General features: G+C 33.9%; 1 protein-coding gene across 3 annotated transcripts; it reads left to right on the plus strand.

The window, feature by feature from the left end:
• Positions 1-17,584: 17,584 nt before the first annotated feature.
• LOC129217118 (thrombospondin type-1 domain-containing protein 7A-like) lies at positions 17,585-102,374 on the plus strand. 3 transcript variants are annotated; one of them, XM_054851371.1, is made up of 15 exons: positions 17,585-17,709; positions 19,946-20,121; positions 40,061-40,188; positions 49,899-50,043; positions 56,091-56,351; positions 58,455-58,581; positions 60,598-60,743; positions 60,831-60,989; positions 62,988-63,099; positions 66,507-66,605; positions 69,394-69,474; positions 81,703-81,924; positions 91,121-91,211; positions 94,168-94,219; positions 101,708-101,848. In XM_054851371.1, exons 1-14 carry the CDS (start codon positions 17,685-17,687, stop codon positions 94,187-94,189), a joined length of 1,794 nt encoding a protein of 597 aa, XP_054707346.1. In that variant the 5' UTR covers positions 17,585-17,684; the 3' UTR covers positions 94,190-94,219; positions 101,708-101,848. The 3 variants fall into 3 exon arrangements, with proteins under 3 accessions (XP_054707346.1, XP_054707343.1, XP_054707345.1); XM_054851368.1 differs by lacking the exon at positions 94,168-94,219 and having other exon boundaries at positions 101,708-102,374; XM_054851370.1 differs by lacking the exon at positions 94,168-94,219 and having other exon boundaries at positions 62,988-63,090; positions 101,708-102,374.
• The last annotated feature ends 41,805 nt before the right edge of the window (positions 102,375-144,179 follow it).

A 144,179-nucleotide genomic window follows, 5' to 3' on the forward strand; every position in this document is an offset into this window, starting at 1 on the left:
ATGTATGGATGTATGGATGGATGTTTGTTACTCTTTCACGCAAAAACTACTGAACGGATTTTTATGAAACTTTACAATAATATAGCTTATGCATAAGAATAACACATAGGGTAGTTTTCGTCCCGTTATGGGGGGCAAAACCCCCTTAGGGGGGCAATAAAATACAATTTTCGTATAAATTCTCTAATATAGGGATGAAAAAATACTTGCACATATTTACATTATATGTCCATCGAAAGCTCTGATTTTTCTGCTGAAGATGGCACCTGTTCGAAATTTCTAAGTAGAATAAAAAACGAGTTATGAGCTTTTTAGTTCCATGTTCGAAGGCTTTCCTCAACTCAATACAGTATTTGGTGTATCATCTCAACTCCCTGTCGATAGCGGCAATTGTTGTATTGTTGGCTATCTTTGCTTTACGTGACTGTTCAAGGCTTTTCTCAAGTCAAATCTTGAAGTAAGATTTTTGCACAAGATTGGCAAATAATACATGATTTGGCTGATCATTTTCCATTTAAACGGAACTTTAATGTAATTAATGGTGTTTATTAATATTTATGTTGATTGAACACTTACTCATTATCTAATTAATCAGCAGATCGCCAAAATTTTTGCAGAAAGATTTCCGTAGCTGATGCATTTGGCAGTTTTTTTCAACGTCGCTGTTTTTGAAGCCGAAAACTACGTTATAATGTTTCTCAGCTTTCACCATGTAAACAAAATATCGCCAATCAAAGAATCTTTAAAAAACTTCTTTTACTGTGTTAAATAATCCAGCAACTAAATTAGGAAAATCCATAAACAGCACAAAAACTTCCATTAATTTTCCTTTTTGCACAATGTCAAACAATCGCCAAATTTTACTACTTATTTTGGAAACATTTCGGATGAAACTCTTTAGCGCCATTTTAAGGTGACCAAAAGTATCTCAGCACCTGGCGATAATATCTCAACGAAAATTAATATCATATCGTTCTACAAAGTAAGGAAAGAAGGGGGGAGCATCATCGAAGGTATCCCAAAAACGATTCAAGCAAATTCGGTAAAATCGCACCAAGAGCCCACAATGATTGAAATTTCCCAAAATAACTAAAGCAAGTATAAGGGGATTACGAGCGCGGCTATATTTTTTTTAAAACTGCGTACTTCAATAGCTATACAGAGAAGGTTTTAGACTCCATGTTAAAAAAAAAGTATCAAGATTTTTTTAAACACGAGAAGATTAATTTCATGTTTTGGAAATTTGTATATGCTTAAATATAGTGCTTTCGTTTCTAAATCAATACTAATTTGTTCTTTATACTTATTGCTATTTTAGTTTTATGGGTAAGGAAGAAACTCGATTTTTAATCACGTCAAAAAGATGTGTTTTAAATTCTTTCACTTAAAACAGAAAACAAAAGCAAGTAACGATTTTTTCTCATAATTATTACTGACCCAGGCAACGCCGGGTATTTTTGCTAGTTTTGAATAATTTGTTAGAACAATTTAAGTAAGATGGGTAAAGTGGTCATAGTATTAGGCTTAACGAATATTGTTCTTCTAAAGTCACTAAATCTTTAAGTATAAGGCAGATATAAATTAAATATTAATTTCACTTAATATGTATTGTTTTTACAATAAACAGGGTTAAATATACGAGTATATGCGTATGTATACGCATATACTCGTGTAGGCACGTATATATACGTATTCACATAAATGCATCAATAAACACGTATGTGCGTACCTGCAAGTATTTTTTATCTATACAGATATACATTCGACTATACAGTATATTCCCGCTTATATACTCGTATATATACGAACAATTATATACTCAGGGAGACACGTATATACGTGTACGTAATCGAGTCGACACTTGCATACAAGTATATGATATACATGTATACAGGGTGAGTCTAAACTCTTGGTCAAAATATTAAAAGGTGTTAGACGGGAGGATAAGAAGCAAAGAATCATAAGAAACATCCAGAATCAAACTCAAGGCTGATGCGCTACATGCACGCAAAGTCAGAAACTGATGGATGCAAAACATGTCGCAAATTTATAACACAAAGGCAATTTTACACAACATTTTTGGTTTTAAGAAAATTTTAAAGTTAGTGATGAAATTTGCAGCCGGCAGTTGTAATACATGCATCGCAATCACTCTGTTGCAATTACGAGACTTTTGAAAAACTTGCATCAGTCACTGCACCTTCGTTGCGATGCGTGTATTAGAACTACTACACGCCGTAACTTTTAACAACTGCTCTAAATATGTCTTAAAAACTAAAATGTCGGGTAAAATCATCTTTGTGTAACAAATTTGTGACCTGTTTTGCTAACGTCAGTTTCTGACCTTTTGTGTATGTAGCGCGTCAGCGACCATAAGTTCCTTATGATTCTGCTTCTTATCCTCTCCTTTCACACCACTTAGATTTTGCAAAAAATCTTGGATTCATTCTGTAAGCATACATGTTTATTAGCGGATATACTCGTGGATGTACGTGGATACATGTACTGGTGTATACACGTAAATGCACGTATATACGTCCAGCAGGTATATAATCGTGTTTACACGTAAACATACGAATATATTCGAGCTTTCATATATATTTACGTGAGTAGACACGTACAAATACGCACTGGATATATCCACGAATTAACTCATGTATACTCGTATAAGTATGTATGTACACTTATATATGCGTATATACGTCGACTGTACACGTATATACTCAGGTATGCACGCATATAGTCGAGATACAAACGCAAAACACGCATATGATGTTCTTTTCTACGCTTTACTCGCATATACACGTGATACGTATATACTCGTGTAGACACGTATACACTCCTATAGGTAATCACGTATACATGCGTGAGTATATACGTGTATACACTCGTGTATACACGTATATACTTGAGTAGGCATGTGCATGCATTTGATGCATACATGTATCTATTCATATATGAACATGTTTACTCATGTCTACACGACACGTATAGTAGACTCCTGTATACCCTTATATACTCGTACATATACTTGTAACTATAAAAATAACCGAAATATACAAGAATTAGGGTTATTTGTAACGGTTTTGCAGTTTTTTTAAACTATAACCACTTTACCCCATGCTATGATCACTTTCCCCCATCCCATGGGGTAAAGTGGTCATAAATACAAAGGGAAATGAAAGTGTTATAAAACTACTTAAATTCAATATTTTTTTCCTGAAATGCAATGTACCGTGTTCTTTAATAATGCAATGTAAAATAACAACAAAAAAAGTTGAAGTGTTTAAAGAATTTATTGTTTTTATTATCCACCTAAGTTGAAAACCTACGATTTTATGACCACTTTACCCCACCAGACCCTACTTAATTCGTGAAAAATCTATTTTTAGACATTCAATATTTCTTTCTTCCTCCTCCTTTCCACTGGGATTAAACCTTCAAAAACCACCGAAATCTGACATGTTGACACGTGATTTTTAGATCTGCACTATATTTAGTTACTGCTTCAGCTCTACACTACTTACTGATTTTTAAATCCACCATACTTACTGAAACCTACATTGCTTTCACTCGTAAACAAGTGACCGGACTAGTCGTGAAAAAATTATCCTTCTCTCACCTGTCTTTTTGATGTAACCTAGTTTGATGTGTAGCAGTTAAGCTGTTTCCAAGCTTTGCTTGCGTATGTGTGTAATACGTTTGCAATAATGAGCGACCATTTTTACTTTCTTCTATATCTAATACTAGCAGTACCCGCACACCTTTTCAAAAAAAAAAACCTATTAAAGTTTCTTTGGAATTTAAAACTTTTCGTCAAATCATTAAATTAGATTTACAGTTGCTTTAAAATTATTTAGCGAGTGAAGCGGTTTTTACTGCAATTTAAAACATTTCGCCAAATAAACAAAAGAATACATCAAATAATATCTTTCAAATGTCAAAATAGTTCCGCAACTCTATTGCTTATCGCCAAACTCGCCCAGCAACCACGCAATCATAATCCATCCGTCTAACAAAAAAAAAAAAAAAAACAACCAGTGGAACATTCAAAAATCATCGCCAGAAAAAAGAAGAAAATGTCGTACATTTCACTCGGATAAAAACAAATCAAAAGTTTCTCTTCTTTCAAAACAAATCGCCAAAACAAATAATTACATTTACGGTTGCTTTACAATAATAATCCTAGACTGAACCTGCTCAGCGCCTAACGTGCCAAGCGACCACGCTACCGGAACCCAGCCGTTTGGCGAGTGAAGCAGATGTTTTTTCTTTGGCAATAATAAATGTTTCGCCAAACAAACAAAAAAGTATAAAATCACATTAACAGTAGCTTTCAAATCTTTATATATTAAGACCTGCGTTGCCCGGCTTTGCCCGACCTACCTTGAGAATAAAATTTTGTCAACTGACATATATTCAACAATCACGCTTAAATAAAAGAAAGAAAAACATCATGCAAAATTACCCTTCCAAACAATGACGACAGATATTAAAATACTTTAAGAAATTAAAATGCGAAAGATGGATTTTAAAAGCGTAACCATGGAAATACGAAATAAAATAAGTTTAAGAAATTAAATGCAAAATATGGTAAGAAACAATGGATTCAAAAAGCGTAACTGTGGAAACGCGAAAACAAAATGGTTGACAACCTGAATGAAAATAACATTTTTCGAATTTGATTTAAAAACGCTTGTAACTTTTTTTTCCATTGAAGATAGAAGCTAAGTTTTTCGACCATAGCTCGAGAGAGATCTGGATTTAAAAATATCTCTTATTCCAATGGTGTCAAAAAGAAAATTATGGGACAATTCTATTACTTTTTATTGTTAGATTTAATGAAAAAAGTAGAGCCTAAATTTCAGCTAAGCCTAAAAAAGTTCGAGTTAAAACGCAAAATACTCCCGCCGTAATTAAGTTAGAGCATTGTAACAAAATGTTTAAAACGCGGAAAATTCTACCCTTTTCAACGATATATAATATTAATGTCTGCAAGTAATTTTTCACTCACATATTCAGGAATTTATGTGAAATTTGGGCCTAAATTGGAATAAAAAAAGAAGTATTCATCGGATTTTTTTCGAATTATAGCCTATGTTACTCAGTAAGAAAGCACCTTTTATATAGTGAAGAAATTTTTCAAATAGGTGCAGTGGTTCCGGAGATTATCTCGAACATATAAACTCACAAAAATCGGCCTCTCTCTTTGTCATATTAGAATAGATATAAAAGAAAGTATTGGATTCGTGCAAATTTAATTTTCGAATTTTGACGGATTCGAACGTTTTGAGGTGTGTTGAGTCCCTTTCGACCATTTGTGAAAAATGTCTCTGTGTGTGTGTGTGTCACGTTTGTATGTGAACAGTTTTTTGTAGCCGCTCTACAGCAAAAACTACCGCATGAATTCGAATGAAATTTGGTATATAAATAATCTGTTATGTGAACTTGTGCCCATTAGTTTTTGGCGCGAATTCCTCTAAGGGGGGTGGAGCAATGGGACGTTTCTTGAGTTATGCGTGCCTGCTATTCCCCAAGAAGTAATTGGCGGAATCAAACAAAATTTGGTTCATATGTTGCCCCTAACAATTTCAGGAGTTTATTCAATTAGGGTGTCAATAACGGGGGTTGAGCTATAGAACGTTTTTTGACGTCAATTGTTACTGTTGTATTTCAAGAAATAATAAACGGAATGAAATAAAAATTTATTGACGAGTAGCCCTTAGAGGGTATAGGAGCTGATTCTATTTTGGTGTTAACAACTGAAAGGGGGGTGGCGTAATTGAACGTTCTTTTTTTTTTCATTGTGAGTGCCATATCTCAAGAAGTAATGCTGCGTTCTGGATGAAATTTGGGAAAAATGTGAATCCATATGTAAAGAGGCACTGGTTCAATTTTGGGGCCAATCGCTTCATTTGGGGGGGGGGGCTGATTTTTTTTTTTTTTTTGAGCAATCACGATTGCTTATTGTTCTTATTTGACTGTTTTGAATTCCTATGATTTCATTTTCCCTCCACCTCCCTCTGCCAGCACCACCGTCGCGTCGACCGGCCTCACGATGCTGCTCTTTCGAAAACCGTCTCCAGGTTGCGTCCATATCCTACACACACACGCATACACACACACACATACACACACTCATGCCTGCACACAGACACAAGACACAAACACACACTCATGCCTGCACACAAAGACATATGCCTACATACACACACACACACACACACACACACGAACGCCTACACACACAGCACTGCATACACAACGCGCGCACACACATGCATACATACACACACATGCGCGTACACAAACACACACGCGCATTCATACACACACACGCTCGTGATTGCGAAAAACAGAATTTGAATTCAAGATGCCAAAAATTCAAATTAATATTTTTTTTTTTTTTTGTGTGTGTGTGAATAAAAATAACTTGATAATTGCAAAAATAGCAAAGATAAATCGTAATTCGGAACTCCAGCGCTCGAATACGCTACCTTGCGGTGATTTATAAAACTGCGAATGCAACTAAAACTTTGCCACGTTGCGTTCCATGTGTGTCTGTTGACGTAAACACAGGCAGTTTGTTCTGAGTATTTATTAACGCAATCGATGTGTCTTAGTTTGCTTTCAGCTACAGAAATTAATTCGTCCCTTAGTAGTATTCTCGAGCTCCTCAAAATAATGTTAGCTTTCATTATTTCCTTAATAATAGGTGAAAGCGAAAATTCTGGATTAACAAACTTGGATAACGTTCTACAAGGTAAAAAATTTTATTGTTTTGTATGAATTTGTAAGAATATGGGAGTTTTTTTAATCTTAAATTAATTAAACTTACCATATTTTACAGCAGCATTTAGTTGGAATGGACAGTATGCAAAATATTTTCTTGAATATATTATCGTAGAACAAAATGAATAACCGAGAAAGAATTTACTTTATTCCTTTTATTCTCAGCTGAAAGGTATCGCCAAATTTGTTTAGGGTTATAATTTTGGCATTGTGCGAGCAAAGTAGCCTTGGCGAGATTTCGCGTTTTTAGTTAAACCATTTTTAATTTTTATCATGAGTGGAATAAAATGGTAGTAAGATTACAGAATTCGATAATTAAAAACAAATAATTGTCAATCAACTGAAAAGAAAACTACCACCATATATCCGTGAGAATTTTGTTGATGATTTGCATAACATGACACAATTAAATCGTAACTCAGAAATTAGAAAAATCGAAACAGAAAATTTTTAAATTAACCGATTCGGGAATTCAAGAGAAATAACTCAGCTACAAATGGAAAACAAGCTCTAGCCAAAGCAAAGCAAAGAAGTATCATCTTCTTTTGGTAATAATTTGTAATGTCATATTAAATTTTCTAGCATTAATTGTTATTCTTGTCAGGCCACAATTATTATTTAGTTTTATCAAGAATTGATAAATATCGAATTCAACATCGTGAAAATGGCTGCTTAGAACTACGAACTACGTACTTTGCATTAATCTTTGACGTTTAGTAATGCTTCTTGAATTCTCATTTCTTTCTACGTGGGTCAGAATATCAACAAGACTTTGAAAATTAATTTAAAAAGAACAAAGCGAAACAATCATACGTACGAACAAAAATCACAACACTTTTAGCATTTTCTTCGTTACCATGTGCGTTTGTTTTAGTTTTCAATTCCGCCATTAGACAGTGACTTCAGTGCCCCCTATAGTTCGTTGGAGTTGCGAATAGCCTGTCGTCTGCGTATTTCGCGTGATTCAATTGTTGGAACATGAGCAGAAAATCGTGATGGTTTAAACTTTTTAACTGTTGCCATCTTGTGTTTGTTAACAAATAAATTTTTATAATTATTTTAAGCAAGGCTTTTAAAATAATTTTAAATTTTCATTCTCTGCTTTGCTTTTGAGATGAATCGGGAATTCGCAACTCCAGTGCTCGAACCCTTGCTCGAACCAGTACCTTGCGGTGATTTATAAAACTGCCGGGAAAACTAAAACATTGCCACGTTGCGTTCCACGTATGTCTGCGGACGTAAACACAGGCAGTTTAACAATAAAACTAATGATTTGATTTCTTCTGGGGCATATGCTGAAATTTCTAAAGATCCTAGTGATAAAGAGTTAAAAACTATTTCATCTGCTGTCAAGTCTGTTAAGTCTATTCCTCCAAATGTTAAACGCTCTGTTGTTCCATCTATTGCTAATTGTGCTAGATTTTATGCTTTACCTAAGGTGCATAAAGCTGGTATTCGCAACTCCAACGAACTATAGGGGGCACTGCAGTCACTGTCTAATGGCGGACGAAAAAACTAAAACAAACGCACGTGGTAACGAAGAAAATGCTAAAAGTATTGTGATTTTTGTTCGTATGCATGATTTTTTCGCTTTATTCTTTTTAAATTAATTTTCAAAGTCTTGTGGATATTCTAGCCCACGTAGAAAGAAATGAAAATTCAAGAAGCATTACTAAACGTCAAAGATTAATGCAAACTACGTAGTTCGTAGTTCTAAGCAGCTATTTCCACGATGTTGAATTCGATATTTATTAATTCTTGATAAAACTAAATAATAATTGTGGCCTGACAAGAATAACAATTAATGCTAGAAAATTCAATATGACATTACAAATTGTTATCGAAAGAAGATGATACTGTAACGGATCCGGTGCGACTTCCACTTTTTTGAAATGAAGACACAGTTCTTGATAAAAACATAGGAAATTTATTTACACTATGTACAGGAAAGATCGTCAACAACTGCTAAATTATTCATCAGTAATTAAGCAATTACCACACAACACCGTAAACTCAACGTTTACACACGTATTTACTTCCAAATACGAAAACAACACAGCGAAATGCCTCGCAGTAAACAGAGCAAATACGCTCTCAGTTCGAAATCTCAATCGAAACTGAAACTTTTTATCACGCGGGACGCCTTTATAAACATCGAAAGAAATCTCTCAAATATTCCAAACGGTTCTGGAAAATAGTAGACCTTTATCAAATTTTATCAATGAACAAAAAAGAAATAGGGATTGTATACTTTAGCCATATGTATAGGGGTTGTATATTCATTACGTGAAACTATTTACAGGTTACGTTACTACAATAATTACTATTTACAGAATTTGTAACAATACTTTTTTGCCTTGCTTGGCTAGCGTTTATTATTTTCCAATTGTAGCTGAGTTATTTCTCTCAAATTCCCGAATCGGTTAATTTAAAAATTTTCTGTTTCGATTTTTCTAATTTCTGAGTTACGATTTAATTGTGTCATGTTATGCAAATCATCAACAAAATTCTCACGGATATATGGTGGTAGTTTTCTTTTCAGTTGATTGACCGTTATTTCTTTTCACTTTTCGAATTCTGTAATCTTACTACCATTTTATTCCACCCATGATAAAAATTAAAAATGGTTTAACTAAAAACGTGAAATCTCGCCAAGGCTACTTTGTTCGCACTATACTAAAACTACAACCCTAAACAAATTTGGCGAAACCTTTCAGCTGAGAATAAAAGGAATAAAGTAAATTCTTTCTCGGTTATTCATTTTGTTCGACGATAATATATTCAAGAAAATATTTTGCATACTGTCCATTCCAACTAAATGCTGCTGTAAAATATGGTAAGTTTAATTAATTTAAGATTAAAAAAACCCATATTCTTACAAATTCATACAAAACAATAAAATTTTTTACCTTGTATAACGTTATCCAAGTTTGTTAATCCAGAATTTTCGCTTTCACCAATTATTAAGGAAATAATGAAAACTAACATTATTTTGAGAAGCTCGAGAATACTACTAACGGACGAATTAATTTCTGTAGCTGAAAGCAAACTAAGACACATCAATTGCGTTAATAAATACTCAGAACAAACTGCCTGTGTTTACGTCAACAGACACACGTGGAACGCAACGTGGCAATGTTTTAGTTTCATTTGCAGTTTTGTAAATCACCGCAAGGTAGCGTATTCGAGCGCTGGAGTTCCGAATTCCTTTCAGGCCGATTGTTTCCAATATTGGTACGGCTTCGTACAAACTTGCAAAATATTTAGTCTCTGTGTTTTCTCCTCTCAGGAGTCACAATTTATTTACAATTAAAAATTCTGTTGAGTTTGTTAAAAAAAATTCATAGTTTCGTTCCAAATAATTCTTTTATGGCTTCTTTTTATGTTAACACTTTATTTACGAACGTTTCCGTCGATGGTTCACTGTTATGCCTTCGTAGAAGACTTTCTGAATTTCATTTCACCAATACGGAAATTGAGGATTTAATTTTCCTTACCCGTACTTGTCTTAAGCAATGTTCTTTTGTTTTAAATGGAAAATTTTATATTATGTTAGATGGCAATGGGAAACCCACTTAGCCCCATTCTTAGTGATATTTACATGCATTATTTTGAGGTTAAGCTGTTCCAAAAACTACAGTTTCAATTTTATGTTCGGTATGTTGATGATTATTTTGTTCTAATGAACCAGAATCAGTTTGAGAGTGATGAGGTTTTATCTATTTTAAACTCCATTGATCGTCATATTCAGTTTTCTTGTGAGAAAGAACGGAATAGTTGCATTTCATTTCTTGATGTACTTGTTTCTCGTACTGAAATTGGTTTTGAAACTACTGTTTATCGCAAACCTTTTGCTGTTTCTTTACCTCCTCATAGACTATCGTCTCATCCCCCAAATCTAAAATACTCTGCTTTCAATTCTTTTGTTTATCGCGCAATTAATATTTGTTCTTCGTCGGAACTTCTTAAAGTGGAACTTAATTATCTTAAAGCTGTGGCAATTGATAGAGACTATCCGTCAACTTTGATTGATTCCATTTATAAAAAACTTTCAAATAAATTCCAAACTAATGTTCTTAACCGAACCTTCATCAGAAAGAATTTGGTTGTTTTGCCATTCTTTCCATCTGTAAGCTATCAGGTTGCTAAGATTCTAAAACGTTTCCAATTCCAGGTGGTGTTCTCTCCTATTAATAAACTTTCTTTCTCTTCTCTTAAAGATCCTATTCATCCTCTTAATTGTTGTGGAATTTATAGAATTAATTGTAGTTGTAAACTTGCCTATATTGGACAGACTCGGCGTGCTTTAAAAATTCGATTGAAAGAGCATCAAAATTATGTGAAAAAACAACAATTAAATAAGTCTGTTATTGCTCAACATTGTTGGGATTCGAATCACTCTTTTGATTTTAACTCTTATCAGATTATCCAAAAATGCCCCAATTCATCAGATCTTGACTTTTGGGAATCCTTTCATATTTTGAGGAACAGTTCTAACTTAGTTAACGATCTTAGTGCAGTTCCATATTTTTCCAACATTTGGCTCCCATATCTTTAATACTGTCCTTTCCCCATCCCCCCCTTTTTTCCCATTCATTTTTATCTATCTTCCTTTGTTTATTTTTACCTTTTTGTCTTGATGGACACCCCCCCCCCATTTTCTTCTATTTATCTTTATTTTTCCTTTTTTCGAATATTTTTTTGTTTCTGTTTATTTTATTTCATGGTTTTCCATCCAGCTTTTCCTTTCTTGCGGTTCACGGTTACTGATAATTTCTTTTCTTTTTGTTTAAGCTTCGGCTTAATCTTTGTCCAATTGAATTCTTTCTTTCTGGGTTCGTACCTAAGAGAAAGCTCTTGGTCTTTGCTTGCATTCCTATTGGTTCCTGATCGGTTTATAACTTTGTCATTGGTGTTTGGCTAATCCGCTGTTTTTATCTTTTAAGCTGCATGCTTATCTGCTCTTGGCTTTTGTCGGATGTCTTTTCATCCATAAGCTCATTATTTTTTTTGCATTGAAAAAGGCGTTCCCTGTAACGCCGAAACACGTGTCTCCTGTAATTTGCAAATTTGTGCTTCTTCTAACGTTGTTTTGTCTTACTTTACAGGCAGTTTGTTCTGAGTATTTATTAACGCAATCGATGTGTCTTAGTTGGCTTTCAGCTACAGAAATGAATTCTTCCCTTAAAAGTATTCTCGAGCTTCTCAAAATAATGTTAGTTTTCATTATTTCCTTCTAAAATATGAGTTGATTGAGAAATGGTGAAAGCGAAAATTCTGGATTAACAAACTTGGATAACGTTATACAAGGTAAAAAAAAATTATTGTTTTGTATGAATTTGTAAGAATATGGGTTTTTTTTTTTAATCTTAAATTAATTAAACTAACCATATTTTACAGCAGCATTTAGTTGGAATGGACAGTATGCAAAATATTTTCTTGAATATATTATCGTAGAACAAAATGAAAAATGTTTAACCGAGAAAGAATTTACTTTATTCCTTTTATTCTCAGCTGAAAGGTTTCGCCAAATTTGTTTAGGGTTATAGTTTTGGTATTGTGCGAGCAAAGTAGCCTTGGCGAGATTTCGCGTTTTTAGTTAAACTATTTTTAATTTTTATCATGAGTGGAATAAAATGGTAGTAAGATTACAGAATTCGATAAGTGAAAGGAAATAATGGTCAATCAACTGAAAAGAAAACTACCACCATATATCCGTGAGAATTTTGTTGATGATTTGCATAACATGACATAATTAAATCGTAACTCAGAAATTAGAAAAATCGAAACAGAAAAATTTTAAATTAACCGATTCAGGATTTCGAGAGAAATAACTCAGCTACAAATGCAAAACAATAAGCGCTAGCCAAGCAAGGCAAAAAAGTATCATCTTCTTTCGATAATAATTTGTAATGTCATATTGAATTTTCTAGCATTAATTGTTATTCTTGTCAGGCCACAATTATTATTTAGTTTTATCAAGAATTGATAAATATCGAATTCAACATCGTGGAAATAGCTGCTTAGAACTACGAACTACGTAGTTTGCATTAATCTTTGACGTTTAGTAATGCTTCTTGAATTTTCATTTCTTTCTACGTGGGCTAGAATATCCACAAGACTTTGAAAATTAATTTAAAAAGAATAAAGCGAAAAAATCATGCATACGAACAAAAATCACAATACTTTTAGCATTTTCTTCGTTACCACGTGCGTTTGTTTTAGTTTTTTCGTCCGCCATTAGACAGTGACTGCAGTGCCCCCTATAGTTCGTTGGAGTTGCGAATTGGGATGGTCGTCAAATTTTGGCGTGTGTGTAATTTTGTTTTTATTGGGAATATTACTTTTCTGGTCAAGCATTGGGAGGGATCAGAATTATAAGAAAGATATATAGAAGAAAGTTTCGTGATAGCCACAACATACTAGCTTAGTTTTTACGTGCATTTTTTACATGCACTGTTATTGTTTTAGCAATTGTTTAAATGTATACGAGTGTTATTTATCTTTTAAAGCATTTGTTTAGCAACACTTACACCAGCAATCATTTCAATTACCAACCTATTTTTGCTGTATTATAGTTGTGTGTGTTACCATGATTTTTAAGCTAAAGACAATTTTTATCTGCTTGATCCCTCATTTATTTATTTTTTTTTTTTTTTGGGGGGGGGGGTTCCACGATTTTCGTTATCTCGGTTCCTGAGCCACCCAATTCTATGGATAATCGAAGTTTACTGTGAACAAAAACGTTTTTTTAACGTTTCTCCGAATTATCATCAAGAAATAAAAAAAGATTTATTTTTTAGAAAACTATAATTAGCTTTTGGAATCTCTCGCAAAAACCAAATCAGCATTTTTAGAATACGTGAAATGTTATATGTTTCATGATTCTATATAATTGAATATGATTTTTGAAAGAACAAATCCGTCCATTCCTCTTAAACATTACCTATTCCTATTCCTATTCAGAGTCACAACTGACTACAACTGTATTTATGTCGAGGACTGCATACTAAGTGCCTTGCCTCCATTATTTTATATACCGATAGATGGCAGCACTATCACCGGATCGAACAGTTAATGAGAATTTAAAACTAGTCCAGGAGCTAATAGCTACCTAATACTAGCACCCCCAGACGTATCGTTTCACTTGGAGGACATTGAGACCACGAGCATATTTAATGTCGCCCAGTCCCCTTTAATGACGACGGTGCGTCTTCAACCTTCGAACCCAGAGCCCTCCGGTCCCGAATCCGACACTCTACCGACCGAGCTACCACGGCCCTAAACATTACCTGGAGTTGAATCAGAAACAAAGAACGGTCGAATTGGTGGCGCCACAAGCTTTCGGAAATTCAAAACTTTGACGTCACCTTGTTCTATGAAGTCACCTACACACGTTCAGAAAAGCTTGCGTTCATCTCTGGAGTTCGGCCCGATTGTAACCGCTCTCAATCATCTCACGACAACACAGTCTCGACGTGGTTAGCGAGATCACATGTTACTTTTGGCCAATCTGGTTGTATTTCAAGTTTTGACCCCCCCCCCCCTTTTTTTTACTGGAGTGTCGTCTCCTGCTGAACTAGACTACCTGCGCTGTAATCCCGAGTGTTTGGAAACAAAGTTGTTCAACCTGGCTTACCAGAAAAGTATCAGTGACGTTATAGCCGCAACCTGACCAGCCATGCAGTGTAACCGGTGAAGTGTTTCTGAACGCAACCGTGGTGGAAATGTAGCCACTCATAATAAACCATTCAGTTTAGTTGTTTTTACTAAAGCAAATATCGATATCGAATTACATCTCTTTTGTAATCCAAAATTAAGTGAGTAGAAATAAATCTCTTATCTAAATTAAACGAATGTATCAAATAATATATACAGTCTGAGTCTGAAGAAGGCGGCCAAACTTTACTTAATGATTGAAAACATCTAAATAAGCTGGGATATATAGGAACATGTGGTCGAAACACAATTCTGAAGCGGTACATACACTCAAAGGCAGAAACCGACCGGATGCGAAACACACAAGTCAAAAGTTTATTACATAAAGAGGATTTTACACAACATTTTAATTTTTAAGAAATATTTAAAGACGTTGCTTAAAGCTGCGGCCTGTAACTGTATACACGCGTCGCAACGGCAGCGCAATGATAGGTTAAATCTTATCAGAATGTCTCAGGGTAACTTCGATTGCTACGTTACCATAGTGGCGCGTGTAATAGAACTACAGATCCAATTGCCAGCAACTGCTTTGAATCTTTCTTAAAAACTAAAATGTTATGCGACATCGTTTTAGTAAAATTTCTTTGTAGTTTTTTGCATCCAACAAATTTAATATTTCAAATTATCCAATTTTAAATTCTAATTCCTTCCTGTTCGTTTCAGACGTAAGTTGCTCAGACGACAGCGAACGATACGTGGAGCCTCATCACTGCCTGTCTCCAACTTCAGGCGTGCCTTCCGCTCTACGTTCCTGCGAAGTAACTTGCAACAGTGGCTGTGTCTTGACTGTCTGGTCCGCTTGGTCACACTGCGAGTACGAGCATGGGGCCAGGAGAAACCGGAGCAGGGAGCTCGTAGGTAGTGGGGGCAGTGACACGACTGCCCTTTCTGCATCTTTTGTTTTATAAAAGGAAAATCTTCATATGGATACGACTTTTGCGGTATTTCAGCACAGCTAAACATAAGCTGTAAGTTACTGCTTCAAGCAAGGGCTAAGGCAGAAATCCAGGCATGTACCGACAGACTGATTACAACAACCAGACATTCCAGGTTCACCCTTTTTGGAGATTATTTGTAGAACAGCCCTGTCCAAGCTGGAGGCAGATGTTCTTTCATTGAAGCGGAGATTACATTCATGCTACCCGCTAGTATTACTTTAGCACTCCACCGAGTGAATAATTTTAGCTACCTGTATGAACAATCAACTTTGGCGGCCAACGTGAATATAATCTCCGCTTCAATGAAAAAGCATCTGCCTCCAGCTCAAACATGGCTATTCCAGACTGATGATCCCTAATGTGGTGTAACTGGAGTATTTTGATGCCTAAATCGGGCTGTCGGTACATGCTTAAAGTTCAAGAAATTTAGCACATTATTCTCAATTCTAATGTTTAGTAATTAAATCGTTGAATGTACCCTGCGATGATCGCGAGGAAGTCATGGCACAGTCTGCATCATTGTACTTTTTATAGGTATTAGTCTGTTTTTGGGGCGGTGCTCCGTAGCTTTTGAAGGGACGAGCCATTGTTCATACGGGAGTGGGCATTCCTGACGTAAACCGTTCAGGGGCACCCAAAATTGCAGACCGTGCAGTTTTGACTTTAAAAAAACGTAAGCTAATTCGTGCCTAAAAGGGGTGATAATACTGTAATCAAAAAGGTTTGAGGCATTTAACGAAAATGCACAATTAACAGCAATTTAATACCATATATCTTCACCTTAGAGCAATAGTAAGACGTCTAATCCCAGAAATACCACAAGCATATCCTACTGTTGCTTTGAGGCGGCGATATGATATAATGGGAAACGTAATAAACTATGAGCAAAAGCATTAAAAAGTCAAAATTTAGAACGATATTACAGTACCCTTTAACCTTATCTTAAAAAAGGGGCACAATAAAAAAAATTATGTCTTCAACAACTCCTTGTGACAGGGATTGACATTTGACAATGTTAACTCTTCGATATACACGCAAAAGAACTGAGTGGTAAGCAACAGACAGAAATGTCTATCTAGATATAATTTCAGGGTATCTCTATTGAGGTTTTGGTATGTTTCATGGTTAAAATCATTCAAAGTAAATCTTTCATCTGGCCGTATTTCTGAGCAGCAAACGTGAAAAATATTCTGCTTTATTTGTTTAGACATATAATTGTAATCTCCAATATAGGTAGTAATTGTAATACATAGTTGAAAATTGTTTTGTCTTGTTACGAATATTGATCAAGTTTGAATGAAAGATGAGATAATTTGTAATTATGCCATTTACTTAGTCTAACGTAGGTCAGTATTAACGTAGGGCAAACTATAATATGATTCTATAGCATGTTATTGCACTCATGTTCAAAATCCCTTTGATTTTGCCTACTTGTCAATAAATCAAGCATGGTCAAAAAAAATTGTTCAAAATTTTCAGAAACAAAAGACATCCACATTTTATTGCTGCGAAGACTAAGTAGTTTTTATTGTGTTTTTCTTTCTATCTTATTTCTTTGTTTATTTCTTTTTTTTTTAATTTTATGACTCTTATTATTGTGCTGTTAGTAGAAAATACATTTTAGTTGTGCATCATTCCAGGCTACTGTTCTATTTATAAAGTCATCATTTGTTGAAATAGCTTTGTAATCTTTTTATTCACATGATTTTATATTCCAGAATAATACTTTTATACTTCTGGAACGTTTAGTCACTATTCCACAACAAAAACAATGTTCGTAGATCATCGCTGAAGTAATATTTAATACAAATTTTGCAATAAAAATATTTAAAACTGCGTACAAGCACCATAACAGAACATTTTGAGTTTTTATTTATTTTTTTTATTTCTTCCTCCTTCAATTTTTTAATAACTCATATCTTTATATGAAGGAAGAAATAAATTGAAAGTAGATGAACTGTACATTACTGTATCCATGACAAATGATTGTTATAAACTAGAAAATTACTCTTTGTTTTTGATTATCTAGACTCTAGCAAGAACCGACAGTTGTGCATAGAGAAGTTCAAACTTCTAGAGAGCTCAGACTGCCCACTTCCCGTTCTTGACGAAACCGGCAGAGACAGCTGGATGTCCTGTATAGTTGAAGATTCGAACACAACGTGGGTGGTGGTGAATGGGCGAAAGATCGGACATTCTTGTGGAGACGGATATAGGTATAGATATGGATTACAGATGACCAGTGGTGGTGTACGACCAGGTATGCATTATTTGAATCAGTAAACAGCATTTTAATAATTTTCATTACAATGTTTATAGAGAAGTAAACTCATTAGGTTTTTAACAAAAATTTTACTATCATGGCCCGATAATAATTAAATGCGTCATAGAAATTGCTCAAGGCAGTGGAGGAAGATTTGAAGAACTCGAAATGACTGAAGTTTCCTAATTGTCTTATACATTAACTAACTGCGTCACCCGACTTTGCACGGTCCACCTCGAAAATAAAAGTTATGTCAAATGACGCGTATTCAACAATCAGGCTTGAGCAAAAAAATAATAATAATAATTTGCGGCAGATTGCGGAAAAATAACCAAAAAGTAAATCTCCCTATTACAGGAAAAGCCTTTAAAACAAAAGCCAGAATTTTATCTGTTCATATTCGAGAAAAAAAATGGCAACAGATCTTTCGTCTCAATGATTTTCTTCACGTTACAAATTTTAATAAAAGCATTGTTACGGAAAGTTGAGATGAAGGACTGAATAATAATTTGAATGGAGGAAAGCCTTCGAAAAGTAGGGATTTTATGCCGAAATCTAAGTATCCTAATTAATAGTTTTTAATTCATATCTCGGCTAATTCGCAACTCCAACGAACTATAGGGGGCACTGAAATCACTGTCTAATGGCGGACTTAAAAACTAAAACAAACGCACATGGTAACGAAGAAAATGCTAAAAGTGTTGTGATTTTTGTTCGTACGTATGATTTTTTCGCTTTATTCTTTTTAAATTAATTTTCAAAGTCTTGTGGATATTCTGGCCCACGTAGAAAGAAATGAGAATTCAAGAAGCATTACTAAACGTCAAAGATTAATGCAAACTACGTAGTTAGTAGTTCTAAGCAGCTATTTCCACGATGTTGAATTCGATATTTATCAATTCTTGATAAAACTAAATAATAATTGTGGCCTGACAAGAATAACAATTAATGCTAGAAAATTCAATATGACATTACAAATTGTTATCGAAAGAAGATGATACTTTTTTGCCTTGCTTGGCTAGCGCTTATTACTTTCCATTTGTAGCTGAGTTATTTCTCTCGAATTCCCGAATCGGTTAATTTAAAAATTTTCTGTTTCGATTTTTCTAATTTCTGAGTTACGATTTAATTGTGTCATGTTATGCAAATCATCAACAAAATTCCCACGGATATATGGTGGTAGTTTTCTTTTCAGTTGATTGACCATTATTTCTTTTCACTTATCGAATTCTGTAATCTTACTACCATTTTATTCCACTCATGATAAAAATTAAAAATGGTTTAACTAAAAACGCGAAATCTCGCCAAGGCTACTTTGCTCACACTATACTAAAACTATAACCCTAAACAAATTTGGCGAAACCTTTCAGCTGAGAATAAAAGGAATAAAGTAAATTCTTTCTCGGTTATTCATTTTGTTCTACGATAATATATTCAAGAAAATATTTTGCATACTGTCCATTCCAACTAAATGCTGCTGTAAAATATGGTAAGTTTAATTAATTTAAGATTAAAAAAAAACCCCATATTCTTACAAATTCATACAAAACAATAAAATTTTTTACCTTGTATAACGTTATCCAAGTTTGTTAATCCAGAATTTTCGCTTTCACCAATTATTAAGGAAATAATGAAAACTTACATTATTTTGAGAAGCTCGAGAATACTACTAAGGGACGAATTAATTTCTGTAGCTGAAAGCAAACTAAGACACATCGATTGCGTTAATAAATACTCAGAACAAACTGCCTGTGTTTACGTCAACAGACACACGTGGAACGCAACGTGGCAATGTTTTAGTTTCATTTGCAGTTTTGTAAATCACCGCAAGGTAGCGTATTCGAGCGCTGGAGTTCCGAATTATTATCGGAGGATTATGTTAAATGTCCAAACATGAAGTCGGGAAGATTATGAATCCATCGATACCTGGTTCGGTCAGTTCATTGGCGTTCAGGAGAAGTAACTCGGACATACATACATAGGTACATACATAGATACATACGCTCAGTTTTAATTGATATAAGATTTCTTTTTAAATTTTTATCAAGTGCACTCGATAACGCTACCTATATCAATGAGTCGATACATAGGAATAAAGGTTTGAGAAAAAAAATAGGGTGAAATCAACTTTTTCCACAACATATACCCCTGCATCTTCTAATGATGTTGGCCGCCTTTTCAGTATGATTAGTACAAATACACTAAAAAATATTTTTCAACTTCCGTTTTTCAGGATTAGAAAGAGACTTTTGCTGGTCAGACTGTCCAGTCGATTGCCAAATGTCTACCTGGAGTAATTGGACAGCTTGCAACGTACCTTGTGGCCAGGGCTTCAAAGAAAGAAGACGGCAGATAGTTGTTCCTGCAAATCATCTGGGAAGACCTTGCCCACAAGCAAATAATGGAACGGTAAGTTAATTTATAGTAAACATCACGATTTAAATTTAAATTAAAACGTAGTAAAATCATTGAGAAGGAATAGATGGAGAGAGTGCAACCCTACTATCCCGATACGGCAACAGTACCATGTGACCTGGGGAGCAATTTCGAGTTGACCGTAACCGCTGAAGAAGTTTTCATTAGCTGAAATGAGATAATATTTCCGATCATTTCCATACACATACACTTTTGCTCTGATTTTGATGTGGAACAAACATCAATATTTAAGAATCGCCGTTGCGATGGTGAAGAAAAGTTATTTTCAATGAAATTGCACACAAACGGAAAGACATTTCAGTTTCTGGATTTCGTGAATGATGGAAGTCTCGCCATGACAAAGAAGAAACAGGGGAAGAGGAATGCAGTGTCGGCCGGTGGCGAGGTGGCAGGGAGTAATCCCGACACTCCTAACCCAGCGCCGGTACTTATCCCCTCGCACTCTCAAAATGGACTTTCATATTCGACGAAATTTTCTTCGTTTCTGACGAAATCGCTTCCAGGGATATGCTCCGAGCGAACATTTCGTCAAATTGAGGAAACTGCTTTCGTCTCTGGTTTGAAGATGCGAATTTCGTCAAATGTAACGAAATATTTCTTCATTCTAGTTTCGTCAAATCGACAATCATTTTCGTAGTTTTGAGAGTATTAGTTTCGTCAAATTAATTTCGTCATATTTGAGCATGTTAATTTCGTAATTTTTTTAGTTTATTTCTTTTATTTTTCTTTTTTGAGCTGATTAGTTTTCTTTCTTTCTTTTGACGATACTGACGAACCTCGTTAATTCGAACACGCTTAAAAAGAATTACTTCTAAAACGGACTTTTTTGTATTCTCTGTCCCATTGTTTTTTGTTTTTCGGATAAGACGAATTCTGTTAAGAGTAATCGATTTTAATGATCCATTAAAGTTCGTTTTAACGAGGTTCGACTGTATCTTATAAGATTTAGTCAAATCTTTACTTCAGAATCTTACCACCATAATTTCCCACTTTGATGCGCATAGTCACACTCACAGGCCCGTCATTTACGGGGGGGGGGTCATTTATGGGGGTTGACATTCCCCCCCCCCCTTTTGATTTTTGAACTTTTATTCTTTACATACGAAAGGCCGTGTTTTTAGTTGGTTCTCTATAAAAATTTTGAAGAGTGTACACCTTTTTCCACAATTGGAAAAAAAATCGAAATGACTGGCCTGCACTCCCCCCCTCCGCCTAAAGCAAAAGGCAAGTATTTGTTGAAAAAAGAGACACATAAAAGATGTTAAAAAAATTTTTATTAATGTAAAAATACAAGCAGACAATTTCTTTAAAATGTAAAAATAATTATTGCAAATTCAAGTTAAAGAACAATGTGAAATGATATCTGGGAATTAGGGCTTTACGATGCATCGATGCATCGTAAAATACCGATGTACAGTACACCCTACATCATTACACCGGTTTAGAATAAAAACCTCTAAACCGATAGATCGGTATGCTCCACAAGTTTGCTCACATCCAAGCTTTTTTTTTCATCCAAGCAAAAAAAAAAAACAAAAAAAAAAAAAAAAAAAAAAAAAAAAAACGGAAACCCGCATGTTAGTCCGGTCCCATAAACTCCCCATGGTATCTAACTAAAACCCCATAAGGGGGATTTTCCTGCAAAAAATCTATTTTTTGCCGGATCTTTTCCATATTTGGCACAGAGGTTCATTCTTGATGCTCAGGAATACTCATTGAGCAGTTTCCTTCCCGCTATGGGGGGGGGGGAGAACAACCCTCATAGGGGATCTCCTTATAAAAGCCAAGTTTTTGTCTGATTTTTCCAAATTTGGCACAGAGGTCCTTTGATGCTCGGGAATGCACACACAATGGTTTTAGTCCTGAGGGGGGGGGGGGTGGCAACGCCCATGGGGTTTCTGCTTACAAAAACCAAGTTCTGTCGGATTTCTTCTAAATTTGGCACAGAGGTCGTTTGATGCTCGGGAATTCAAAAAGTAGTTATCGTCCCTCTATTGTGGGGTGGGGGGGGGACCCCATTGGGGGTGCTTCTTATAAAAACCACGTTTTTGTCGAATCTTTTCCAAATTTTACACAGAGGTCTTTTAATGTTCGGGAATTCAAGCAGGATAATTTTCGTTCTTCTATGGAAGGGGGGGGGGAAACCCCTCATTGGGGTTATTCTTATAAAAACCAATTTCTGTCGGATTTCTTCTAAATTTGGCACAGAGGTCGTTTGATGCTCGGGAATTCAAGCAGATTAGTTTTCCTTCCTCTATGGGGGGGGGGCAACTCCATTGGGGTTCTCCTTATAAAAAGCAAGTTTTTGTGGGATGTTTTCTGAATTTGGCACAGAACTTCTTTGATGCTCAGGAATTCTCATTGGGGAGTTTTCGTCCAGCTATTGGGTGTATTTTTTTTTTTTTTTTTTCAAAAACCAGTTTTCATAAGATCTTTTAACAATTTGGCACAGAATTCCTTTGATGCTCAAGAGTTCCCCCATTTTAGTCCCGCTATGCATGGGGAATCCCCCGCGTGGGTTTTTGTCGGATCTATTCCAAGTTTGGTACATTTGTCCTTTGATGTTTGTGAATTCCCATAGGGTAGTTTCGTGCCAAATTTGGGAAAATTCTGACAAAAGCTTCGATTTTTGCAAGGAAAACTCCCCTAATCGGGGGTTTGCCACCTATAGCGGGAAGAATAATTCAAACTGCTTCAACTACTCGCGATGTAAGTTTGGCGATGCATCACGATGTAAAAATTCCTACATCGTCCAGTCCTACTGGGAATATAGAAGTGCTACTTCCTCAGCAGACATTGAGTTCTGGAAGAATAAGACATAGGTTACTTTTATGCAGAGTTACATCAATATTTGCTCAAAATTGCTGGGGATTTACTTCTTCATTGCATCGCATAAAAAATTCCAGAAAAAAAAAGATTTTTTTAAAACTAATACCATAAATTTTTAAGAACTAGTGCAATAAAATGTACAGCTTTAAATTTGTATATCTTTGTTCGAAAATTAGATACAGAAAATGAAATTAGATAATCTTGAAAAAAAGCTTACCTCTTTCTTTTATCAATCGATTATTTGTCTTATTAATTTTGCTTCTATGTAGAATGCTTGTCTGGCAATATTTATGTTTAATACAGGAAGTGTATTATTGCATGCAGTACATACTTTATACTTTGAAGTACTTTGGTACATACTTCATATTTACTTGTCTGGAACTTCAAGGGAAATTATGTACCTTTATATAACATAATTGATTAGAACTTTACTGATTTACTAAGATAGCTCCATAAGCATTGATGCAACCATGGCCAACGCTAAGACAGAATTGCAAGTAAGAGATTCAAAGGTATGTAATGAAAATAGTGACTAGCGTATCGAGAAAAGTTTACTAGTTTTTATCATATACTTTTTATTTTCCTTTCAATTTTTCAATTGAAATTTTACATAGACTTTTTACTTTGTCTGCAGCAAAAACCATTACTCTAACTTAAATTTGGACTTACTAGTAGTTATCTATGAAATGCTTCTGAAGAGAATTCCCTTTATTTTGCTGATAATTCCTTGAGGCAGCAAATATGGCAATATAATTAATGCTGTATTTATTTCAGCTGTAGAAACTATGTATAATGGAAAAATTCATAATTATCACAAATCAGGTTACACAAATTAACATAGAATTTAGCGTACTAAATGTGAAAATAAACAACAAAGAACGCTTTATAATTGTTATTATTTTCAAACATGCTGCTAACTTACCTTTTTTTTTAAATCAAGGTTACCTTCAATAACTTATTTTAAATTTGGGAAAAATTGAAAAAATATTGAAAATATTTAGCTGCAAAGCACAAAGATATAGTTCTTTATAGAAATTAATATTTTCTTTGTAACTTAAAATGCTTTGTTTTAAATTAATACTTACTTTATTTCATGTTTTATTTTGCAAGTAAAACCGTTCAAAAAGAAAAGGAAACAGACTCAACAAATAGTGAAGTATTGATACAACATAAACAAGAGACAGCTGCAGAAGGGGAAGACATTACATAAACAACATGGGGTGCGACTTTAATAAGTCCGGTCAACGAGCCTAACAAAAAAAAAAGGGGGGGGGGTATCATTTCCGAACCCTAAGCTGATAGCCAGTTTGCATTTATTTTTAATTGCATTAAGCGCTTTTTTTTTTGCTCGATTTTTGTGGGCTTGTTTAAAAGGTTGCTAAGCAATTATTAAAAAATATTTTTATGAGCACTTTTGTGAGATACAGTTCTTAATACTTTCTGATTATTAATTTCTTCAAAATCATAATTCATTTTGCTATTAAAATATTTCATGTAGTTTTGTTAAGAATTAACTATAGAAGATCTATTGTTTACCCATTTCAAAATATTAATCTTACCTACCGGGTAGAGCAATATTTCATTGAAAATGATAAGTGTTACGTACACTTTTGTGAGAGAGCTACTGTATAAATTATTTTTGTATTGAATAAAATTTTACATGTAGAGTAGAAGAAGAAAAAAATACCAATACTTAGAGAGGGGGTGGGGGGGCGGAATATTTGCTTAAGAAAATAAAAATTGCAGAGGAAAAAAATTTTGAATTATTAAACAAAAACACTTCGTTCACCAGAATTATATTAGTAAAATTCATGAAGAAGAATGAAAACACATAACCATGAAACATATTCAACGTTGAAATTAAAAGCTTCAAAGTTCTATGCTATTTATCAAGGCGCTGTATTTATTATCTGCGTTGCTGTAGCGACGGTGGAATTTTTTATGTAAGTTTAAATTCGTAAAAATGCTTTGATCATCTTTGTCAATTGTCTAACGGGGGGAAATAAAGGAAGTACGTTTTCGGAAACAAATGTCAACAAACACACATTTTCATTTGCAAATAAAAAATAACGCTAGTTAAGCCTAACGTGGAGGCGACTCAAAGTTAGTTTATACAGAATTCCAAACCAAATCGAACAGGTCGTTTTCAATTTTAATGTGTTTTAAATCCAACAATAAACACAACACTAAACAAAAATGTAACAATACATAAAAGAAGGCACATTGCACATACAAATTTTAATAAATACTAACCTTCTTTATGAATCCTTTAGAATAACTGCCGTAAAATATTTTAACGAGCAAGTACAAGACTGAAACGAAAACTCCCAGAATGCACTGCAATGTGACGAAATCGGGACGAAATTATTTCGTGAAAAATTTGAGATTTCTGGTTTTGTCAAATATCACGTGATTCGGTGACGAAAAGATCGTAGAAAATAACGAAATAGTGCTCGAGGATTGCCGAATCGTCAAAATTGAGCGTTTCATTTTTGACAGTGCGTCTGCTCTTGGACAAGCGGTCCTGAATCCCAAAGCTAACACCTCTTGGGCGGACTTAGTCCCGTCTGAGGATGATGATGATGAAATGAATGTTACCTCCGGGTACGATTCACCACTTGCATATAGGGATGTTACGACAATCCTTACAACTGCCAAGTATGGAATCTCTGACGATTTTATTCGTCATAGCATTGGCTTTACAGCATGCAAGAAAGTCGAAGTACAACTGTTGAGAATGGCCGAGCATGGTGCTGACCAAGCCGAAGTTGCCGAACGCCTGGTGGAAATCCTGGGTGAGACAGCCTTTTATTCAGCCAGTATGGCCCCCCCACCTCCAAACTCTAAAAGATGCTCAGTTGGAATTCTCCCCAGCTAAAAGAACTTGCAAAAGTTCCCCTCCTGCTGCTTCACCTCTTATTGAGGTCAGCAATCAATTCTCATCTCTGGAAAAACAGGTGGAAGATAACCCCTCCCCCAGTTAGGAGCCCCCTCCCAAACTCACCCCTATCGTGGTGCAATCACCACAAAATTATGCTGATTTTGTAAAGCATCTCACCCAAAACTGCAAGAATTTCCAAATCAGGAATAGGAGCAATAATGAAAGTGCCATTTTCGTGGATGATCCTACTACACGTAATAAAGTTATCATGTATTTAAAATCTGTTAACTTTCAATTCTACATTGGTAGACCCTATAGCCAAAGGTCTTAAAATTTGTAATTAGAGGACTGCCCTCAACAACCTCCACTTCTGACCTGCTTGAAGAACTTACCGCGCAAGGATTTAAAATTAATAAGGTAGCACAGCTTAAAAGAAAGGACAAAACTACACTCCCTCTTTTCCAGGTCCAACTCCCCCATTCCAAAGATTCGGCCGCTTTTTTCGGACCTAGAAAGTATTCTGAACACAAAAATTTCTGTCGAAAAATATCGTAATCGCAAATCTATTCTGCAATGTTATGCATGCCAGGGGGTTTAACCCACCTGGCAGAGAATTGCTTCAGGCATGTCAGATGTGTGGTGTGCGGTGAAGCACACAACAAAGCAGATTGCCCTAACAGGCAAAATCAGGAAAAATCTTGTTGCGCAAACTGCGGGGAGAACCATGCAGCCTCTTATAGGGGCTGTAAGGCCTTCCCAAAGCCCAAGATCAATTTAGGCAACCGGCGCTACTTCAACCGGGATACTGCCCACGTTGACCCACGCCGCTCTTACTCTAATGCCACTCAAGGCATTCCCGCCACTGAAAATGATCCCCATTTCAATAACTATCCTGAACAAAATTTCACCGATTTATTCCCAATTATACAGGAAATCAATAAAGTTTTCAACATCAATAAACTAATCTCCACTCTCAAGTCAATCCTCCCCTATTCTAAAAAGCCAAGGCAACTTGTTAGAGAAATTATCCTCCATAGTTCAAGTTTTAAGCAACTTGAACTAATTTGTCTGTTTTTCCTTTCGCATTTTCAAGTACCTATTTTCACCCCTCTTTCCCGTGCATCTGTGTCCCCCTTAATTGTTCTCCCTTGGAGCCGCCAGGATCTCTCGATCGGCTTTCACTTCGGCCAATCACAGCTATGCCTCCCTTCGGGGAAATTTGAACAAAATATAGCACACAAGTGGATGCGGGGCTCCGCCCCAGGTGCCACAAGCATGAACTTTATACTTCCGTGGCATTAGCTGAAGCCGTGCATGATAACAACCTTTAACTGTAGAAGGGAAAAATTAGATTTATAGTAATAGTGCAGTATTCTAGCATTGTAAACTGTGAGGAAAAAACCACACCAGGAGGTCCAGTAACTTTTCCCTATCATGTACGATGTTTTTTACTTCTAAATAAAGAAAAAATAACATTTATATGCATTCTACGAGTACATTTTCCACAGTTGCCTATAATTTTTAAATTTTTATACTTATTTTACCTATAAAAGTTATAAAACATTGTATATCTTGAGTGCAAATAACATTTTAGTTTCATAAAAACACTTTTTACTTAACTAGTAATTATTTTAACGGCTCTTAAGCATTTTGTGTACATTTGCTTTGTTGGCGATTATCTTCTCGCCAAGCTCCTGTGAACAGCAGATGCGCAAGAATAAAGATTTGCTATTTTTATGCTTCAATTTAAATACTAGTATGCCTGCGTATGAAATCATTTCAAAACATTGATTACAATACATATGAATCCATAAATTTTCAGTCAATAACAGAACACTTTAAACTGATATTTGTACATGCCCGTCATTTAAGGGAATAAACATCAAAATACATGAAAAATGCAATTACATTACATTTTAAAATCCGTAAAGAAGTGGGGAGAGGGAATTTGAATGATAGGCCTGTAATTGTATCTGTTATTTATTTATTTATTTATTTATTATTATGCGGTAAAGCAGTTGCTCTGATTTGTAGCCCCGACTTCATAATAAGCGCCGTCGCGTCGTCTGAAAAATATTTAATGCCAAAAGAGCGATTGCGTGCCAAAACGCGACAACTTCCAAGCCAAACAAGTCACCTGACCTGGGAAACATTGGGTCCCAAGCTTATTTCACTGAGACATTTGCTATGGCTCCCTCCATTAGTATTCCTTCTCAATGAGTAAAATACGCTTTTTTTGGTATAAGTGAGACGTTTTCTCTGCTCATAGTCTTGATCTTGCACAAAGAATAATACGTACTAGTGTTCGCCCAGTGGTCGAATTTCGATCATATTCATAAATGAATATTTGAAAATACATGTATGAATTTAACTATTTCCAACATTTTTATTTCTACTCTTCCTCATGTTTACTACACATCTGGAAACATACAATTTTCATATGTACACACAATACGAAGCATTAATAATTTATTCAAATTTTGCTTTTTGTCTGTTAACCTCAAAATGAATTAACGAAAAGGGATATTTCGGTAATGGGGTTGTTTCCGAAATTTTAAACGTATTTTTTATGAAAGAGCATGCTTAGAAACATGAGTTTTAACTACATTTTAAATAATTTGAAAAAAAAATAATATTTATCAATTATTTTAATCGGTGCGCAGATTGAAATTCGCTTCTGCACATGGCATCAAAAGCGATGAATGAAATGCCATTCACTGATGCCATTAGCGCGCATCGCAACTTATCATAATCAGGAAACGCGGTTGGCAGCAAAGCGTAAACATTTAGCACGGTAATGGAGTAGCGCAACAAAGTACATGACTTGTAACGTCATAAATACCGCGCCTTATTTACAAAATGGGACAACAGTTTTTCCTGGCTGCGTGGGGTTTTTTTTTTTTTTTTTTTGCTTATTCTATCAATTTTAGTGACTAAAAGTAGTTTTTTTGACTGAATTAAGCAATCCCATCCAGAAATTGGTGTGATCGTCAAGTTCTTGGCTTGAATAATCTTATTTTGGATACCATGCTGCTTCGTGCTAACACTACGTAAATATATATTTTCCTATTCTTTCTTTATGTATGCAAAGGGAAAACAATATTCGATCTCGCATTGGGAACAAAAAATTTGACGCAAATGGATAAAAATCGCCAATTATCCAATTTTCGAAATTTTCCCGTATGAAATGAAGCATCAAAACTCAGTTTATACGTTAAACTTCTGTGTGAACAGTGAACAATATTCTTAATATATAAAAATCCTTTGTGCGTACGTTTGTCACCATAAGGCTTTTAAACGTCTGGACCGATTTTGATCAAATTTTTTGTATGTAATTAAATTGTGGCAAGCATGATTTCGAAGCGCGATGGATCGAATCGGAAACGTTTTTGTTAATTAATAAATTAACTTAAACATTGGATGGTAAAATCTCCCAAATGATTAATATTTATTTTAACCTATTGTTGAGCGAGAATTGAAATAAATATTTAACCCGTTGCCAAAGGACAATAAGAAAGCCAGCTCTGTTTTTTATAATGAAATTTCCTACTGTAATATGTCAATTGAGAATAGATAAAACGTTAAAAGAGAGAGTGAAGCCTTCATTCCTCTTGAAAGGAACGATTTTAGGTCCCGTGATATATTTTAAAGTAAAGTATTGTAAGGTTCACGCAAAACGTGTATTCTGTCGTCGTAGTTGAACCATGTGACCAGATCGGTGCTTCAGGTTTTCCTAACCAAATGATCAGAAAGTACCGTACCTAGCAACATATGTTTCTCGGCTGAAATCCATCTGAGTTTTGGCACCAATGCCAAGAATACTTTAAGGATTATCTTTAAGGATTAAGGAGAAAAAGAACCAAATTGAATTTTCGAAAAATCGCTTCGAGGTGCATACCTCCATGCTACAAAATAACTTTGTACCAAATTTCATGAAAATGGGCCGAACGGTCTAGGCGCAATGTGCATCACAGAGATCCAGACATCCAACAGACATCCAGGCAGAGAGACTTTGAGCTTTATTATTAGTAGAGATAAAGATACACAGTTTTTTTTTCTTTAAAATAATCCTTCAGTCAGTACGAAATATGAATTAAAAATACGGATGAATCATTGCTATAATCACATTCGGTTGTGTATACAGAAATTATAATACATTAGGTTCCTTTCATTAAACCCCTTTATTACAATAACTTATTCTATACACATTATTTTACTTAAGAACTAGTTTTTGTTTTTAAATATGACACGCATCAATATGTCATTTTACCTTGTTTTTTATTTTCCTACGGCATATTCAATGCAAGCAAATTTTCATCCCAGTTTCCTATTGATTGCAATGTGTATAATACGTAATTAACTAACCATCAATTCCAAAGTCGTCAGTAACTCAAATACATTAGCAACCAATTAGAACTAAATTAGAGCAAGCATTATTAGCTAGCATGACCACCACTCTTTCTAAATTATTTAAGGGCTTATTTGTGCCTGGAAATTTATCAAAGAAAATTATTTCTGTGTACAACGGCAATTACCAGAAATATGTGCAATCTTACCTTAATAGACTAAAGGACGTTAACTAACAGGCGCACACGCAAATTGCGAGTGAAGCTTGTCTCTGATCTACACGTAATTGGGTACAGAGATTAACTCTAGGGGCTACTGTTACACATGCTAGTTTGTAAATAAGTTAACAAAGAATGGCAACAAAGCCAAAACTCAGTAGTTTAACTAGAATTTATATATGTAAAGAATACTTTATTCCAAACACTTCTTCATAAACTTTAAAAAGTGTGTCATTTCTGCAGAAAAATTTATTTAATTTTGCTAGTTATCGTTATTATATGCTATTTTTACTTCCTGCAACTATTCAGTTCTGAACATTGAATACTAGAGGTACCGCACAGCTTTGCCCATAATAGAAAAACATCGAATTTTCGAAAATTCGATTCGAGGTGCACACCCCCATGCTACAAACTAACTATGTGCCAAATTTCATGAAAATCAGCCGAATGGTCTAGGCGCTATGCGCGTCACAGAGATCCTGACAGACAGACAGAGATCCGGACAGAGATCCTGACAGACAGATTTTCAGCTTTATTATTAGTAAAGATAAAGAAAAGATAAAGATTTACCTGAAAATGGTAAGCTGTGGTGTAGTATTATACCCTAGAAGAATTGGACTTGTGCATTCAAACATTTTGTAATGTTTACATAGGGTAAATGACTATAGTTGGGGCAAATCTAACCTGGCAGTATTATGAAGGTTACGTAGATCCTAATGACAGCATTACGATACTGCCAGGTTAGGTTTGCCTTAACTGTAGTTACACTGTAAAAAAAATGTGTAAGATGACCAGTATTAATGAGTGTGACGTTACACGAATACTGAAGTGTGGAGCAGCATTGTTTTAAAAACTCAAGTTTTTGGAGAAACCTTGCACTATGGTTTTAGTAGGATTCAAAACGCATATGTAAAGATCAGAATCGGCGCAGAGCATCTCAACTCTTGTTAGCGAAACGAAAACCGGCCTTGGTAACCGAGCGTAAAACGTTCTTGCTTTGCGATCCGTCTCGTTTGTGAGATTCGAGTTGTGGGTTTGGACACCACTCAGCTCATTTCTTCTCTTAGTGCAATAAAAGTGTCTTGTTTGTACATTGAAAAAATAAATATTGTATAGTAAAATAATAGGTGTTTATTAGCAGGGCCTGATTACCCAAAAGGCTCAGGAAGCTGGAGCTTCCCCTCAGAATAACCAGGGGCCTGCAAATGACTTAAAAACTTTTAGTTTCTGCTTTTGAATGTATTTTAAAAGTATTCAAACATTAGAACTCACTAAATAAAAATTTTGGAAGAACTGTAAAAAGTGAGGACACAGTTCATAAAGTGTGGTAGCAAGCTATTTTTATCTGTGGGATTTGTTCTGAAACAACTAACCACCTTTATCTGCTGCGAATGGAAGTACAAAAATATGAAATGTACAAAAATATGAAATGTACAAAAATTCAATATGTCTGGTTGCTGGTGGGATAAACTTTATTTGGAAGTCTGCTTGGACGTTTTTGGAAATAATATTGTATGGAAAGACAAACATCCGTTTTACAGCCGGAAATGGACGAATCTGTTGTTTTTTACAGATGTCAGCTTTTGCAGAAGCAGTCTCATTCAAATGAGCGGAATACGCGCATCAAATTTTTACTTTTCCCCCTTAATCACATAGATTCGTCTTATCTGGACGTTTGAAAATTCCATGCAATCCGTGGTTGGACAGTATATAGCATTATTGAATTTTGTTTCGATGTAGGTAGAATTTTTATAAAATATGTACCAAAAACAATAGGTGGGGGCCCTGAAATGAGACTTAGCTTCCCTTGACTTCAGAGGTTAATCGGACCCTGTCTATTCGTTGTTGAAAAGCATGAACGTGATAAATCGTTCAAGAAAGTCAGATGAAAGCTTAATTTTTGCTAATGTGTAAGCTTTCAAGCAATTTCTCTGTAAGCATACGGAAAATTGAGGTGTAACCTTACGCAGAAATTAGTGAGACGTAATTTTCACTGCCACGGTGTAACCTTCCGCAAGCGATGTATTGTACAACTTTACACCATTTATATCAGTTAAGTTACTCTAGAGTAGTGAAGGAAGCTAAGCTGCCACCGATTTTATGGAGTAAGATCACAGAAAACTTTTTACAGTGTATGGGCGGGCATGGATTAAACGTTTTTTCTACTATCGGATTATTGTTGAACTGGTGTTGCAGTTCTAGTTCATGGTAAAGCAGAATTCACACGGTGTTAGAACTTGGAAATTGCTAGTTCTAAGCGTGCACAACCAGAAAGTCACGAGAGTTCTCTCGTGACTTCTTGGTTATGTGGTGAGCTTTGTGCACTGATGAAGAGGCTCCATTGTAGCCTTAAAATAGTTAGTTGCTGTAGTTTCTTGAGAATTTGTGCATTATTTTCGTCAGTTTTTCATTTTAATCAGGTTGTAGCTTAAAGTTCATTTGATCATTTTTCATTTTGCTTTCTTTTGTTGTTTTTTTCTTTCTTGTAAAATGCATTGTATTCATACTCCTTGCCCCCCACCCCACTACCCCCACCCTGGAAAACTTTGAAAGGACGGACATGTACTCTGTGTGTATGGCGCCAAACTCCATCGGTTTAAAAGTGACAATATTTCCATAAATGGTGCTGGTGGAGGTTTAGTGACGCTTGTATACTAGATTTGTTTTGAAAGAGTATTGCAAAAGTTATATTTACGTTGCATAATATCGAATACCACAGCTTTTTTTCTTATTTTCGCATTCTAACTACGTTAAATAATCAGGAAAAAAATACATAAGTTCCCAATACACATTAAAATTTGAAGTGATAGATATAATTACTGCGTTAAAATGAATGTTTTCACTGAGTTTTTTTTTTTTTTTTTTTCACATTAAACAGCAGAATCTCAACATTTAATTAAAACATAAAATGAACCTCAACACTTTGTTACGTGCCATTTTGGTTAAATGCTCGTAAATAATTAATGGGTAACATATTTACCGCTTTGGGATGGTTAAGCTCAACACAAATGTATCATAAAATGCCCATTAACGTCTTGTAATGTCTTGGATGAATGTTTCGAGTAAATGTAATAAACGGCTAAGAAAGTAATTAATCTGACCATTTGTTTTATGTTTGTTTCGCTCCGGGTCACATGCTGTAAGTTTATGTCGATCAAAAGATAAAAATTAAAACTTTTGTAGCTCAAAGATGAAATGTTATATGAAAGCAATGACTGCACAAGTATTTCTGCAGTGCATTGCTTTCGCTTATAATTTTAAATTTTAGTATTAATTAAAAAAATTTATTTCACTTTTAAAAATTGTAATTTTTTACTTTTGTGTATTTTAGTAAAGATATTGCCAGGGTTTTTGGAAAGCAGAGAAAATACTCAATTACATTTTTTAAGGGAGTGAAATTCGTTTTAGAGGAATAAAATACACCCAAACCTGTTTTTCTGCGGTGGAGAAGGACCGCATAAAAAATCGCATTAAAAAAAAATCGGAACTTCACAAATAGCTGTAGTTTTTTTTTTTTTTTTCAATGCGGTGGATAAGGATCGCACAAAAAAAGTCTCATGTAAAAAATAGCTAAAATACTTTTGAAATAACTAGGAATTGCTTCTTTAACCGAAATCAAAATAAAAACCAAGTGATGATAATTTTTCCGAACAGTTAGACAACATTTCCCGAATAAGGATATTTTTGGGAGGTTAAAGTGACCTCCCATCGGAGAGCCCCTGCCGTCACTTAAAGATACTACCTCGCACTCGTTTCATAAATAAGTTCGTCAATTGAGTCCCAATCTGATTGAAGTTTTTAGGCGAACCGCATAAAAAAAATTGAATCCACCCCCAATTCGCCATCTCCACCAATTCGCCATCTAACCCGTTCACAAAGAAGGCGTGCCTGCTCTGCAGGAGAGGTTGAACATTCCAGATCAATGAATCATATCTGAAACGTAGGGATTTTTCGTAATGGCGAGAAAATTTTAGGGGAAAACATGAAGTGGAAATAGTAGGAACGCATATTGGCGCTTCTTAAGTGGTCATTCGAAAAAGCCACGCCTTCTACCTACGTTTTATATGACGTACTTGATTTCTTGGGTGCACGATAGAAAAAATAGTGATGCTTGCGCTCATATTTCTTCTCTGAAATTTCAGCCATGAATACTCTATCAAGTAGCTATAATTTACTATAAATATGTATATATATTGTAGTTTCATAATTTATTATTTATTCATCTGAATTTTCAATTTATGAAAATGGCAATGCAGAAATTTTTAATCAAAAATCAAATGCTAGTTTTTTAGTTACACTGCGTAACTATTTTATTTTTATTCTTTCTAAAAATGTCGAAACAGTAGTTTTATAAAGTTGAATACATAGCTTTGTTCTTGAAAAGTAAAAAGTTTTTAAAATTAGAATAGTGTTGCAAATTCTTTTTGGTATATTATATTTATTTATTTATTTACTTGTTTTGAGCATATTGTGATAAATCATTCAATTATTAGGTTCAAAGTTTTAAAACATTTTTTATTTGTTACGTAGATTCTAAGAATAATCATTTTGAAAAGTATAGCATTAAAACTAACTTATTTAAAATTTCATAGTCTATTTTAAACACAAAATAAAGGTTTATTTAAAAAAAAAAACTTGCTAGCGATTAATTAATAAAAGTACTATAATTTCTGTAATTTCACAAATTAATCTGAATTAATAAAATTGTTTAATTATTTTTGAAATTTATTGCTTCATATATATTTCATTATTCATAGGGTAACAATCACATTCTTCATTACTATTTTGGGGAAAGGGCCCTATGTAATTTTTTTTTTTTTTTTTTTGCAATTCTTGTCCCTTTTTTTCCTCTCAATTTTTCATAACAAAAGGTTTTTCAGATTTAAAAACAATATATATATATATATATATATATATATATATATATATATATATATATATATATATATATATATATATATATATATATATATATATATATATATATATATATATATATATATATATATATATATATATATATATATATATATGGATTTTTTTTAATGTCTTCAGTTGTTCACCTAAGCTCCAAGATGATAAGATGGAACAAGTGAACAAGCCTGGACAGAGGCGCAGCGAAGGGGGGTGAACCCCCCCCCCCCCCAGAGCCATTATTTTAACATAAATGCGAATTCTAATACATTTGTTTATGCATATAAAAGGGCTGTTTTGATTTTAAAAAAAAAAATTAAAACCTTCCAAAGGAATTTTTAATCAAAAAACACCTCCAGAAGGTATTTCTGGCTGCGCTAGTGAGCCTGGAGCACATATGAGCAAGATTTAATGAATACATAAATAAAATAAATTTGAATTTTTGACATCCCTGAATTCAAATTATGATTTTCGCAATCACAAGTTGCGATAAGGCCCTACTCGTTGGGTCTTGTTTGTGTAGACGAGTGTGTGTATAGATGTGTGAGTGCGTGTGTGTAGGGCATAGACGTCACCGCCCAAGAGCGTGGAGGCCGTAATTTTAAACCTCCCTTCACCTTTCCTTTTAAGGTAAAATATTTTTAAGTTAAGCTTTGAATGAATGCAAACGATTTGTAATTATGGCGACGGAAATTTTTTTCTCTTTATAAACATTAAAACAACAGGCTAGACTTATTCTCATCGTCATGGCAACCTGAAAAATCAGAACAATGTTAACCTCAGTCAAGTGAGTTTAATAAGTATGTCGTGATCGCACAAAAAAGAAATCGGGACTATCCACACATAACGAAGAATAATTCTTTAATATTAAAGATATACGTATGTAAACAATTGCATTGTAGGGTTTTCAACCTTATACGACTTCATAGCACAGGAAATATTTTATTATTGTAAGGATTATGCTTATTTTATAATAATTTATAGCTTCAGAGAGGGTGTGATAATGTATTTAAAATTGTTTTAAGCTTAAGTTTTAGATTAAATTAACCATATTTTTTGTCTTTTTATATCCTGTAACCGTTCTATAACCTAAAAGTCTTGACCACTGTAAAAAAAGAAGAAAAAAAATTAAATAAATAAATAAATTTTAAAAAATGTTGAATTTCTAAATTGACTAAAGAAGAAAAACAATTAAAAACGTTTATGCATTTTTCTAAACCTTATAAAATCCTACACTTATATTCATATTATGGAGAGGATATGAGAGCAGTTCAAGTGTACTTCATCATATACGTCAGAACAAAATTGCAAAAATAAAAAAAATTCAATCAGGCGCATCTCTCAAACTTTTCTAGGAGGGTGGGGGGGGAGGGGTATGCAAGCGCTGCTAATTACATCGAAAAACAATACAACCCGCACTCAATGTGTAAAAACATTTCTTTTTCAAAATCGGGGGGGGGGATGACATTTGACCCCTCTGAATAAAGGTTCTGCTTTTAATGCAATAAAAAATTCAAACGTTCTCAAAAACTTATTTGAATAATAAATAACACAATGGCTTTCAATAGTTAAGTGAAGTTTATTTTAAATGCGTTTTTACATGAAGAAGACTGGTGAAATTACATAAAACAGCTGCTAAAACAGAGAAATTGTCACCACAGAAATACAAAATGGCCTACTGCTCTAAAAGTTTTTCCAAGAAAGGTAGGACTAATACTGCCATCCCTATAGAATTTTTTGACAGTGTGAAAACAAGAAAACAGTAAAAACCACCCTAACTCACATAAAAACATTTGATTTCCCAAATTTGTGCTTGGCGGGACAATTGACCCGGCATGATCCATTATATGATGGGCCTGCTTTCAGTTTCAATCTCACTAATACGTAATGTTTTGTGGAATGTACGCACACACATCTGCATACATTAAATGTAGGAATACTTCCAACAAGTTGTATTACATGTTGTTATTGATTTAATCATAACTGTAATGGTTTATTTTAATGCTCTACACGTTATCAAATTTTATGCAGCAATTTTACTTCTATTGCTTTTTTTGTGTTATCCCCCCTCCCGTTATTTGATAGTCACAACCATTATTTTAAAAGGAATTTAAGTATTTTTGTGCCACAAAAGTAAAGAAAACACGGGAAAAGTAAAGAACCACAAAAGTAAAATTAAAACAACGTAATTATGCACAAATTTGCAGGAATTTACAGACAGGTGTTTTGCAGTGACAAGAAATCCATCTTTGAGTGAGCTTTAGGATGCAAAGATATCCAACACAAACTTCTGTTGGAATCTTTTTCATCCCTAAGCTCACTTCTTTAGCATTGAAAAAAGGGTTCCTTGTAATCCCGAAACACGTATCTGTAACTTCCGGCAAATTTGTGCCTGTTTACGCTGTTAAAGTTCTTTTACTGTTTTAATATTTTTAGCAAATTTCATCCCAAGAAAGCTTTTTATTTTTTTTTATTTATTTATTTATTTTATTTTATTTATTTATCTATTTATTTATTTATTTTTTTTTTTTTTTTTTTTTTTTTTGATTTCCAACCCCCCCCCCCTTCTTCTCGCCATCGAGAGAAACTGCAAACCCGTTGTAAACCTTGTTTACTGATAAATTAATTAATATTTCATTGTTTCTGATTTTTTTGTATAAATGTAAACTTTCAAATCGGTGGCTATAAGTGTTGTAAACATTATGCACAAGGTATTTTCTTAAATGAAATCTACTTTAACAAAAACCTAAAAAAACAAATGAACTTAAAATGAACATTAAATTAGCTAGGAAAATAGCAACTTATTAATAATTTCGAACAAAAGTCGAGTTGATTATTGATAACCAAAAAGTCATGTGTTTGTTATTATTGAGGAAAACTATTATTTGTTCACATCTCTAATTTTTGGCTATATCTACAAGAGGAAAAACCTAATCAAATTTAACTTTTAGAATAGCATAAAATGTAAAACAACTCCCTTTAGTTAATTCATAGTGTTCAAACGCTTTAACTACTACAACAACAACAAAAACGAGCTGATGTGTGCATCACATAACTTCCTTTTACTCCAATTTAACGTACGCACATACATGCGTACATACAGACGTCACGAAAACACTCGTTGTAATTAACTCGGGAATAGTCAAAATGGATATTTCGCGTGTCTATGCGTTCTTAGGCACTTATCCACGTGTGGTCGAGCCGAAAACAACCCTCAACATTCATTGGGGGGTGAGCAAAATGGAAATTAAGGTCAATTTTTGAGTGAAAATTTTTTCGTGAATACAATACTTCTTTTTTTGTAAAAGGAAGTAAAAACGAGAGGGGGGGGGGAATTAATACGATATGAATGAAATTTGTCCATAGATCACTATTTAAGTTAAATGTTAATCCAATGAACGGTTTTTCAATTTGGGACTAAAAATCCCTCAAATTATGTTTCAAAAACATGTTAGTTGCGAATACATTTATGCTTTCGTGTAATAATACCGTAACAATGGAGTCGTTATAAACAATCAGTATAGAAAATGATTAATTACATGTTAATGGAAGAACAAATGTATCTTTATTTTCAATCACTGAAACTGAGAAAATGATTAATTACATGTCAATGGGTGCACTAATTATTTTAGTCATCTTTTTTAAACCACTGAAATGAATAAATAATGTAGAGTTAAGTAAAACAAATCTTCTCGTCAGGTTCGTGGAGGTGAGATCCTGTGGTTTTCTCAATAATATCAGTTTCACCATTAAGCATGAGACGTGCTTTGCAGGAATTATCATAATAACATTTCTAGTAAGATTTGTTGTTTTTTCGGTAGGCGATATGATACAAATATCCTTCAAACAAAGCGAGTTTTCCGCTGCGTTGCGATTGCATGAAACTGACAGCCATTTTTGCTATGTGTACCCCTCTATTACTCCCCACGTGGTGATAAGGGGATAGGGAGAGGGTTAAGGGATTTTAAAGCGATAAGAAATATTTTCTCTCTTTCAGCTCACTGATAGGGATAAATAATCCCCACGACTTTTCCCTAACTACTTTGTAGGGAAATCACTGAAGTGTGATGATACCTTACTTGATTTTACCTCTCAATCATTTAGATGGCGAAACGGGGGAGATGGCGAAAAGGTGGAGACGGGAAAAAATTCGCACAAACCAAGTTTGAGCGAATGAGTGTATGAGAAAATGATCATTTCCATATTAGCGATCGGTTACATAAAAATTTACTTTCTAAGAAAGAAATGAAGATTTTTAGCAATAAGCAACGTTTAATGTTTTTAAGTAATTAAAAATTCAAATTTATAATTCTTTTAATTTTGAGATTTTTAACCACTTTCCTCGATACTTTTTTTTAATGGAAAAGTGAAAATACTTGTAAATTCTTTAGAGGTATTATTGCTTTTAAACGAATAAAATACGCTTGTAGAAGTATTTATGTGGTAGTCAGGGATATTTTTTAATGCCTCTACAAGCGTAGTTTCCTTTTTGAAAATCGGAAATACGCCTCAAATATTAATTAAAGCAAATTTTCACACTTATTATTTAACATAAAAATACCATTGAGGGAAAAAAAGGCAATTAAAAAATCTTACAGTATTGCATTTTGAAGTTCTTAAGTACAAAATATAAAACATTCAAAATGATAAATTATCATTTTAAGGAAATTGTATTTGAAAACCTTAAATATTTTGAGAATTATGTTTGCATTTTCTCAATTAGGAAATTCAAAAAGAAGTCTGTAATGTATTATGCACTGATTACCGATGGTCCACAGGAGGCTGGAGTACCTGTAAGCTTTCTGAAGCTGAGTCAGTTTGTGGCAACGGAACCAGATACAGAACAGTGAAGTAAGATTTTTTTTTTTTTTTCATTAAACGTTTAATTTAATATGTGTTTGTTAAAACCAAGGTTGCGTCCAATTAGCAACCGGTAGCTCACCGGTTAAGATAATGACGTCAAATTATGACGTCACCTCCAATGCTTTCGCTGTGCTTTCGCATTAGCCGACGTCACTAGCTGTCACGTGACGATTAACGGGTCGCTACTGGATGAGCTCGTCGAATGTAAGTCAAGAGTAGAGTATTAATAAGGTTTGACTGCTTTTGCTGACCCACCGAGCCACCGATATGACAGTTTATGCTAAGGCTCCAAATTCTTTTGTCGATGCGGTCCACTTCTTAGAAACCAAGGTCAGTATCGCATCACTTCACCACCAGCTATTGGGTTAAACAACTTTTTTTTTTTCTCTATTTTATTATCGGTATTGTGTTTTTTTCCAAATTGGTAACAGTAATTTTAACCTCTTGTTATTTTATTAATTACTTAAAATTAATATGGAAAGGTTCCTAATCAAAGGCTCTAAAATCTGTCAAAAAAAAAATAATAATAATTGCACTCTACAGGGCTCGAATTCTTTTATTTCAGAACTTGCATTAAGAAGCAAGATGAAAAGTACTAGTAGTTGTTGAATTACTGCTTCAAATCCTCATAAATTTGACTGATATGAGTGTTCTTGGTGCTTTCCAACGCAATCAGCAAATGCAGAGAATTCAATATTAATAATCTTCTTTGAAGGCAATTGCACCTAAAATGTTCTTCGCCAAAAATAACTGTAGTAAATTGGGTTGTTTCCCATTTTTCAAAAATATTTTTTCTGACGAGGTTTGGTCGAAAACATGGGGTGAGTTACAATTTTTTTTAATTTTAACTTATTTTCTTTCTCAAAAAAATAATCTAAAAAGGCGTTCAGCTGTTGTTTTCATTTTCGCTGCTGACGCCGCAAATGAGCAAACCACGCGCTCCGATTCAAGATGACTTTCCTCACTTGTGACGTCACACGATGAAACATTGTGTTTTTAAAATCAGACATTTTAAAAAAGTAATTCAAGATTAAATATTGGGGAAATGATAGTATTTTCTGGCTCCATGTTGTTGTTTTTTTTAATCAGTTTTTGTGACTAAAAGTAGTACATTTGACTGAATTAAACGCCCCATCCTAACACTGTATGAAACGTTCCCGTTGTTACAGCAACAGGCACATGAAGAGAACAACTCAACTCTTCCTTTTATTCACAGAATTAAAACTGAACGAAAAAAATGTCTTAGTATTAAATTGTACAATACTCTTCTTTTTTTTTTTTTTTTTTTTTTAATGTTTTGAATACTATAACAATACTATAATCGTAGAAACGATTATGTCGAAAGGTTTTTCCACTTGTTTAAAGGTTTTTTAGATAAAATTTAAGTTATTCCAAAATCTTTTCATTACTATTTCAACAGTTATTCCATAAAATATTGCCTCATCCTCCATTTCCGTGAGTTTTATGTGAAGACGTACTAGTACATCTAATAACTATAAAATGCTCTTTAAAGCAGCTCCATTTTTCGCTGCACTAATGTTTTCGCAAGGACCATATATGGGACCTCTTACTCAATTGCAAAAGTCCCAACAGACATGAAAATGGCAAATAATTTCACCCGCAAGCACATGGAAATGAACTTCGGGCGACTTCCTAGCTTCCTTAATAGTTCTTGCGCGCTTGCTTGCAAAATAAACGGTCAGCACCATCAACTTACTGTTAAAATGGAAATGGGCTTTAATAGCCCCTTTGAACGTTGCCAGAGCACTGTTAGGGCTCGAAAACGGCCCGCTTTTGGCTTAAACCCACAATAAATTAAACCTCTTAAGACGGAGAATGTCTGCCTGTTGTCGGCGTAATTGCAATTTGGGTACGTTTAAAGAAAGTAATGAAAGTTCTTCATTCGAGATTGCACTGGAGTTGTGCAAATGCTTTTTTTTTTTTTTTTTTTTCTTTTTTTTTCAATTTTAGAAAATCTATATAAGTATTTTTTAAACAATTTTAAAGTGAATTAAAAATGAAGATGTTAGTGTACAGAAAAATATAATAAATTTATCATCCATCTGAAATGATTTTTCACGACAACGAAAAGAAGATGCAAGGTGAGAAATTTAAGCTACATCGCTTTGAAAATAGGTTTTTTTCATTTCAACAATTTTGATAGCCACTTTGGATGAATATATCTATTAAAAAATCAATATTTATGCTTGGCAAACACATTAAAATATATATATTTACAATGGAATTACTAAATACGAGCTTTTGGATTATTTTGGTTTAGACTTTAGGACAATAAAATCCAGGAAAAAAATTATCCACTGAGTTTTGTCAAGTCTTTATATTCGTACTACGCAAAAGTAAATAAACTCAAACTCCCAAAAATACTAAAACGTATTAACAACCAAAAGTACTTAAAGTTTTTAAAATATTAGGCTTATACTGCCGTGCTAAGCACAGATGTGGTATCTGCAGCAGAGCTCAAAATGAGAAATTGATGATTAAAGTTTTACAACTCGTTTCTTTGATTTATGACTTAATTAAATGCTCAACTTGCGGTAGTTGTTTCGTAAATAACTTATCTAAAAACTGTAAGAGAGTCTTTTTGTAAAAATCTTAATTTAAAATTAATAAATGTAGTTACGACAAATTTTCTTTTCAAAACCTTTTCATATACTAAGCTATTTTCACCGTAAGTGACAATTACTAGGCATTTTTAGGGGTATCTGCACAGATACGACAAAAATAGCTTAGTCAAACGTGCTCAATGTATCAATAAATAATATTGAAAACATCTGCTTTCTTTGTACTTAGCTGTTTCGCTTTAATATGTTAAAACAAATCTAACAGAATTTACCTTCTGAAAGATACCATTTTCAAAACTCCGGACAGTTAAAACTGTAATCCATAACAATTTTCTGTTTTTTATATTCAAAGAATGTTTTTCTTTTTATAATGTTTTATTTTCTAGATTCATTTTTACCGAGCAAGAAGATAATTTTGACAGCAGACGATACTTAAATAAAAATATTACTGGCCGTAAAATGAAATGCGGTTTTTTTTTTTTTTTTTTTTTTCATGAAAGAATTAGATATGAATATTTTACATGCATTTCATTTTTAGAACTAGCCTTTTAAATAAACATTTAAATAGAAAAAGCTGAATATTTACTTTAACAATTATGCACAGTTGTATTAGTTTTTATTATCAACCTGTATCAACTATTTAATGATAAACTAATTTTAGTATTCTGTTACAATAAACTGCTACGTCATTAAATATGCTGCTTTACTAAGGTATAAAAGTCGTATCTACAAATTACTAAGAAAAAAAGTGGTAACTGCGCAGATACCACTTTAAAGGCTTAGTATTTGTCATTTACGTTCAAATTGCCTTAGCAAACTAAGCAAATTTGCAGTTACGACTTTTTTCTTAAAGCTTTTTTTAATATTTCGCGTTCACAAATCGCCAAAAAAACTTGAGATTTAGGTAAATTAAATTACTAACAACCACCTGGTCACAATAACTCAATTTTGATAAAATGTGCAGATACCACATCTGTGCTTAGCACGGCAGTATAGTGTAATAAAATTTTCAGCAACCTTAGCTTGAACAATGCAATTCGTTACGACAGACAGAATTTCGAGCTCATTTTTTTCATCCTTATCTGAAAAAAAACCATCGAAAAACAAAACTATTTTGATAGGAAAAAATACTGATCTTTCGAATGATCTCAACGGAAGGAAGATGCAAGGTTACAAACTTGAGCTACAGCGGTTTGATTTACAGACGGATCTCGATTTTCGCGAGGGACGCGTTCCGAGACCCCTCGCGCAAGTCGAAATTTCTCGTTGTGGAACAACGTATGTTTAGAAATTTTTCATAAGCATACCCAAATATTTCAGACATGTGTTAAATCCCCTCAAATTGTTTCAAATCATTTCTTAACTATACAGGGTGTTCCGTTTTAACCTGCAAGATCTTTATTTTCGCAACCGTTAGTCCTAGATGTATACTTTGAATTTCAAAAATGTTCAAAATCAGATGAAGGGTTAAGATATTGAAAGTTTGAAGCAAAAATAAAAATGAGTCAAAAAAGACAAAATTTAACTTTTTATACGGGCCCCAGGTCCATTAACTTATGTTTAGGGAAATCATCTCCATTGAAAAATAATTCCAACACAAAAAGTTTGAAATTAGTACGATCAATATTCACCGAGATATGAACCGCAGCGTTTTGTGACTTACACCACTTTTCAGTCGCCGTCAATGACACCTTTTGGGGGGAAATATAGTGGTTAACAAATGTTTTAAATTACATGTGTGCATAGAGTGTTATTTTTCTAATTATTTGAGGCTTTGTCGTAGGTTTTTGCGTACCATATGGCATAACATTTGCATAAATTTTTGAATAGCAATGAAAAATATAAATACCTTGTTTTTCTTACTTTGACGACCTGTCATTCTTCTGAAAGAGCGATAAGTCCCAATCTCATCTTCTGTATGGCCCCTTAAAACTTTAAACTGGAATATCTCCTTGAGTTTTGGTCGCACAAATGTCAAGTTTTTTGTGTTGACAATAGTTTTCAATGGAGATTATTTCTCTAAATATTAGTTAGAGGACCTAGGGCCCGTATAAAAAGTTAAGTTTCGTATTTTTTTACTCATTTTTATTTTTGCTTCAAACTTTCAATATCTTAACTCTGCATCTGATTTTGAACATTTTTGCAATTGGAAGTATACATCTAGGACTAACGGTTGTGAAAATAAAGGTCTTGCAGGTAAAAATTGAACACCCTGTATATTACCGTATCTTTTATAAGGAACTGACTTTTTACTCTTTTTAAAAAAAACCGTTACTATTTAACATAAATTACAGTTAAACAAAATCAATGATCACTGAAAGACATGAATTAAAACAGTTCGGTACGTACATTAAGTACATTATTGGCATTATAGTAGCAATGAACAGTAGATATCGTAAACTTAATTATATTTTTTTTAATGATGAAGATGATGATTTATGCAGTGAGGGAACACCCCTCTTTCTAGCCTTTTTAAGCCAGAATGAAAGAGCAGTTTCCATTTTCATGATGTTTATTTTGCTCAGACACTACTCTGCGAGCTTCAGCATTAAAACTAAGTTCTGGATACGGATTTCCTTTCCATCTTTAAATTTAATACTTACAATTTAAAATCCTATCTAATTGTCGTGCTAGGACTTTTTAATTGTTCAAGCATTTCGAGAATCTTTACCATTTCATTAATGGTCAGAAACTTTCTCTTTTTCTTTCCACTTTCCTCAACTTTAGGCGAAAAAGCGCACTTTGGGAGCCATTCTATTTTATGAACGTTCATATGTAAAATGAAAAAGAAAAAAAAAACCTTAAGAATCGGAGCGGTTATTTGTATAGACTAAAGCAAAGCGTTGTTTAGACTAATGCAATGTGTGAACTTGCACTTTCAGAGATGCTAAAGGGATGAAAGTCCATTCCCAAAACCAACATTTAGTGTCAACGAAGCCCATTCTAACGCTTCGCCGCTCCTTTCAAAAAATTTCATGTTGCAGGCGATCAATTTGTGTCCGCAATAAAAAATTAATTACTCATGAAAAAGTCGCGTTATAGCCATTTCGCGTAAAGCCCTGATTTAGTAGAAGCGAATCGCCGATCTTCGACGTCGCTCCTAGCCGTGACGCTGAAATCAAAGTCAAGTTGATTCCAGCGTGGCCATTCCCGACGTCGATTTAGCTCGGGCGCGCATGCACAGAAGAATCAAGTTTCCGACTCGGCGAGGAGCGACGCCAACGATCGGTGTGTTCGCTCCTAGGAAACCAATGCATAAGTCGGATCGCGTTGTAGCGGGATCTGACTGTATTTTTCGCTTGAACGATTTTAATAACCACTTTGGATGACAATATTTTTAGAAAATAGATATTTAAGCTCTGAAACTGGAACCCATTGAAAACAAGTATTTTGACAATAGAATCCCGAAATACGAGCCTGTGAATTATTTTTGTTCAAATTTTTTAACCACCTAAAACCCAGAAAAAAAAATTCCCATCTCGCTTTTTTACGAGTTTACACGCGTGCTACACAAAATTTAAAGCGCACAAACTCACAAAGATACTTAAACGTATTATTAGCTAAACGCACTTTAAGCTCCTAAAAGTTCAGGCTTCCAGTGAGATAAAATGTTCTGCAATCTTATCCTAAAATCGCACTTTGTCACAAAAAGCTGATTCGCCATATTAGATCCCTTTTTTAGGAGATCCTAGATCCTCTGGATTTGGATCTCGAAATCTGAAATTTACATAGGTTAGTTTCTACGGCTCTCTACACCTCTACAAAATTGTATTCCATTCGGAGATTTTCGAGCAGGGACGGTTTGAAAAATTAGATCAGTTGACGTGGAATGACTCATATAGTGTTTCCCGTTTAATATCCCTGGTTGAGATTCAAAAGCTAACTGTGTTTGAAGTTTAGCACTTCATTTTGACAATTCATGACATGATGTGTGGGTCGCTGTTAATCAATTTTAGACTTAGGGTTTTTTTTTTTTTTTTTTTTTTTTTTTTTTGGAGCAATCACGATTGTTTACTGCTTTTAGTTGACTGTTTTGATGTCCTATCATTTTATTTTCCCACCGCCACCCTCCGCACCATCACCGTCGACCGGCTCCTCACGGTGCTGCTCCTATAGCGAAAACCGTCTCCAGGTTGCATCCATGTCCTACATACACAACTACACACGCACGCATATACATATACACACAAACACATACACCTACATACACAAACATACACATAAAATGACATACAGACACCTACACATGCACACACACACAAACACATACACACATACACATTAGGGTGGAACGAAAAAAACAAAGTTTTTATTTTCAAATTGTAATAGTGCAGAAAAGTTGCGATTGGTGAAGAGTTACAAAACAAAACAAAAAATTTTAAAATCGGATAATATCTTCCGATCCCGCAACGAGCCTAAAAATGTGAAAAAATGGAAAATTTCATGTGTTTTTAGCGATTTTTTAAAAACTTTGCTCCAACGTTTCTTTTTAATACTCTAAGACGGAAAAGTTACGATTGCTGAAGCCTTCAGAAATTTAAAAAAACATATTGAAATCAAATAATACCTTCTGATCCAGGAACAAGCATGAAAAGTAAAAAAAAGGAGAATTTCATCTTTTCTTATAGTGATTAAAAATTAAATTGTTCTTCTTGCTTTTTTCCCCGGTGTTACATGGAAAAGCCTTTTAAAAAACCCTATATTACACATAAACATTAATTTATCTCATGACTTTTGAGGTATCTTCTAAACATGCAAAACTACCATTCTTTACAACAATGAAACATTTTCAAATAATAGAAAGTCATAAAATATTTACCAAATTTACAATCCAGTATACAAGTCTTATTGTTTTAAGTGTTACTTGTTAAAGCTAATTTATAATCAGATTTTTTGGAAAATTCGGGCATAATTGACCTAGATTTCAATGTTGCTCTTATGTAACCATCTCTTGATTTAAATCCACACACTTGGAGTGAAACCTCCGTCACTATCTTCACACATCTTTCGCCAGCTTGCGTATGGCAGGGGAATAGTTTTATATCCCAGTCGGGTATAGTGCTTGTTGCAATAAGATTTTCAATGTCTTTGTTAGGAACTTTTCGAAGAAAAGGTGGAGAAGATAACTTTGTCGTGTTCCAATTAATAATCTCTGTGTAATATTCTGCTTCGAAATTTAGAGATGGAATGACAAAGTTTCTAATGCTTTTGCCTTTAGAAACAGACTCCCTGGCTTTTAAGACGTTTTTAAACGCTAGTTCTCTTATGTGCCTCCTTTCATCAAACACCATTGCCATTAATAAGTTTTCGGGATGCGAAAAGAAAGAGTTTCTTTCAATGACAGGGTGAACAACTTGTATGAAATTGTCAGGTAAGTATCGACAGGTTTGAATTGTTCTGTAAACATGAATGGCACCGTCTGTGAAATTTTTGCGGTTCTTTATTTCAAACCAGACCGGCAGTAACATCTCAAAATAAAAGTCACTTTGTATTTTAAGTCACCTGATGGGATCGATACACTTACGTACAGTCTAAGGACTCTATTTGCACAAGTGAGACATCTGGAATGTGAGAGTGGGCCGGGGGTCACGATTTGACAAATCATTTGGGCAATAGCCATCCTTTATTGCCTGAGATACATCTAAAAGATATCTTTTATCCTTGCTCAAGCACTTTCTGTTTACATCTGGAATTGTACAGTCAATTGCTTGAAAATCTATTACTGGCAGTTTTTCGCAACCTCTGAGTTGTTCTCCTATTGGTCCAGAAAACGAATTTGAGCCAGTTGTTCGTTCCACCATCCAAATACCGAAAAAGATGGCGGAAAGGCAATTCAATGAAATGTAATAAACAAATAGCCCATTGCAATGGTCGTCCAATATAAATTTCAAATTGACGATTCGCGCCACTTTCCCACCCAGTATTGGTTTTAGTACCATCGCAACCTACGATGGCTAAATCATCCAGTGAAATTCTTTGTTCATTTAGATATGAAACAATGCTATTCACTATGTCTTTGGCTGATCCAGAGTTTGGAGACACGTGGCCAATATAAACGGAATCAGATTCTTTGATAATAGAATAATGCTCTTCTTTCACTGTTCGCCGAAATTGCTTTGATTGAATCAAAAATATATATAAAGTATCATCCTTTCTTCCGTCAAAATAAATACCACAAACGGAGTCTTGTTTAATGCCACTTTGCAAATCTTTTCTATTTTGGCTCTTTTCTCTCCTAATTTTTTGTAATTAATCGTTAAACTAAAATTTAAAAAAAAATCTGAAAAAGGGCTTAAAGTTTACATTTTTTCAAACATGTAGGTTCGTTGCGCGATTGGAAGATATTGTTTTATTTCAAAAAGATATTTTTTTTTGTTTTGAAGTCTTCACTAAACGTAACTTTTCCGTTCTGTAGCCTGAAAAAGTACATTGAACCAAAAATGTTAAAAATTCGGGAAAAAACCTGAAATTCTCAACTTTTTTGATTTTTTAGGCTTGTTTCTGGATCAGAAGGTATTATTCGATTTCAATTTTTTTTTTCTGAAGGCTTTACCAATCGTAACTTTTCCGTCTTAGAGCCTTAAAAAGAAACATTAAAACAAAATTTTTGAAAAATCATTAAGAAAACACGAAATTTTCCATTTTTTCAAATATTCAGGCTCGTTGCGGAATCGGAAGATATTATCCGATTTTTAAAATTTTTGTTTTGTTTTGTAAGTCTTCACCAATCGCAACTTTTCCGCACTATTACGATTCGAAAATAAAAACTTTGTTTTTTTCGTTCCACCCTAATACACATACAAACAACTACCCACACATTCATGCCTGCACACAAACACATATGTTTACATACACATACCCCCCCCCCACATACACACACATTCATACACACACGTACACATACCCCTTCACACAACACATATACCCCCCCCCCCCACACACAAACACACACCCCTACATACACACACTCGTGATTGCGAAAAACATAATTTGAATTCAAGATGGCAAAATTCAAATTTTTTTTTTTTTTTTTTTTTTTTTTTTTTTTTTTTGAGCAATTTGAGGTATATTGTGATACTTTTACTACTAATGAAAGTTTGAATTGCTTTCTATCAGGTGCCTGGAAAAGCGGAGCGAGAGCACAGTGGATGACTCCCGATGTGACCCTCTGGAAAGGCCAGCTTCTTATTCACACTGCAGAATCCATTGTCCGGGAGAATGCGTGGTTTCGCCTTGGACTGTGACGAAAAAGTGCTCAGAAGTAAGAGCACGTTTTATGTTAGTAAATTTTGAAAGAAGTTAAAATTCAGCTTCTATAAAAAAAAAAAATGATGAGTATCTCAGAACAAAAACAGTGTCATAATTTTTGTCAAAAAATGTACGTTATAACAAAACTACAACCATGAAGCCCAATCTACTATAGAATCTCTTCTCTTTTATACTGTACATCAGGGGCGGACTGGCCAGGTCGGCTAGTCGGGGATCCCCGACTGGGCCAACCGCCGAGTGGGCCACTTTAAGCAATTTTTTATTGAACTTAATACATTTAATTCACATCTAACATTTTTTAAAGCGTAATAATAGAAAAAAAAATGAAATTTGTTCACTCTATAGGAAAAAAGTGTTTGGAAGTAGGTTTATTTTTTTTCCCATCCTTAGCCCCAGGGGCCAAAGTAAATAGCCGAAGTCCACAGGTGCGAATGCTTTCCTACATTGAAGAAACGGGAGGGGGCCAGAGAAATTAGGGTCCGACGCAGCCTGAAAAAGGGCCCGGGACGAAAAAAGAGCTTTCAAAATCTTATATTAATACGTCTATTGACAGCAATTGGCCTGCACCACTAGACAAAGCGGCCCCGGTCCTGCTGTAAATATGTGGGCCATGTTTTGGGGTGTTAATACATGAGCAGCGGCATGCACAAGGTTGGGGACTATGATGCAGGAACGAGTTAAGTCCAAACTTTTTCTTTTTTAAAAATTCACTTTTGCGTGTGGAGAATTGGTTGTTCCGATTGATGCAACAACGGGTCACAAACGTAAGATTAGACCTCTGCTTTCTAGTAAATAATGTGTGAAAGATATTAGCCTTTCGATCGGACACAAATGTTATTTATTGGTCTTACCAAAAATGAGTGAGTCTGGACTTACCGGGTTCTTGGTTTTTGCATCAAGGCCCAAGAAGGAAATTGTGTATAACAGATTTAAGGTGGTCCGGGACACATTTTGAAAGAAAATGGTATTAAACAATTTAGAGTATTGAAATTTTTTGCACTGATTCACCATCAGTTTGATTCACAAAATCATAGCATAAATATTTTTAAAAATATTTAAATTTAGTTATTGTTTTCTAAAAAAATGGGGTTGCTTTAAATTGCAAAAACTCAAAATATTCTTGGTCAATTTTCAATTTTTTTTCAAAAAACTATGCACAAATATCTAAGTTTTAATTTTTATTCGACGATTTAAAAAATATTAATTCAATAAAAATAGAAAATTTTTCAAGAAAAATTTCGAAAAATTCAAAGATACTTCAAAAAAATATTATCTTTTTTTTTTTTTTAAGTAACGGTTTTTTTCACATTCACCGTATAAAAATCAAAGTAAACTGTTTGAAAAAGATATGCTCCAAATTTTTTTGCTTTATCTTTATCAGTTCTTGACTTATAAGAGTTTGAATGCCAAAAATGGGGAAAAATTGCATCATGGAGAGAAACGCGTTTGAAGTTTTAAAGTTAAATATATGTATCGGTTAAAAGAATTCAACAAAAATAATTATATATTTCGTTCTAATTAAGATAGAAACAAGATTCAAACGTCTTTTTAAGCAGAAAAAGACGGAAAAGTTTTTTTAAATGATAAAAAAAAAATGCAAAATTTGACACATTTTGTTTCCCGGGCCCCTTAAATATCGAAAAATTGCCAGACAAAGTCTTCGAACCTTAGGCATTCCGTTAAAGTCACTAAAGATAGCTTAGAATTTCACTTATAGAAATTTTCAGGGGAGAGCTTCGTCACATTTTTATTTGCACTATAGCCAAAAATTGATTTCAGTTTCAGAAAAAAAATGCCCAGAGAGAACTAGTGTTTCCTCCAGACCAAAGAGGGGCAGTGCGCTTTCAGATAAAAGGGATAAAAGGGTAGAGAAGTTTTGTTGAATAAAAAAGATGCTTCTTTTACTTTTTGGTATACTAGGTACATACAAAGTTCAAGTGCTTTCAATAGTAATTATTTTTAAAATATTAAAAAGCTTTTTGATGTTTAGTTTTAAAGGTAATGCAAAAAAAAAAATAAAAAAAACATTCAGATATATTCTAATCAGATTCTTGTGAATAAATAATTGAAACGAAAGAATGACGCTTCAAGGACAGGGGCCGAAAGTTAGCTTAAATGCGGAAGGGCACGGTGCCCTTCTAAAAATTCTTGGGGGGAAACCTTTCTCTTTACCTTTCAATGTTTCCAAACATATTATAAGATTATATTTTTAAAATTTCAGTGTCGGAAAATTTCGAAGGAGTCGCCAGATTCCCTATAGTAACGAAATGTAGTTTAAAATTGGGTCAAGTATACTTCAGTTTTTAAATTCTTCCAAATAAGATCACTGACCCTCTTATTTTCTCAAACGTGACCAAAGTTAGTTTTGCGTTTTTTAATAGTTCAAACTATAAACGTTTTTGTAGAGAGCTCCCTATGCTGTTCCATAAAATTACATTAATTTTATTAAGGGTGGCCTAAAATTGCATTTCTAAAACTTCCCATTTCGGAGAATTTCTGGGAAGAACCCCCGACATTCTATTGTAAACAAAGATTGACTAAAATGGATTTCAATTTTGAAAAAATATAGAAAAGTTACGAAAACAAAATTGTGAGGGAACCCCTTGTTTTCTCTCTCCTTGAACGCTACCGAAAATTGTAAAATTGTGTTTTTTGACATCAACTTTGAAATTATCGCTTGGAAGGGAACTAGAACCCTGTGTCCCGATTCTTTTCTTAGGCCTATATAGAACAACCAATTTCAAAAAAAATTCCGGGGGGATTTACCTGTTTCCTCATCTCTTTCCTCGTGTCCTTCCTATGTTGTCAGTATAGAAGCCTAAAGATGTGCCTTTTCAGGCTTATAACCATAAGTATCTTTTCAAGGCACATAAAAAATGTGTCAGTGTTAGCTATATTTTACGTTTCATAATTTTCTATTTTAGAACTTTAAATCTTGATTTCGGAACTTAAAGAAAAATAGGAACTAGTGGTAGTTTACTGTCTTTGCTTGACTAATTTACAGAAGTGGGCCAAAATATTCTTTTGCCGACTGGGCCAAAGTTAGCCAGTCCGCCCCTGCTGTACATGCTAATCTGAAAGGCTGAATTCGGGAGAAACTTAATGAAATTAGGGAAAAAAAATCAAGAAATGTTCTAAAATCTTGTAGGAAAAAAATATCGCCTTATACTGAGTTAGAAGCATTAAAAGTTTTGCAATGTAAAACAAGACAACAGTTGGTGCTGTAATGGGCTAAGTATTCTGTACCAAAAACAAGTGTTTGAAATTCAATCAGTGTCACATACAGTCGAGCCCGCTTAATCTAATATCGGATAATAGAATATCCCGCTTAATGTAATAAAATTCCCATGTACTACACCGTTGATGTGTGTTATTTTTATCCCAGATAATGGAATATCCCACTTATTAGAATAATTTTCCCTGGCAAATTGCCTATTCCGTTAAGCGGGCTCGACTGCATTTTAATCAAGAAAAAAATTCCAGCTTTTGTCCATTGGGTTTATAACTAACTATAGTAAAACTAATGCATCAAAAGGCAATAAAAAATGTTATCACAGACATAATCAAATTCAAAGAAGGTGGATTCCACGGTAACGGAAGGACGGTTTTTACAAAAAAATCGATGGATTTCTGTCTGTAAGTATATCAAAATACATATTTTTTTCAAAAATTGATACATAGACTTTTATACACATGATAGTAAGTCGCTAAAAAGGCCAAAACCAAGGATTTTTCGTTTTAAACTGTTTTTAAAAATCAAATTTAAAAAACTTTAACGGAAGCACATTTTTGCGACATGATTTTCTCGCTATCATGTTCTCCCCAAAAGTTTAGCTAAACTATAAAAAAGAAAATTCTATAAAAATGGGAGAACATGCAGGAGTGTTCAGGCATTTCAATTCCACCTTTAGTTTTAAAAAATAATTATTTTAAGCATATAAATTATGCATTTGTAAAGGTAACGGAAGGACAAAAAGTCCAAGGCAATTAAACTTGGTAAATTTCAACTAATAAGCATTTATTCAGTTAATACAACAGTCTGAAACAATGATACGTAATACCCGATCCATCTGTTACAATTCTGAATTCTTTAAATGCTCAATAATTTTATCAGAATCCAAAGAACATTTATCTTCTTTCTCAGGAAATAAAAAGATCATTCCTACATTATTATGCATTCTCAAACAAGCTATTCCTACTCCTTTATCTTCTACATACAATGCCTGTTCAATAATGCTCTTTGTTAATTTCTTTCCCTTCCATCCAACTAACAAAACTTGTCCGAACGTTAATGAATCATTTTTTATATTTGTTATGATTTGGTGTTTTTGATTCAGCTGTATTTTCATTTTCAACATTATTTATAACTGTCTTCAGTCTATTGACTTTGAAGTGAGATCTCCTTAGATTTGTTGAAGTAGATTTGTTAAAGTACTTACTATATTCAGTGAAATAACTTGTTACAGGGTTAAATAGTGCATATTTTGTGTGTCAGGATGAGAATGAATATTACTCCATCTTTGTGAAAGTTGATCTTTGAATGTACTGATCTCCTTGTAGTACGTTTAACAGTTAAACTAGTGCTCTCAACAGTCATTTCCTGTGACTTGTAGCAACAAATCTGAAAGCGATTTCAATACTCTATTGTTCCAATATAAATTTCAAGTTTGTAAGCAAATGTTTCTGCTTGAATTGGCATGTCATATCACAAACATGTCATACCAAAATGATTTTCACATGTTTAGGAATTTTTAAGTGTAGTTTTCATGATTTTCATATCATACAATAGAAGAAATAAAATCACAAAACATGTTTTTAAAAATTTAAATAAAAGTTTATTTTTTAAATAAAAGCACTTATAATTTTTGTTCAAATATTGCTCATACATGTTTGAAATGTGACTACTAACTTTAAACAATAGTTTGTTTTCTACTAGTATTCTTAAATATTACCCTGTATCAGCTTATCGATAAATGTCCTTCCGTTACCATTAAAAACCATATAAATTAAATATCTATTAAAATTTTAACTATGCCTCCTTGCATAGGCGGCTGGTGCCCCAAACAAATGGGGGGTCAAGGGGGTGCAGAGGCGGCAGGTTTAGATGGCGACACACCCTTTACCTTTTTTTCTTCAAAAATTAGGCAATTGAATTTTTACGTCATTACTAATGAATTGACCTTCTTCCCAAAATTCGAGAAACGGACTCAAAAAGTGGAATTAGATGGCCGCAGAAGATTTCCTCCTACAAAATCAAAATTTCATTTTAATTTTTACGAAACAATAACATGAAAAAAGCAAAAACAAGCACTTAATAAGTCAGTTGTTTCTTTCAACACGTGAACAGATCATCACAATCATTTCTCATTCGACACTTAGTTTTAAATTTAGAAGAGTGGAATGGCAAAGTCCCTTTGCTGTTGAAAGTGAGAGGGCATTTGCCCCCTCGTACGAGCCGCCTATGCCTCCTTGACAGGGGACAAAATTCTGCTTTGCATAAAAAACATTAATTACTATACACCATAGGTACTTGGTGAACTAATTGAGATGTAGTATTTCGGTAACGAAAGGACATCATATTGTCACCTCAGTAATTGACCTATTTCATGGTTGAAATAAAAGAAATTTGAAATTACTTACCAAAACGTTTAACGAGACATTCAAAAGCTAAAAGTTAACCTAAATTTTATTTGCTGATAATAAGTTTATTCCAATTACAGTATGTAACAAAACAGAGATTTTTTGCTCTGTTAAAACAAAAAGAGAAAAATTGATTTTGCGCTTGATTTTCTGAAAGTCATTAAACTATTTCGGAAAAACAGGTTAAGATTAATTTCTTTCTGGTGTATGGCAAGTGGCAGAATATTAATTTTTAAAATTCAAATGACATGTCTCCTTTTTCCTGGAATTCACCAGAAATTAATTAACATTAGCCTTGCATTAAGAAAATTTGACCTTTCATAGCACACTTTAATTCCTAGTAACATGTAATTTCTTTTCGCGTCAAAACCGATTATTCCGTTTTTGCTTTCTTTACAGCCATGTTCCGCAAATTATTTCCAAGAGTCAAATCGAAAAATTCTTCGCTTTCCAAATTCAACAGTGGACACCTGCCCAGAACTAACATCTAAAAAGTCATGCATTCTGAATAAGACCTGTCATGAGCACTCTTGGATTCTTGGACCTTGGGGTTCCTGTATTTTACCAACGGGCGCTTACTGTGGCGAAGGGGTTCAAAAGAGGCCTCTTGTTTGTCTAAGAAGTGACGGAAGACAAGTAGATGGTATACAATGTGAAAAGGTACGCATTTTTACTTCCTTTTTACAAAAAAGGAAGTATTGTATTCGCGAAAAAAATTTCACTCAAATATCGACCTTAATTTCCATTTTACTCACCCCCGAATGAATTATGAGTTTTTTTTTTTTTCGACTCAACCACACGTGGATAAGTGCCTAAGAACGTATAGACACGCGAAATATCCATTTTGACGATTCTCGAGTTAATTACGAGTTTTCTCGTGACGTCTGTATGTGCGGATGTGCGTATGTATGTCGCATAACTCAAAAACGGTAAGTCCTAGAAAGTTGAAATTTGGTGCGTAGACTCCTAGTGGGGTCTAGTTGTACACCTCCCCTTTTGGTTGCATTCGGGTGTTTCTAAAAGGGTCTTTTGGATGAGGTGCTATTGATGAGGGAGGATCATTGTTAATTTGGTGTTATTATTTGGCTGCCACTTGGCGATGTATCGCCAGTCTTTTGGTCGCCAAGTTTTGTCGCCAACTTATTGACAAATTTGGCGATTTTTTTTTATTTATTTTTTTTATTTTATTTTATTTTTATTTTTATTTTATTTTTTTTTTTTTTTTTTTTTTTTTTTTTTTAAATCTGTTTGAGTTTGGCCACTGTTGGTGATATTTAGAGAGTAAACTATTGAATCACATTAAAATTTCCAGTAATGGGGAAATGACATTAAATTGGAGTAAAAGGAAGTCATGTGATGCACACATCAGAGCCTTTTATATTGCATTGCCAACTAGAAGCTGGATAATTAAAAACATACTGTGTAAGAGAGCTTTCATGTTTGTTAGTTAAAATTTTTCGTCCCGTAAGTTATAAAATTTGGTGCTTTTTTACTAGAGTGAATTTTTCTTTGATGAATGCTATGTAAAATTGGCTCCAACGCATTTTTTAAATTGTTATACTATCCTTCAGCATTGGCAAACAAGGCACAAAGACTTAAATTCGATACTCACCCTTCCCCTCAACTTCGCAAAAAAAAAAAAAAAAAAAAAAAATTGTCCCTTAATTTACATCTAAACTTGTTTGCTTCCCAGAAAACGTTTCTCTAAGTAAAATTATTTCTATTTTTCCTCTTTTAAATGTATGTTAGCATAAACAATGACTTTAAAGGTAAGGGTTCGTTCATAAACCAAGCTGATGCTGCGAAAAGAACTTAAAACAAAAAAAAGCAGTAAGAGTTTGGTGAAAAAGTAAACCCTACTGGAGTGCTTAGAGTTAAGGCACTAATAAAAGATCACATCAATGTAATTTGCAGAAGTTTGCTTAAAAAGTCTACAATAAGCACGACGTAAAGCATAGACCGACAGCACGGCTACGACATTCAGAGTCTGCAGTTTCGTTTTTGTTACGGAAGCATTAGTCTGGAATAATAAATGAGTCCATAACAAGAACGAAACTGCAGTCTTTGGATATAGAATCCTGGCTGTCGCTCTATGCTTGTAGTTTTGTCTTAGCTCCTGCATGTGGGTGGTAACTTACAGCTTAAACACTTTATATGTTAGTATTCTGCAGGGGTGCAATAGACAAAGGATTCAACTAACTGCAACATTGAGAACATTACATTTTCGCCTATTTTGGTTTTTAAAAAATCTAACAATGTAAGGGGAAGAAATGAACTACGTAGACTTGTGCGTAGAACCTTCTAATTATGTCCTGGGCGTTTTTGTTAGCAATATCAACTTCATTTTTGCATTACTGGATTTTAATTGTTATGTACCGGGTCCAACTAAGTCAGCCACCAGGCGAGTAAAAAAAAAATGCGATACGTATTGGCGACCACTTTGTTTTGGAGCAAGAATCTTTCTGAAGTCATTGTTGCACTGAATTTTCCTATAAACTTTCAGAAAAAAAATTGTCTGGCGTCTACATTTTTTTTTTCCTGGATCATATGAATTCGGTTTCTGTCGGTCTCTGGTATGTATCTAGTATAAATTAATCATATAAATCTCAAACTCTTAACTAAAAAGGAACATTTGGTATAAATATAAATTATTAACAAGGAAAAACGCTTAAACAATGATGCATTTCTTTTGTTTGAGTTTTTTCTCAGATAGCAAATGTTTGCTTATTTCTAGAGTTGACAAGAAATTAAATTCATTTTCAGGGACACAAGTCATTGTCTTTGAAAGAACCTGTATCAAAGCCTTGCTATGTCGATTGTCCGGTAGATTGCGAGTTGAGTGAATGGTCGCCCTGGAATCAAAGCGATTGCAACGCCTGTGGTCTTCATGGTAACTAATGATTTATCCAACTTGTGCCAAAATTGCTTAAAAATAGACTACAAAGGTTAAAAATCTAGTCAATAAATCTTAATTAAAGCTGTTCTATTTATAAACGTAATCGACTATGCAAAATACGTACTACGTACTCATAAAATAATAAATAATTCAATCGTCTAATCTCTAATGTAACGTTATTGTGTGTATAGGGTACTTCTAAATGGTAATGGATTGAATATGATTCAACTGTTATCGGCAGTATTTATACTTCGATGCTTAATAATTTCTTCGATTTTCATAAATTTCAAAATTTAAACATTTTACTGATAAAAGAGAAGATCATATGCTTCGAAACTATATTGTCTGACTCTGATAAGTTGACTTCCGATAGGCTAAAGCTTAAAGGATCCCATTAGTCAAAATGATGATGAGGAAAGCAGCTACTTTTTTTTTTTTTTTTTTTTTGAGCCGGCCCCTCCCGATGCTGCTTCTCTAGCGAAAATCGTCTCCAGGTTGCATCTATATCCTACACACACGCATAAATACAAACACATACACACATACCCACACACTCATGCCTGCACACAGACACAAACACACACGCATACAATACACACACTACATACACACACCTACACACACACACATTCATGCCTGAACACAGACACAAACACACATGCCTATACACACACACACACATTCGTGATTGCGAAAAACATACTATAACGGATTCGGTGCGACTTCCACTTTCTTGAAATGAAGACACAGTTCTTGATAAAAGCACAGGAAATTTATTTACACTATGTACAGGAAAGATCGTCAACAACTGCTAAATTATTCATCAGCAATTAAGCAATTATCACACAACACCGTAAACTCAACGTTTACACACGTATTTACTTCCAAATACGAAAACAACACAGCGAAATGCCTCGCAATAAACAGAGCAAAAATGCTCTCAGTTCGAAATCTCAATCGAAACTCAACTGTTTATCCATCGCTAACGGCTTATATACACCGAAAAGAAATCTCTCAAATATTCCAGAAAATGCTACAACGTTCTACAACTACACTTCCATTGATAAAATCAGTGAATGAAATAAGAAAAAAAAGAATAGGGGGTTGTATACTTTAGCTATATGTTAAGGGGTTGTATATTCATTACGGGAAACTATTTACAGGTTACGTTACTACAATAATTACTATTTACAGGATTTGTAACAATATTTTAAATTCAAAACGTCAAAAAAATCATTTTTCTTTTTTTTAAATTTGAAGGCACTAAAATAATAAAAATTCTTGACGAAGCAATCTAGAATGGAAGTTCCTTTCATGCGCGCATGCTGTGACTGTATAAAACGATTGCGTTGGGAAGAAATAATGATTAAAATATTACCTTTATTTATCACACACGCTGTATGTAATTTCTCTTTTCCAAGTGTAAATCTTTGCTGCTTAACTTTTTTCCAGCCCTGTAAATCGCCAGTGCAAATCCTTTGAAAAAAAAATCTGCGCCGTACCCTACTTCTTACGATTGTTAAACCATACACATACTTATATTCAGTAAATTACCGCCCAGTAACCAGGGCTAAAGAAGAAATACATGTATTTCTGCTTTAGCCCTGGCTAATGGGCGGTAATTTACTGAATATACCTTGCCTCGCGTTCAATCTTCGAGTTGAACCGAACCATTGCTTTGGTCACTCGTCTGGTCTGCTAATTCTATGTTAGCTACCAGTTTGTTTCGCACTCTTGGCTTCCTTAGAGGTTTTCCATCTCCAGCTCAATCACTTTCCTATGCCGGCCTGAAGAGTGCTAATAAGCACGAAACTGCAGTCCTCGGCTGGAAATGACTGAGCTGGCGGTGTATTTCGCATACACATACTTGCTTCTTTAGACGCAACGGTATCATGTTTAACGACATTTGCATACTTTTACTCAGCATTTTTTTTTTCTGTTGCCAAATCAGCTGCATCCAATATTTTCAACAATTAATTTTTTTTTTCATTGCTGTTTCTCTTTGCTTAGGAGTCATGACTCGCCGCCGTCAAGTCATTCAGCCTCCTAGCGACGCAGGCCAACCTTGCCCGGCTGAGATGGTTCAGCGGAAACCTTGTCCATTCAAAGCTTGCTACCGATGGAAGCACTCACAGTGGTCAGATTGTGAACTCGAAGTGAGAATATAAAATATTCACTATTTGTATGAAACAAAGTTTTTTTGAAACTTTTAATGAACTGAATTGCTTTTGTATTATTTTAAGGGAGCACATTGTGGATTTGGAGTGAGACGCCGCTTGGTAGAATGCATTCGATACGATGGTCTTCGTGTCGACAAAATATATTGCTTGTCAATCAACGTGTCATTTTCTTACGGGAATTGGCTGGATCCAGCATGGCTAATCATGGCTCAAGAGGAAAGCGTAAGTTTCATCAAATCAAGTTGCAGAATTGAATTATATCTGACGTGATCAAGTTCAAAATTATGCATTTCTGTTTAAAAATGCCGACTAGTTTGATAATTGCAAAGATGCTAAGTTAAAAATAAAATATAACATCAGGTTTCGCCAGTAGTATACAGTAGCGTTTATTCAGTAAGATGAGTAAAGATCAAAATAGCGAAATAATGGAAGTTTGAATTTATGTCGTTTAAAAATTTCGTGAGTTCTTAGATACAAGAAAATGTCTATGCCAGGAAAATGATAAAGATTTTATTTTCGTACATTGAATCAAATGTTCTTCGGTATTAAAAAAACACGTATATGCAAATCGATGTGCAAATTAAACATCAAATGTTATAATCAAAGACGCAAAATGAATTAAGTTTTGCGAAACCAAAATTTATATTAATGTTGTGTCTTATCAACTGTTGTATTTTGGTAAGGCAACAGTTGCTGTTACTTTGGTGTACAAAATTAAGAGATGGAAAACATTTTCTCGCATTTTTCTCTAAAAAAAACTACACAGAACCAGGACAGATGAGGTGCACATAAACAGTGTGGCGTTGTTGTCACTGAGATAAGTTTAGGTGTTGATGCAGGCGGTCCTACAAAAGCAAGAGGTATACAAGTCTAGGCATCTAGCTGCTCAGCTAATTCTGTTTTGCAATACAGTGGGGACTTTCATTGCCTTCCTAGTACACGTTTGCCCGTTTTTCGCTGAGTTTCATGCGAGATGATTACACATGATCTCGAAGGCATTATAAAGAATATCCTCAGTATATTTGAGGCGGTGCAGCTCTAAGCTCAGATTGCAGAGATACTGGATGAAACCCCAAATGTCATGTCGAATTTGTGGAAACAATTCAAAAACATTCGGACCACATCCAGAAGACCTGGACGCGGTAGCCCGAGAGCCACAACGAGCAATGGAGACCAGTATTTGATACTTTCAACCAAGCGCCTGAGGACGCCTGCAGTCACACCACTTTCTCGTAACCTTGCTGATGCCTAGGGTACATCAGTTTCAAGGAATACTGTTGCCAGGAGGGTGCATGAGACAGGGCTGTATGCTAGAGAGCCGGTAATTTGCCTCCTACTAAACCAATTTTACAAAAGAAAGCGTTTACTATGGAGCATACAGCATCAATGTTGGATTCAGCTGCAGCTTGCTAATGTTCTCTTAACAGACAAGTCAGAATTCAGTCTAGAACTTGAATCTCGGGGAGTTTTCACATGAAGGGAACAATACCATTCCAGAAACATCATTGAAAAGCACACATATGGTGGGGAAGAAGTGATGATCTAGGCAGGGATCACGCATCCTGCTCCATGTGTTTGATTCTGGTTCCGTGAACGGCCAGGGGTATAGGCAAGAGATCCTAGAGCCCTATGTGCAACTTTTCAGGGGTGCTATTGGACCTTCGTTCATTTCTACGGGTGATAATGCATTACCACATATGGCTAGGCTGGTTAATGACAGTCCGGAAAGCGGACAAATTCACCGAACAGAAAGATCAAATAAATCTTCTGACCATAATCCTATTATGCTTGGGTGGTCGCAACAATTCATCCTCATCCCGAACCATTGAGAGATTATAACTGCTGTGGTGAAGACGTGGCGGAGACTTCTTCAAGCGCTCTCGAACTCGCTTGTTAACAGCAAAATTTGAAGCATTTTAAAGCTAAACAACCACTTATTATTTTAGAAAGTATTCTTATTTGAAAGATCTCAAACTATGTATGTATTGTCTACAGTGCCGGCCAAGTTATTAGACTACAGAGTTTTTTTTTTTTCTACACTATTTGTACTAAAATACTATTTATTTTACTGTTAAAGTACAGTACATACTGTCACTGATTATTACGTTATTTTAGCAGTGGCAGCACTGTCTGCTTTGTTTATGTTTTTTGTTTATGTATGTCCGTATTATCGAACTAGAATTGCATTAACAATTGCAAGTATTCTGTGTGTTATTTTAGCAAGAAGAACAGTTATGTCACACGCCGTGTCCTGGTGACTGCATTGTGACTGAATGGTCAGAGTGGAACCACTGTCACAAAAATTGCCGGGCAGGACAGAAAGGTAAATTAGGTAGAACATTTCTTTTGCTGTAACATGCTTAGACCGGGAGTTAAAATGGAGGGCGCAAGTCCAATCATTGGCTTAGCAGAAGTTGCCCCAAAACCCCCAAGTCACGTGACTCAACAGCGACGAATGGTTGGCACGTTCTGCGTGAAAGAAGCGAAAGAAACCTGATTTCTTCCAATGTTCTGCTATAAAATCTATCACGTGACTTGGGGTATTTGTTTCACGAATGAAAGGCTTCACTCCCTCCATTTTATTTCTTTTCAATGGTTACTATGTAGCAGAGTTGGGCAAATTTTAATTGCATTGACAATTAAAGATTAACAATTGATTAATTGGTAAACGTGACCACAACAACTAACAATTGATCAATTGTAATTGTGGAAAATTACAATTAACTATTAATTAATTGTTAATTGTAGTTTTCTACAGTTAACAATTAATTAATTGTTGGTTGTAGTTTACCACAATTAACAATTAATTAATTGTTAATTGTGGTAAACTACAATTAACAATTAATTAATTGTTAATTGTAGTTAACTACAATTAACAATTGTCGATTGTTCTGTGAATTTGAATTAAAACTAACTCATAAAAAAATTACTGATTTTGTACAATATATTCTACACACGATAGGTCTACCTGGGACGTGGACGCTAAATGGTTACCATATTACTATCCAACTATTTAAATACACATGTTAGCAATTAATAAAATATAAATAAAATATCAGTAACTTTCAGTAAATTACCGCCCAATAGCCAGGGCTAAAGCAGAAATATATGAAATACCGATCCATTTCTTCGGTCACTCGTTTGGTCTGCGCTAATTCTATATTAGCTACCAGTTTGTTTGGCACTCTTGGCTTCCTCAAAATGTTTTCCATCTCCAACTCAGTCACTTTCCTGTGCCAGGCTGATGCGTGCTAATAAGCACGAAACTGCAGTCCTCGGCTGGAAATGACTGAGCTGGCGGTGTATGTCATGTGTTAGTAACTTTATTACGAGTAATAAATTATTTAATGCAGTATATGACTTTTCTCAAAAAATCTTATGGCTTCAGCAAAATATCCTCAAAAAAGGTATACAGTCGACTCCCGCTACAACGCGATCCAACTTACGCGAAATGGCTATAACGCGATTTTTTCTTCGGTAAAGAATTTTATTCCTAACGCGAATTCTTCACCCGCAACACAAAAAATTTCCGAGGGGAATCGCGGTTTTTTCATGATTGGACCTTCATCCTTTTGCCATCACGGAGAACGGAAGTTCCCACACCGTACTAGTCTGAACATCGCTTATACAAATAACTCTATACGCCACATTTCCCACTTATTTGTTCATTCTATATGGGAAAGTTAATGAAATATAATGACACCTAAGAGCGCTGTTTCGTTTAAAGTTTGTGAAGATAGAAGGAAAAAGAGAAAGTTTCAACAACTATAATGCATTTGTTTTTCTTACTACATAATATACGTACTGCAGTGATTTATTTTACGTCTTTCATTCCCCTTGATTATTGATTTTGTGCATCGTAGCAGTTTTTTATGTTAAATAAATCTTTTGTTAAAAAATACAATAAATAAAAATTCAATTTTTTATTTAAGAAACAGTAATGTATAGTTAAGAAATGGGTTTTAACAGTTTGAGGTGGTGTTTACAAGTGTCTTTTATCGTATAGGTATGTTTATAAACGTTTTCAAATATACCCTTTTCCTCAACGTGAAATTTCTACTTACGCGAAGGGTCTTGGAACGCATCCCTCGCGTAAGTCGGGACTCGACTGTATTTCAATTAAAAATTAAAAAAAAAAAATTCTTTACTAGTAAAAGTGCGAAGAACATCTGGGGAAATTACAGAAATGCATCTTAATTACACGATTAAAAAAATAATAAAATAAATAAACAGAGCGGTCTCTGAGATCTTACGTCCCCTGTTATATCCTTCTTTCTAATTTCCCCTGTTACAGGTTTTAAAACAATTAAAAAAATTAATTGCAATTATTTTAATTGTGAAAAGCGATTAACGTACATTAATCTAATTACATTAACTGCAAAGTACAATTAATAGTTTAATTGCAATTAATTTAACTGCAATTATTTTAATTGCAAATTATTTAATTGCAATTACTTTTTCAATCAATTAACAAGGCAATTGAAAAAAATAATTGATTAATGCCCAACACTGCTATGTAGCACGAAAAATCATTATTTAAAATGTTCCGTTTATCAGTTTTTTAATAGTTCAACAAAGCCTGGTTAATTGTTAAGTTAAAATGTCTAGAAAACATTCAAGTGTTTAAAATTCATAGTTTGCTGCATTTTTTTTTTGAAGCAATAAAGAATGCTTTTACAGCCGTCATTTTACCCTAGACCTGACGTTTCGCATGACGTCTCACCTGACGTTGGTAGATAGCGGTATTTTATGTTATGTAGTTTGCGGACCCTATGTCAAAGTTCTAAGACACGGTAGATGCGGTAAACAAAAATGATGATTATTCAAATCATGTCTTCTTATGAATTTATTATACAAAATATAGTTAAATTAAACCAATTCGAGGTTTTTTTCGTCATATTTATATAAATAGGATTTCCTTTTTGGCGTTACAAGTTTTGTAAAGCATCTTTTCATTTTTAGTTCTACTATTAAACACAATACTTTCTGCATAATTAATTTTTTTTAATCATTCCTTCAAAAAAAAAACTAATTATTATTTACTATGTTTGCAATGTGTTATGACATAAAATTGTAAAATTTTAAGAGTGATATGAATTATTTTCATACAATATTAAAGGAAATGCAAGTAAGCAAAATGCTTAGTTTTAAACAAATTTGCTATTAAAAATATTAACAGTTATAAATTGCTCAAATATAAAAACTAAAAGTTTGAGAGAAAGAGTTTACTATCGCTTAATTGCATAGTAGGTTTTTACATAAAAGAGGGTTTTTTATTTCTTCGAGAGAGAGGGAAAAAGAGATGACTTATATTCAACAAAAAGTAAATCAAAGATCGCTATTGTTATAAGACTCAACATTGTCATAAGAGAAAGTAAGCTCGTTTGCTTTTGGTGAACTTTACTTTGATTTCTCAATTGAATTCAATCCATATTAACATTTTCCTCTGTTTTTGAAGAATGTATTCAATTTTTCAGCTTTTTGATGTAAATATACAAGGTCTAACAGTTTTAAAACCAATCAAGCACATTAAAATTCCTCTCACTTGAAAAAATTAAAATATTAAAAAATATGTTAATAAGTGAAATCAAAATCATTTTTACATCATAAATACTTATCTAAAATCGCCGAAGTTTGATTCATTTCTGACATCAATTTCAGGCGAAGCAATTTTATCTTGTAACCTTTTTTTTCACCAGTTTGCCATTATTTACGATTTTCTTTTTGCAATATTTTCAGTTGGCTATCAGACAAGTTCACGAAAAATTCTATTTCCTGCTAGCAAACTGTCCCTAGACGCTTGTCCTTCGAAAATGTGGAGGAGAAAACCTTGTTGGAGTAAGTCACGATGTAAAATGCTTATCTGTGTAGCTTACCATTACTACAGTATCATTCGTTAAAAAGTTTCAAATAGATCAGGGGTGCCCAACTTTTTTCTTCTTGAGGGTCGCACCTCATACTAAGATGAGTCGCTGGTCAGAATACATATAAAAATTACACTGCTCGACATTGAAAATGCAACACCAAGAAGAAGTGTTCAGAAATTTATGCAAATTTTAGAGTAGACACACATCACTGAGTTATGTAAATGATACGAAATGCGCAGCTCTCCGACGCACATGAACTAAGATATAAGGGAAGGAACTTACAGAATGGGCAATATTCGTGTGGTTATTTCTGACTGGAGCATTATCGAAGAAATTTTGTTTTTGTCTTGGAGGATACGTGCAACACGAGAGAATGCCAGGCCGCCGTCAACGAAGGCACTTCCAGCAGATAGACGATTTTACGAGGGGTATGGTGATCGGACTGAGAAGGGGAGGTTGGTCCGTATGTCAAGTCGCAGCTGATACCCACATGGATGCGAGCACGGTGCATCGGCTGTGCCGAAGATGGTTGGAACAACGAAAAGTGGCAAGATTGAGGGGTGCAGGGGCAGCCAGAGTGAAGTCAGAACGCGTGGATCGACGCATCCACCGACAAGCTGTAGCAGACCCACAAGTCACTTGTTCCTCGATTCTGCAGCAGGTGCAAGATACCCTGAATGTTCCCGTGTCAACCAGAACCACTTCCCGTCGTTTGGTCGCACGTGGTCTGCAACCACGGCGTCCGCTAAGAAGACTGCCATTGACCCCACAACATAGACAGCAACGTTTAGTACGGTGCCAAACCAGAGCGGTAATTGTGGAACGTCCCACCGCACCACAACGTGGCATAATGGTTTGGGGCGCAATTGCGTACAATTCCATATTACCTCTAGTTCCTATTCAGGGCAATATGACGGCCCAGCGATACTTGGATAATGTGCTGCGGCCGGTGGCAATCCCTTCCCTTCAAGGGCTACCTAATGGAATTTTTCAGCAGGATAATACCCGACCACACAGTGCTCGCACTGCCAACATGCTCTCCAAGGCACACAGATGCTTCCCTGGTCACCGTACACTCCTGATCTGTCACCAATCGAACATGTGTGGGATGTGATTGGACACCGTTTGCACTCTGTCCCTGCCTCGTTCAGAAGACGAACTGTGGCAAATGGTTGAAAGGGAATGGACAGCCATCCCTCTGGACACCATCCGTACCCTTATTGGTTCTATGCCTTGACGTGTTTCTTCGTGTATCGCTGTCCACGGTGGTCCTACATCCTACTGAGCCGACGCCGTTTTCGCTCTGTATTCTGCCTATCATTTTGAAATTAAGATCATTTATTATTCCTTGCTGTCTCTTGTCTTTTTTCCAAATTTCATCGCTTTCTGACCACTCCTTCTTGGTGTTGCATTTTCAATGTCGAGCAGTGTATTTAGATTAGATTTTTTTTTTTCCAAGATAACATGGGAAAACACGTAAAATGAGCATAAATTACAAACCAAGAATTGCTGTTACCATTACCACATGCTTATTTTATCAAGGCAGTTGAACCTCGTTTATCTGTTTCGCAATTATCCGGTTTTCCGGTGTATTCGCATCAAATTTCTAGAGTTAAAAAAATCGCTCACATAATATTTCTAAATTATGGAAACAAGAACAAAGCCATAAATGTTACGAGTATTCGCTCTTTATTTTGATTAAATACACAGCATCTATACTTAGGTCGTGTAATAAATTATAGTAATCTATTAAACAACATGGCGACACAACACTACATAATAATAAAGTGTTCGCGAGGAAGAATCTTATGTAAGTTTGCAACAAAGCACGGTTTTTTTTTTTTTTTTTTTTTTTTTTTTGCTGTTATAAAAGATCAGTCTGCTTGTTTACGAATGTGTTTTATATATTATCCGGATTATCCGAACTTTCGTTTATCCAGATTGCCTTTAGTTCCAGCTAGTCCTGATAAACGAGGTTGCGCTGTGCTAACTTTTTATCTATCTTTTTGAAATGAAGTTTTGACCATTTGGCTCCAAATTTGCCAAACTCGTACCACGGAATTGCATTCTGAATACCGAATAAAGATTATAGGGTGATTTGAAAGGAACCAGGAAATAGTTTTCAATTACTAACATTGAACATGACAATGGGCCACACGGTTCAGTCTCACGGGCCGCATATCGCCCTGGGATCTATCTATTTCAGTTGACTCCGCTGAAATAGATAGATCTATAAGACTAGTGTTATATCTTTTTATAGTTTACTTGAAAGAGTAGGAGAGAAATGCAAATTTATTGTTTTTTTCACCCACTTTTGTTCACAAATGAAGCAGTTGAAACTAGTTTATTTGCTAGAACTATATTCAAAACTACAATTCATTTTGTTTGTACAATTTGGAAGAAAACAAAATTTTCAAAATGCTCGAAACGTTTGAGAGAAAGAAAACTTAAGAAAAACAAAAATTTCTTTCTTCAAAACTCAATCGTCAATCATTAAACGTGTGTACTCAGATGAAAAGGATAAAACAAAAATTTATCGATGGGCATTAAAAAATTAAAATTTAAAAGTTTTGAAGAAAATATTTTATTTTTTGGTTGCAATAGAAATTTCTATTTTCAATTGCTCAATTTGTTTTCTATTCAAATACTGAACTTCCATGATAAATTCATTGTAAGGCCAATGTTAAGTAATTTTAACTTTTCTATGTCAAATGCCATTTTCTATATATTAATATCAACTATTTTATTCATTTATATAGAAGACGATTGCAATGTATTTCATTGGAGATTAAAAAATGACACTTTGATTTGTGAAAGAAAAGATGGCCTTCTTGTACAAGGTAGGACGTAAAAATTTTCTTTACTCTTAATGTAATTTCACTCTAGCTTCATGAAAAAGACTTTTTCTAAAGTGATGAAATTCCAAAAATTTCCGATTTATTTAATCACTAGAGGTATACGCACGGCTTTTCCCGTGGTAGAAAAATGAAAAGGTAATTTCGTTCGCCTGTATATTTACAAATGATGAATGACGAATTTCTCGCCAATTTACTGTGTTCATTTGCTCGCCCATGTTACGGTTTCACGTTATGAAAATTTGGTAATTTACTCGTCCAAGGTATGATAATTTTCTCAGTAACATGTTCGTAAAATTGGAATAGAGAAAGAACAAAATCAAATTTTCAAAAATCGCTTCGAGGTGCTCACCCCTATGCTACGAACTAATTCTGTGAAAAATTTCATGAAAATCGGCAGAACGGTCCAGACGCAATACGTGTAACAGACATACAGAAATCCAGACATCGAGAGACACAGACTTTCAGCTTTAGAATTAGTAAAATAAAATAAAAAGATTAAAATAAGACATGCAAACAAGAAGACATTTCTATTCATTTAAGGCTTAATTAGAAAAACGTTATATTCGTCAGAGTTCTAAATAAAATTATTACACGTACATATAAAGAAAAATGCAGTTCAATAGGTATATATGCAAAAGAAATTTCGCAGCTAACCTGACATTTCTGACGACGCATTTTTTTTTAATCAAGTTTGAAACTATCAGTATTTTTTTTTTCGATGAAGTTTTTTAATTTTAATCACACGTTCAGAAAAAAATTCTTTGCATTTCTGCCTTTTGCATTAATGTGTGATTAACAGCAAGTTTTAACTAATTTTTTTTTCTTGTCATGAATTGAAAAACTTTTTTCCTTAAGCATCCCCAAAGGAATGATAAATACGTTACAGATGGGCATTGCGTTCTTTTTTGCAAGAAATTAAGTTCTGGACAGCACAATCCTCACCCCCCCCCCCCCCCCTCTTTCTATGAGTGGGATAGATTTATGCCGTACCCTGTTCTTCAAAACAAGTGAGAGCATTTCTTTTTCTTTTTTAGCACATTTTTAAAGACCAAATTCTCGTAAAATATAGCGTAATAGATTATTAATCAAAATAATCGTTTAAAACGAATTATATTTCAATAATGTACCCATTTTAATGTTACCGTTTTAGTTCTTATATGATATTAAAAGTTTTTATTACTGGCTTAAATTTCATTTATTCATTGAAGCTGACAAAAGAAAACACTTAAACTTAACAAAGAAATACGTACAAATTGCTTACCTTTAAAAAAATCTTAAAATCTTTGATTTTTTCCATTTCCTAAGTTCATTTGCATGTATAGCTTTTTGCAAAAACATTCCCTTCTTCCAACACTGACTTAATTGTTTTTTAAAAAAAAGAGTTATTTTATCGATTTCGCCATTTGCAAGCATGAGTTATTAGACATCAGCATAAATTCCTAATCGACAATTACTTTTTTGCTACTCTCTGCAGAAAAACTATCAGCCGATCAGGCAAGCATGAAACTAATGAAATTTCAGTGACACGAATTAAAGAATAAAAAAAAACTTAAGAACAACTGCCTTTTTTTCGTGAGCAATCATTAAAAATAAAACCTGTATGTATTTAGGTTATTTTTTTCTCTTTTTTTACCTTCAAGCAATTTAACGAAATTCGCAGTCCTTAAAGCTTTACTAATTTCTATAAGGGAAAAAAATCTTTTTTGTTGAAGATATGAATCAAAAATGGAAGAAATAAACGCATTGTCATAAATAATGTATAATTGTTTCGAAGCTATGAAGGAGCTTTTTTTCACATAGCCAATAAGTATTGAAAAAGACATGCCCCTTCAGCTTCAACTTTATACACTATTTTGTCTGTAATAAATTTGCTTTATTTTAGCGATGGTAAGTCATTATGTTCAAAGTACTAACAGAACCACGTTAGGTGTGAAAATAAATATGCGTTAACGTGTCCCGTGTCCGGGGTAAGTTTACGCAACCGACTTGGACTTAAAAATAATTTTTTAACGGTTCAAAACACAAGCTGATCAACAACTGATTGTACCAATTTTGACTCCATTAACTGCTTCATAAAATCGCAATGTCTAAAGTTTCCTAAGCTAAAACATAAAAATTGGAAAAATCATTGAAAAAAAATCCGCGTAAATGTGCCCCGGTCTACCCTAAGTATGCCTGGAAATTTAACTTTTCTGGTTCAAAAAGTTTCACTGCTTCTATTTATCACCTTGTTTTATTTCGCATTTCATTTCTTACATGGCTCAAAGTTACCTGAAGTGGCAGAGGTTGCTTATATTTGTTTTAAATGATTTATTATAATTTTATTGCTTTATTTTTGATAACTATATAACACTTTAGGAATTATTCGTCTGTTTTACGCCAATTAATATAGTAATGTTATTAAGTGAGGGTAGTCATACATTATGTACAAGTGAACACGATTAATACCGAAATGGCAAAAAATTGTTTTTTTTTTCGTCTTGTGCTTCAAAACGTTGTTGATTACCATTTACGCATGTTATAGTCTAATTACATTGAAACATTTTAAGTTACTCTTTAAAATTTAAAGTTGGGGAGGCGGAATCCTTTGTATGCTTACTATTTTTAGCCTATTAAATTTCCCTATTCTCATATTTGGGCGTAAAACGACTCGTGCCATTAGCGCAGCGGCATTATTCGGCCGCATTTTATAAAACTGCATTAAAGTAGTAATTCACAATGAAAGATTCACAGCCAGTTTTATGTATAAGCAAATCGAAATACTCACAGGTAAACAGGTGTATGAGTTTAATTTATCTGTCCAAAAAGATTTAACACACTTCTCGATATCTTTTAGAGGGTTTCGACAACCACATGCAATGCTGAATAATATCCTCATATAAATAATAGCCAATGAGCGAGTAACTCGCGAGTTTCAACAACTCGCGCCACGTCATGATCATTTGATAATATGTTTCGGTAATTTTTAACATGCAGGGAAAGGTTTTATTGTGACAAGGCTGAACTCTATCTGGTAACTTGACTGTTTTACTGGTAAGACTCCATTTTAGGAGAAATGAAAAATAAAAAAAGTGGGGTTGAAAATTAACGCTATCTACTGGAGTGTAGTATTATTGGATAGTAAAGGTTACAATTTCAACTATTAAACTATCACCAAACAGGCAATGTCTTCATTCAAATGTAGAAGCAATTTTCACACGTCATACCTTGACGGGCGATTTTCTAGTTTCTAAAAAAGAAACTTTGATCTTCAGTATTAAAAATGCTTCCGGACGACCTCGTCGATCGTCTTAACCGCAACTTGCTTTCTAATGAAAAGATTATTATGCGTGAAAACTGTAATTAAAAAGCAAACCAAATATTACTAACAAAATGTTCTTTTAAACCATTAATCCGTATTAACCATGCTCGTATAAAGAGTGTTCGACTGTATATATATAGAAATTACTATGGATCAATACTACTAAGAATGACCGTAATTTCTTTTCGTAGAAATTTCTTTGCAAATAAACTCCCACAGTTACGAGAGGACCCTCTTTTACTTTGATGAAAAACCGATGCAAAAGGTTACGACTTGTCTGCCCTGCGTTGAACGTCGTTTTGTAAAGGAAGGCTTTTATGGGAGTCATCGCTCTCTTCAACCAGCGATAAAAGTGGAAACGTTTATCCCGTTAAGCCCCTGGGGGCTGGAGAAAAATATTCTGCTGTACGTTTTTTCGCACTGATGCCTTGGCAAAAGAGGCCCTTGATCTGAGGGAATATTTGTGAAAAGGAGTTACGGTACATATTCAAGATAGGCACTGTGTTTTCACTCTCACTCTGCGTATCCGGCAATTTCCACGGACATGACATAATTTAAAAAACCTTATTCCGCTTTTTCATTGTTTAAATCAGGGCTGAATAGTCGGAGTCAGACTGTTTTTGGGGTAAAGGAGTCGGAGTTGGAGTGTAAATCGAAGTTTTAGAGTTTAAGAGTCGGAGTCGGTCATTTTCTCTCAATGTCCGCAACTCTGCTAATGCTTGTGGAGTCTGGGGAAAAGGAGTCGGAGTCAAAGGCTTCAAAATTGTCGGAGTCGGTCATTTTTCCTACAACTCGGCAGCCCTGGTTTGTTTAAATGTGAGTAATGCATTTTCTGAAGCATTTACACTGACTGCTCGTCCATTTTGCAGGCCACGTACCTCCTAATTTAGGAAAGAAAGGGTTTCACCGAAAGTATGTTGATTGTTGCTCAAAAAAAGGATGGGGGGGGGGGGGGAATCGCAATGAACAATATTTCAATTTTATTTCTAACGGGCGATTTTCTTCGTTGTACTGGAGCCCAGGCAATTTGAAACATCCTCACAAAGAAACAGTTTTCCTGTATATCTTTTAGAAGGTTTACAAAGAATTAATCCAAATATTTTCGCTTTGTGTAGTCTGAAAAGTGAACTGATGGTAGTTCATAAAACATGGTATTTCATAATCTGCGTTTTATGGAAAATTGGTCGACGAAGTACTCATTATAAATAAGTCATTTATATTTATAAGTCATTTCTTTCATTATAAAATAGCCCTACATACAAGAAAGTGAATCACAAAACACGTGTTTTAGAACGATCTTTTCATAAGGGGTACAGTTAAAACTGTGCCAGCTGAAAAAAGTAATTCATCGTAAGTTATTCGTGAAAAATAATTATGTGCCAAACGATACTGAAAATTATTTTCTTAAAGCTTCTTTTTTAACAGATTAATTTTATTGTTAAATGCAATCTTGTCTTAGTAATGTGTAATGAGAGGAGGGTCCTAAAACATAATAGTTCATAAACATGCTTTATCTCTATTACATATTAGAAATAAAGGAGCATTAAACTTCTATTTTTAGTTTGAAAAACAGAAATATATCATTCTTTTTCTGAAACTGGAAAAGCAATGGCTGACTTCGCATATTAAATTCTGAATCTTCTTGGCAAGATTGAAGAAAAATAAGTATTCAAATACAGCTATTTTTGGAGCTAGTTTTTTGTCATTTCTCTTGAAGAAATACACTCTCATATGATCTGAAAAGGAAACCATAGAAAGTATTTAAAAAAAAATTAAGGAAAGAAATGGGGGGGGGGTGCTGCAACGCGCTTATTCTTTTCATAACAGTATTAAAACAAAAGCAATTTATAACTTGTTTTTCTGATTTTTTGTTCTCTTTTCTAGAGTGATTTATCAACGCACACTTGTTTTTCATACATTTTGCTATGTATAACTTCATTGGTTTATGACTTAGTACAACAACTATTAAATAAGTTATTGCCTCAACAGTTTTGAGAATATCTATGTGTATAAACAGTGTTGCAGTGTGAAAAAATATTTGGGGGAACGCAGCTTTTTATATGGTAGATATCTTAGCTAATATCTATAAATTATATATATATATATATATATATATATATATATATATATATATATATATATATATATATATATATATATATATATATATATATATATATATATATATATATATTAGGCTGGTGCTTTGTTTTGAAGTTTTATATATTTTACGCGACGCCCCCTCAATTTGTTCCACTATACAAACAAATGATCTTTGCAAAATTTTAAGTCAATCCATGAATATTAACCCATGTCTCTAGGGTCCCCTTTTTTGAGTTTCGAAGAAAAAATTGCGGATTTTCTCATTTTTATGTGAAGGTATTCTTAAGTTTCATATTTAAAGTTATTTTGACCCTGAATAGATGTTACTACTTCCAGACTGACCATTTTCTCACTTTCATTCTGTAAAATTTTACATGTTACAGAGGGTTCATCTACACCAATGGCCATAGGTCAGGCATACCGCTATTTTGCGCTGGAGCCATGTGGCTGGAGAACATTTCTTTCCACCAATATAGACACAAGGGATTCTAAAAGCCATTAATGAATGGTCTAGGCCATTAATGAATGATCTTTGACAGTAACAAATTGCCTCCTCCAGGCTTTGGGGGCGTTGATTTAGAAAAAATCCTGTGTAATAGGTGTGGCAAATAGGGCTAGGTTTCAATGCTATAAATATAATAATGGCAATTATATTTCAATTCGCTGTTCTTTAGTTATAAATATACTTAAATGTTTATGCAATTTTTAATTCTTAAAATATAAATTTTGAAAAATACTCGATTACTCTATCATAAAAATATACTGTATTTTCCATACCTAAAATATAAATTTAAAAACTCTAGATCGGGATAATGTAAAAATTTGTACTTTAAATTATTTTTCTTCTGTTTCAGTACATAGTCCTTTATTATCATCAAATTCTTCTTGCAATTCACAAGATGTAGAAACCGAACCTGTTGAACCTTTTTTCTATATCTAGTCTACCACAACGCAAAAAAGCTTGACAACTATTGATATCTGCTCGCATTTCATCAATGTTAGACAAATGCCATATAAGGAACAAAGACACTGTTCATTTATTAACAGTCTATGTAGACGCAGTACATTCAAATCCAAATAACCTTATGATCAATCGTACATTCTTTAAGAGAGCAAGAGAAAATCTTCGAGAAGTAAAATCAAATTTCATGAATTTAAATTTAGATTTTTCATTTATTCACTGGGAAATAAAGCTACATCCAGATGTAACTGGAAAGAAAAAAAAACGCCGATAAACTGATCGTGATAGCTTCAGGTTCCAATGTTGAACAGCTATTCGGAATTCTTGAGATATCGCTTCAGTTGTATATGATATCTCAGATGATTGCTCTTTATTGTTAACTGTTCAAGCGGTAGTGTTTGATACAACGGCTTGCAATACCAACCGTATAAATTGTGTATGCAATTTTTTACAGCAAAAACCAAACAGTGATATATTACATTTGGATTGCCATCATCATGCACTTCAAATCGTACTGAATGTGTCTTTAAAGAAGTTCTTGCCTTTCTTAGTTCTAGACCCGATATTTCCTTATTTAAGCGCTTCAAAATTTTGTGGAAAGATCTCCATCATTCAGAATTTATAACGTTTCAATCAAGTACACATACCACTTTAATTTTAAAAGACGAAGTTGATGACATATTATTGTTCGTAAAAAGCGGAATTGAGTAAGAATACAGGGAATTCTAATGACTTGTAATGATATTTCCTGGTGAAGTCCCTCTACAGGGATATATTTTCGGTAACCTGGAGCTTATCCCTGAGCCAGATGGGTGGCAAAAGGAATTTATTGTTTGAAAATCTACATGTTTAGGAAACAATTTAAATTGACCCTACATGAAGAGAAAGCCCATAAATGCTGTTTTACAGCGCTGTTTGACAGTTAAAAGCTGTATGAAGACATGATTTTTCGCAGAAACCCAATTTAGACTTCTTTTAATAATATAATGTGTCTAAAAAACTTGCAGCGTACAAAATGATAACAAACATGCAGCAGAAGCAGTGATTGGAAAATTCATAAATCACTTGTGGTATTTAGGGGATGAATTAGTAGTTTTGTTCGTATTGGATGAAGGAATTAACTTTGAAGATAGGAAAACATTACTCCAAAAAATGCTTGCTGATAAGGAAGACGTGTCTGATGACTGTATAAAAATTTTCAGATAACAGTAGATGATTTGGAATACTTTCTAAGTAAAGATTTTCCTCTTCATAGAATCAATTACAAGACAATAAAACTGTTTGATAAGTTACAAACACCAAAAGACGTTTTCCTATTTGATTCTGATTCATGGCAAAATGAAGGAAGCTAATTAAAGGGAAGAGATATCGTTAAAATGCTGAAAGTTGTGAATGATACACCTGAAAGAGGAGCACAATTAATCGAAGAATTTCACAATAAATTTACCAAATTTGAGTCGCAAAAGCAATTTAGATTACACACAGTCCAAAACTCGGGAAAAAAAATGCATACGATTAAGATACATTGAGAAAAGCGTTCGATTAAGGTAAAGTTCATAAAACACTATTTCATTCTTATTCAATGTAAAATCTTTAGATGATATGAAAATGTTAAAAAGATTAATTGTAGTGCTACCTCGCTGTGAAAATATTTTCAAACCTAGGGGAAACGATTTACGGGGCCTGAAGTAAAAACTCGAAGATTTGTGGGAAAATTATCAAAAGTGTTAAAGTTTAACGAACTAGGGACACGTGTTATTATCAACCGATCGAGTTCAAATTTTGCACAGATTACTTTTTATTATAGTATCACAAAACTAGGGGGCGTCACTAGTTGAATTCCGAAAAAAAATATTTTTCCATATAAATAAGGACCCCCATATATATATATATATATATATATATATATATATATATATATATATATATATATATATATATATATGCATTTTTCGTATACACTTATTTTCTTTATTTGTGCCAAGTTTAATGTTGGGACAACACTGGGATCATGCATAATTTAAAATTACATATTTAATACATTACATAATTAAATATATATGTATATGTATATATATGTATATATATAATATATATATATATATATTATATATATATAAGAAAATAATAGTGTATACAAAATATATATTTTTCAGATTTTTAAAATTATAACTTTTGGAAACACTTAAGGTCAAAGATCAATTCAAATGACCTTCGAAATGAAAAGTTGTATTTTTGTATCAAATAATATATCATTTTAAAGCTCTGAATGTAAACTTTCAAAATATATAAAGTTCAAGTTTCTAACTTTATTTGTTCCAGAGTTATGGTCAGGCAAGTATGAGCCAGTGGAGCAAAACATCAAAATTTTGACCTCTTATATCTAAAAACTAAAACAGCTAGAGGGTCAAAATTTGGCTTTTGTATACCATCTAGTAAATGGGTATGAACCTGCAAATACTGTTAAAATCTGTGAGCACTCACTTTTTAGGTGTGTGATTTGACATGGAATGATCCATAAATGCTTCATACAAAAAGGAAGAAAAACTATATACGTGTCTAAAACTTTAAAAATTAATCCGTGTCCCCCTCATGGATTTGTTTGTGTGTTAATTTAATTAGAACCATTTAAATATTAAAGGTTTGGGAAACTAATGCTTATTTCACAACATATTCGTGATAAAGATCCTAATATGTGTCGCTACTAAGCCACTTTTTCGATTATTGGGAGGATAAAAATCCAAAGGGTAAAAATCCAAAGAAAGCAATGGTAGTGGATAAATTTCATGCTTGCTCCAAAGAAGCCTTCAATCAATTTTTTTTTTTAGAATTACTATTATTATTGCTGTTGTAAGGCAACAAAATTTGTAGCAATGGATTTTACAAGGTGTTTTAAATGGGTTTAAACATTTAATGGGGAAATGACTTGAAATTTTCTGTTTTTCATCCTAACCGAAAAAATTATTTTATTTTAGAATTAAATTTTTTAGCGTTAAGTTGATCCTTAAGTTAAGTAAATGCAAATCATTAGTGAAATCCCGAAGTCTCAAAGTGTTCTAGTTGCTGAGGTATAAGCAAAAGCAGGCTTCAGATTTTTTCGTGACAATGAGGCCAAGCATATTAAAAGTGCTTAAAAAGAAATTATTCAAGAAATAAATCAAATATAGATTTAATATTTAATTTATTAATTTACGTTCACGCATCTTTTTCATAAAAGGATAAGAATCATCAAATGATATTTTTTTTTAAAGCTTACTTTATTCCGCAAAAGGCTCGAAATTCTTTAACTATATTGGCTAACGTTTCGATGAAAATGTCCTAGCTATTGGATCGATAGTATTGCTATTGTCGTAACTTAATGTTATATTATCTGCAAGCAAACGTTATTGGCCGATAAAATGCTAGCGAATAGAATCAGCAGTTTTATTGTGGTGCATAATTTTTACGCACAGTTTTACTGTTCTTTAAATTAAATATTTTGCTTCGTAAAAAAAGGCTGATGGTAAAAGAGACAAAAGAGTTCCACTCTTTTTCATCTTTTTTACCTCGTAATATAAATCTATAGATGGAACATTAAAAACCCGTTTTGTATGCGAAGAAACATTTGCAGTTCTTTTTACTACAGAAAAGGAGAAAAATCCAGTTCCCTGCTACATCATACTTTTTTGATAGAGAAGTGAGATAAAATTTTAAACTGTAGTTAATATGTCGGGTTTTTTCTTTTCTGTTATATATTTTTGCTTTTCAGTTTTTATTGTGTTTTTTTTTCCCCTACATTCCGTCGGCGGTTCAAAACAAAATTTGCAGTTGAGATATTAAAGAAGATAACCCATCAAAACGACTTTGTGATAACTCACGACTTTGGTTAGAGGAATGAAAATGCTGAATAAGATTGGAAAGCAATGGAAACTTTATTGCTTAAATTTTTCACCCTCAGGGGTACAAAATGGCGTTCGATTTGAGTGTTCTGTTGAAGAGACATTTTTAACCTGTATTGAGCAAAATTCATCTATATTAGGCACAAAAGCTAGCATAAAACTATTAATTCTTTTTCTGAATGTAAGAATTGATTTGTTTCCTTTTTTTTCCTGAAAAAGCATTATCGAAAACATAGTGTGAGCGACTATTTGCTAGGTTTAACAGAGCAAAGTTTTAGGACATTGCCAAACTTCGCCAAATGAATATTTTATCTAACAAACATTTCCCGTTCCGCTAATAATTGCTCGCAGTGAAAAATCACCAAAAAGCGATACCTTGCCAGGAAAGACAACCACGCAATCCGATCCAAGATGGCTGTCTTCACTTGTGACGTCACACAGTGAAACATCTTGTTAAAAAAAAAAAATGACTTTAAAAAAAAAAACAATTAAATATTAAATGTTGCATTGCAATCATTTTGTTTTAATACAGTAAACTCGATATTACTGAAGTATTTGTCACAAATAAATTCAATCGTGGATCAATGTAATTTTGGATACTTTTTAGTAGTTATAACCACTTTTCTCTTACAAATTTTCGTTCACCCCAAGGGGTACGCATCCCACCGTCGATAACCATAGTCTTAAAGATCATGCAAGTGTAGGGAATGTTTTTCCAGCAACTTTTGCTACATACTTAATTTTTACAGGAAATCAACATTTAACCCTTAAATAGCGATGTTTTTTTTTTCGATTGTAAGTGGTGAAACAGGGTGTAGATAATCCCAACATTATATTTCTGGTGCTCCGCAAAACTTAGAAACTTAAATTAGGAAATTTTCCAATTACTTTTGTATTTTTCACAACTATCAATATTTATACTAAAATATAATAATTTTGTATATTTTGGTGTAAAAACTACTTTATGTAAAATTTATGTTCTTGTTTTCCTAACACATAAATAAGTTGTAACTCAAAAATTGTAGTTATAATATCATATTATTACAAAAAATAAAAGTGGGAACAGAAAATTTTTGTATGAAAAAAAGTGGGACGCAAGTAAAAAAAAAGCTTAGAAATCACAAAATTAAGATTACTGTATCTCTACAGGCTAAGACGTATTCAGTGTGCGCATTTATGACAGTTTTAACTGCGACTAATAATTATTCACTTGACAATTTCTTACATTGTTTTGTCTTATAAGTTTTCTTGATTGTTTTCATAACAACGAGCTGATCACATGACTTCCTTTTACTCCAATTTAATGTCATTTTCTCATTATTGGCAGTTTTAATGTGATTCAATAATTTACTTTCTAAATATCACCAACAGTTGCCAAATTGAAACCAGATTTAAAAAAAAAAAATTTAAATCGCCAAATTTGTCGCCAAGCTGGCGACAAAACTTGGTGACTAAAAGACTGCCGATATTTCGCCAAGTGTTCGCCAAATTGTAACACCATTTGAGTTCACATCGAAATTAACAATGATTTCCCCCCCCCCAAAAAAGGGGGCAAAAGACCCCCTTTGAAGCATCCGAATGCAACCAAAAAAGGAGGTGCACAACTAGACCCCACTAGGAGTCTAAGTACCAAATTTCAACTTTCTGGAACATTCCATTTTTGAGTTATGCGACATACATACACACATACGCACATACATACGTACATACAGAAGTCACGAGAAAACTCGTTGTAATTAACTCGGGGATCTTCAAAATGGATATTTCGGGTGTCTGTACGTTCCTTGGCACATATCCACGTGTGGTCGGGTTGAAAAATAAACTCAACATTCATTCGGGGTGAGCAAAATGGAAATTAAGGCCGATTTTTGAGTGAATTTTTTTTTTTTTTTTGCGAATACAATGCTTCCTTTTTTGTAAAAGGAAGTAAAAATACACAAAATGTTATATCCATTTTCTTTGATCAGGAGGTTGTACTTCAGAGCCTCGGCCATGCTGGGGCAAATGCGAAACCATGGGCGGACTTTGTGACCCCACCTCTGGACTGTGTCACTGCGAAGACTCAAATGGTCACAGACTGTCTGTGCTGAGCCCTTCCTCGGGCAGGTGCCCCACGGAAACAAAGGGACCACATCCGCCAGCCAATCATTCAGCCCCAACGGCGGAAATTAGACTCATGTACTATCCAGGTAAGAGGGAAACTTAGAATTATTTTCTTTTTTTTCTTCTAATTTTTTAGAGAGGGGAGGTATAGTTTATATAAATTCATTGAAGTTTATCGAATGCAGACATCGGTCCATTAGCGCAGCCAGAAATATCTTCTGGGGGGGGGGGCGAGATTGATGAAAAATACGTCTTGGAGGGGGGTGGGTTTGACCAAAAGTACCTTCTGGAGGGGTTTTTTAATCAAAAATATCTTCTGAGGGAGTTTTTTTTGATCAAAACAGTCTTTTTAGTGAATAAACTACTGTATTAGAATTTGTATTTATGTTAAAACCAATAGCGCTGGGGGGTTTCACCCCCCCCCCCCCCCAACCGTCCTTTGCTGCGCCACTGCATCGGTCACTTGAAATCATATCGAAAAGTAACGATTACAATAGAACCGTAAGCACCTGTGTGTCATGGTGTGTGGAGGTGCAGCTTTGAAAAAGATTACGAACCACAATCCAAATAGGAAATCTCGAATATTTAGATTCATCTATGAGATAAACTAGGAAATAGCATTTAAACATGTTTTTTTCACTCGACTTAATAAGATACTGAATTTTTTTAAAAAGGTCAAAAACTGAGGTTAAAATTGCGTAGGATTTCAACCGTTATATAGGTCTGACATCTTCTCTTTCTATTTTAAGGCTGCCTTCCCCGCAAAATCTACTATCTACACGAAAGTTACGTTTCAAAAACTTTTAAAAAAAACTCTTCATAATTCAAAGAGTATTTTACAACTCACGGTAGTTATTTTTTAGAGGTTGATTAGGTTCGGTTCTTAATGTCATAAACGCAACAAGGCTACAGCGAAAACACTAGGTTATTCGATGGCACTTATTCCATATTAGATGAAAATTTTTAAAAAAAATATGTGTGGTATATGATACCATTGATGAATGATACCACCTGTTAACTGTAATACTTCTTGCAGAGTTAGTGAAAGAACTAACATTTCATCTACTTTCTGTGAATAACTGATGAAGAGACTTCTTTAAAAAATAACTAAAATTTATTAACACGTGAAAAAAGGTAAATATAATTGTATAAACATAACTGAAGCCAAAGGTAAAAAAGATTAATTAAATATGACTAGCAAGTTAGTTAAGCTCATCCTAATACGGCTCGCTAATCTATTACTACGATCAGCCAAGCACAGTCGGCAATCCGCCGAACAATACGAGCTCTACCTTAGCTACCTTTTACAGGACAGACATCACCGAACGAGTCTTAAAAAAGAGAGAGAGAATCTCAGCTCCGATCGCTATTAAATAGTCTGTCCTCATCATTATTCACATCAATGCCCTTACGTCCACGCAACCAATGAGAATGCACCAAGTGGCAGAGACGCCTCCCTGCTAAGCCAATGGCGGGAGTCTGTTACGTCACCCTTCCGATCCGATCACTCACTTCCGATTCACTCGGATCGTTGGTCCGAACAGGCGTCGGTTGATTATCGTGAAGTTCGGTTACCTGGGCAAAAGTAAGTGTAGAGATATTTGTAGAAATTCTATTTCTAACAATGCCCCTCCTCTCTACATCTTACAAGAAACAGCTAATAAAAATTTTTTTCAAAAAAAAACATCTTTGGCTTCTAGTTTCACAAATCCATTCTATAACTTTATAGAAAAGTGAAAATATAACAATAATTAAGCATAATACAAAACATCGTTCGGCGATATAACACATTCCATCAGGACGAAAATACATGCATCCAATCGCAAATTACAATCCTGACTTTAATCTAAAACTCGAGAAAAAAAAAACATTTGCAAAGACACAAGTATAAACACATTCGTAATAAAGTATGCAAAAAAAATGTACATATTAAATTTTTAGCTAATTACTACAGTGTATATTAGAGCTGTAATTTGCAAAAAAAATTCTAACATGAAAATTCAACACCCTAAAATTTCTCATTTAAATTCGATTGTATAATAAAATTTCGCGAATATTTCATTTTTGAGAAAATTACACAATACAGAAAAGTATTTCCAAATACATAAAATTTCCTGATACAATGTCGAAATTACATCTTTAAAATTGAATATTCATCGTTAGCAAAAGTGATTAATGAAAAACTGTTTCACAAAATTTTACAAGTTCAGTTCCAGAAAGTGGTTTTGTAAATACGTCAGCTTGGTTTTCTTTACTTCTTACAAAATTAATGCAGAAAATTTCTTGATAAATTAAGTCCCTCACAAAAAATAATTTAACATCGATGTGCTTCGTTCTATAATTTTCAATTGGGGATTTACAGAAATCTATCGTGGCCTGATTATCCGCATACAATATTGATTTTACTTTCTGGCTATTGGTAATTCCAAAGTTAATGCACTCATCTAAAATTCTGTCAAACCATAGCAATTCTTTTGCTGCTTCCGTAAGTGCAACGAATTCTGATTCCATGGTTGACAAGCATATGCTTTTTTCTTTGAACGTACGCCAAGAAATCGGAGCATTATCAAGTGAAATTATTTGTCCCCCTAAGGAAGTTCTATCATCTTTGTTACTGGCGAAATCAGCATCGCTAAATCCCACGATTTGTAATTTGTTACATTTTAGACTGAGTTTGAAATCTTTAGTGTGAGACACGTAACCTAATAATTTAAGTAATCCTCCCCAATGAAACATACCAGGATTTGACTGAAATTGGCTGAATATGTTTACGGCGTAGCAAATATCCGGTCTGGTCCGGTTTGCAATAAATGCGAGACAACCTAACAAATTTCTATAAGGAATTTTAGACATTTCAAGTTTTTCACTTTCTGATTGAGGACAATTTGAATTGGAATAAACTATACCTTTACTTATAGGTAATGAAGAAATTGGAAAGTTAAAATGCCTAAAACGGTCACAAATTTCTGTAATATAATTTGTTTGATGCATTTTAATTTCATTTTCATATTCTTCAAAATTTACACCAAGTAGTGTCTTGGTTTTTCCCAAAATTTTAAGGTCAAAATGTTTATTCAACAAGTTTAAAACAAATTCAATATTTTTACTATTTTTCCCGAATAACACAATATCATCAACATATAATAAAAGTATTACTTTGGATTGAAAAATATAAACACAATTACACCTTTGAAATTTGTTAAAACCCATATTTGCTAAAACGCTGTCGATTTCATAATACCAATTTCGACCACTTTGATGAAGTCCGTAAATTGCCTTTTGAAGTTTACACACATAGTTTTCCTTCCCTTTTTCAACAAAACCGGGAGGTTGTTGCATAAACACATCTTCTTTTAAGGGAGCATAAAGGTATGCACATTTTACATCGCACTGGATATTTTCCCACTTTTGAAAAATTACAAGAAATGCGAAAAAGAAACGGATTACACTAAATGATACAACTGGGCTGAATGTTAAATCGTACGAATCAAATTGAACTTGTTTGTGACCTTGTGCACACAACCTTGATTTCCACCTTACGATTTGGCCCTGTTCGTTTCGTTTAACAGTATATACCCATCTACATCCTATTACATTCGCGTTTTCTGGAAGTGGTGTCAAAGTCCATACCCTTCTTTCCCGAAAAACTTTCATTTCTTCCTTCATGGAATTTTCCCAGTTTTCCCTCTGTTTTGACTTTAAAAATTGTTTGTAAGTATTTGGAATAATTATCTCTTCTTCATCTAGTCATAATTGAGAAAAATTCGCGCTCTTGGATTGACCATTAACCTCCCCTTCATACGTATTTTTACCTTGGAAATTAAAAATATGCGGTTCAAAAACTATAGCATTTCTGTTACAATACTTTCTGATATCATGAATAGATCTTAACCGTTTCGAACTATTTTTTTCGTAATAATACACATCCGTTCGCGATCCATCTTTCCGCGGTGCTATTTTTCTAAACCAAGTTGTTTCTTTTAGGGGTCTAACTTCTTCATCAATGGAACTTTCATCTTCCGACGTAGTGTCGATTTCGCGATCTGAACCCGTAGAATTTTCTACGTTCTGGGATTGGCTCGCATCTTCGTACACGGAACTTTCATCGTCTGAAGAAAAATTAGATTTATCGTCAAAATGACAATGGCCCATCACCGCTCCACTGCGATTACTTTTAAATTCATTTTTATAGAATAAATTCTCATTAAAGGAAATATTAATGCTTTCTACAACCTTATCAGTTTCTGGGAAATAAACACGATAACCCTTCGTCTTAAAGGCATATCCGATGAGAACACCTTTTCTAGCTTTTAAGTCTAGTTTATTACGTTTCTGCTTCGGAATTCCGACGTAAGACACGATTCCGAATGGTTTAAGGTGTTTTACTGAAGGAATATTTCCCCCATAAAGCTCAAATTGGGTTTTTCTTTGACCCGAATGGCAAACTCTGTTCCAGGTGTAAACGAAGTGCAACATTGCATCTGGCCAAAACTTTTTATCTAGACCGCTTTCCTCAAGCAATACAGTGGCCCCATTAGCAACTACCCTGTTAAATACTTCACCGACGCCGTTCTGTTCTGGACAAAAAGAGTTTGTTAATTCGTGAGAAATACCAGAATTCTTACAAAACTGTTGAAATTCATTATTGACATATTCCCCTCCGTTATCAGTTCTTATAGCTTTCACTTTACTTCCTAAAAATCTTTCAGCCCTCCTGATATGCTGAATAAGGATACCAGTTACTTGCCTCTTTTCTCTGATCGGATACAGCGAAACTCGTTTGGAATAGTCATCAATGACTGAAACGTAGTATCTCTCCCCATTTCTTCCTTTTACGGGATATGGTCCCCAAACATCAGAATAAATTAAATCAAGGTTTTTCAGATTTAACTTTATTAATGGGTTTGAAGGATACCCTCTTAAATTTTCCCAATTTACAATCTTCACAATTAAATTTCCCCCCTTTGAATTTCGGCAAACCCCGTACACTTTCTAAGTTGCTGGTTTTCTTTATACAATCAGCATTTACGTGGGCTAATCTTTTATGCCAAATTTCTAAGGATTCAACATTTGAAGATTCAACATTAACGATATTACGAGAAAAATGACTAGAGTTTTGTTTATCCTTCAAATTTACGTTATCGTGACTAGACTTTTGAAAACATTTATCAACATTTTGGGGTTTTACATAATATATACCATTATTTAAAAATGCTTTAAAAATAACACCTTTCTGGTCTGATACCGTCAAAATACCATTTTTAGCTTCAAATTTTGCCCCACCTTTATCAAATTTAGATCCCGAAATTAAATTTCGTCTCAATTTGGAGGAGTAAAGTACATCTTTTAAAACAATTTTTCTTTTACCAAATCTTAAATAAATATCCCCCTTTCCCTCAATCGGGAATGTTTTACCTTCAATGGCTACAGCCATTTCTTTGTTACTTAATTCTACAAAGTTCTGAAAAATGTCTCTGTCCTTTGAGAAGTGGTGGGTGGCGGCACAATCAAAGATATATGAACTGGATCTATCCATTAGACAGTTTGCCTCACTTAAAAAGAAATCTTCATACTCACAAAAGTCAGCCGATGGAGAACGGTGGTGGTCATCACTTCGCCGTTGAGAACCGCGCCTTTTCCATCTCGAACGACCTCTCCTTGGACTTAAGGGACGACTCTTTGCTTCAGGACAATACCTCTTGATATGACCAGTCTTTCGACAACGGAAACACGTTACGCTTTTGTTGTAGTCCTTGTTTACTGCGAAAGTTGTCTTGGCTTGAATGTCAAAATCATCATTTCTCAAAGATAGACGATTTTCCTCAGCTACCAGGTCGGACACAATCTTTGAAAAAATGAAATCTTCATCACTTCTCCGCAGTATACTCTGGACAATTCCGTCGAAACAGGATGGGAGGTACCGGAGCAGTTGGAATGACAGAAATTCCTCCGAAAATGGGGTCTTGAACTCCTTCATACGATCGTAAATTCTCCTCAATCTGGCTGCGAATACGTTGATTTTCTCGTTTTCTTCCATTCTAGATGAGGTTAACTCCGAAAAGAGCTTCATCTTGATGCTTCTGTTGTCTGGAAAGTAGTTTTCCCTCAATTGGTTCCACGCTTCGTGGGGATCTTCGGTATTCTCAATAATTTTCCTGAATTCATCTCCGACGTGTAGATATATCACGGCAACAGCAGATTGTCTCCTAGCTTCGAAATTTGCGACGTCTTTCGCGGTAACCCCTCTATCCGTGCTAATTTCGGGCTTGGTCTCTTTTCCAGTGACGATATTCCATAGATTCCGGTCGATGAGAACAAACTTCATATCACTGCACCAAGAAGAGTAGTTGTCGTCTTTCAATTTTTCTATCATTATGCTAGAGCACGCCATTCTCTAAAAATATAATTCCAAAAATCTTCGGCCCCTCCTTCACCAACAGTCTCAATTTCTCACAGAAAGCAAGGTTTTGAAAAAAAATTTTGCGCGTGAAATGTCAGTTATGGCAGGAATAGCCCATAACCATCTTGATACCATTGATGAATGATACCACCTGTTAACTGTAATACTTCTTGCAGAGTTAGTGAAAGAACTAACATTTCATCTACTTTCTGTGAATAACTGATGAAGAGACTTCTTTAAAAAATAACTAAAATTTATTAACACGTGAAAAAAGGTAAATATAATTGTATAACATAACTGAAGCCAAAGGTAAAAAAGATTAATTAAATATGACTAGCAAGTTAGTTAAGCTCATCCTAATACGGCTCGCTAATCTATTACTACGATCAGCCAAGCACAGTCGGCAATCCGCCGAACAATACGAGCTCTACCTTAGCTACCTTTTACAGGACAGACATCACCGAACGAGTCTTAAAAAAGAGAGAGAGAATCTCAGCTCCGATCGCTATTAAATAGTCTGTCCTCATCATTATTCACATCAATGCCCTTACGTCCACGCAACCAATGAGAATGCACCAAGTGGCAGAGACGCCTCCCTGCTAAGCCAATGGCGGGAGTCTGTTACGTCACCCTTCCGATCCGATCACTCACTTCCGATTCACTCGGATCGTTGGTCCGAACAGGCGTCGGTTGATTATCGTGAAGTTCGGTTACCTGGGCAAAAGTAAGTGTAGAGATATTTGTAGAAATTCTATTTCTAACAGTATAAGGCACCATAATAACGTCCCTTAAATGTAAACGGGACGATCAAAAACTCAAGGCCATTTTTTTTTCTTTCTTAAAAGACTGAAGCTGAAATCATTAGCCTAAAAGAGGAGCTAGGGGGTGACGGCTCTTTCGATATCCCTATTCTTACAATACATGTGTATGTGTATATCGGATACGTTCAGAATTATTAATCAGCTTCAGTAGTGGTGCAACCAGAGGGAGGAGCAAGCCCCCCCCCCCCCTCCCGCTCTCCCCCATATTTTTTTCAACAACAGTCCATATTAATAAAGAGAAGAAACGAACGCGCTTTGGGAAAACGAAGTAATTTTAATCGAAAAAAAAAAAGAATGTTGAGAAAAAATATTAATTTCTTTTAAAAAGAACTTCAAAATAAATTTTTTTGATAGTTAAAGATTATTGATCAGTTAATCACGTCCCACACCTCCTATCTCTTTTATCTCCGTCCCCTCTTTTTTTTCCTTTTCCTAGACGGTCCAAAAATAAGAAAGTAATAAAAATGCTACGCTTCGGAGCCTCCTCCTCCAGCCAAAATCATTAAAAAGCGTCTCAAATCTCGTTTCCAGGGCTTCATTTTGTAAAATTTCTAGGGGAAACTGCCAAACATTTCGCTTTCTAACAACATCAAAAATAGTTTAAAACTGCTTTTTTGGAGTCGCAGTTTTGAAAAATTGCAGAGCCTCTAACTACACCAAATATGGTCTGCAGTCGCGTTTTTAAGACTTCCATTTCGGTAAATCTCCGGACAAGAGCCACAAAGAGCCTTCCGCTTAATTTCATCCAAATAGTCAAAAATTTGATTTTTTAAAATGACAATTTGTTGAGGTGTTTACCACAAAGTCCTCTTTAAATAAAGTGATCCGATGCTCCTGTATGAAATCTGAAAAAGAAAAAAATAATATTCCAAAAAAAAGGTGGCGAGTTTTAAACCCTTCCCCTAGTATCACTGAATATAGCTTTAAAACCTCGTTCTTTAGGACTTCTATTTCGAAATGGTTTATAGGGACAGCACCAGAGCCCCCCTTCCGGTAACATTATCAAGGTTTGTCGGTAACTGAGTTTTGAAACTTCAATGAAGTAGAAAAATTGGAGGGAAAGATGTGATCGATTTCACTCTATTTTTCAAAAAATGAAAACCGATCGGAGACAGCCCCTAAGTCCCATCCCTTACGCTAACGATAAAAAATATCGCTTATAATCTCGTTTTTAAGACTTCAGATTCTTAAGATTTCCATGGAAGACCCCCTGAGACTTTCTACCCCGTAACATCACAAGAGATCGTCTAAAACTGCGTTCTTAGGAGTACAGTTAAGAAATTACACTGAGGGAGATCCTCCAGACTCCTCTCTCAGATATGGAAAGTTTTGAGCTTGCCCCTCACCCCCCCCCCCACACACACACAATATTTTCCGGTTATGCCACTGGTCAGCTAAAGTTCCAAAATACCTCCTATAGCGTAATGTTCAAAAAGGTATAGAAACTATCAGAAGAGTAGACAAAAATGATCGACTTTTACTTTATGACAGCGGCTCTCAACCTTGGGGGTGAGGTGTACCCCCTAAGGGGGGGTGGAAGAATTTAAAGAGAGGCGCGATTGCATAAAAGATTTTAAAAAGTTTAACAAAGAATAATCTACTCAATTTTGAGATTACGTGAATATTAAATAAGTGCTACGTCTCTCTAATTAATTCTGTGAAAGTGATTGATGAAGCGATCAGCCTCACCTAGATTCTAGATTGCGTCAAAACAATAATTGTATTTATTTCTTTGTTTTTCTTGGATCTCATATGCTCTTATAGTAAAATGTTCAAAATAAAACCTTCTGCAGTAATGTTAAATTCTGTGTGGGACATTAGCTGAATTTTTACTTATTAACTAGCTTCAGCTATCCAAACCAGTTTCAGTTTTCTATTGTACTACTAGTATTAACGCATATTATGGTGAGCTTTGTTTACTTTGCCACGAAATATGCTCATCGATATCCGAAATTCTTCATGAAAAAAAGTCACACTTTTCTTAATGTCACAATTTTCGTCAGTAATAAAATAAGTTCGGTCACGTATGCATGAACTAATGACTCATTTTTTTCCTTGCAGATGATAGTAAAGCAAGCTTTTGGATGTATGCAATGATATCCATAGGGACAGCATTTGTCATTTTTGTAGCTGTCACCGTATACCTCATGTGGTAAGTCTTGTCTAAGATTTGTCATGTGAGCAACTTTAACAAAAAAAAAATACAATAATAAATAAATAAATAATCAAATAACAATAAAATTTTTATTTTCTTGTCCTATTAGAGGGACCGAAAAAAAATGTATTTTTTATTCATTGTTATTATTATTTTTATTTACAAACACTAAATTTTTAACCGGTTTTTATATTTAACCTAAGATTTAATTACTCTCGTTATCACCTGCTGCGATCTAGTGTTCAAATTTTCAATCCTGGATCAATAACAATTAACTGGTTTTGGATCAAGATATCAGTCAAATATGATTTTTTTTTTTTCCACATAACTTCCGGAATAAAGGGAAATCACATTTAGCAATGTCGGGAGGGTTTATTCAAGCGATTTTGTCAGAAGAAAAATCGTGGTTCCGAAGCATGTAAACCCATTCTGCTCAAAAGAACGCTGGAAAATCATCATTGCGGAGGGTTGCATCACTCGCTATATCCTCCTGACATTGCTCCGTCTGATTTCTTGTTATTCCGATCGCTATGAATAACAAAAAAAAAATTACATAATTGGCTGATTTCCAAAATGCCTTCATCAGACGTTTTGCTCCAAAACCAATTGATTTTTATCCGTCCGGAATTCAAAATTTGCATATTAGATGGAAAGAAATTGTTACTAATGAGGGTATTTACATCATGGATGAAAAATAAGAATGTTAAAAACTTGTTTGAAAAACACGACATTACTTTTCCGTCTCCTTAATGTTATTGTTTAGTTGCTAACAATTAGGTAAGTATGCACTGTGAAACTTAGAATGAATTTTTCCCCCTTGATTATTTCATTCATCTGAAAAAAATTGACTTGTGTCTTTAAAAAAATACTTCTTGTCGTAACACCAATCCAGATTTCTTTAAGTTTTATTAATTTTATAAATGAAAGAGAACCGTTAAAGCCTCTTTAAAATTAAAATTATTTATTTTCCAAAAATTTTCAACAAAACCTATGAACTTTTAAAAATTTTTAAACGTTTTTAGCCATGAATATGCAATAATAACAATAAAAAATATTAAATAACATCGAAAAGGTGCACAATACATGCGAAAGTGACAGAACTCCATGTTAGTCAGCTATAGTGACAAGTAAAATTTACAAAACTGAAAGAATTGTAGAGAAACTTGCAATGCAAAAAATATTTGTTCCAAACAAATGAAGAGCACAAGGAGAATGACTAAATTTCACTCCTTCTAGTGTTCGAGAAAATCACGTTGGAAGGTTAAAAATTCCGGCCTATTTTCATTGTACAAGGTGATTTTTTGACTTAATCCTTCTCACTTCTTACATGTTTAAATAGAGCGATAAATTATTTTCTACAAACCCTCAGTTGTCGGATTTAACTCGACTCGAGCAAAAAACAATGAAATTTCGCCTTTCTCCCGTACACTCTTAAATTAAAAAAAAAAAATTAAAAAAAAAATACTAATAAAAATGCAATTATGTTTTTCGTCATTATTAAAGCAATTATATTTGCATAAAAAGAAACAATAGACACCAGATTCCTTTGTTTTACCGAACGCATTTTCTACAGTGACAATAGCCTGATTAACATCTATTTTTTTACAGTTAATTGAAAAAGATGCCGTCTTCAAAATTATGATACGAATATAAAAATTTGCTTTTTCTTCCAGGGAATAAAAAAGAGTTTAAATAGCGCTCATTTCAGCGAAAAATGAGAAATATGAGAATAAGCGCAATAAATGCACGAATAGCAATGAGCCCACAGACCGGCTCATCGACGCCATTTTGATGCCAGAAAACATACACAAGCGATTATATTGGCACACATCACTTTTTTTTTTTTTTTTTGCTTTTTATCGAGCTGTTCGTGGCACTCGATGTGAATAGTGGCAAAATACGAAAACCCGACTGAACAATCAACGCTGCGAAGCAAATACGGACGACATCAAAAAGGCTAATAGGTAAACTCGCATATACAGAATCTTTTCCTCTGTATCAATGCAAAAAGTGTGAACTTCTCGATTTTCTCTCTCTCTCTCTCTCTTTTTTTTCAAAAGTTAATTATTAATATGGAAAGGCCGGATAGTATTGTTTTTTTTTTTAATTATATAAATTTTTACTAAGTTTTTTTTTTTTTTTAAATCGTCCATGTAATTTTCCTCGTCAACTACCTTTTCTCATGCAGAGAGCAAATGTTCAATCCTTGATCGATAATAATCAGTTGGTTCGGAAGCAAAGTATTTATGCCAATGGCAATTTGGATACGAGCCTAATTTTTATCTTTTCGTCACACAGCGTTTGAAAAAAAAAAAAGGAGATGCATTGTCGGGTGAATATGATGGGCCAAACAGCTCATCGAAATTCATTAATTTTTTCCACGGTTCGTCTGGAACAGTGCCGTCTTGCATAATCATGTTTCAGAATGACGCCCTTTTTGTAGATAATCGCGGGAATATATACGCCCGGCATTGTACCTCATGTTTTCTCTTTGCTTAGACCGTTACAGCATTTAAATGGCAAAAAGTTGACAATTCGGTTTATAGCCGAAAATACCGTCTCCAAATAGCTTGCTCCTAAATCAGTTGCTTTTTATCGATCCAGCTTGGGAATTTGCAATCTAGATGGCAAAAGGTTTCTTAATACTGATTAAAAATAAAACTTGGAAAAGTAATTTGTTTGAAGAAAATTACTTTCCGGTCCCTCTAATATCTATTTTTAGTCGAAACTGTTCTTTTAACAACTTTTTTTTCCCTGCACAAATGTAAAAGTTTTACTCCAGTGATTTTCCCTAAATCAAAATTTTTATTTGTTACTTTCTTCTCAACTTCAGTTCTAAACTACTCATGAGTGAATCTTTTGTTGGTCCCTAATTAATTCCTTGGTAATATTAATGTTTCTGCATGGTATTCAGTGCATGCAAATTATTATTTCTCCTCTTTCTTTTGTGCAGCTCCCCAGACCGTCGCGATTGAGTGATTCTTTGTCTTCCCACTGCGATATGCGTAAGTTACCTTCTTTTTCAAACCCTCACCCTAATCCACGTCCATTACCCCACTAATACCACACTTCACTCTCAATGATGGCCAAAATCAATACAGCGGTCCTTGATTTAGTACAAGTCGGGGGGGGGGGATGGTTGAAGTAAAAGCTTAGCCTAAAGCGACTTTATACCAGCGATAATAAATTTATCGCCTTTGTACAAAGACTTGAACTTTCCTTTTTTTTTTCTTCACTTCATTCCATCTATTTTCGTGGCAGGGAAAAATATTTCTAGAGTTGAACGTTTTGATGTTTTCTAAAACCGCTGGCTTTTTCGGAAACACGGTTTTCAATTTAATATTTCTTAACGCTTAATTTGGGAGGGGATTTTTCGGTGAGGTGGAGTGCATGTAACTCCAGCATTATATTTCTTGTGAACTCCGCAAAATTCAGGAATTTAAAGTAGGAAAATTTCTAACAATTTTTTTAGTGTTTATTTTCATAAATGGGCCATTCCATTCGGTGGAACGGGACATTTTTCAGTATGTTTTATTTTATAACTTCAAAAAAAAAAAAAGCTAGAAATTTCATTTTTTATAGCAACAGTAAAGATTTGTCATAAGAATTCCGTAGAACAATAAACTTATCGTTTTTAAATAAAATAATTGATGAATACATGTCCCGTTCCGTCACGGGCATTTTATTGCATGTTGTTTATTTTTTTTTTTTTTTTTTTCAAACTGAGTAACTTTTGATGTTCTACACGGTTTTTATGACAAATATTTACTGTTCCTATCAAAAATAAAATTTCTAGCTTGCATTATTTGTATTTATAAAACAAAACCACTCAAAATGTCCTGTTCCGTCACATGGAATGGCCCAAATAGAACTGTAATAATACCGATAGTATGCATGGACATGCATGATATATGTAAGTATGCATGGTAAGTGACATACATGGATATATATGCCACATATATGTAAACATTACAAAACGTTTAAATGCAGAAATCCAATTCATTTGGAGTGCAAAACACTTCAGCTCACCAGTTGGAGGTAAAAGAGAAGATTTGACTCCATACAGTTAGGACTCCATCTTGTTTAAGATACTGGAATTTTACCTTGAAGTTATATGGGAATTATGCAACCAACCATCCTTTCGTCCTCAAATTTTCCATTCTTCAATTACACTGGTGTGCAAAAATTAAGGACGAAGTCGAAAAATTAGCATATCAGCTGAACGAAGAGGCAGAGCGGACAGAAAGACCAATCAGGAGATTAAGTAAGGTGATGTACGGTAGCACATGCGCAGATATGCAGGCAGACGTACTGGGGGAGTGTCTGAGTAGTATAAAGCATGTTGTCGGTGTAAGATCAGTATTTCTGGCAAAGAGATTGCACGCCGTATAGCAGTTAAAATCACACCAAGTTGCTGCCTCGGCGAATAATCAATCTCTTAGACGACATCTGGATGCTTTTACCCGAGGTCGAATCATTGGGAAGTTGGAGGAAGACCACAGTGTGACAAGTGTGGCTGCAGAGTTCGGAATTGTGCTCGCAGCATCGTTTCACGACTTTGGAGACAATTTCAAACTAGAGGAACAGCTATCCGGGGGTTCAGTAGTGGTCGTCCACGAAGAACCACACCCGCAGATGACCGGTATATTGTCTTACAGGCCAGAAGAAACAGGCGGCAGACAGCGGGAGAAATCGCTAGACACACGACACAGGCGACTGGACGACCGATATCGCGTTTTACCGTGGCCAGAAGACTGCACGGTGGTGGTCTGTTTGCACGACGCCCTATACCGTGTGCACCTCTAACGCCTGCCCATCGGAGAAGGCGTTCTCTGTGGTGCCGGGAACACCGGAATTGGAGAGACAATGAATGGGGACGAGTACTCTTTACAGATGAGAGCAGATTCAGTCTGAGTAGCGATTCTCATCGCATACTCATCTGGAGAGAGCGGGGAAGCCGCAATCATCCCTCGAACATCATTGAAAGGGACAGCTATGGAGTTCGCGGTGCTCTAGTTTGGGGAGGCATCATGCTTGGTAGTCGTACAGATTTTCACATCTTCGACGCAGGTTCAGTCAACGGGACCCGTTATTGTAACGAGATTCTTCTTCCATATGTGCGTCTTTTTAGAGGCGCTATGGGTCCGCAGTTCTTTTTTCTCATGGACGACAATGCATCATGTCATCGCACAGTAGCTGCCGAACAGCTCTTAGAGAGTGAGGATATTGAACGTATGGATTGGCCGTCACGATCTCCGGATCTCAATCCCATTGAGCATGTATGGGATTTTCTAGGCAGACGCTTGGCAGCTCGTACCTTACCACCAGTAACGATTCGGGAGCTTCGATTGGCGCTGCAAGACGAATGGGCAGCAATGCCTCAACAACTCATTGACACCCTCATTCTCAGCATGGGCAGACGCTGTGAAACCTGCCTAGCAGTCGGGGGAGATCATATCCCCTACTAAAGACCGGATGTTTCTTGCTGGACACCCATCACAGGGATGTTTCGGCCTTCAGTCGCATTGCGCTCCATGCTACTTTTTCAATAAAGCTTCTTTTTATCCCTCTGATTTCTCTTTTAGTAAGTGTTGCTTACATTACACATGTCCTTACGTATTGGGGATCTTACGGTATTAAATGTGTTGATTTGAAAAGCTTTTGTACAAAGTTATATTGAAAAAACCGTCTCGTCCTTAATTTTTGCACACCAGTATATATACAAAGTGACTCGCTAACATACATGCCATGTATCTCATGCTCATGATTTCATGGTATCGTTTTAAATTGTTGGACTTTCCTCGGAGTTTACCAACTAATGGGTACATCCAAAGAAATAAATCTTGCCTGCAGGAAGTTAGGTATGAGTTCTGTTTTTTTCTTTTCTTTAAAAATGTATATTACCTATAACTCGGAAATAAATTGTTTTCGGTACAGAACAATCGATCCTGAAAATTTGTTTGTTAGTGCAACCCAACAAATGAAAATGTGCTTCATCATTTGACAGTAGTGTGGCAGTGGTCAAGGCGGGCTCTAGTAGTTTTGCTACCCTAGGCGATTAGTGCCGCCCCCTGGTCTTAATAATATATCTATCTTTTTCAAATAATAGAGCCTACTATCACATATTGCACCAATCTGAGCTGAAAAAAAAAACTAAGGGAAAAATTTGAGTTTTTTTGCCTCCTGACATTTTGCCATCATAAAATCTGCCACCCTAGGCGGTGGCACAGGTCGCCTACCTCATGAGCCGGACCTGACGGTGATGTAAGTTCCATTCTACGACAGCAATTAAAATGGTATATCTTACACTATTCAAGGACTGACAATGACTAGCGCCGCACAGTGGTTCAAGGGCGGAAAAAATAGCCATTTTTAAGTTTTAAGATAAAAAATATTTCATACCGTAATTACTTAGCCCTTGAGTTGTAGTAACTTACTCCATAAGAGTTTTTTGAAAAAAAAAATTCGTTTTTACAAAAATAAGCCGAGATTGTTGAACAATTATGTTTTTACATTTTTCGGACGTACGCTTTATACTTCAGTTTTAATTTGTTCGTTCAAAAAGGAGGACTAAAATTTAATAAAAGTCATTTCTGATTGGTTTTTCACACTTATAGGATGCATATTACATTGTAGTTAAAAATTTAAAAATTCATCAAAATTGAAAACAACCTGAAATAAAAAAACATTATTTTCTTAAAAATATAATGAAAAGTATTGTGGAATATACTTTTATCGGCGGCTTCCGGTGAGCTAAAATTTACATGTATCAATAGTTTAATCCTTCCTGTAAATAAACAACAACATTTTAGCTGCGACCACCTGCGACTGCAGTCGTGGCAGATGTTTTTGTTTGATCTTCGCTATTTACAAATACCAATATAGTAAGTTAGAAAATAACTCGTAACGGTATGACAGGGGTAAATTGCTTTTTTATCAAAGGAATTAATCATCAAATTTGACATGCTCCAGACTAACGTATGTCACAGTTTCACTACTTTGCAGGAGAACCTAAAAACGTTTGTTTACTATTTTCGAAAGTTGGGGATTTTGAAACATTCATCAATAAATATAGAGGATCTTTTACAAACAGATTTACGTTGTTATGGCTTAATGCGGAGCATTATTCTACATGCAATGCAGTAATAACCTGAAAATAACAATTTTCGGACCTGTTTGGCTTTAAAAAAGATACATATGAGAAAGAAAGTTTTAAAACTCATACAGAATTATATATAAAAAGTTAAATAACCATTCTGTTCATAAAACAATGAAATTAGAAAATCATTAAACGTTTGAAATTTCTGATTTCCTTTTCGAAATCATTCTAGTATAAGCTGTTCTCAGTTGCCAGAAAAAATTGCCAGAAAATATTGTTCGAGGGTATCAATTGCAATAAATAAACCTTGCGTGTGGCATACGGCTGATTTAATTTATATTTTTCACTAAAAATAGAAATGAATTTGAACTACAGAGAAACCCCGATTTCACGTTTCTCAGAGGCATGAACCAAACATAAATTACATAAAATATGGGAAAACGTCAATTCAAATCCAAAAACATAAAATATGGGAAAACGTAAAATACGGGAAATGTATATAAAAAGCAAAAATCAGATGAGGAAACAAAAATAATAAAGGTTGCTAAGATGACGCTAATAAAATGTAAAAATGCGATATTTTACGAAAAGAACATTATTGTACACACCAGTTAAGATCATTTTAACACATTAAGTAACGAATTCGGGCGTTTAGGTTGAAAATAGTCAGTAATAATGAGTCATTGAATTCAAAGTAAATACAGCATCTTCCAGGATTCGAACACTTTGCAAAGTTTTTCCCTGGTCTTTATGATAAAGAAAATAGTCTTTCACTATTATTAAACTCTTAAATGCAGTATTGAACGAAGAGACGACTTGTATTCCTCTTCTTCTTGTTCATCTTCATTGGCGGCAAATAAGTCCATAAGGTCAGCTACGAATGGAGCAGAAGCGTTTCTGTTTTCATGGATTAACTTTCAACAGAGTGGATTATGTTTAAAAATGCACAGAGGGAAACACTTTTCTTAATTTTAAAACATTTTTTCTCTTCCTTTTTAACTGCCAAGGAAAAACGTAAAATGCGGGAAATTAATAAATAACAAATTTTCCATCCGGGTTAAATTAATATTATTAGTGTACGGAAAAACTGGGACCTGATGATAAAAAACGTAAAATGTGGGGAAAACGTAGATTCGAGGGACGTAAAGTCGGGGTTCCGCAGTGAATACGATCAGCAAGCATGAAGATAAATATTACCATGCAACAATTTTAACAATTTTCCAAAGCATTTTTTGAGAATATTCAAAGTTATTGAATTTTTTCCGCTTTTCTGTCATTTTGAACCACCGTGCGCCGCACCATCGGCGCCAAGGAAATTGCATGGGAAAAGTGAGAGTTCTTTCTGCCGCACCCAGTACTTATGGAGGAAACTGTTACGTTTTTTCAGCAAAAGAAATTTTAAAATATATTTTTTTATAATGATATGTTTTTATACAACTCTTACAGAATGTGAGGGTCTCAAAATTTAGAATTCCCGATAAGTATTCAATTCTGTAAAACCGAAAACCTCATAATGAAGAACTACACAGTAAACAAGGTGCAAAAATGATGGCAAGAAGTGGAAAAAATCTTCATGTATCTATAGCTAACATTTATTGAAATGTTACATTGATGTTGATATGTCCGTTGGCGTGTGACGTTGATTGTGACATTGAAGTGTTCACAATTTAGTGTCACATTCTCTCCCATCACAGCTAATTCGAAACTTAGACGCGTCTACGAACTCTTTGGCGAATCCATTTGAAACCATACGCCATTTTCCATTTCCACTCAATTTCGGATGCGACAATAAGTATTTCGACAAAGATTGTGTTCGAGTCAACGAGAGTCTAGTGAATCATCTCTTACAGTAACTAGAAATAAAAACGGTCTCTTGCTCGATCAAGATGGGCCCCATCTTGATCGAGTAAGAGACCGTTATTCTGATATGCATTCCGGATACCTACTTTAATTTCAATTCTTTTTGTGTTTTTTTCCCTTCTCAAAACGAACTTATAAATATGATTTTAAATCTCTCAGTGCATATATACAGGGTAGGTATATCCAAGTTTTGAAAATCATTTTCCTTTTCCAAGAACAAGTTATTTGTTTGCTGTTAGCAAAGAAAGGAACTACAGCGCATGTCAAAACGCCACTCATTGGGAGCCTTTTTTATAAAACAAAATCATGATACATGATTTTGAAGCTTTCTGCATTCCCATTCTTGCTGGAAGAAAAAAGCTTTATTGTAGAACCCCTCACAGATAGTGAGCCGTAAATTTGGGACACCGACTATCTTTTTTAAACATTTAGAGCGTTTCTCCAGGAACTTTATCAATGTTACATTTTTAGATTTTCGTTACGCAACGACCGAATACAGCTTGTTATGGTTTATTTTTAATAAAATTTGGGCAACGACTAAGCAGTTCGTCCAATCCTATTTCAAATTACTTACGACGTTAAAAGTGGTAATAGAAATTCGTCTTTTCATATTTTATCTACGTTCAGTTATTCCTTAAATCTATCTCGCTTTCTTAATCTAAAGTAAAAATTACATCAACATACATTCTTCTCCATCCGTGTTGTTCTTTTCTCGGTCAACATTTAAGAAATCTGATCTCCGTTGTTATATACTTGCCATTTACATTAGATCCCTCAAGAACACGCTGACATAACCTTGATTTGGTTATTATTGCGACTACGTATTTTAGTTTGTCTTCATTCTCGCAACAAACTGGAATTAGTGGATTTGAAAGGGGAAACAGTTTGATTCGTAATGTCCCTTAAGATTACTGGCTTTGAGCTGTGATAAAATCATTTCATATAAAACTACACATTGGTTTCCCATACCTTTCTACAACAAAAAATTATTTTCTTCCCACCTTTCGCTGTATATTTGTTATTCTCGCCTTCAACTAGCTTTTACCAGGTAACTTGGTTATCTGCTTTAAATAAAATCTTTGAAAACAAATGTACAAGTTTATTTTTCACATGTTTACGCAATGTTCAACGTATACTATTTTGCCACACGCCTGCTATTCTACACTCTAGTGTACGCCACAAATGGCATGATTTGAGCATTGCGTTCGATTGGTTCCAAACGTTTCACGCTAGTACACCACTCTCGGTAGTGGTGGCTTTGGACAGGGGTTCGTTGTTAATAAATGCCACTTTCGAAAATTCCTTCTAAAAGGCTTGCTTGTAATGGTAGCGTAGATAGTATTATATACCGGTACTTGAAGTTTCTGGCGATGCAGAGAGATTTGATAAATGTTTCGAATATTAGGACTAAAATATTTGTTATCAAACTGTCAATTTTATCAATCTGTGTATGTGCACTGTTTTCCCCCGAAATAACATTTGTTTCATTCTACACTTTTTTAATTAAACACTTTTAATACCTTTTCTTTTTCAGTCGGTCTAGTCTCCGTCAGAGAACCGTCAGCGTGGAAAGGCAACCAAGCTTGCGTAGAAGGAATAACATTTCCAAGATGACGAGCGAGTCAACTAACGCAGATGAACACATCTCTCACCAATCGTATTCGCAACAAAACTAAAGACATCATTTGAATTACTATGAACTTGTATTTGACCAAGCATATCATCTCTAGTTGCCAACATTTTATTCCATACCATTTTATCCATCAGTTGCATTTGCCATTCTTATAGCATTACTGTTACATACATTTCTCCAAATTCTGTGTCGTCGGATCAGTGTCCCACAGCAAATAAAAATATAACTTCTGCTGAAACAACAGACATCAGAAAAATTCAACTTCAACTATAAAATAGTAAATACATTACTTGTTATGAATCCCGAAAGAACTTTATTTTATTTCGAAGCCAAGGTATATTTTACTGATTTAAAGTTTCATTTAAGGTGCTTCGACTGAAATTGATTTTCCGCACCATGAGAACAAGGTTTTAAATAGATGTATTTTCATTTCTATTTTTAATAATTCTGGTCTGTTTCGTTGTACTAAGCCATCAGTTAAGTGCTACATGCTGTTAAAATCTTTTATTTTCTTCGGATGTTGATAAGCATATTGTAAATATATTTCCACTTATTAAAATTGACTTTTACTTGGGATAATCGTTCCAAACTCTTAATTAATTTGTGCTTTCCTCGTAATAGTTATAATTTCCTTCCAACTTTCAGTCCTACTTTGTTACAGAAACCTTTGTCTTCCTGCCCTTTCTCCTCCAGTGATGACAAAGTAACTGCCTCATGCTCTCAACTTCATTCCCTGACAGTTCCTAATCATTTCTTAACACTATTCCATTGTTTAAAACTATGTCTACACTTAACCATTTTCCTTCTCGTCTTCAATGTGATGAAAAAGCATCACACCGAAGTCATACGCTGCGCCATGTATTCTTACATGTTGAATTACCTGAATTTTCATGGCACATGCTGTCGCGAATGTGTTTTCACTAAGTTGAAGACGAACGGGAAAGTCCATAAATGTAGACATAGCTTATTTGTAGTATCAATCGCTAAAATTGCTCGCTTAAAGCGGTTCTAAGATAATCCAATTTTGCAACAAAAATCAAAATAGGTTGTTACTGGAAATTAGGATTATTAATGCTGAAAGTAACTTTTCATTTCTATCGGGTATAACAAACGAAAGCATATCTGTAATATTAATAACGATCAATAAAAAGTTAATAAAAACATTAAGATGCCTGATGTTAATTATAATGTGCTACACGGGAATAAAATGTAAAAATAAGATTTAAAATGTAACAAAAGGAAGCAAAAGACTCATGATAAGGTTGTAATAGAAATCCGAAAGTTGTGTGCTATTTAAAGATGAAGACTTTCTCACAGGTAGCTCAATGTGAGCTAGTAAAAATTTAATGAAAAAGAGGATAACATTCTTTCTAACTAGAAGCAAAGTAAAATATGTATTCTCCTCGATTTCTTAGGTCCTGGATCATCGTGATTAGCAATTTCATCTAAAAGTCGTGATACGGTCGAAAAATATTGATACAGTATTCATTGATTACTGTCATCACGAAATTGGTGATATTATGTCTACTGTACACCATGCGCAATTCGCAACTCCAATAAACTATGGGGGCGCTGAAACCACTGTCTAATGGCGGATGAAAAAGGTAAAACAAACGCATGCCGTAACTTATAACTTGCTTTGACGCTTAGAGAATGACAGTAATTTTTTCATTGTGTTTGTGGGAAGCTTTCTTTTCTATTCTTCTGAAATTAGATTACACCACAAACTGTCTGAAACCTGTACTTTACCCCGAAGAAAACACGTGGAATGGAATGTTTTACCTTTTTCTTTAGTATTATTAATCACCGCAAGGTAGCGTATTCGAGTTTTGGAGTTGCGAATATAAATCTAAAATTTGGGTACATGTTACTCAAAAATAAAAATTAAAAGAAGTGGAAAAGAGGTGTCAGTTAAAGTAGCTCGATACAACTAAAAATATAATCAACAAGAAGTTCCTTCTAGAACTATACGAGCCTACTTTCCCGTATATCCATACTACTTTCTAGTTCCTGATCAATATTCTCAAAAAACAAACAAATAAAATAGTAGCACCTTTTAAACAAAGCAGCTAATGCACTTTTTTTCATTAAATTTTTTTAACAGCTTTCAAAACGAATGAATAATAATTAAAATTAATAAACTCATTAAAATAAATACATCATATCCAAAAAAAAATCGTTTCTTTTTCCCCTGCTGCCAAAAATAACTTTTTAAATGAATTAATATACTTACCAAAATAAATAAAAACAATAAAATGTCAACTTAAAGTAATAATTTTCATTGTCCAAAAAAAAAAACGTCTGCGCATATCTTTATGTAGACACATAAATGACTTCGAGTTTATTCGCCGAAAACTGAATACCTAAATTAAAACTTTAGCGTGAAAATAAAAACAAGTTATATCAACAATAATTATTTCACAGTTAAAACCTTAACTGTGGAGTCAGAGTCGGAATCAATCTCATTTTGGGATAAAGGAGTCAGAGTCGAATATCCATGAATCGGAGTCAGTCATTTGTCCTCCGTAAATAAATTTTTGCCAAAGCTACGAAATCAGAGTCGAAAACGGGGAGTCAGAGTCCGATTAATTATTGGGCACAGGAATTGGAGTTGGAGTCAGGTGCCCCTAAATTCTAGGAGTCGGAGTCTGGAGTTTGACGTCAAGAGCTATTTCCAACAAAATTTTTTTTGAAGAAAATCCGCCTTCAAGTACGCAATCTACATTGACTTTCAGTTTCCCCGTAGGCGCTAATGTTAAGGGATTTGAACTGTTCAAAATTGAACGGAAAATTGCTCAAATCAAAAAGATATTTTATATACAAGTTTTTCATCAAAAGCTTTTTCCTACAAAGTTTGTTTGGAGCAAATTGCTTCACAGCTCGGAATTGCCTTGAATTTCCCAGTAGGTGCTAATGTTAAGTTTTTTTGAACTGTTCAAAAATGAACAAAAAATAGTTCAAATCAAAAAGTGAAATATGGGAATTAGGTGTCCTTGCCGAGATCTTTCGAACAAAAACAAAGTTTGTTCGAATCGGACTATTCATTCAAAAGTTATTAGGGGGGATAGACAGACAGACCGAGAGACAGACATTTTTCCCCATCTCAATACCCTACTTTCCCATTTTTAATTTTTCGATATTTATTTAATTATTTTATTTATTTTTGACTTTTTTGTTTTTCGCGATATTTTTAAGATGCATTAAGCCTTCTTTCATGCTTTTTTCTTCTTTTTCTGACTTTTACCGGGAAAGTAGGCTAAAAAGAGAATTACATGAATCGTTAATAACAGCAAAATAAAAGATATCGTTTCCACGATTTTCTATACCCTGGATGACCTATAAATTTTTGCGTCTCCTATTATTTTTGCTTAGAAATCGCCACACAGCAAAAAACATTTATACACTACCCATTGACTCCTGTCATCTGAAAATTGGAGATTTTATGCCTACTGTCCCTCAGGTGCAATATAAATCAAAAATTTGTGTGTATAGCTATCTCTTAACATTAAAAAAAGTAAAGTCAAAGAAAATTTTGAAAGGAAGTGAGTGGCGGACTTGCGTTCAGGAGACCCCATAGCACCTACAGCCTTGAAATTTTGTACAAAATTATTTCGAGTCCTTTGGTTTGCATCTGGGGTTTTGTTTTTAAGTTTCGAATTAGGGTTTTTTTTTTTTTTTTTTTTTTTTTTTTGTAATTAATTTTTAAGCTCAAATGTCGCAAAAATTGCCTATTAAAGGGGCGAAAAAATACTTGCATATGTTAATAATATATATCGTTGGAAAGGGTAGAATTTTCCGCGTTCTACGCAGTTTGTTTCATTGCTCTAACTTAAATACGGGGAGAGTTATTTGGGTTTTTAGCTCGAACTTTTTTAGACTTGGCTAAAATTTAGGCACTACTTTCTTCATTAAATTTATCAATAAAAAACAAAGGAATTGTCCTACAGTTTTTTTTTTTTTTTCGACACCACTGAAAAGAGCGGTTTTTTTTCTCCAGATCTAATTCGACCTATGGTCGAAAAACTAAACTTCTATCTCCAAAGGAAAAAAAGTTACAAGCCGTTAAAAATCAAATTCGAATAATCTAACATCCATTAAAATTATTGATGTTTTATTTGACGTTGCCATATTTACGTCTTTTCGATTCGTTTGTTTATTTTTTCTTATTCACAAATTTTAAGAGTTTCGATTTTCACGGAAAATTTTTAAGGCTCAATTCAATTCCAGCCCCGAGCTAAAAAGCAAATATATTACTGGAGACCATGAATATGAAAGCGACTTTTTAAGCGTACACAACTGCAGTTTTGCAATGTTCAGGACCCTCTTAGTCCTTATCGCTCTGTAAGTTGGTACAAATTATTTTGAAACCCGGGGAAGGGGTGCTTTTTGTTCCAAAGGGAGAATGCGTTTTTAATCTGTTTCTTTCTAATTGACGATTTAAATCTTTGCGAATCAAATAAGATTGCGAAGCAATCTTCGGAGGTTGGTGAGCGTTAGCAAGCAGGGGGCAGAGCCCCCTAGTTATTCAAAGAAAAAAAAGAAAATTAAATTAGACGTTGGTAAAAGTATCTCGATGTGAGCTAATAAAAATGTAAATCAAAAACAGAAGTACATTCATTCTCACTAGCAGCAAAATAAAATGAGTATTCTCCTCAATTTTCTAGGTACTGGATGATCGTGACCAGCAGTTTCGCCTAGAAGTCGCGACAAAGTAAAAAAAAAAATCGATTGATTACTCATATCACAAAATTGGTAATTTTATGTCTACTGTCCATCGTGAGCAACCTAAATCCGAAATTTGTGCATATGTTACTCAAAAAAAAAAGAAGAAGAAGAAGAAGAAATGAGTCGTTAGTAAAAGTATCTTGATATGAGCTACTAAAAATGCAATTGAAAAGAGAATTCCATTAATTTTGAATTGTAGCAAAATAAAATCTAGTCTCTTAAGTTTTTTATAGGTCCTAGATGATGGTGATTAGAAATTTTTGTTAGAAATCGCAGCAAAGACAAAAAAAAAAAAAAAAAGCAATATTGCACTGACTCTGATAATTACGTCATTGTGAAGTTTATGCACTCAAGATTACTCACTGTCCAGCAAACAAACAAACATCTGAGTAAAAGCTTTTTTAAAAAGTCTGAAATCATGAATTTATTTGTCATGGGGAGACGAGATTTGATTTTACTTATTGCTGTTGCTGTGGGAATACTAAATGACTACACTACTTCAAAACGTTTTTGACGGATGACTATCCGCAACTTACAGTCAAAGTAAACAAAACCTTTTTTTTTCTAAGAAATTCAACACATTATTCATAAGACTGGTTAAAATAAACACTTTCTAATTTTGTGTATTTTAAATTTTACTTTTCACAATTTACTCTGCTGAAATTTTTAAATGTTCATATTTTAACATTTGTTCGTATTTTATTAGAATTAATTTTTGTCAAAATTCTGTCATGAGAAAAACTAAGCTTTCAAAAATGACTAAAATTATTTGAGGTAGCCTATTTTGTTGAAAGCTGGACCTAAATCTGCAATAAAACTACATTATTTTTTATTGAGCGAGTAAAATCATTCTTAATCATTTTAATATGCCACAATAAATTGAAAAGTTTTGCATTACTTTCTGAAGTATGCTGCAAAATTCTTCCACTGCGAAAGAAAATGCTTGAGATTTGCATCTGAAAAGTATTCGCATTTTATTACCAAAAAAAAAAACTTTTTGATAATGCTTAAGCATTCGTTGGTATTAGAAAACCTTTATTGAGGTTAATACCAATTTTTGAAACTGAAGCTTCATAACTTTTTTTTTCCCCCAAAATTTCTCCTTCGACTCTAAAAATAGGAAAATTTATATGCAAGGATGCAGTTGGTATTGTTGTTTGGAACGTTCATTCTTTTCACATCCATTGAACATCAGCTTTTTAATTACAAAGCTGGTACGAAAGATTTCTCTTAATACTGAGCCATTTTATTTTCCACTAAATTATTTTAAACTGTCTCTAATCACTTTCATTTCATTTTTTGCGCCGATTTTTACCACTTACTGTTTAAAAAAAAATTCTACTCAGCATGCACCATAGTTGGGGCTAACGTAACCTAGCAGCATTTTGAAGGTCACGCAGATACTAATTATAGTATTACGATCATTACGACGCTGTCGAGTTAGGTTTGCCCCAACTATAAGTAATTGTAGTAAATGCTTACGAAGCGCTTTATTATCTCTCTCACCAGAGATCAACAAAAACAGCAAAATCTTAGTCGCCAGGAAATCATTTTAGTCGCCATGAAAATTATTTTTCAGAGTTTGTAGTAAAACTCAACGTGAAATAACTTCTGAAAAGATTTTGTTCCGAAAAGCTTATCTTCAAAATAATATTTAGTAATTTATTCAATGACAAAAATGAATGAATGCATTTGGCAGACTTTGTTAAGTATATTCTGTTTAATGGAGAACGATCTGAATTCTACTTAGCACACATACATTCATAAATCTGCTTTCATTACCAATAAAGATACAAACAAAAGTTGGATAAAAGGTGTTTACTCATCTGAGATTTTAAATACAATTATGAATGGAACAAAACATAAAATTGATTAAATTTCAACTGCTGTTTACAATCATTACTTCAGTTTTCTTCCATAATAACAAATATTAGTAAATATTTAATCATATTTCTCAAGCTGTTGCTTTAATCCCATGCACAGAAATCTTGATTAATTAAGTTTTATTGAATTAGATTTGCTTCTAAGAGAATTATGTAGAATATTAAAGTTTAAATCACAATCACTGCACACATTTCGACCAATTTAGCTCGACGGGTTTTAGGTGCTGTAAACAATAGCTTGTTTATCAGCAATTAAAATCAAATGTTTCTCGCTAAATATTTAATTGCCGAAATAACCTCAATCATAATTCATTTCATTAAATTACGGTTCATAAAATAGAATTTGATTCGCTCTGTTTCATTCGGTTAGATAAAATGTATGAAAGCGTGTTTAAATATAGCCCTAAATAATAATTAAACATTGATAGATTAATAACCAACATCATGTAAGCATATGATAGAACTACAAATGCCAATGCATTAAAAGTATAAACTATAATTATCAAGGGCTCAGAACCTGATTCCCGCAGGGGCACGTGGGGCACAGGAGCCTTCGCTTAGATTTCAGGGGACCCAAAATCCCCCTAAGTTATCATAGTACTTAAAAATAAATGATAATTTCACTATATACTCAAAAATACAATGATATCATTGTTATTTTTTGCAAACGCCAAAACAAGAAAAAAAAATATCTTATTTATTCATAAAATTTCCCCTTAAAAATTTGATCTTTTGCAAATCCTAAAGCCCACTCCCAGTTTAGTCTGTATTTACTGGATCATTCCATACGAAATGAGCAAAATTCGCAAAAAAGTGGTGGCCGCATGGTAACAGATTTTTATGAAATTTTGTATACAGGTTTTTTTTATGCCTATATAAAAGTATCTAAAATATTTTTGCTTAAAATATTTTATTTGAATAGTTACATGCGATTGAAAATTGGTCAAATTGAACAGCATTCTCATAAATGTTAAATGTTGCATTTTTGAAGGCTTGTATCTTATTAACTATTTAATGAAAACATAAAAGTTATATGTTGTTGCAATCTATGGAGTAGGATAATTAATCTGATATCAGTAAAATTTTCAAAGTTATTATAGTTAACTTTTAACCGAGTTTCAAAAACTGAAAATATTTCAATTTTCTCATAATTAAGCATTTTATTTTTTAATCTCAATCTTTAAGGAATGCATTAGCTTTGATGAAATTAATACCCAATAACGTGCTAGGTATCATAAAAAAGAAATACCTTACTTTTGAAGTTGTATTGTAACTCCTTTGGCTTCAAAATTAGTTTTAAACTTAGTGACATTTTGTAAAATGATGATTTTCCCCTTCACATACACACAAAAATTCAAATGAGGGGAAATTCAGACAACTTTAAAATTTTACAAGAATATACAGCTGTGTTTCTACTATTTGCTTGAAGAAACTCGAAATTGGTTTTTGATTTCCAAACGTAAAATAAAATTCAGAAAAATAGCTTTTTTTTGTTTTATGGGTCAATCCATACAGGTTCGACTGATGGGTGCGCTCGACCCTTTTTATTTATTTATTTATTTATTTTTTTTTTGTAATTCATATTCCTAAAAGCTGCATATGAAAGTTGTTTAAAGCCACTTTTATTTTTTCTCTCAACTGGACCTTTGATTTTTTTAGAGGTCATCAAAAGTGATTTTCGTAGTCAAAAATGGGACTTTTAGACCTTTGCATTTTGACCGAAATCTGTTTGAATTACATTTATGACAGTTAATTTAACGCTTTGATGTTAAAGTGCATTAGTTGACATGCTGAGTTAAATAGCTGTAAGTTAATAATTAAAATAATGGCAACAGGTTAACGTTCAAGGCCAAATGTAAAAATTTTACTCATTTCCAAAGGGGATGTACTCACGTAGGGGACGGAAACACAAAATGAAATACGACAAAAACTAATCACTGGAACCATGCTAAAAAGAATATGTAACTGTTGCTGTGTGTTTGTGCACCCTTTATAAATTACAGCCCCTCAAAAATCGTAAAAATGACGAAAATGACATTTTTAGACCCCTATAAACCAAAAAGGGATGGAATTAAAAATAAAATTTCCTGGCCAATTGAATATTCCGTTCAAGTAATATACATGTTATACATATTGTTTTTTATATTTGGTTTGTAAAAAAGATACAGGTCTTTGAAATTAAGCAATTTTGCTAGTCAATTCACACACTAAAACAGAAATAAAAAGTGTGAAAACATCATGGCATCTTTTAAATTACGTATATTGTGCCATATATAATACATTATACTGAAAAAAAACACATTGTAATTTTCAAAATAATTATTTTAATTTGATAACTTAGAAGTATTTGAACCTGAATGAGTAGTTTATACTGTATGGAACCTGTATGGATTGACCCCTATGTGAAATTACGAGAATTCAAAAAATTAGATAAACGACTAAATGATGCAAAAGCAAGTAAAACTTAACATTTATTTCAATTTAAAAAATGTACATTTCAGACTGTACTTCATAAACATGCTTTTGAGAAAATGAAACACGAAAGAAATGGTTAGTTTTGCTAAACTTACAAAATAAAAAGAAGTAACTAATGAAATTTTACCTTAGTTCAAGTTACTCTAGTAACAAAAATACGCTGATACCAATGATTAAAATGTAGTAGCATCTAAAAGACACTTCAATATGTTACGTAAAAAAAAAATGAGTAAGTTTATAGCATTCCCTCATCTTCAAAGTAAAACATCTGAAATAGAGGAAAAAATGAAATTTTTGGAAATTTTCGATTTTTTAAAGTACAATTTCGTCATCAAGAAATTCATAAACATTTACTAAACTAGAGCAGATAGTTAGTTATAGATAGTTTTTCAATCTGAATCATTTTTACTGATATATTTTCATTAAAAGAGCTAGAAGAGTGATTTAAAATCTTAAGTAAATTGACAAAATTTCAATCTTTGTTAATATCTCAGATTCAAAAAAAGATCCGATTAAATTTTACTTTGCTCTTTCTCAATAGAGAATTGTTCATAGAATGCGGATATATTTATTTTTTAAGTGTACGTTTATAATTTATGGAGTTATTGAGTCACAAACTGGTAGCAATGGACTCTGAAAATTTAGGCTTAGCGTAAGCATCAACTTCTAATTTCAACAAAGCAACAAACTGTTTTTAAACTTCCATACTTTGCATTTCCTCATAGATATGTATGGTTTACCTAAATAAAAATTTTCATTGAAATCTGTGACATGTCAGCCACAGCTGATTTGCTCATTTCGCATGGAATGACCCTACTATTAAAAGTTATATCATAGATAAATTTTATGTTTACGGTTTACGGCAGTGTTGCCAGATTGGGGGAAATTTCCCCCATTTTGGGGAAATCTGGTGCTATTTGGGGAAATGGGTTTTGAGGGGAATTCTTTGGGGAAAATTTTTTTTTCTTGGGGAAAACCAGGGGCAAAAAAACCTCGGGAAAAAAGAATTTTTTTCATAGTTAGATTTGCGTCAAGAAGTAGTAGTTACATTGTATCAAACAGCGTTGGTTTAGCTTTGCTCAACTTTATGGCATTCGCATTTCGCATTATGTGGAATATTATGCTACGGAATTCGCATTAATGTTCTGCGTGAGTAACTAGTTGATACGTGAAACGGGTAAAAATAAGTGTGATGAAGAATGTTCTTGGATAAATATATACAAAAATCATAGTTTAAATGTACATACAGAAGCAGAGTAGTAAAGGCAAGTAAAAAAAAACACATTTGGCTATTTCTTATACTTCGGTCTTTATGACTAGTGGCACCCGCATGGCTTTGCCCGTAGTGGAAAATTAAAAGGTCTTTTGGTTCTCCTGTATATTTACAAATAATGCATGATGAATTTCTCGCCAATTGGCTTGCCCACGTTACGGTTCCACGTTATGATAGCTTGGCAATTTACTCGTCCATCTTATGATAATTTTGCTCGTGAAAATGTTCTTAAAATTGGAATAAAAAAAGAACAAAATCGAATTTTCGAAAAATCGCTTAAAGGTGCACACCCTCATGCTACAAACAGCAGCAGCTACATGCAACAGAGAGATATCCAGACAGAGAGACTTTCAGCTTTATTATTAGTACAGATAAAGAAACGTAAAGATGAAGACCAAAAAAAAAAGCGAAAATGGGAAGAAAAAAAAAGTTGGGGAATTTTATAAGAAAATTTGGTTTTTTGGGGGAAAATTTTTTTTTCAAGAGACGAAAATATTAGAGGAAGTCTATTCATTTTCTGAAAATATTAGTGGAGAAATAATTTTTGAATTTGGGGGAATTTCGGTAGAAAACATCGCTTTTTGGGGAAAAATTGGAAGGAAATTGGGGAAATCTGGATTTGACCATCTGGCAACACTGGTTTACGGTTACGGGCAAATTTTAACCACATCTTATATAATTGGGCCGTGGTAGCCCGATCGGTAGAGTGTCGGATTCGGGGCCGGAGGGTCCTGGGTTCGAACCTCGATGGTCGAAGACCCACCGTGGTCATTAAAGGGGACTGGGCGACGTTAAATATGCTCGTGGTCTCAATGTCCTCCAAGTGAAACGATACCTCTGGGGGTGCTAGTACTAGGTAGCTATTAGCTCCTGGACTAGTTCTAAATTCTCATTAACTGTTCGATCCGGTGATGGTGCTGCCATCTATCGGTATATAAAATAATGGAGGCAAGGCACTTAGTATGCAGTCCTCGACATAAATACAGTTGTAGTCAGTTGTGACTCTGAACAGGAATAGGAATAGGAATCTTATATAATTATAATGTATTATCTCTTCTACTTTTTAAATGTACCTTTATACCATATTGTGATATGAGGTACCACCAAATTTAGCACAACTGCGCTACGCAAGTATCGAAATATTTTATTGCTTCTTTAATAGCATAAGGGGGAATATATTGGGGGGGACACAGAATGAATTTTATGTGCCAGTGTCTTCAAATATTTGGGCCCCTCCCTTGAAAAATGTTCAAGAGAATGTTCAAGGACGGGGCGATTGTTTTTTTAATTCTTTACTCTTTGGAACTTCAATTTCTAAAAACTTTCGAAGGAGTGTACTGAACCCCTAGCTTACCCTTATGTAATCAAAGGTGTTCCACAGTTGTGTTTCTTTCAAAAAATATTCAAGGTGAGCCTTGAACCTATCCCAAATATCATCTAAGATCGTCTATAATTGAGATTTTGGAATTTCAATCACGAAAAAATTCCTGTTCAAAGTTCCGGTCCCTATCCCCACAGTAATAAGAGATGTGCTACGATTGCGTTTTAAACTCTTCAATTCCCTAAGAATTCCGAGAAAGAGCTTCCTTTCTTCTAACACCATCGAATATTATGTAAAATTGCGGTTTTTAAACTTTAATATTGAAAATATACATGAAGAAATTTCCTGTCTCTCAGCTCAATGAGGAGGCGATCGCCCGCATCGTCCCTCTTTTGAATCCGTCCTTGATAATTATTATTAATACTAGAAAGCCGCCCGTCAAGATATGACGGGTGAAAACTGCTTCTACATTTGAACGAAGCCATTGCTTGTTTGGGGATATTTTGATGCTTGAAATTGTAACCCTAACTCAAGTGGATTAACCCTAAACTCCAGTAGGTAGCGTTCATCGTTGAATATTCTTTCGTTTCTTCATTCTCCTGAAATGAGTCTTACCAGTAAAACAGTTGACTTACCGGATCGAGTTCAGCCATATCACAATAAAGATTTTTTCTGCATGTTAAACATTACCAAAACACATAATCAAATAATCATGTCTTGGTGCGAGTTTCATTGTTGAAACACGCGCGTTACTCGATCATTGGCTATTATATATGTGAGGATTGCTGTTTTATAGCAACCAATCTTTTACTTTCTTTTTATATAATATATAGGAAAAAGTATTGGATTTGAGAAAAATTTCGAATTTTGACGGTTTTGCCCGTTTTGAGGTTCTCTGAATCCATTTTGTTCATTTCTGGAAAACGTTTGTGTGTGTTTGTGTGTGAACGGTTTTTGTGGCTTCTATAGCGCGAAAACTACAGCACGAAATCAAACAAAGTTTGATACACATACTACACTGGTTTACAAAATTAAGAAATGGAATGTATTTTCACACGTTTCTCGGAAAATATCACATAAAACCTGGACAGTTGGTTCCCATATAATGCACTATGGCGCTGGTGTCGCTGAGATGAGTTTATGTATTCTTGTGGGCACTGCTAAGGCAGCAGGAATTGTATAAAAGTCTGTAGCCAGATGCTCAGCTCATTCCACTCTACAACACAGTAACGATTTGAATTGTGTTTCTTGAACAATCTTGTTGTTTTTTGTTGATTTTTAGATGAAATGAGTGAACACAGTGGCGCACACAAGGGAGGGGTCCAGGGGATCCGGACCCCTACCAAAGGTCTTGCTTTTTTTCTCTGATTGATTACGATTATATGTATTTTGTACGTAAACTAATTTCAAACAAAGGTAACATTAATTTCAGTTCTAATAAGTGAAAAAAAATCCTCATGATAAAAGTTGTTTTTAAATATTGTTCACTTTTCCTATAACGAATTGTCCATAACAAGCAGAATGGTGATTATAAATGAATACACTAAAAAACCATGTTTTAGTTTTGTAATTACAGATTACATCAAATGAGATTCTATGAGTTTCTATAATCATATGGTGCTTCTGCAGCGATGAATTTGATTTGTTGAATCCATTTTTAATTATGAGAAAAGTTAATGCGTATATTATTTTGCTTTCTGGTAATTTATTTAAGTATATTTTATTAAATAACACTAATTATTTACTCAATAGTTTATTTTTTACTGTTTTTCGTTCTCGAGAATCGAAAAAATCAAGTCAATATGTTTGACGGCTTATTGGTGGTATTATATGAGAATGAGGCTTTCGATCTTGGACCCTCCCCTCGCAAAATTCCTGTGTGCGCCACTGAGTGAACATCATGGTTTACACGAAGATATGAGGTAAATAATTGTGGGCAGACCTGAGGCAGGCCAGTCCCAAGCTCAGGTTGCTAGGGTGCTTGGGAATTGGGTGTAACTGCAAGTGTTGTTTCGAATTTGAGGAGTCAGTTTAAAAACAGTGGGACAGTGTTCACAGAAGACCAGGACAAGGCCATCCGAGAACACCAACGCCCAATAAAGACCAGTATTTGTTACTTACAGCCAAGCGACAGAGGATGTCTACAGAGACACAACTGTCTAAGGAACTCGCTGTTGCCACAGGAACATTAGTTCCGAGGAAGACAGTTGCCAAGAGGTTCGGTGAAAGAAGGTTGTATGCCAGGAAGCCCGCCATTTGCATCCCACTCACTCCCTCCCACAAAAGAGAGCGTGTACAATGGTGCAGATAGCACCAACACTGGATGCAGCTCCAATGGACTAATATTTTCTTCCCAGATAAGTTCAGATTCAGTCTACAACCTTACTCTTGGCGAATATTCGCATATGGAGGGAACCTGGGATTGATACCATCCTAATCACATCATGGGAAAAAGACCATTATGCTGGTGGAGGAGTCATGGTTTGGGCAGGGATCATGCAAGATACCGCACACCCCTCCATATGTTTGATACTGGTTCCGTAAATGCCCAGAGGTATAGGCACTAGATCCTTTAACCCTATGTGCGTCTTTTCAGGGGTGCTGTTGGCCATGAATTCGTCTTTATGGACAACAATGCCGATCACATAAGGCTGTCCTCACCATATTCCCATTGAACATGCTTGGGATGCTCTTGGGAGGGCTATTGCGATACGTCAGCCCCCACCCAGAACAACTTCGGAGTTAAAAACTGCTCCGATGGAAGAGTGGGAGGCGCTTCCCCAAGCACTCCTTATCTCTAGTATTAACAGCATGCATACTCGTTGTGCTTGCTGCCTATCTGTCAGAGGTGACCATACACCAAACTAGAGGCGGCCACACACCACACAAGCCTCACTTTCATTGCCATCTTTCATCGTAAATTTCAATCCACATTGGAATGTTGGCAATAACTCTTGCCAACGAATGACAATTTAATTTTTGCTTTGCACACATTATTGTCATACTATAAGTTATATTTATACCAAATTTCAACTATTTTTATTCAGTATTTCTCAAGATATTTGAGGAAATGTCTTCTATCTCTTAATTTTGTCCACCAGTGTATATAACCCCTTTAAAAATTGGTGCCCATTAAGTTTTGGTGCTAATTCTTTGAAGGAGAGAGGAACAATTGAACATTTTCACCGTTAATCGTGACTGCTATGTCTCAGGAAGTGATGGGAGGATTCAGACAGAAATTCGTCCAAAGGTAGACCTCTGAGCGTACAGGTGCTGAATAAATTTTGGGATTAATCGAACGGTTTTTTTTTTTTTTTTTTTTTTTTTTTTTTCATTACTTGAGACTGTCTCAAGAAATAAAACACGGAGTCAACCAAAAATTCGTCCATGAGTAGACCTCAGAGGGTACTAAAGCTGAATCAATTTTGGCTCCAATGTCTCTAAGAGAGGTGGTGCAATTGAATGTTCTTTCGCGTTAGTTGTGACTGCTATAAGTCGAGAAATAACGCTACGAAGAGCATAAAATCTATATCTATACTAATAATATAAAGCTGAAAAGTTAGTTTGAACGCGCTAATCTCAGGAACTACTGGTTCGAATTCAAAAATTATTTTTGTGTTGAATGGTCCTTTTATTAAGGAAGGCTATAGGCTTTTTTTTTTTAATCAGATTGATTGAAATATTTGTAATTGCAAATTAAATGTTTGATTAATTGTTTAGCTCTATGAATTCCTAATAGATGGCGGGTTAACTATCAAGGATTTTTCCGTTGGGTTTTGATTTCCTTATTTCTTCAACGTTTGTTTTTGTTCTTAAGGTTGAAGATAGTTACATATCTAAGTAAATAATTTGATTTGTCGTATTATTCCATTGTGATTGTTCTTTATAACGTTTTCATTATAGTTTTGTTTAATTGGCGAAGCATTTTAAATTGCTGGAGAAAAAAAACGACTTCACTCACTAAAGGGCAGGGTTACGGTAGCGTGGTTGCTTGGCGTGTTAAGCGATGAACTATACAGTTGAAGGATTATTTTGAGTTTTATAGCTACTATTGATCTTTTTATGTGTTTTGGCGAAGAGTTTTAAATTCCATAGAGATTTTAATGTTTTTTTTTTTTTTGAAAAGGTGTGTACGCATTTTAGTTAAAGAAAAATGATCGTTTCAAATCAGAAGGGAAGGGAGAGGGGTGTGGATTTTTTTTATTCAATGGACTTCCTTTAAATTCTTAGCACGGGCATTGCCGTGCGGGTACTGCTAGTTTGAAATAAAAATTTTAAAAAATACACAAAAACTAGCACCGGTTTATTTATTATTGCCAACTCTTCTAATTGCCACGGAAGTATAAAGTTCATGCTTGTGGCACCTGGGGCGGAGCACCGCATCCACTTGCGTGCTATATTTTGTTCAAATTTCCCCGAAGGAAGGCATAGCTGTGATTGGCCGAAGTGAAAGCTGATCGAGAGATCCTGGCGACTCCAAGAGAGAACAGTTAAGGGGGACACACATGCATGGGAAAGAGGGGTGAAAAAAGGTACTTGAAAATGCGAAAGGAAAAATAGACAAATTAGTCCAAGTTACTAAAGACTTGACTATGGAGGATAATTTTTGAAACAAATTGCCTTGACTTTTTAGAATAGGGAGGATTGACTTGAGGGCGAAGATGAGTTTATTAATGTTGAAAACTTTATTGATTTCTTGGGAAACAGTTTGAACTTATTCATGCAAAGCAGTATCATTTATATTACTAATGTCTGTAGTTTTCTTATGGAAAACTATTCACTTCTAAAAAATTGCAAAATTTCTTTTTGTCTTAATTAATAATGTTTTATTTTCAGCAGGACTCGTCCTTTTTTTTTTTTTTTAACCAACACTTTCTCATTTCTCATGACAATTTTACATTAAAAAATGCCTTTCATTTAAACCATATTTTTAAAGATACAACTAGTTCTTAAAAATTCTATAAACTGATAATAAAATGTTTTAACCAGTTTTAAATTAATATTAAAAAAATAATAACAATTGAATTATTTGATACCAATAGGAATTCAAATAAAAGAGTGCAGATTACATCTGTGAGGAATTGTTATGAATAGCAATAATGAATTAATAAATTAACAGATACTGGGATAAATCATATACATATATATATATATATATATATATATATATATATATATATATTTCACATCAAAGTGAAAATTAAACGAAAACAGATTTTTTCTGGGCAAAAAAAAAATCTCCACATAATTATAATATTTTGGCTTGAGTTACATGTTACTATAATCTCAAAGAAGCTTAATTTTTTTAATGAATAATTTCATACATTTTAATATCGTAATTTTTATGCGCAAAATAGATAAATACTTAACTTGGCAACACACTGAAGCTCATGGCTATGACACAATTTAAAGCAAAACGACGTGTCTTAAAATAATTTTGCTACAGTTATTGAGACATTTTGAAACTAACTAAACAATAGAAAATTTACATCAAAAAGAAATAAAATAATTAGTACATTTAAATTTTGAAGGTTTTGTTATCTTAAACTCAGAAAAATCAGTTTTAAAAACAGGGCAAATATTTTACTACCGCTAGCAATTTATTAGGTGCCGTTACATAGTTGAGCTTTACAATATTTGAAGGAATTATTTATGATGATTGTAGTGAATATCCTTATTATCCCATGAAAATTAACAAACCATCAGACAGTTTCATGAAAAGTAAAAAATATTACAATTTCAACAAGAGTTTCAAAAAGTATCTGAAATTGCACAGCAGTATTGATAAAAATATTTAAAATACATAAATAATCTTTCAATGTATTTCGATATGGTAATTTCGAACTATTAGAACATCTCAATGCACTACACCAAGGCATCTTCTCACTAAAGATGGCATTTGATGAAAAATACAAATAGCAAAGAGAAAATATCAGTATTCCGCACAGTGAAATCACACAGGCAACGACACAAAATGGCGGACTGAACCCACGTGACTGCCCGCCTCCAATCGCAGTCGAAAGCGGCGCGTAGTGCATGGATCAAAGTGTGTCGCTACTTAAGAGAAGGATCCAAGGCTTTAGTTGAGGGCAGTCCTCTAATTACAAATTTTAAGACCTTTTGGCCATAGGGTCTACCAATGTAAAATTGAAAGTTAACAGATTTTAAATACATGATAACTGTATTACGTGCAGTAGGATCATCTACGAAAATGGCACTTTCATTATTGCTCCTATTCCTAATTTGGAAATTCTTACGGTTTTGGGTGAAATGTTTTACAAAATCAGCATAATTTTATGGTGTTTGCACCACGATAGGGGGGAGTTTGGGAGGGGGCTCCTGACTGGGGGAGGGGTTATCTTCCGCCTGTTTTTCCAGAAATGAGAATTGATTGCTGACCTCAATAAGAGGTGAATCAGCAGGTGGGGGACTTTAGCAAGTTCTTTTGACTGGGGAGAATTCTAACTGAGCATCTTTTAGAGTTTGGAGGTGGGGGCCATACTGGCTGAATAAAAGGATGTCTCACCCAGGATTTTCAACAGGCGTTCGACAACTTCGGCTTGGTCAGCACCATGCTCGGCCATTCTCAACAGCTGTACTTCGACTTTCTTGCCTACTGTAAAGCCAATGCTATGATGAATAAAATCGTCAGAGATTCCATACTTGGCAGTTGTAAGGATTGTCGTAACATCACAATATGCAAGTGGTGAATCGTACTCGGAGGTAATATTCATTTCATCATCATCATCCTCAGACGGGACTAAGTCCGCCCAAGAGATGTTAGCTTTGGGATTCAGGACCGCTTGTCCGAGAGCAGACGGGAGGATAAGTACCGGCGCTGGGTTCGGAGGGTCGGGATTACTTCCTGCCACTTAATTAGTCTATGAAAAATCTCAATGATTCAAAATTTTTGTCTGTTCCCACCTTCTATTTGTTAACAAATAATGCGTTTGAAATTCTTTCAAGCAAGGCTTCTAAAATTATTTTTAATTTTCGCTCTTTGTTTCTGCTTTTGCGAATAGCAGAATTTTGTAGTAGTGCTTATACGTTACAGGTGGTGCCCAACCTGTTTTCACCTGAAGTCCGCACATTCTGACGGACCAAGACACATATAGAATATCAAAGTAATAAAAAAAATTCTAAATGACTCAGGAAAGCATGAAAAAGGAACGAGAATTACAAACCAAGAATAGTTGTTATCATTACTTGATACGTTTTTTTCGTTAATTGTATCAGTTTTTCAAAAACTAATTTCTGTCTTTTTGACTCCAAATTTGTGACATTGTGAATAACCGTGGTTTCCGATTTCTAACATTAAGAAATAAAACGGACCACACAGGTTAGCTTCGCGGGCCGCATGGGAGCAGTAGGTTGGGCATCACTGGTCTAAGATCTAATTAATCAGAAGAGCGGAAGGACAGTGTATGTATGTCATTTATAAATAATAATGATGATAATAATAATAATCATAATAATACCGTGCTCAGAGAAAGTATTTGAAAATTATTTCGTTCGGCACTTTTCACTAGACATCATTATGTTTTAGTGCAAAACAGAGTTACTTGGAAATTGTCTTGATGGATTTTTCATCGGGCGTAAATACTGAGTTTTACTAGTAAGGTTAGGGTCGTCGAGAGAAAAGGCTGGCCCCTTTACAGTTTGAACACTGCCCACCCCTCCCCCTTCTCCAAGAGCTGGATTCATAGTTTCGACGATGCTGACATGGTTTCTCGGTAGCCCGATTAAGGTTTTCCAATGAATTGGCAGTGAGGAAAAAAATATAGGGCGAAGTGACTTCAAACTTGATAAACATAAGTTACGTGAATTTTATCGGGGGTGCCCAAGTAGTGAGTTGGGACGTGGCATAGACTGCAATACACCAGTAAAACTTTTAGGGGGGTGTTATTGGGGGGGGGGTTATTTTGAAAAGCGGAGGCCCTCGCTCTTAAGGGGGTTGTTTGTGGTATTTTGAGGTTAAGCTTTGCGCTTGGGGAGTGCATTTGCTCCTGATTTAATTGTGTTCCTGATTTAATTATACACCAGTTAATCAGGGGAATCCAAGTGGAATTATAATTGTTTGAAAATCCTTTATCAGGGCCAGGGATGGATACAAGGGAGAGGCGATCGCCCTTCCCGTCAGGTACTCTCCACCAGTAATTTTTCGAAAACGAAGTTCAGAAAACGCAAATTTAGACGAGTTTCATTGATGTTGGGGGAAGGGAGGTTTGGGTTTGGGACCCTACTGTCTGACCATCGATTATATGGAAAGGTTAATATCCGGTTTATAGGCGGAAATGGACGCATCTATTAGTTTGCAGGGGTGCTAGTTTGTTGGTCACAGATGTGCGCTTTTGCCTATTTAGACGCAGTTTTGTGCAAATGATAGTTCGTTCACCGAATCATTTCTTAAATCTAAACTACATTCGATCTATATTCTTACTACAAAAATTGATATATTTTTAACATCATAATTTTGCGCTTACCATTTTGATTCTACTTTTCCTGACGAAATGAAAACATTGTATTTTCCTTTTGTTTTTTCCATAGAAACTTTGTTTCCTCACTCTTTTTCAACATAGAGATTGCAATAAATTAATTAACCTCTGGTGACATTATAAAACGTGTGAATCAAAATCTCATCGCTATTTTTCCTTCTCCGTGCTAGATTCATTCAGATAGAATCGTCTTAAATTGGCCAATTGCCAAATTACATACAATCCTTGGAAGTATCTTGGAACTCTTTCGGAATTGAAGTCCAAAACCTTTGTGAGTGATCAATATTTTTTAATCAGTATACATAGTAAAATGTAAGTAATAAAAATCAATTGCCCCTTCCTTGAAATATTTCTGGATCCGTCCTTGATCCAGGACCGGATCTGCGTACCCGCAGACCCCGCAGTGCAAGGGCCCAGACAACCACAAATATCTGTTAGACATCCAAAAAGATCCACCACATATCGAGATATCTGCTGGATATTTTAGTTATCTGGCAGACATCCAGGAATATCCAAGTCATGGATTTGGAGTTTCTAATATCTACCAGATATCCAGACTGTTACATGTTTTAGATATGGATATTCGGATATCCACTGGACATCTGGGTATATCCAAATCGTGGATTTGGGTCTTTTTCATATCTATGAGATATCCAGACTTTTACATGTTTCAGATATAGATATTTGGATATCCTGTAGATAACTATTCGATAACCTTCATGTTACATAGCAAATGTCTAGGACATATCTTTTTCAAGATATCTCTTAGATATTTGACTTAGATATTGTATGGTTTATTTACATTCAGACATCTGCGTGAAACTTTTATTTTTCATGTTTTATTTTAAAAACAATATTTTTTATTGCATTGAAATGTGTAGCATAGTGTTAATTAACTGTAACTTAAACGCTTGAGGCCTCGTGCTCTCCAAATTTTACAAAACGTGGTTAATCAGTTAGAGTCGAGCAGCCACGCCACTTCTCTGGCTTCTTGTGTTCTGTTTTGAACGCAAACGATCGCTGTGCTCGATACTTTGAGTTTGTATTATGTATTAATTTGTATTAGTTTATTTCTTCATGTTATTGTGCATATATTTTTGATATACGTTGGTTTAATTTGCATTCTAATTATTTTGAATTTTAGCTGTGTTTTTATGCTTTGCTTAATAATTCGTATTAATGAAATTTGTAGGTGAACAATTATTTAGCATCATTTCTTTTCAATCGTTATAGTGTGTTTTTGACATAACTATGTTCTTTTTTAGCAAAACTAACATAATGGTTTAACAGTTAAAAATTTTGTTCTAGCATAAACTCACTTATTTTTGTAGCATAACTAGCTAACTTCATGCGCCATGCGAAGGCCAGGCATAATTCAAAGATGGCAACAGGCCCAGCTGTAGATGCTTCCCAATCTATTAATTTTTTTATGTACAGTACTTGTTTATGAGTATGTAAATAAAGATCTTTGAGCTATTTCTGTCGGTTTCTCTAAATTTTTAATAAAAGGATTCATTTCACTAAAATATTTGTCATAAGATATAATTTTTATATATTATAATTGTTATACGATATAATTTCTCAGCTTCTCAAAAAGTGGAAAGCTTCTCTGGAAAATGCAGGGAATTTTTATTAAATTGAAGTTGCAAAAACCAATGCCCAAATATGTAAAATTCCAAAAAAGAAAATAATAATTGAAAAAAGAGAGATCAAGAACAAAATAAAATTAAGAGACGGTAATTTTTACTTTGAAGTTTTTTTTTTTTTTTTTAAATTTTGCTTTAGTACGTTTTTAACTGTCTAGCATAAAAGCAAACATTGTTTATTGCTTTGTTTGACATAAATCTTGAATTTTATATTAAAAGACCTTTTTTATTTAAAAATTAAACATTACCCAAATTCAGTCACAATGCTATTATTTCAGTTATGATTACTTTTTCTTTATATTATTAGCGGAGAAATGAGGGAAAACTCATCCTTTGTATGAAAGAAAAAAAAGGAACTACAAAGTTTGTAAGACAGATATAAAAACTCAATTTTTTGTATTAATAAATAAGTTATTTATAAATAACTATCAATAACATGGCTGTTATACTGTATTGAGCCTGTAAAATCGTAAATATTTATAAATAACTTATTCATAAGTTTAAAAAAGCTTCGATTTCTAAAACCCTGAATCTTTACAACTTCATACTATTTGAACAATAAGACATCGTTTATAATATTGTGGAAATAAAAAAATTTATGTACAGAATATACAGTGAAAGACATGTTACTAATTTGTTTAATATTTTAAAGCTGTAAGAAAATTTACAGGTTTAAAAATCATAACTTTTTCTATTAACAGATGAGTTAGTTATAAATATCATCACTTTTGCTCATATTATCAGTAAATGGGCTGTTATAACTGCATTGGGCCTTGAAAATGAAGATATTTATAAATAATTTATTTTTTAATACAAAAAAAAGAGATTTTTAAACCTGTAAATTTGCTTACAACTTTAAAGTATATTTAACTACATCAAATCCAGAGAACATCGCTTTTGATATCTCATATACATCTAAGAGATTTAAAATGCATATCTATTTCATAACTATACGATATCCTAGAGCTATCTGGATATAATATCGTTTGAACATGAAAGAGATATCTATAGCATATCCAAGAGCAATCCAAAACCTCCCTTCCATATCTCCAGCATATCCAAGGGAGATCGAGATATCTCGACGTCACTTGGATTCCAGACGTTGCAACCTTTTTACCTCTGGTGGATATTCTCTTGGTCATTCGGATATGCTCTAGATATGTGTTGGATAAGGCCAATGTTCAGCTTGTTATCCCTTAGATATCTGTAAGAAGTAGTTTGGAGTAGTCTTAAGGAGCCCAACTGTCCAAGAAAAAAAAAAGAAAAAAAAATAGCACTGAGAACCATTAACGTTGCAAATATACCCTGTTGACCTCTGGGAAGGAGCCCTACAGATTTTGCTGAAGGGGGGGGAGGAAGGCAAAATTTATAGATCCTGACCTGCCTTTATCACTATTTTAAGGATTAGCATTCTGCACAAAAACGTTGATGAATAGTAGTGCTGCCATCTGTTACTAAGAAAACGATTTTCAGTTCATTATTTAACGTTTTTCTAACAGGTCGTATGGGCATGTTAAATTTCACATGTATTTTATCCAATCGTACGAAACATTTTTCTTGATTTTAATAGCTCCAGTAAATAGTTTCAACAAAGGAGACCTAATTTAAATTTACCTACCACTTTTTCATAAATAGAAAATAAAAAGGGGAAAAAATCACAAAAATGATTTGATTACTATTTTTGGTTGAAGAACATTGAAATTAATTGAAGATATATTTCAAATATTTCAAACAATGTAATAAATGCAGACAAAATATTAATAAAGACAGAAATAAAGATAGCTTTCAGTAATTTCTCTAGATGCTTTCCATTGCTGTTATTTTCGAAAATGAAAGAGTAGCTTTTGAAAGTACTCCAAAAATTTATTCTCACATAGCTTTTACAAAAATTATGTTTGAACAAACATTGTAAGTGTCTAGCTTCTTTCCTGCTTCTTCTTGTACTACGGGACGGGAGGGGAATCACAGAATTTCATTTTAGAAAAAAAAAATCTTTTTCCCTTTTTTTTTTTTTTTTTGAAGTTGCCTACATGCTTTTTAGTTCTTAAGAAAGTGTTTTTTTTTCAATTCTTTCTCCTCAGAATTTAATAAATGTAAAAAAAATAAAGGCCTATACGTCTATATATTTCGTAGGAAGTTAGAAAAATTTTAAAAGATCTCACTGACTCAGAATTTCTTGTCCGATAGCTATGCTAAAAGCGTGTGCTGCCATCTATTGGATAAAGAGTAAATCAGTCCGAAGCAACGGAAAGAATCTCGTTTTCACGTATCGGGGGCATACCCAGGTAAAGCTCAAGATGAAAGATCGCTGCGTGCAAATTCTTAGCCTTCTAAAAAAAGAAAACATTTTAGAAGTCTATAGTCTACTTCACAGAAATTTAGAAAATTGTTGGTCCAGAATGTTATTATGCTTCGAAATTGAAACGGAAATTCTTAATCATGTGAAAATTACATTTAACATCTTTTTTCTTTAATTTCTTTTCAAAAAAAAAAAAAAAGATTTTTTTTTCTACTTTTTCACATTAAATACTATTATTTTTAATTGCTAACTAATGTCTCCAGAAGTAGCCTAAAACTGCAATTGTAAGAGTTAAATTTCGAAAAAACTCAGAAAGATGGCAAAAAGTATCATGACTTTTAAGTAAAATACTTTAATATATTTTTGAAAAAAAAAAATAGAAATAATGGAGCTATAAAGAGAAAAAACAATCCCTGATGCTCAAAAGAAAAAAGAAAAGAAAAAGAAAAAAAAAGAAAGAAAGGAATGATAAGAAAAAGAAATTTATGAGGGAAGGCTTCGGATTATCCTTGTATTTCGGGAAAGGGAGGAGAGGCCTTTTAACTCTCGAAGGGAAGAAATAACTTGAATGAATTTCAGATAAGAGAAATTTCTTCATTTTATTATCTTTTACAATTTAAAAGGAAGACTATTCCCACAACCATTACCAAAGTTTGTCTAAAACTGCATTTTTGAAGCTACAAATTCAGAAAAATTCTGGGAGAGCGTTTGGAGGAGCTGCTTTAATAAATTTGGCTTAGTCCAGTGTAGAAATAGGGACGATCAGGGGGGGGGGAAACAGAAATTTTGGAGAGAAAAGTATTTTTTTCCGGGGGTTTTTTCGAAGGGGTTTATTTTCACGCCAGAAAATATAAAAATTTTGAAAATTCGAACACAATTTAGGCATTCAAAAATTTATAGTACTTACACTTGAACGCTTTTTTCTTTGTTCAAATTTTTTTAAAAAATTTGAACACAGTTGAAGAATTTAGTTTTATTTGCTTTTTCACGTGACATAATTAGCGTGAAGAAACTGCTGTTAAATAATATGTGTTGCCACTTCTCGCTTGAGCGTAAATTAATGAAATTCTTGCATTTGGTTTTATTATTGAAGCTTTTTGGGTAACTACGAACGTTTAAAATATTTTCATTTTGATTATTTTTTCGTGACTTTAATATTTAAATAAATCATTTTCTGGAGTGAGGGAGGATTTTCAGTTTCAATAAAATCACCTTCTTAAAAAAAGAAAAAAACCACAGCTCCCATTGATACCTGTATTTGCTATCACCACAAACAGATCTCAAGGTGAAACTTTTGATAAAATTGGCGTGTTATTGCGACGTCCAGTGCTTTTGCATGGACAATGGGTCGTTTCCAAACTTTTAAAAGTATTTTTTTTTTCTGAAAGAGCATGCTTACAAATATAGCATCTGACCATTTTTTGATAAATTTGTTTACGTTTAATATTTTTAAAATTTTATTTAAATCGGAGCGCTTTCATTGTTTACGGCTTCTTCCGATGACATCACAAATGATGAAATGCCATTCAGTGTTGCCATTCACAGTGCAAAATATTTAATTCGCTTCTTTACTCACGTGTACTGGCAACGATATGGTTGCAACGAGCGCAATTTTAATTCGCTGCTCGATTATCATAACGTGGGAACGTAGTAGAAAGATGCGGCAAAGTGCATCATTTGTGACATCATCAAAACCACGCCTTGTTTGAAAAATCGGACATTTTAAAAAATCAATTTAAAAAATCTTGGGAAAATGAAAGTATTTTCTGGGTCAATGTTATTATTATGATTTTTTTTTTTTTTTTTTTTTTCCTCATTCTATCCATTTCAATGTCTAAAAGTAGCACTTTTGACTGAAGGAAACCACCCCATTATGTGTTATCGCGAGTAGAGTTCGTTCATTTGACCGTTGGAAATTTTATATTTCTAACTGCAAAGGTCATGCTTACTTTTACAAAGAATATTGTTTGTACAGAAGTTTTACGTATTAAAGGAATTTTGCGGTATCATTTCATTCAGGAAGACTTCCATAATTGTGAAATTGGCGAACTTTATCCATTGGTATCAAATTTTTGGCACCAAGGCCAGGGCGAGAAATATTTTTCTTTTGCATTCGTAAAAAAAGAGTAGATAAATGTCTATTTGCAAGGAGCTGACTACGATTGAAGTCCCTCTTTAAGGTGGGGTTCATTAAATTGCAACCGTTCGTGACAAAGAGAGGAAATTAATGACAAGCGGGAGATACAATGGGGAGAATGTAACACCAAGCCTTTTTTTAGATAAGGACGTTTATGAAAACAGTGTGACAAGTGGCAAAGGGAAGAGTGGGTATGGTGAAGTGTGAAACTTTGTGACAAAGGTGAGAGGGATCAAATGTTTTGAAAGGTGCATTAGTCAGTTATCCTCTAAACCGTAAACAAATCACAAACACGATTTTTTTTTTAATAAAATTGCACTATTATTGCGACGTCCAGCGTTTTTAATGGACAATTTTTAATGTAGCAAGTAGGATTCGTTCATTTGACTGTTTGAAATTTTATATTTCTAATGGCAGAGGTCAAAACAACTTTCTCAATAATATTAAACTTTTTAAAAGAAATATTGTTCATGTAGAAGTTTTACGTATAATCTGAGTTTTGCAGTTGAGTTAAGAGTAGAGAAAGATAGCAGAGAAGAGTAGAGGAGAGAACTCGCTTTGGATGCAATGTATAGAAGCGTAAAAAATGAATTTCAATCTGCGCCCCGATTAAAATAATTGTTAAAAAATATTTTTTTTTTTCAAATTATTTTAAAAATCTTTAAAATCCAAGTTCTTAAGCATACTCTTTTAGAAGAAAATACTTTTAAAATTTCGGAAACGACCCCACTACCCAAATAGCCCCTTTCATCCATTTATTTTGAGATTAACAAACCAAAAAGTAAAATTGGAATAAATTATTACTGCTTGGGATTGTGCATACATATAAAAATTGTATGTTTCCCGATATGCAGTAAACATGAGTAAGAGTAAAAATAAAAATGTTGGAAATAGTTAAATTCATACAAGTTTTCTCAAATATTTATTTATGAATATGGTCAAATTTCGACCACTGAGCGAACACTAGTATATATACAGTGGCTCCCAAAATGTGTTCGTACACCTACGACTTTCAATGAAATAGGACCCTATTCATTGGTTAGAATTAATCTTTCGGAATCCTATTCAATTATAAGATCTATGATCAATTTTCAACAAAACTACATGAAAAAATTTTTAAAAAATGTTAAAACTTAATTTTTTAAAAATCAAAAACAAAAAGTGCCGGAAATTTTGTCTGACAAAAGTCTTTGTACACTTTAAAAAGTGTCTATATATTATTGAATAATCTAACTTTTTATTAAGTTTTTTTAGTAGAATATCATGCAGTATCAACAACACCTTTTAAACACGTCAGGAAATGTAGATTTCATTCCTTTTTCTTTCTTTTCTTTGCGTAATTTCGGAGTAAGTGTTTAACTACACTTCGAGTCTTACTGTTTCTAGCTCTATTTTCGTTTCAAAGCCGTATTTTCGGAATCTAGCCTCCAGATATCTCTAAATATGTTACATTGAGTTCAAATCTGGAGATTGAAGGGGTATTTTATAATTTTTAGGACAATTTTTGAGGCACTAGACGCAAACGATGAAAACAGTGTGATTCTTATTGTTATTTTGATAAAAAACAAAGTTGTTTCCGATAACCAAATTTTTGGCTAAAAGTTTAAAATTGGTTTTTAAAATATTTAAATTAACAGCATGATTCATTATCAAAAATTCCAGACTACCAAGTCCTGATGCTGATATGCACTCTCACACAAGAACACCTTCACCGTGCTCGTCTGGTCTATGCTAATTCTATATTAGTAACCAGTTTGTTTGGCATTCTTGGCTTCCTTAAGAAGTTTTCCACCTCCAGCTCAGTCACTTCCCATGCCGGGTTGATGAGTGCTAATGAGCACGAAGCTGCAGTCCTCGGCTGGAATGATTGAGCTGATGGTGTATTTCATGTAAGTTCTTAAGATTAAGTTCCCAATTTTTTTTTCTACTTACAATAATACAACAAGTGAACCAAAAATGTTAAATTCATTTTTATCTGTAAGCAAGACATAATTTCCAAACGTTTTGAGCTTATTTATCTTTGATTCTGCGACGAAAAGCGTAAGCTTTCTGTTTTTCTCACGGCCAAGAAAATTTCCGCGGGTAGAGGTCTCATTTAATCCAGCTAATCAGAGAATTTGGCGAACAATTTTAGGAGAAAATTAAATGTAAAAATTTTCATTCAACTCTGCAGAAACTTTTACAACACTCAAATGGGCATTTTTCAAAAAAATTTTAACTGTAAATCTCCAATTACGCTTTGTAAACTTTGCCGGTTGACCTTTTCTTACCTTGTTTTCAACCGATTCTTTTCTATAAAGCATTTTACCAAGCGTTTTACTATAGAATGGAATAAATTAACTATTTTAGAGACATTTCAAGCCAATTTACCGGTACTGTGAGGGAAAAATTCAAATTTCGAATTGCATTTGTGATTTTTTACGAATACGGGCCATTTTTAAGTAATAAGCACAATATTGAGGAATAAATACACAAAAAATTAAAGCCAAATGACTTTTAAGGGTCAACATAATGCAAAATAATAAAAAAACGACTTATGATAATTTTAATCATGAATTTATTCGAAAATATGTGAGTGTACGATGACTTTTGTGGCGTATTATTTCTCTGTCTCTTCGTTTTTTGACCCATTTCAAAAGAAGATCCGTCAATATTTTGAAAAAACTACAGGGTTTTATTCAGAATGACATAGGAATGAGTGAAAAAATATTGGACTTCGTATTCAAATTCAGTTTCGTGTTATTTTGATTTTACGAAAAAATTTCAAAGTGTACGAAAACTTTTGGGAGCCACTGTAAATGCATGTAACAAATTCAAAATCGAAAAAAACCATCTCAGATTTTTGTTCAAAGTTGAAGTTTTCGATCGATTGATAAATTTCTAGGAAGCAACAGAAAATACATTATCTTCGATTGTACTGTATATGTTTATTAGACAATGCATTCAAAGCTGCAACATACAATGCTATTAGCAATCTTTTACTCACAAATTCGCAGTAACTCACACAACTACAAAAAAAAAAAAAAAAGTTTGAATTTATGAAAAAGAATTATTTCATTGGCACGAACGGCAACGACAGACGCATGCTCATTGCGGACGATAAATTAAAATGTAGCACAAACGAAAATAAATTAATTTTTAAGGCTAAACTCTGGCATATTAACTGAACTCGCACAAATATTCGAGACTGAACATTCTATTTAGTATTAAACAAATGCCGAAAATAGTTATTGACTGTGTCCAGTGTTCCACTAGACTGATTTTTGTTTTGTCGTTTCATCCGAAGTTAACCTGAAAATGAGCCAGCAGCATTGGTAAATCTCAAAATTCACTGGTTTAAAATTTTCACTCAATCAGTCAAAATTGCTTCCTGGATGATTAAAACGGAAATTTTATTTGGAATCTGAAAGGAAAAGTTTTCGTGAACATAACTTCCTTTACTTCGTGCAAGGAAGTAAAAAATGAATTGATCAGTAATTTGAAGCCTGGGATTATCGGGCAAATGTAGTTTATATTTACTTGTTGATCCAGAAATATTTCGCTATTGCTAAATTTGAGTTCAAAAAAGAACAGAATTAAAGAAATTGGGAAGTAGTTTTCTAGTTTTTTAGGATTTCTCTTTCGTAAGTGTATTGCTATGCCTTTTACTCTGCGACATAATTTACAGAAGAGCTCAGATAATTAACCGTTTATAGATGCTACAAATTAGTTCAAGAAATACATATTTAAAAGTAACTTGTCTCATTATTTTCACTTGAAACAAATTTTCCATTTTATCTTGCGGTGTAGACAATAAAAGATATTACATTTTAATTGCCTTTTCTTTTTAATCGACTTCAAAAACGTTGAGACTATAATCATCAAATTTATACATTTGAACAAGAATCAATATTTATACAGATCAATCAAAATCAACAAAAATCATCAACATCCACATAATCTTCCTACACATACATTCCTATTGTCACTATGAGACTTAGAAATTATGAATGAAAATAAAATAGATCAAAAAGGAAAAGGAAAAAACCAAATAAAGTTTTTTTAAAAAAAGGACTAAAACAAAAGGTTGGTTTTATAACCAGTTTCTTTTTTTTTAAAATAAACTTTAAAACGCAAAAATAAAAATGTGTTTAAAAACCAAGCACTTTTACAGACTTTTCGGAGAAAAAAAATGTCAGCGCTTTTGGTTTTTTATTAAAAAGGTTTGAATTTCTCTCATGAGCGGTAAGGGGGCAGCTCTCAGGGAGTTGGGCTGATTTTGGGGTAAAGGAATCGGAGTAGGGATTCGAAGGATTAAAATTCCAAGAGTCTTAAAATTCCAAGAATCGGAGTTGGGCTGATTTTGGGGTAAAGGAGCCGGAGTCAGGAGTCGAAAGTTTAAAATTCCAAGAGCCGGAGTCGTTCATTTTCCCTCAAAGTGCGCAACTCTGCCAGTGTTTGCGGAGTCGGAGTTGGGCTTATTTCGAAATAAAGGAGTCGGAGTTGAAGTTGAAGACTCTATACTGTCCGGAATCTAAGTCGGAGCCAGAGTCGATCATTTTCCCTCCGACTCAGCAGCCCTGGTCTCAGGCTGTGTCTCTTTATGTTTACTATAATGATCATGAGTCATAACATTTTTCAAATTCATACTCGTGCCTATGATGCTGTGTCTCCTTATCTTTATTATTCTAATCATGTGAGTCTTGACATTCTTCAAAATGATACTCGTGTTTAAACCTGTATCTGTTTATCTTTATTGAGCCACGACATTCGTTGAAATCATTAGCGTTTAAAGAACTGTGTCTCTTAATCTTTATTATACCAATTATGAGTTTTGAACATTTTTCGAATTCATTCTTATATTAATATAAAGCTGTGCCTTTTATCTTTATTTTACTAATCACGAGTCTTGACATTCTTTAAAATTATACTTGTTTTCACATAAAGCAGTGTCTCTTTATATTTTTTATACTAATCATGAATTTTGACATCTTTTAAAATCGTACTTGTGTATAGATAAATATATTTCTTTGTCTTTATCACACTAATCATGAGTCTTGACAGTCTTCAAAATCGTACTCCAGTTTAAAGCTGTATCTATTATCTTTAATTTCATTCAAATACTGATGCAATCACCTTTTTTTTGTTCATGTTTTCGATTTATAAACTACAAACTTGGTATTTCATTACAAAACGGAGTTTTTATTCAATCTAAGTTTCTGCAAACGATTAAGTTATAAAAATTAATGTTCATAGACAGGTGTTTTTACAAGAATAACTGCATGTGAAGATTTTTATTGATTTTTTGAGCAATCAAATTGCTTATTGTTCTCATTTGGCTGTTTTGAATTCCTATGATTTTATTTCCCCCTGTCTCACTCTGCAGCACCACCGTCGACCGGTCCCTCCCAATGCTGCAACTATAGCGAAAGCCGTCTCCAAGTTGCGTTCATATCCTACACACACACACGGATGCACACACACTCCTACACACACACACTCACACTTGCCTGAACACAGACACAAACACACACGCATACGTACACACACCTACACACACACATACCCACACACTCATGCCTACACACAAACACAAACACAAACGCATACATACACATACCTACACATACACACAGACACAAACACACACGCATACATACACATACCTACACCTACACACAGACACAAACACACACGCCTCCCTACGCACATACACTCGTGGTTGCGAAAAACATAATTTGAATTCAAGATGTCAAAATTCAAATTAATTTTTAATTTTTTTTTTTTCCTCTTTGAATCTTTATCTCACAGACAGTTCCCCGTTTTCATCACATAACGTGTCCCAAGATTTATATTTAAAAAAAAAAACTTAATCTGTAAGCTTATTTAAAATTACTCGATAAACTTCTAGCATTAGTCTATGGAGTTTGTGTTGCATACACAATAGCAGATGAAATTGCTTCATGCATAAGGGACCCAGTTCAGGAGGGATTCAATTCCTGAAAGGCACTGAATCCCCTTCGAGTGAATTTTCGTTTAAAGAGATATGCAATAAAGGATCGGAAGAAGAGAAAAAAGTTATTTTTAGGAATTGATTTTCCTCTTGTCCCCTATGGCGGTAGCTCCACGTATAGGAGAAGGAATGTTTTTCAGAGATCTATTTTATCCGTTTTTTACTTTATTTTTCTCCAAAAGGATTTTTTCTGCAAACATTTTTGTTTGAAAATATGTAGACGACTGTTGTTCGGGACATCTGGGGGGGGGGGGGTTCCAGTCGAGTTTTAAAGTCATCCAGTCATAATTTAGTGGATTGCAATACTTTAGTGAATAATCTATTTAGTTTTACAGTAGACGGAATGTTTTGAAACTAACCTGTACAATTGTTTTATGAAATAAAGATATTTTGAAACCAGGCAAAGGTCAGACTTGTGTTTTTAAAAAGTGGAGGGATGTCGGATCAAATGATAAAATTTAAATTATTTACTAAATGAAAGTTATCTTATTTGTTCATGTATTTAAGTTAGTCATTTTTCGAGTATTTGAAATTAAACCACCAAATACTTTTTTTTTAAGTACTTAAATCCTGGATGTGAAACTTCAAAAATTTCCTTTTGTTCTTACAAAAAATAACTAAAGAACTATGGCATTTTTTGGAAAGAGAAAAGAATTGCGCATTATGTATAGGGATTGCAATACCGGACGAAAATTCAATATTGGTATTCGGTATTTTTAAAACGTAATACCGGGGTACCGGTATTAGTAAAGGTATTTGAAATTTGTCAAAAAATGATTGAAAACATGTTGTTTCGTTGCCACACTTCATACTTTTGAACAAAAGTTGTATTATTTATGAAAACGTATTGTGAAAAAGTATAAAATGAAGGAACTAATGTCATTTTCAAAATATCAATAATAGTAAAAAACATAATGAAACATAATTTATTGAATTGTCTAAGCCTTGCACTCATTTTTGTGCTCAACTTTCCTGCAGTTGAAAGTACTCTTTCTGAATTCACGCAGGTCGGTGATATTGTTAACAATGTGCGATTCATCTCCTCTAATTGTCTAGAAGTACTTCAACTTCAAATAATTCGGTCTTTCTGTTTTGTTTTGTTTTGTTAATTTTGGGTAACTGCTTTTGTGTGTGTGAGTTTTCTTTTGTATTGTGCGTATTATTATTATTATTATTATTTATGTATACAGCTAGTTGTAATTTCTTTCCGAGAGATGATACTTTTCAAGTACTAACATCATTGTCTCTTGAACAGGAGAGGTTTGTAATTGCTTTTTATTGGCAGTTTGGTTTGAAATTTACGATAAAATTGACTAAATTTCATCTTGTTAGTTTCCCTTATTCGTTTTTGCTTTCTTTTTCCCTACAAAATTCTTAACGGTGTATAATTGTGTAAATATTAATAAAATTACTGTAATGTATTGTGTAAATATCTCAAAGTATGTTTCAATTTATTAAGCTTTACCTCTATGCAAAATTTAAGCCACTACGTATATAATTTCAAAATACAGTAGAACCTCCATTAAGAGACACCTCCGAATAAGGGACACCTCTATTTAAGGAACATTTTTTCTGGTCCCAGTCCCTTTGAATAGGGACTTCCATGTACTTACCTCTAATTAAGGGACCCTCTGTTTAAGGGACATTCACAAAGCAAAAAATAATGCATCAGCGCTTAAGAAATAGTGAATTTACTGAAATTAAAGATTCACGTTTCCTGTAAAAATTAATTCAGGTTAATTTGACATAAACATATGTGAAAGAAACAAGTAATGTATTGTAAAAAAAAACTTGCTGAAATTAACATGCATGATTTGCCCTCTCAACAATTTATTCAAGGGCCGAAGGAGGGTGCACAACAACTAATTCGCTTGGTATATTAAACTTAAACTTTTTGAACATTAATTGTAATACACATTGCATTACATTGTAAATTACATAACATAAAGCAAATACATGTAATGAATTACTTCAAAATTATTTCTGTATGCTACAAAACTTTGCCATTACAAAATTTTTGATTGTTTTAATTAATAAAATAATATAAATTTAGAAAATTGAAAAATTGTGTTTTTTATTTAGCATATATATAACATTTTCAGTATTTAATCTTAAGTGTTCATATTTAATGTTTATTGTCATATTATACTACTAATTACACGGCATGCATCAATTCCTCTACCTCCGAATAAGGGACACCTCTATTTAAGGGACAAAATGCCTGGTCCCCTTAGTGTCCCTTATTGAGAAGTTCTACTGTATTAGCTTCCAAGTATAAAGCCAAACAGTGATACAGGACAACAAACCAGTACTGGTGACAACAAATTACCATTTGTTATGCTTTCAAGAAAAAGTTTTTGTCAAAATTTAGTACAGTTGAAACAAATATATTTTTAAAAAAAACCAAAGTATTACTTCAATATGGTTGGAATACATTTTTCACTAGACAAATGCATTCGAAATTATACTCGAATTTAATTTTCACAAAAGGGAAAGTGAGGGATCAGGGAAATGGAAAAAACAAAAACTTAGTGCTCAAAAGCGCATGAAAATACGATTCATCTCACCATCTAGTAAGGACAGTATCATTTTGAAATTTTTCCGCTACTTTTGTTCAATGAAATTCTATTAGTTCGTGCTTTTGAAGCAAAATTTTTACATCAATAGATTGGTTGTTGTTCTGTATCATGGAAAAAGAAATATACATTTAAAATATAAGAAGATATTTAATAAGTTCAATTGAAAATTCTTTAATTTAAACATTTTTTTTTATTTTCAGCTAATACCGAAAATACCGGTATTTCACATCGGGAAAACTAGTATTACGAAATTGCAAAGTTGCTCGAAATACCGGTATTCGGTATACCGGTATTGCAATCCCTAATTATATAACATATCAACAAGTTGAAAAGGAATTAATACCAACTTCACCCTTTTTCCCTAACTTAGCTTTATTTATCGTTAGAGCACAGTCCTTTGATAAAGGTTCCTTTATAAAACGCATTCACGTAACTTTTTATCCTCATGGGAGAAATAATCAGTTATGTCTTATCAATAAACGTTTTTTCATTACTGAAAGAAGTTGATTAGATCTTACAAAAGCAATATCAACAGCGAATATTACACAAAAAAGACATTGACCCTAATTAATTCATATTATAGGTGATTCGTCGCGAAAAAAATTCGCCGAAGGAACTAACTACAAGTTTTACTACGTTCTTAATTACAACTTAGCTGTTCATCTTCAGGCGAATAAATAGGTCTAAAAAAGAGGGGGGGGGGGGGAAAGAGAAAATAAAAAAAAGAAAGCCTTTTCTTTTTTTCTTTCGTTATAATTATATGACCTTGACAGTAGAGAGAAGTTCAACCACTTTCGTAAGTGCTCCGTGAATAGATTTAGAGGACTGGATGTTGGCTTCATTGACATGCAGCTAATGTTTTTCAGATGCGTGTGCGGCTAAGTGGAGAGATGACTTATTGGAAATGGTATCTCTTATAAAAATTGCGGTTCTGTAAAAAAGAAAAACCCTAATATTCATGAGTGTATTCCAGTGGCAGAAATTTTTGCATCCTGAAATGAAATCACAGAGCATTTCCCATGAAAATCTATTTCTTAATCAGTACTCTTTTCTCCATTTTTAAATGCGGAGAAACAAGTTTTGATGAAATAACGTAGCACAAACCCATCTTTCATTAATTATCCTTTGTTCAAAGCGTGGATGCGCCATCTATCTATGATATCAGAAATTCTCCAAAGAGGCAAATCATTTCATTTTGCGCGGACAAAGCACATGTGTCATTCGACAGGTGTAAATGGGTGTGTCTCTATTTTACGTCTTTCAACCGCCATTGGTCAGAGATTGCAGCTCCTTCGTTTGTTTATTTGAATTGAAAATTCCAAGTTTCCTGACATGCATTAAATTCTCTGAAATTGTTTCTCTGTAAAAGTACCAGAGAATAAACTCTAATAAATAAATAAATAAATATATATATATATATATATATATATATATATATATATATATATATATATATATATATATATATATGCTGACTTTAAAAACAAAAAAGAAACGAAACGGTTACGTGACAGGAAAGAGCACAGTTAGAAAACGGCAACAGCAAATAAAAAATGGAAATGAAACTTACTGGAGAGGAAATTAAAACTGGAAAGCAGTAATTACATTTAGAAATTTATTTCGTCTCCAGTAAACATTAAACCTAGAAAAAATTAAGCATCGTTAATATTTTAATTTCTTTTACAAATCCCAAAGCCACTCCAGGCTCTACAATACAATAAATGATTTTGATATTTACGTCTTATTGCAGCCAGGTAAAATATGACAAGATCTTGTTGCATATGCCCTGGTTGCAGCGATACTGATTCAGCAAAACATTTATCACTTCAACTGTAATAGTATGAGGGAATGAGGGGGACACGAAATCACGTTCGTCTTCAAAAATCATACTTGGGCCCTGTGTAATGTGAATTAGTTTTATATCAATTCAAATGAAAGAGACACGTGATTAATCAATGAACAAGCATTCGCATCAAAGAAAATTACGTCATCGCTTTCAGTGAAAGCCAATAGTTCCATTCAGCGAACACAAGTCTAATTCCTTTAATTCCGTCTATTAACTTTCCAAATTGGTAGCGTTTTCTTTTTCCCTGCTAGAGTTGATACGAATTTCCCCTCTTTCTCTCTCCGAACCCAAGGAAATTTTCTTTTTATTCCCTCATCGTATCTGCAGCAAAACCTACAGTACAGGCATGATCGATCAAACATAACGGGAGGGGGAAAAAAATCTCAACTCTCTCCTCTATTTGGTTCGAAGGCGCTCTTTTCTTCCTTTCATGCAATGGGCTCATAAAAGAGACTGTTTCTTTACTTCATAAACAGATTGCAATAAACTTAAAAACTGTGAACGTGAATGACTAGGAAAAATAAAATTTTGGCTTTCCATTCACTATTCAGCCAACCTCGTTATAATTCACATAAAAATATGTTCTTTTGGATTAACAGAGACAAATGAAAGTTCTTCGACTCAATTTAAAAGTAAAAGAAAAATACATATAATGAATTATATATAATATTATAGTAGCTTTTTGAAGCCTCGATTATTGATGTTTATTTTTATTTCATACCGCGGGGTAGTATGTGGCTCGCCGATTGTGACTCCAGGGGTCATTTCATGAGGTTTTCCACTAGCTAGCGTTCTCTCCCAACAGCTTGTATATGTGTTCTTCCTTTTTACTTCAGAAAATTCCAGAATAAACATAATTATGCACTTTAATAAGTAAAGCAAGTTCTCACTTTTTATAAAAGAAGACCCGCCAACATCGGATGAAAAAAAAACCGCATTCACCATTCCATCACAGTAACTATATCATTTCTATTTCTGTTGCCATTACCAAAAAAAAGAACGCGCAGGCGATAAATAAAAAAGATATAAGAATTTTATACATTGCAGACGGTTATTAAAGCAAATTTAGAACACAGCCGACGATAAATTAACACAAAGCCATAACCAATGGATGAAGTCTTGAAAATACTCCTGGGTAATATGTTTAAAACAAATCTTTCTTTTGCATATTTCTTTACACATTGAAGAATTTCAAAAATTAAGTTTTCTATTTGCTAATTTATTTTTAAATTTACTACTTTTTTTCCAAGTAACCGCCTTCATTTATACCAGCTAGTTTGTGTTTCATGGCTTCGATACTAATGCTTGTCTCTAAAATTTGCGATTTTACACATAAGCATTGGTCAAATTTTAGCGAGATACTGTGAGTGATTGTGCTGATATTTTGATATAGTTTTAAGAATTGTCTACTACACTCAACTGTGAAGTAGGCAGCCTCTTGCAGTTGGCAATAAAATGACTCTCAAATGATACTTTTGTGATCAAGTTGATGAGATAAGCTCTGGGAACTCTTAGTTCATAACTTCATTTATGTTAGCAATATGTTTTTTTTTTTTTTTTTTTTACATTTCTTTACACGATGAAACTTTTTCTAAATTAAAAATTCTCTCTTTATTTATTTATTTTTAAATTCACTAAACTAATTTTCAAAATAGCAGTCTCTATATACATCTGATTTGTCATTCATGGCTTCAATACTAATGATTATGCATAAAATTTGCCACTTTACGCATACGTATTATTCAAATTTCAGACGTACTGTGAGTGATTGTGCTGAGACAACATTTTGATATAGTTTTGAGATCTGTCTACACTACACTCAGTAGTGGAGTTGACAGCTACTTACAATTGATAATAAAGCGACTCACAAATGATGCTTTTTTTTCCACTTGAGCCTTTCTGATCGTCCACGGGGAATTTTTTAAAGTTGCTCAAACAGCATGCCCCAGAATAACACCAAATGGTGTAACTAAAAATTTTTTTTTCCTTTTTTTTCCTGCAAACTTTGTGACAACAGTGTGTGTATTAGTAGTCTCATGGGGAAGATTTATAATGATTAAAACGTTAACATCGCTCTGTAAATAGTATTCCATCGTTTCATTGGGAATTATGAAGTCATGACTGAAATGAAACACATTAAATCGATTTAAAGCTCTTTATTGTGTTGAAAAAACGATTTTAAATAAATCTATGTTTTACAAAAAAAATAAATTTTTGTTCTTTTTTTTTACCGAAATAAAAACCAGTTATTCTGTGTATCATGCTTTCTATACAACCTTTAATCACTTCCTGAAATCAGAAAACCTGAAACCGAAAAACAAAGTCTGATTTCTTATCAGCCATAAGTCGTTGCCGACTTCACAATTCAGTTAGACACTTCTTAAAAGTTATATTATAATGTTGTCTGTACTCTACAATCACTCATGGTATCACATTGAAGTTTAATAATCAGATGTAGTTATTAGCCTTTTAAAAATTATTTATAACTCAATTTGTGGTATCAGTAGCGAATTTACAGATTAAGGGGTTCATTGCATAATATTTTTTGGAGGGGAGGGGGGCTTTGTCAATCACAGAGCTATGCAAAACATTCATCATGTGCATTTTTGTGCCCTCTTCGGGGTCCGTGCAGCCGTGGGAGTGCATCGCAATTGAAAAATTTTGACATAGTTAATCCACCACTGCCTGACATGGGTCTAATAATATTGCACAGCACAATAAGTGTTTTGGTAGATATTTTTTTTATTTTCTTTTTAAGTTAACTATAGATAACGTTCTGACAATTAAAGTGGTAGTGAAAATTAATAAATGTTGCTCGAAAATAATACTCGATTAGCTATTAGATGCCGATCGTATTCAATATTAGATTTTTTATACTTGGTGTGGCGTTGGTATATAGAACAGATCAGCATTATAAGTCCATGGAAAATGCAAGTATTTAATCGTTGCCAAAAACAAAGCTGAATAATATTAACCATGAAGGCAATTGGTAATAAATTTAACAAATTAACTTCAATGCTGAACTCAAGTAAGCATAGATTTGTTGGTTTTACTCATTCGAAAATTTTCAAACAACTTAGTTTTTTGGCGCTTTCTTTGACTTATGTCATTAGTTTAAAAACTTTTTTAAAACCTTTTTCAACAATAATGCTTGTTTTTACCATTGTTGTGCTGTTCTAACTCAGTATTTCCATTGAACACATCTATATTACTTTTCGTCGTTTTTTATTTCCTAACTGATGTCACTTTTCCTTTAGTTCGTTCCTATTAGAGAAATTCCATTGTCACTCCAAAGTTTTTTTTTTTTCGCTCCCCTTTCCCTTCCCCCATTAAAACTCATCAGAGCGAATCTTCATCGATCCAAAGCAGCGGAAATAAATGGTTCGACTTTTCTAAACTGCTTTGATTTAGAATTCATTTCTCTTTCTCGATTTAAAACTAGGAACGAAAACTTCTTTCATCATTTTACCTCTCATTTATTACCAATCAACATTTCTTTCGAGTTCCATTAATTGATTTCGAATAACGAACTCTGAAGTAAATGAGTGAAATCGTTGAAAATTAAATAGAAAAGGATTGAGTAACATAATGGTATTTTTGCCGATTATTAGCCATTCAATTTCACATCCGCCCCCAAAGTCAATTGTGGTGAAGAAGAAAGGAAAAGTGTTTCTAAATGGTCTTTCGTATTAAAGAGATTGTCTTTCCTTCACAAAATAAATATTTTTCTGATTAGTTGGTTCCATTAGTTTTAATGACGCAAGAGCCTTAATAGGCTGTGTTATGCCATTTTAGTTTTCGCTAAAATAATTCAATAGTGAAATTCATCCCGATTGTTTTAGCTGTGAAAAATCTGTTGCCATATGCTAACGCACACACACAAATTATTTTTAAGTTATTTTGCTTCCGAATTATTTTGCAAAATAAAAAGTACCGAACTGATATTTAAACCTTACCAGTAGAGTAAAGCAATGCCCCTTCTACAATTTTCGGGTTAAGTACACTAAAAGATAAAGGATGAGCTAAGTTAATCCATATAGTTAAAGCAGTGGTGCAACATCGATGAAAAACATCGATGTTTCAAAATATCGATGTTCAAAATTAAAACATCGACCCTGAAACGTCGATGGTAAAATCATCGATGTTTCGAAAACATCAACATCGATGTCGTACCACAAGAACTGATTTACAGAGCTCGAGTTCCTGGGCATAAAACCATTTTGTGGGCACGTTAAAGAGTCGGAAATATTTATATAATATGATAAGCATAAATAAAATCCCGATTTCAAAATATTATTTTTTTAGTTGATAGCAAATTGTAAACAACCTAAAACTTCTTAACATAAAACGAAATTTTGTAATTTGATTTAGCTAATCTATAGGAAAAACAACAATAAAATTTAATTTTGAGTTGTTGGTGAGTATATGGTGAGAAATATATAGGACATGGACGTATCCAGAGGGTGGCAAGCGAGAGCATCTGCTCCCTCCCCCACCCCTTTCCAAAATAAAAAATATTTAAAATAAAACCAAAAAAAAAACTTTAAATTGACGGTTGCTTGAATTTTTAAATTTATCAATGAGTTCGGTCATAGTAAATTTGTCACCGAGTTTGAAAGTGTATAACATCTTCTTTGGGAGCATAGGCGGATTTACGGGGGTACCAGGGGGTGCGCCGCACCCCCAAAATTTTTAGTTGGGATTTGAAAAAAATAATTTAGTATCTTTCACCCAGAAACGCAGTTGGGGGGGGGGGGGGAATTTCATAGCTGCTATGCTAGTAAATTTACTTGAAACAAATCCAATGTATTACCACACGTCGTTAGTGCAAGAAAAATATAACTGTGCTCACAGTAAGAATTGAACTAATTTTATCCATTTGAAAAAAAAAGAAAGAAAAACATAACAAATAATTTTATGCAAATAAAGAAATTTCTCAAACAATTTATTGTTCAGTGCTGTGTTATAGAATAGAATAATTGTATGCTCAATAATTGTGTATTTATTGGTATATCAATACAAATTCTTCTATTTTGAAACTATTATGGCTAATCAAGTCCAAAAGAAATACCATGACTATTGCAACAAACTTTATCAATAAAATCTACTCCGAAATCAACTAAAACCCAACATTTTTATGGTAAATTTTCAAAACTTTGAAGGATGACTCCCAGACTTCTTGCTGCAGTGGTGCATTCAGGAGAGAGGGGGGCACAATACTGGTGACCCTCATCGCAAAATGCTGAGTGGATGTTTTTTAAAAAAATCTTCTTTATTATTGAAGAGAAGAAAAATCTTATTTTGGGAAAACTCCGTTATTTTAGAAAGAAAAAAATTAATAATGTTTTGAAATAACCTTAATTTCTTTCAAAACAAAATATTGACATACCCCCCCCCCCTTTTCTTTCTTTCTTTTTTTTCCGATCTCCGAAGCTCTCTCTCCAGCCAAATTTATTACGCAGTATCTCAAATTTCGTTTCTTGAGCTTCATTTTCGCAAATTTCCAAGGAAGATCCTCCAATCACCTAAACACATCGAAAATCGTTTAAAGTTGCGTTTTTGGAGTTTCAGTTTTGAAAAACTGCAGCGTTCCTAACGTTACCAAATATGGTCTTACACTCATGTGTTTAAAACTTTAATTTTGGAAAATATTCGAACAAGGGCCTCCTTTCTCTAATATCATCAAAGATTGTTAGTATTTT

The sequence above is a fragment of the Uloborus diversus genome, chromosome 2 (assembly GCF_026930045.1).
Source record: "Uloborus diversus isolate 005 chromosome 2, Udiv.v.3.1, whole genome shotgun sequence".
In the NCBI taxonomy this organism is placed as follows: Eukaryota; Metazoa; Arthropoda; class Arachnida; order Araneae; family Uloboridae; genus Uloborus; species Uloborus diversus.

Bases quoted from the DNA above. Each gene is read 5' to 3' on its own strand.
- LOC129217118 (XM_054851368.1), top strand. From the start codon at position 17,685: ATGACCAGTGGTGGTGTACGACCAG. The intron at 20,122-40,060 runs GTAAGTTAATTT...TTTCTCAATTAG, and splicing joins CACAAGCAAATAATGGAACG to GAAATTCAAAAAGAAGTCTG. The intron at 81,925-91,120 runs GTAAGAGGGAAA...TTTTCCTTGCAG, and splicing joins TAGACTCATGTACTATCCAG to ATGATAGTAAAGCAAGCTTT.